Below are 144,179 nucleotides of genomic sequence, written 5' to 3'. Positions count from 1 at the left end.
AAGAATTGGGAACCTCCTAAGCTAGCTTTTTATTACTCTTCTTGTAAATCAACATAAGGCCTCCTTTTGGCAGTCTCTTTACTCTACAAGAATCTCACTATCACTCAGAATTCTCAAGGAGGGGGAAAGAATCAAGTGTGTGGAAGTACTAGGCCTTGGCACGCTTTTATGGGCATCTAGGGAAGGGGAACGACCATTCCCAACACTAGAACGATCATTCTGCGCCTCAATTTTACACATGATTAGGTCAATTGGAACGGCCGTGCAGAGCAATGTGTGTTACAAAGAGGGAATGGTTGTTCCACTTCTAGGAATGGCCATTCTAGACCTAGAATTAGCATTTTGCCCCTTGTTTTTTTTTGTAGAAATGCCTCTCAGACTTCTCGTACTCCGTCTTAGCCCTCTTTCGTACCCTCCTTGGATCTTAGGGGTTGCTTTTCTCATTTCAGAAGTCTCCCAATTCTTGCAGGAAAAAGGTCGGATAAAAGCCATTGTCTACACACACACATACACTTAAATTTTTGTGTAAAATTGTTTCGTGAGACAAGTATAAAGGGGTTTAGCTAGTAATTTTTACTTAAAAATGTTTGGTTATTAAGTGGCTCTTAGTAGCTCACCTCCCTTGATAGTTCACTTTGTATACATAGACCTCCAAGTACTAAGTCTAGCACCAAAAAGGAAAACTTTTTGTGAAAATATTTATCACTCTATTTTTGCCTTTTATTAGAAAAATTGTGAAAATATTTTTCTACAAAAATGAATTATCATTCGAGGAATAATAGTGTGCATGGTTATAATTCCCAAAGTCATAGGAGTAGTACTAGAGAAGAACTTAGAAAATTTAAAGAATATATTAGAAAAGGGAAGAGGAAAATATAAAAAAAAAAAGGAAAATAGAAAAAGAGAGGAAGAAAAAAAAAAAAAAAAAGATGAAGAACTTAGAAGGGGTAATGAGGAGTTGAAAGAGATGCTAGTTAAACTTATGGTTAACCACGGAAATGGTGAAACTAAAAAGCCTAAGGGCTTTAATGAAAGTAGGCCTTCCAAACTTAGACACCATGATGGTGAAAGACCTTCTAAGCCTTCTAAAGGAAAATGTATAGAAGGAACTTCTAGGCCTAAAAGCTAACACACACACACCTATATCACTTCCAATAAAGGGTTTTATGGTAGTCATCACTATGATGATTATCAAGGACCCCAAGGCAACAAAAGCCTAGGCATGAACATAGAGAATCTAAAGTTGACCTTCCCCACTTCTATGGTAGAGACAACGTAGAAGAATATCTAGATTGGGAGGATAAGGTGGAACAACTCTTCACTTGCCACAAAGTGAATGAAGAGAAAAAGGTTCACATAGCTACCTTGAGCTTTCAAGGGAAAGTCGTGTGTTAGTGGACCTCCTTAGAAAGAGAGAAAATATTTAGAGATGACCCTCCAATTCAATATTGGAATGAGATTAGGAGCACCTTAAGGAGAAGGCATATACCTTCATACTATGCTAAGGAGTTAATGAACAAGCTCCAAAGACTTCAACAAAGAAGCCTTAGTGTAGAAGAATATAGACAAACCATGAAGCTCTATATGATGAGGGTAGGTATTAGGGGGGATAAAAAAAACCACCATTGCTAGGTTCCAAAGTGGACTTAATCTTGAGATTAGAGATAGGGTTGAACTTTTACACTATAGAGATTTAAGTGAACTAGTCCAACTTTGCATTAGGGTAGAGCAACGAATCAAAAGGAAAACTTCTCATAAGAAGGAATCCTCTACCTTTTTACACCCTAATAACCTAAATGAAAAATTGTAATATTCCAAGAATTACACTAAAAGAGAACCATCCATAGAAAAAGAAAAGAAACAAAAGAGACACAATTTTTGGAGAAGAGTAAGGAAGAAAGTGTCTCTTCCAAAGGGTTTGTGAAGAAAGTGTCTCTTCCAAAGGGTTTGTGAAGAAAGATAATAAATTTACTAATTTTACCTTTTTAGGTTTTAGTTTCCACCATAAACTACACACTAGTGAGGATCCTATCCTTATTCTTAGAGAATCTATCCTTCCTAGTCTAGAGACATTTTTTAGGACTATACAAGGAATTCCTCATACAGTGCACTTTCCACACATATTATATGAATATGTCATCTTTAATGATTTGCCTCATGTTTTTCTTGTAGGTGATGTTGTTGATGTGGAACAACCACTTGATTTGAGGGAAAATTCTTTTGAAGAGGGAGGGGATGATGGAAACCTACTTCCTAATGACCCCTTTGGAAGGAAAAAAACCAAAAAGGATGAAGGATGATAAAGATGGTCTGAAGAATTGTAGGGCATTTACCCTTATTTTGTAGGGTTCCCTACATTTGGAAGTGTATCCTACCTTAAGGACTCCTATTGTTGTTTTACATTTTTAGTAGTGATTGTATAGGATATTTTTGTTCATGTATTTTGGGTCAAGTAGTATAGGAATGCTTGTCCTTTTATTCTTCTTTAAGGGTGTTATTAGTAGTTTAGGGGAGGTGTAATTAGCCTAGGCCATAGACTTATTTGGGCTTGGATGGCCCAAAAAATTTTCTACCCCATTAAGATTGGACTTCCACTTGCCTAAGCAAGTGGTTTGGATGCACATGATTAATGAACAATGTAACACCCCAGTTTTCATACATTTTATGATGGGTAATTTAGAAATTTTCATAAAATTTATTAAGGGTGATTTAGTAGCCCAGAACGGGTCGTTCCCAAACTGGAACGAGGCGTTCCAAATCACCAAAAATGCCTAAAACCCTAGTTGAGAACGGGACATTCCAAACATGGCCATTATGAGTTAAAACCGGCCAACTTCAGGACAGGTCGTTCTGATTTAAGAACGAGTCGTTTTAAACGCAAATTTAACACATGACGAATGAATCCAGAATGGGCCGTTCTAGATTCGAAATGGGTCATTTTGGCCACTCCTAATGTCTATAAATAGCACATTCTGGCACTCCCAAAAGGACATTTTTCACTTCTAACTTCTCTTCTTCTACACTCTCTAAAGACTAAGGGGAACCCAGAGGAGGAGACCAACCAGATCCTGCTTTAGTTTCAGCTACTACTTATCGAGGTACGGGAGAAAAGGGGATTATTTGTATGCAAAATTACATGAGGGAATTGGGTAGAGGAGGAATTCCATAGGATTATGGATAATTTTATAATTATTTATGTTTGAGAAATCGATGATTCCATTAGATTTTGCATGTATTGAGGATTAAGAATATGTAAATAATTTGTAAAAATGATTATCTGGGAGAGAGAACAAAATTGTAGAAAAGTGCCTTGAGTTAGGTTTTGGAAAAATTGGGGGTTTTACTATTTGAGTTAAGATCCTATTAAATTGGTGATTCAATCGAGTTTTATATTGACTTATAAATATTGTTGTTATATTATTTGGTAAAATTGATGATCTAGATGATAATTGGATTCCTTGGGATATGCTCATGTTATGGCTTAATTGTTCAATTAATTATGATGTGAGTATGTTGGCATGAAATGAGATGTGTTGAATGTGAATGAAATGTGATTGTGGTTCCTCATACTTATGTCGGCGTGGCACGACCTTGGGCAAAAGATGCTACAGGTATGGCGTGAACATGGCATAGTGTGGGATGTGAGGCAATTAACACTTATATCAAGGGTGGCACGACCTTGGGAAAGAGATGCTACAGGGGTGGCATGACCTTGGCATAGTGTTAATTACAAGATTTGTGATGATTATGAATGAAATGTGATTGTGGTTCCTCACACTTATGTTAGGGGTGACACGACCTTGGGCAAGAGATGCTACAAGGGTGGCGTCACCTTGGCATAGTGTTAATTGCAAGATTTATGTGTGGCAATTAGTATTTATGTTGGTGTGGCACGACCTTGGGCATGAGATGTTACAGGGGTGGCGTGAGCTTAACATAGTACATATTATATGATGTGATGGATTGGTGTGATTGTGAATTGTGATGTGAAGATGTTGCATGATTGATATAATTAGGACATATAGACGTGGTTGTGAATATTTCATTAAGTAATGAGTTATGATGAGATTATGTTGTGGATTTTCCTTGTGTGCTTTACATATAGATGTTTTCTTTTCTCACCGTACAATTTGTGGATATTTTAGGTGAGGAAGATTCGACTTTGAGTGGAATTTAGAATGCCAACAGTTGAATTGTGGGTGTGGTATGATATTGTGACATCGGGGCAGAGGATTTATAGGACATGGATTTTTATATGTAGTTGGAGTTGTACTTATTATTTTAAAAATAATTTGTAAACTCTTATGTTTTATTTTCCATTTTTTATTTTCAATTATTTTGGATATTGAAGAACATTTATGAAGGTTTTTATGTGAACCCTTTTACCAATATTGAAAATTTTATTTCCTTAGTTTATTTACATTATTACAATATATGTGTTGGGGTAGTAAGGGTGTCACAAACAAGCCATCCCAAGTTTGTTAAATAAGTCACATGACCTTGATAGTGACATCTCAATAAACTAGTCAAAGTGATCATTAGTCTTGTAGTTGTAATAATTAGGCTAGGTAGTTGGAGTTAACTTAAGCTAACCTATGTTATTCTTAAACTAGAATTAACTTAACTTGCTTCATACGCTTTTAGACAACTTACTAGACTTGTATAAAGTTAACTAGGATTGGTTAGCTAAACATGGTTACACTTGATATGGTAAGTCTAGCTTGCACCATAACCAACCAAATTCCTATATATAGGATTTATTTGTATTGGCTGAACTTTAACTTTGAGTATTAATGATTTAGATGCATTTTTCCTAATGAATTAGATGCACCATGGTTACACTTGTTTCTCTCCTTGAGACTTGTTTCATTTCTCTTATCCTCTCTTGAGTGTGGCAAGATTTGGAGGGACTTATGACTCCATGAGTGTGGCATCTCCAAGGGGGCTCTTTACCTTTCCATGTGTGTTTTGAAGATGGCTTCTAACACCTTTGAAGCCATTGTACAAAGCTAGCTAGGAGGAGACCAAGAAGGAAAAGATTTGTTCAAGGAACTTGGAGGGGGAACTACATCAATCTAGTCTCTCCAAAGGGTTTTCCATCAGTAGGACTACAACCTCACAATTCAAAATAATTATTGGATCCATTAGCCATTCATCAACAACATTCACCCCTACCAATTGACTTTTATTAAAATTAATCTTTAAACAAAAAATCAATTATGTATGTATCTTAAACATTTAAAAACTTATTTTACCCTAAAAATATTTATGTATGTATGAATTACATTGTTTTTATAGTCACGTATGAACTATATTTTTTTTATGCACAAAGTACGAATAACATTACATCTAAAAGCTAATGCAATGTATATGTTTATAATTGAATAATGACTTTGAAGCCTTTTTTCTGATCTTTTCTATTTGATATGTAGTCTTCATATTCTTCCTTGTAGTTTCATTCCTGATATTGAAAAAAAATTGAAAGGTAAACCAAATTTATCAAGTTAGTAAACCAATAATTTGCCTCATAATTTTACTTGCTGAATTGAGGTCCAATAGAGACCCACTAGAAGAATTTTACCTCTGCATTAAGAGGTCTCCTTGAGTAGGTATACTCATCAAAATAAGATTTTAATGGTCACGATGGGTGTTGAAATCGCATCTTGAGGAACATAAACTCAGACTGGATCCTAAACCATTTTTAACAAAATAATTGATAGCTTTAAAACAAGGTTTGAAAGGGCCTTACATTTTAAAAAAATACAAAATCCTAAAGACTTAGTAGTTTTTAAAAAAAATTGAAATAATTTAATATAATCATAAGATAATTGTTGTCATGTAACAATTTAAATTAAGAATAATATATATGTTGCATGGGAGATATCTTTTAGAAAACAAATGATATATATCATGTATATAAAAACAAGTTGTAAAAGTAACACTATTATGTTACAAGTTTTTAAATTTTGGCATATAATATTAAAATTTACACACCTGGATTATTGTACATAAATGATATGGTCTTGTTCAAACTTCCACGCCAAAGTTTCTTAGCAAATGTTATATACACTAATTTCAACAATGGTGTATTAACATTCACCCTTACCAATTGACTTTTATGATCATTCACTTTTAAACCAAAAATCAATTATGTATGTATCTAAACATGTAAAAGCTTATTTTATCCTAAAAATATTTATGTATTTATGAAATTACAATGTTTTTATAGACAAGTATGAATTATAATTTTTTATACACAAAGTACGAATAATATTACATCTAAAATCTAATGCAATGTATATATTTATACTTGATTAATATGACTTTGAAGCCTTTCCTCAAATCTCTTCTATTTAATATGTAATCTTCATATTCTTCCTTGCAATTTCATTCCTGATATTGAAAAAAATTAAAAGATAAACCAAATTTATCAAGTTAATAAACCAATAATTTAACTCATAATTTTACTAGCTGAACTGAATGCCAATAAAGACCCACTAGAAAAATTTTGTCTTTGATGTCAAGGGGTCTCCTTAAGTAGCAATACTCATCAAAATAAGATTTTAATGGACACATCATGAGGAACATAAACTCATATTGGATCTTGAACCATTTTTTTTATATCAAAATTAATAACTTTAAAACAAGGTTTGAAAGGACCTTGTAAAATAAAATAAAAAATACAAAATCCTAAAAAATTAGCAATTTTTTTAAAAAATTTGAAATATTTTAATATAATAAAAAGGTAATTGTTGTCATCTAACAATTTAAATTAAGAACATATATTGTACAAGAGATATCTTTTAGGAAAAAAATGATATGTATCATGTATATAAAACAAGTTGTAAAAGTAACAATATTATGTTACAAGTTTTTAATTTTTGGCATATAACAGTAAAATTTACACACCTGGATTGTTGTGCATATATGATATGGTCTTGTTCAAATTTCCAACCCAAAGTTTCTTAGCAAATGTTATATACACTGATTTCAACAATGGTGTATTAAGATCATCTCTCAAAAATGTTTTCATACTTGGAATATTGTTGACAAGTTTAGAAGATCCTTGAGCACAAGACATTTCATTTTAGGGAAAATGGTAGCCACCTTTTCACCTTTATCACTAGATATTACATCTTCTACTTTCTCACAATTACACAATCTGAGTATTTTGAGTTTCTTAAGATTTTGGGCCTGAGAATAAGCCTTTGAGGCAATGGCAATGAATAATGAAAAGTGAAACCAAATTAAGGAAAAATGGAACTTGAGGTTCCTTGTTCCAGAAACATGTCAAATTACTTAGTTTACTCATTGCTAACACTCTTAGCTGAGGAAGCATTTCTTGGTTATCATGATTTGGTTTGTCACCTTCAAGGATAAAAAAAACTATGTATACATACACCCTCCCGATAATGAATATTATTTCTAAAAGATTAAAGTGAAGAAACTTACTGAATTTGGAAAGAAATAGTTTGAATTATCTAATTCTGGATGATCTTTCTCCTCATTGGACTCTTCAACTAAAGTCTTCAGACTAGGACAATTTTCTATTTTCAGTGTTTCTAAGGATGCAAATTTAGCTGCAATAGGAAAAGCAATGGGGAGATTTAATAGATTTACAAGGGAAACATCCTTCAAATGAGAAAAAGTGGTTTTACCTCTCATTCCTTCTTCTTCATGGATGATCATAATTTTATGCAAGGCCATACAATTTGTAATTTTCACATTTTTTAGCACTTGAGATATAGGCAACCATTTAAGAGACTCACAACTCTTCACTTTTAGGATTTTCAAGTTTTGATAGAGCTCGACAATTTCTTTGTTGATGATTTGAGTTAAATTAGGTAGATCATTCAAGATCAATTCATCTAACTGTTGTAAGAGCTCAGTTGAATGAGATATTGTTCCATCAATGTTGAATAACATTTTCAATTCCATACAATCACTCACAATGAGTTTCTTCAATTTTCCTAACTCTTGTAAAGTCTTAGATGACACAATAACAACCAACTTGTCACAACTACGTAATGTGAGTTCATTTAGCTCAAAGAAAGACTTCCCATCAATAATCGTGGACGATGTCAATTGAGGACATTTTTTTATTGTCAAGGTTTTTAAACTTGGCAATTCTACTCCACAAATGAAGAACCATTTCAATCTTGAGAGAGACTTCAACTCTACCTTGGTTAGTGATGGGAACTTTGCTGCTGGTATCTCATTACTATAAGAATAAACTAAATCTGTTAACGACTCACATGCCTCTAAATTTAATTCAATTAGTTGGTGGAGCTTCTCTGTTGCATAATAATAGAATAGGCGTATTAGAGAGGGGAAACTTTTGATGTGTATCAATTGGAGATTTTCGAGGCCAAAAATTGTTTTTGGATTCATAAACCATATTTCTGTTAGCTCATATATTTCTATTAATTTTAATTCCTTCATCTGTGTGAAATATATAGCATGTCCATCTTCATCAAAGATAAGATTAAGAGGAATGTAAAACAAACATTGCATTTTGCATTGTTGAATGTTGATAACTTCAAGTTTATTTGACCTCTCCGTCAAAATAACAAGAAAATCAACATGTCATCGCAATTTTTTGCCCGAAATAGTAACAAGTTGGTGAAATGCGATGGTCAAAGATTATCTAATATCTTGCGTAATTCCTCATTGTCACCAATTTCATACTTAGTAATTGTTGATAATTCATCATCCTGTAAATTTTTCTACACTTGTTACCATTTTGTGCAATTGGAGTGGCAATTGTTCAAACAGAGTAAAAGACTCGTTAAATATATATCCAATACCTTGAAAGATGTAAGGTAATCTATTTTTTGTAATTAAGTCTCCCAAATTTTAAATTTAAATGCACATTTTTTTATCGAAAATTATTTATGTACATATTTGAAATTTATGTTTAATTTAAGATAAAAAAATTCAAGTGTTAAATTTAGGAAAATTTGAAGAATTTTTTGAAAGTTGTAAAATAGGATTTAATTTGACAAATAAAAATTTTGATATTTTTCAATTTTGGTTGAAATTTAATGTTTTGGTTAACGAGTTTTGAGCAGAGAAAGATTTAAAACAATTTATTAGTATTAAATTTTTTTAACGTATTTAAGTAGGAAATGAGAATTTAAAGACTCATAATAGAACAATATTTATAAAAGAATCAAAAGTCACTCAATCTAAAAAGTAGATGGACTTAATTAATTAAAAAATTTAGATTTGAGAATCGTAGTTAATAACAATTAAAGAAAGCAAAAGCATAACCATAAACAAGCTTAATGTTTTTAGTCTATTATGGCAAATAGTGTTTTGATAGAGAACTAACCCATGATTCAAAAAAATTGGTAACTTGTGTATAATATTATGTTGCACTTGATTTTCCATGATGAATGATTTTAATCGTGACTCTTTTGTCTTTCCGAATCCAAACTTCTTTAAGTTAGGGCAGTGGTTCAAAATAAGATTCTCCAAGTATGGCCATTCAACAATGTCTCCTGAGGAAAAACTCCTTAGATTGGGCAAGTCTTCACAATACACTGTATTTGTTTCCGGAAATTCCATTCTTATTGTGGCATCTTTGACATTTTTAAGATCATGAAATCTTTCCTATGTAATCCAAGGTAATTCTTCATGATAAGCCAATCTTTCTTAAGGTTGTTAGCATGTAAACAAATAATAAGAATTAATTGGGGACGTAAAGTTTATACTGTCATGTAAATTTAATGTCGTCAACTTACAATATAATAAATTAAAAGAATACTAACACCGATGAAAAACATAAAAATTGGTGGGTCTTTCATTCTATATAATGACCCTCTTTCTTAAAGTTTGTGGTTTTCAATAAAATATATTCAATGAGAAATGATATTAAGAAAAGTATGTTAAAGGATGTATTGTTAACGCTGTTCAGAAACTTAATATTCTCAAATAATTAATCTATTATTTATATTTATTTTAAAATTATTAAATTAATACTAAAATAAAAATCTCTCTCTCTCTAAAACATACTTTGAATTTACGCTAGATTTAACAATCATTAAGTTGGTCACTATAATAAAATATTGTCATTTGATTTGTTTACTAAACATGTAAAGTAAAATATGTTGTATTGCAATAGTAGGAAAAAGAAAATGAGTAGTGATAGTATGAAGAAAAAGTCATAAATATTTGTCCCAAACGCCTAAGAGTCCTAGTGAGCATATCGAAAATCTCCCAGCTCCAAATTCTTCCGAGTGGTATAGGCATAGCCGCAAATATATATGAATATACTTTCTCCTTGGTATGTGCTTTTATGGAAGAAACTCCTATTTATGTGCTTTTATCAAAGCTCAACTCAACTGTTTTTATTAGAAGGAGTCAAAAAGAATACATATAGTGCATCTAATATTAATTCTATGTTTTAATACTTTATGTACATATGTTACAACTATTATATATTTAATTTAATATTTTTTTAATACTACTATCTAATATAATTTATATCTACATTGTTATAAAAATATAATTGATATCTACACACACATAAATATATATATATATATATATATATATGAACTTGTAACACCCCATTTTAAAAAAAAAATGCTATTATTATTATATGGTTTTTTGTCATAATTATTTTTATTGTTATAGACGAATATATTGATACACACGCGCGCGCGCACACACACACACACACATATATATATATATATATATATATATATATGAACTTGTAACACCCCATTTTTCAAAAAAATGCTATTATTATTATACGATATTTGGTCATAATTATTTTTATTATTATAGACGAATATATTGTATATGTTTTAAATAATTATTTTTTATTTTGAATAATTATTTTGTACGTATTTAATAAGTATTTTTATTAATATTTTAAATTATTTTTTATATGTTTTAAGGGATAATTTAGGAGACAAGTGAGATACAACCTCCTATATTTTTACAATAAAATTAATATATTTTATTATAAAATCTAAAAGGTTGATTTATAGGATAATTTGATATTGAAATTATATTATTATATTCTGGGTTAGAAATATTTTATTATTATTATTAGGGAAAAAGTATTTTGTATCATATATCATTTATTTAATTAATTTATTTAATTATTTTAGGTACACAGAAGCGGGTCGGGAAGAGAAGCGGGTTGAGTTCAGTCGGCTTAGTGGATTATTCTAAGAAAAGGGGTTGGACAAAGTTAACCCTATCTGTGTCATTTTGTGTTTTGAAGGGTTATGAGAGATAGAAAGGAGAAACAAAGAGCTTTGAGGAGGAGGGTTTAGAAGTGTTCGAAAACAATTTCCAAATGGCATTAGAATATTTGGATTAACGCAATCAGGTATGGGGAAAATGGGATTTTTGTATGTGAAGTCACATGAGGGAATGGGTAAAAGGAAAGTTCCCTAGGATTTTGGTAATTTATATTTGTTTCTATTTGGATGCCTAATGATTCTGATAATTTCTTTGTGGACTTGTGAGTGTATTTTTTGATATTAGATATTAAAATAGATGTTATGAGAGAGAGATTGAGTTGTTTGCAATGTTCATGTGAGTTAGGGTTCAAGAGGGATTGAAGTTTTGTTAATTGGTATGTTGTTTTGTTAAATTGATGATTCAATCGAATTTTATATTTATTTATAAATATGGTTATTATATTTTTTGGTGAAATTGATAATCTAGATGATAATTGAATTCATTGGGATGTGCTCTTTAAGTTAGGATTCTTGTAGATTAATGAGTACCCTTAATTAAATAAATTAATGAGTAATTGAGAGATTTTATTTATGGATGTACCTTAATATTTTTGTATTATTTTTCTGTGTGATTAACCAAATCAATTTTCGTTTGTTAGGTTAGAAAGTAGGCACTTGGGGCTATAATTTAGATTCTAGCATCGTATAAAAATGTTAAGAATTGATTGATTTATGCAGTTATAAGTTCAATTTCCATTCGAGTTGGCGAAATATTAAGTTTTGTGTTGTCATCCATGCGAGGTGACCTTAACGGAATTTTTAGGCTTTGTGTTATTCATAAAAGTTGGAGCTTTGGTTGTTAGCTTTCTAATTACTTTGAAATCACTCAAAAAGTATGTGTATAACTCAAGTTATGGTCAAAATAGTCAGTAGAGATCAAGCTGTCAGGATTTACAATGCTTGACGCAGGTATTTTATTTTAGTTTGCATTTTTGACATTTTGGGACCCCCTTTTTGGCATGTTTGTGATACTTTATGATTTCTTAGTGATTCTTTATAATACTTATAATATGATTGAATGAGTTTGATGTGATATTGTGAAATATGGTATTATATTGATGGATTTTGATGATGGTTGTGAATTGTATGATATCCAATAATGACTATTGTATGAATAAATATAAATGATGTGTGGTAGATGGAATGTAAACTAGTTGTGAATTAAAAGATTTATGTGTATGAGGAGGTTGTGCAAGATATGTGTATGAACTATTATTTTATGTGAAAATGTTGGTTGTGTATGTGATGTGAAATTGAGTTGTGGACTGTGGTGTGATGTCTTGGCACAAATGTATGTGTTGCACGACATTGGGCATGTAATGCAACAACGGTTACATGAACATGACATAGTGCGGGATGTGTGGCAATTAGCATAGATTTATGCATGGCATGACACTGGGTGTGTGATGCGACAACGGTGGCGTGAGCATGACATGGTGCTAGTTGTGTGATATGGTAGATATGAATGATTTGTGTATCTGTGTGATTTGGGATGTGATGATAAAATATTGACTTAATATTGGTGGAATTTATGATTGGTTATTTTTAGGTGAGGAAGATCCAAACATGAGTGACATTCAAGATGTTAATAGTCGAGTCATGGGAGTGCTTTGATAATGTGACATCGGGGCAAGAGACTTTTAGATCATTAATTTTAATGTAATTGGAGTTTGTATTTATTTCTTTTGAAACAGTTTATGAACTTATCGATTTTCTAAACTTTGTTTTAATCTATTTGGATATTGGAAGTACATTTTTTTTTTGGATATGTGAACCACTTTACCCGATTTTGGTAATTCATTCTACTTATTATTTTATTATGTATGTTGGGGTAGAATGAGTGTCTCAAAACTATTTGATATTGTTGGATTTGTAGGTTTTGTTTTGATATACTCCTAAAATAGATCTATTATTTAAAAAATGTCATTTTTAAAACTAGTTGTTTCATAAATGATTTTAAAAGTCAAGACTTATAAAATCAGTTATCAAATAATCAATTTTAAAAATTTACTTTTAAAATTGATTATTTGATAATTGATTTTGAAAACCCTAAGCCTTAAACTTTTCCACTTTTAAAATCGATTGATGACCAATTTTAAAAGGCAAGACTTACCAAATTGGCTCTTTTAAAATCCTACAAAAAATTAATTTTACAAGTAAAAGATTATCAATTTTAAAAGTCTTTCTTCTCACTAGTGTTTGTATTTCCCCTCTTATTAGTCATAATTGTCTTATATGTCAATTTGACACAAAATTATCCCTATTTTTCATGTCTTCAAACCCAACAATCATCCTCACCCTCCTCACATTTCTCAACACCTATTCCAACTCTAACTAGGACTCCTTTGCCCATTCAAACAATGACCTCCTCTACTCCCAAGTATCCTCCCACCTCCCCTCAAACCACTTACATGCATCTCCCACCTTCATCCCCTTATCTCAAGCTACATTATATACTCTTTGAAAGCTATCTTTTAGAACTCCACCCTTCATCCATGGATCATGTTAAAACAAATTTTTATTACCCAAATCAACCCTCTTATACATCGACCTTGAAAATCACTTCTCTTAAAAATTTGAATTGTCTTTCATTGTATTGATATCGTTCCACCAATTTGAGCAACTCCTATTACTATTCACCCATCCTTTTGTTCCATTAGCATATTTTCCTCTAAGCACCCTATACCACAACTCTTTTCTCTCAATTTTCATCCTCCAATGCCATTTCCTAACAATGCCAAATTAAAAGCTTTAAGATTTATTATTCCCAAACCTTTTTCGTCATTCGCTATACACATGCACCTTTTCCCACGCCACCCAATGAACTTTATGTTTTTCTGCATTCCCACCCCACAAAAAAAAATTAAATAGGGATTCAAGTTTAGAAATAATATCTTTCGAAGCTTGGAAAAAAGAAAACAAGTAGATCAGGAGAGATGACAAGACTAATTTGATTAAAAACACCCTTCCACATGTTGAAATGTGTTTGCACGCCTTCCCAAAACATTAATCTATTTCCCACCAATTCCACTATTGATTTCCACTTCTTTCTTTCTTGGATTAGCCCCAATCGGTAACCCCAATTATTCGAAAGGTAGGAATCCAACCTTACAATTCAAAATAACCGTCGCATCCATTAACCATTCATTAACAACATTCACCCCTACTAATTGACTTTTATGATCGTTCACCTTTAAACCAAAAATAAATTATGTATGTATTTATACATATAAAAGCTTATTTTATCCTAAAAATATTTATGTATGTATGAATTACAATGTTTTTAAAGACAAGTATGAATTATAATTTTTTATACACAAAGTACGAATAATATTACATCTAAAAGGCTAATGCAATGTATATATTTATACTTGATTAATTTGACTTTGAAGCCTTTCCTCAGATCTCTTCTATTTAATATGTAATCTTCATATTCTTCCTTGTAATGTCATTCCTGATATTGAAAAAAATTAAAAGATAAACCAAATTTATCAAGTTAATAAACCAATAATTTAACTCATAATTTTACTTGCTGAACTGAATGCCACTAAAGACCCACTAGAAATTTTTTTTCTTTGATGTCAAGGGGTCTTCTTGAGTAGCAATACTCATCAAAATAAGATTTTAATGGTCACATCATGAGGAACATAAAATCATATTGGATCCTGAACCATTTTTATCAAAATTAATAGCTTTAAAACAAGGTTTGAAAAGACCTTGTAAAATAAAAAAGTACAAAATCCTAAAAAATTATTAGCATTTTTTTTTAATTTAACATATTTTAATATAATCAAAAGATAATTGTTGTCATCTAACAATTTAAATTAATAATATATCTTGTACAAGAGATATCTTTTAGGAAAAAAATGATATGTATCATGTATATAAAACAATTTGTAAAAGTAAAACTGTTATGTTACAAGTTTTTAATTTTTGGCATATAACATTAAAATTTACATACCTGGATTGTTGTGCATACACGATATGGTCTTGTTCAAATTTCCAACCCAAAGTTTCTTAGCAAATGTTATATACACTGATTTCAACAATGGTGTATTAAGATCATCTCTCAAAAATGTTTTCATACTTGGAATATTGTTAACCCTCACTGTTTGTAAGTTAGGCCAATTAGAACATCCTCCTTCCTGACAAAAGTTGACAAGCTTTGGAAGATCCTTGAGCACAAGACATTTCATTTTAGGGAAAATGGTAGCCACCATTTCACCTTTATCACTAGATATTACCTCTTCTACTTTCTCACAATTACACAATCTGAGTATTTTGAGTTTTTTAAGATTTTGGGCCTGAGAAAGTGAGAATAAGCTTTTGAGGCAATGGCAATGAATAATGAAAAGTGAAACCAAATTAAGGAAAAATGGAACTTGAGGTTCCTTGTTCCAGAAACATGTCAAATTACTTAGGTTACTCATTGCTAACACCCTTAGTTGAGGAAGCATTTCTTGGTTATCATGATTTGGTTTGTCACCTTCAAGGATAAATACCTCGGCCAATAATTCACATTTTTCCAAAGTCAATTTTTTTAGCTTGTTGAATCTTACTATCATGGCAGGGGAGAAGACACTCAATAACTTTTTGTTGTTTCTCAAAGTAAGATTTTCCAACTCACAAAATGATTCAGAAGGATAATTGTAGTGCCAAAGCTCCTCAACCGGTTGATTCATTACATAAAGTACCTTCAATTTGTCCAATGACAACTGCAAAGAACAAAAAATAATTTTCAATGATTTGGAACAAAGATGAATAAAAAAAAACTATGTATACATACACCCTCCCGATAATGAATATTATTTCTAAAATGTTAAAGTGAAGAAACTTACTGAATTTGGAAAGAAATAGTTTGAATTATCTAATTCTAGATGATCTTTCTCCTCGTTAGACTCTTCAACTAAAGTCTTTAGACTAGGACAATTTTCTATTTTCAGTTTTTCTAAGTTTGAAAATTTAGCTGCAATAGGAAAGGCAATGGAGAGATTTAATAGATTTACAAGGGAAACATCCTTCAATCGAGTAAAGGTGGTTTTACCTCTCTTTCCTTCTTCTTCTTGGATGATCATAATTTTATGCAAGGCTGTGCAATTGGTAATTTCCATATTTTTTAGCACTTGAGATATGGGCAACCATTCAAGAGACTCACAATTCTTCACTTGTAGGATTTTCAAGTTTTGATAGAACTTGACAATTTCTTTGTTGATGATTTGGGTTAAATTAGGTAGATCATTCAAGATCAATTCATCTAACTGTTGTAGGAGCTCAGTTGAATGAGATATTGTTCCATCAATGTTGAATAACATTTTCAATTCCATACAATCGCTCACAATGAGTTTCTTCAATTTTCTTAACTCTTGTAAAGTCTTAGATGACACAACAACAACCAACTTGTAACAACTACGTAATGTGAGTTCATTTAGCTCAAAGAAAGACTTCCCATCAGTAATTGTGGATGGTGCATTTGCGGTTGCAAACCCATTTGTGAATGATGTCAATTGAGGACATTTTTCTATTGTCAAGGTTTTTAGAATTGGAAATTCTACTCCATGAATGTAGAAACAATTCAGTCTTGAGAGAGACTTTAACTCTACCTTGGTTAGTGATGGGAACTTTGCTGCTGGTAACACTTTAAAATCAGAATAAACTAGATGTATTAACGACACACATGCCTCTAACTTTAATTCATTTAGTTGGTGGAGCTTCTCTGTTGCATAATAATAGAATATACGTATTAGAGAGGGGCAACTTTTGATGTGTATCAATTGGAGATTTTCAAGGCCAAAAATTCTTGTTGGATTCCAAGGCCATATTTCTATTAGCATATATATTTCTATTAATTTTAATTCCCTCATCTGTGTGAAATATATACCATGTCTGTCTTCATCAAGGATAAGATCATGACGATAGTAAAACAAATATGGTTCTATGTTGCATTGTTGAATGTTGATAACTTCAAGTTTATTTGACCTCTTCATCAAACTAACAAGAAAATCAACCAACATGTCATCGCAATTTTTTGCCTGGAATAGTAACAAGTTGGTGAAATGCGATGGTCGAAGATTATCTAATATCTTGCGTAATTCCTCATTGTCACCAATTTCATACTTAGTAATTGTTGATAATTCATCATCCTGTAAATTTTTCACTTGTTACCATTTTGCGCAACTGGAGTGGCAATTGTTCAAACAGAGTAAAAGACTCGTTAAATATATATCCAATACCTTGAAAGATGTAAGGTAATCTATTTTTTGTAATTAAGTTTCTCAAATTTTAAATTTAAATGCACATTTTTTTTATCGAAAATTCTTTATGTACATATTTGAAATTTATGTTTAATTTAAGATAAAAAATTCAAGTGTTAAATTTAGGAAAATTTGAAGAATTTTTTGAAAGTTGTAAAATAGGATTTAATTTGACAAATAAAAATTTTGATATTTTTCAATTTTGGTTGAAATTTAATGTTTTGGTTAACGAGTTTTGAGTAGAAAAAGATTTTAAAAAATTTAATAATATTAAATTTTCATAACGAATTTAAGTAGGAAATGAGAATTTAAAGACTTATAATAGAACAATATTTATAAAAGGATCAAAGGTCACTCAGTCTAAAAAATAAATGGACTTAATTAATTAAAAAAGTTTGGATTTGAAAATCGTAGTTAATAACAATTAAAGAAGGCAAAAGTATAACCATAAACAAGCTTAATATTTTTAGTCTATTATGGCAAATAGTGTTTTGATAGAGAACTAACCCATGATTCAAAAAAATTGGTAACTTGTGTGTCAATATTATGTTGCACTTGATTTTCCATGATGAATGATTTTAATCGTGACTCTTTTATCTTTCCGAATCCAAACTTCTTTAAGTTAGGGCAGTGGTTCAAAATAAGATTCTCCAAGTATGGCCATTCAACAATGTCTCCTGAGGAAAAACTCCTTAAATTGGGCAAGTCTTCACAATGCACTGTATTTGTTTCCGGAAATTCCATTCCTATTGTGGCATTTTTGACTTGTTCAAGATGATGGGATATTTTCTGTATAATCGAAGGCAATTCTTCATGATAAGCCAATTTTTCTTAAGGTTGTTAGGATGTAAACAAATAATACGAATTAATTGGGGACGTAATCTTTATACTGTCATATAAACTTAATGTTGTCAACTTACAATATAATAAATTAAAAGAATACTAACACCGATGAAAAATATAAAAATTGGTGGGTCTTTCATTCTATATAATAACCCTCTTTCCTAAGTTTTTGATTTTTAGTAAATTATATTCAATGAGAGATGGTATTAAGAAGAGTATGTTAGGGGTGTATTGTTAACACTGTTCATAAACTTAATATTCTCAAATAATTAATCTATTATTTATATTTTATTTTAAAATTATTAAATTAAAAATATTTACTAAAATAAAAATCTCTCTCTCTCTCAAACATACTCTGAATTTACGCTAGATTTAAGAATCATTAATTTGGTGACTATAATAAAACATTTTGATTTGATTTGTTTACTAAACACGTAAAGTAAAATATGTTGTATTGCAATAGTAGGAAAAAGAAAATGAGTAGTGATAGTATGAAGAAAAAGTCATAAATATTTGTCACCAATATGTCCTCCGCCTTGTCCCGGTGGAAGCCAATAGTCTTAGTGAGGAAAATTTGCCTCCTCCCTTTTCGCAAGTCATTATTAGTTATCCAGTCCAAAAGTATAGACATAGCTGCAAATATATATGAATGAATATAGTTTGTCCTTGGTATGTGCTTTTATGGAAGAAACTCCTCTTTATGTGCTTTTGTATATCAAAGCTCAACTCAACTGTTTTTATTACAAGGACTCAAAAACAATACATATAGTGCAAAAGCAAATTAGAGACAGAAAATGGTATGTTTAATAGAAACTAAATAACTAACTATATATATGCTTTTATGATGTGTATGGATTTGTATAATTCAAAAAGAATACATATAGTGCAAAAGCAAATTAGAGACAGAAAATGGTATGTTTAATTGAGTCTAAATAACTAACTATATATATGCTTTTATGATTCAAAATGAAATGGATTATGGTAGTGTACCTGCACGCCGCTCCTTCTAATTGTCCCTTTGATAGTCTTCAGCTAAATTTACCTGCTTCAGACTCTCCAATAAATATAATTTCATATCCGTGAAGTCGAAATATTTATAACTTAGAATGAATGCTTCAATGTTTTATTCTGTCAATGCACATCAACTTTAAGTAATTCTTTTCTTTCATTCTACCAATTTCAAAAACTAATTCCTTACTTAAATTTAAGTAATTCCTTTCTTTGATTCTTCCAATTTCCAAAAGTAATTCCTTACTTAAAACTAATGCCACGATCTAGAATAAGAATATCACAATTACTTTGTCACCACGAAATGCATGCTTTTATGAAAAATAATATAAACAGAACAACTTCTACAATACACTTTTTTCTCCAAAGCTTTTCTACATATAAATATTATTATATATAAAAACAAAAAGAATTAATTTCTTTAACAAGAAACAAATAAATTAATAAAATATATTAACGATACTTGATTTAAAATTCAAATAAAACTAAAAATAAAAAATAATATTTAATATTTTTCTAATGTCATTAATTACTAAGAATTGATACATTTATGTTTGATTAATTAGTAATCATGGATACTAATAATATTAACTTTAAAATTACAATATCTATATTATCAAATAAATATTATATAATCTATAATATATATATATATATATATATATATATATGAGATTATAATAATTCTCATTTGTGATTTTTTCTTCATTCTATATTTTAATACTTTATATATTTACAACTATTATATGTTTAGTTTAATGATTTTTCTTAATACCGCTACCTAATAATCTATGATAATTTCAGTTTCTTCCGGTCCTCTCTATTTGCTCAAGCTCAATTATAATATATACGTTTAAATATGTTTTTAGTCCTTTAAATTTAAGGTAAATTTATTTTTTATCTTTTAAATTTAAAATTATTTTCCTAATCATGAAATTTTTAAAAAACTTGTTTTAATATCTAAGAGACCCAAGCAAGTAGCACAAGGATTTTAGGCCTCCAATTTTTTTTTAACATTAATATACTACTATAAAATTAAAAATACTTAATTTTAAAATTACACCTAAAATAATTTTTAATTAAAATTTTAAAATATTCTTACTGACTATGAAGTTTATATTGGTACTATAAATACTATTTAATGAATAATAATTTTGAAATTTCTCCTAATCAATAATAATATTTTTTTAAAAAAAGATATTAAATAGTTATTTTAATAGGTAAAGAAACCCTAAAACTCTCTAATTTCCTATCTCTTTCTATTATCCAGGTCTATCTCCTTCCTTTCTCTTTCTATGAGTCTCTTTGACCACTGCTTGACTTCTTTTACATTATTGCTTCAATTTGAGTTTTTGACATTTGTTTTGAGTGCCATTAACCTATTATCCAATTGCTGCACTATTATTGTGTATTTTTGTGCATGTCTCTATTTGGAAGGCTTAGAGAGAAAGAGAATTGGAGTTTGTGTTGGCTTTTGTTCCTTTTGGGTGCGTCACTACGTCAATATCAAGTAAAAACTAAAAATTAGAACTTGATGTACTGTTATTCACTCGATTTTTCTTTTGTAAATGCTTGTTATATGTTCCTTTATCAAATTATCATGTTGTCTTTTCTATTAAAAAACGGTTAATTTAAAAGTTTGAAACCTAACAAATTTTTTTTTATATATATAATTCTACCCTAATCCTCAATTGCGAGATTGATGAATTCATCTAAAATAATTTTATTTTTTATTTTATAGTTTAATTAATCTCAATAATTTTAATTTGCAGATTCAAGAAAGTGCATTAGAAATTTAAAATTTTTAAATTAAATTTAAGCGAACAAAAGGAGACTTGAGACATCAAGACAAATATACTATGATCAAGTTTGGTAGTTGACAATCAAGTTTTATTGTTTTAACTTAGTCTTATATTATATACTTATATTTAGTGTTATATATTATAATTTTTAATTTTATATAAAAATATACAAATATGTCAACTAGAAAATATGAATCAGGCCATTCAAAACTTAAAAAAAAAAAAAAAAGAAGAAGAAGAAGAAGAGAAAAGTCAAGGCTTTAATTAATCACAAAAAGGAACTATGGATAAATTTATAAAAATAAGCAAGAAAAACGAATTAGAAAATACAAGTGGATGCTCTTTGAATGAACACGATAACAATATAGATATAGGTGAAAACAACAATAGAGAAGTAATTAATGAAGAGAGGATAATTCTGATTCTCAAACTCAAGATAATGAGGAGAGAATTACAAGACAAGATGATTCTAATCTTAGAAATATATATGATCCAAGTCAATGGGAGAATATTGATACAAAATTGAGAGACTTATTAGTAGAAAAAGGCTCTATTAAAGTAACTGATATAGATTTTCTAAAGGATAGTTATTCTAGGTACTTTTCTTCATCAAATTACACTAAAAAATTGCCTAATGGAGAGAAAAATGAAAGAAAATGACTAATTTATTTAAGAGATTTGGATAGAGTCTTTTTTTTTTGTTGCAAATTGCTTAATGTTGTTTCTTTTACAAGTAAACTAGCTAATGAAGGTAGTAGAGATTGGAGAAATCTTAGTGCTAAGTTGAAGAGCCATGAAATAACAGTTGAGTGTTAAAGAAAAAATAAATAGAGATAAAGAACATTGGAGAAAGGTGTTGTTAAGAATTATTGTTGTTATTAAAACCCTTAGTAAAAGTAACTTAGCCTTTTGTGGAAAAAATGAAAAGATTTATTAAGAAAGTAGTGAAAACTTTTTAAGTTTAACTGAAATGATTGTCGAATTTGATCCAATTATGAAAGAATATATTCTTTGAGTTAAAAATGATAAAAATCATAATCATTACCTCGGGCATAATATACAAAATGAGTTGATAAATTTGTTAGCAAGTAAAATCAAAACAAAAATTATGAAAAAAATTGTAGATGTGAAATATTATTCGATCATACTTGACTATACTCCAAATATAAGTCATCAAGAACAAATTAATTATGATAATTTAATAGATAATTTTGCATCACAAAAGGCTCGAAAAGGTCGATTTTATATTTGAGGTTCTAAAAATAAACTTACCTTAAATTTGAGGGACTAAAAATAAACTTAACTTAAATTTGAGAGACTAAAAACATATTTAAGTCATATATCTATTATGTTATTTAATACTATATATATATATATATATAAAATCTCAATTATGTTTTCTAATATTATATGTATATTCTCATTTGCGGTCTTTTTGTGACACCCTCTACCCCAACATAATTACAATAGATATAAACCATCTATATATAAATTCTTTCTTGGTCTAATATAAAATAATTATCTCAAGTATCATTGGGTAAAAGATGCACATTCATAATTTTCAACTGTAAGTATCAAATTGTCAAGAAATAATAAAATAAAGATTATAGATTAATCCCAGTAAAGGTGGCAGAGCCTCCTAGTTAGGAATTAACTTATAATCTTTTAGTAAAATTATAATATGACAAAAATACACACTTTCAACATAAATAACATAAAAATTACAAAAGAAAAAATAATAATAATTTAACAATAAGTCTAGCTAATCCCGATGTCACATCCTATCAGAGCGAAACCCAAACAGAAGCCTAAGCTTCACCACCAACATCCTCAGCCTCATGCTAATTATCTGCATCATAATTTAAATATACACAAAAATGACAAGGGAGTGAGAAACTTCTCACTCAGTTGCAGATATAGAAATAAAAGTTAAATAGCACACACACACACAATATAATTCACATATATAATCAATCTCACATATATGCTTATGTATAATGATTTTCTTGACTTGACTCACTAATGTATGCATGTGGCGCCATACGGAAGTTTCAGAATTTATCACTGGTGACCCAAAGGTACACCTATCACTGGTGTTCATACACCTCGTTAGCATGTTACATCACTGGTGTCCCGAAGGCACACCTATCACTGGTGTTCATACACCTCGTTAGCATATCGTGGGTGACTCAAAGGTACACCTTGTTAGTCGTGGGTATGCGGCCTCAGCGGCACACCTGGAGTAATATGTGCATATGATGCATGTCATACATTCACAGACTCAACCTTTAGCATGTTACACATATTATATTCATATTTCATAATTAAGAATTATTTCAATAATCCAATTTAATAGTCCAATAGTCCAACAGTCCAAACAGTCCAACAGTCCAAACAGTCCAACAGTCCAACAGTCCAACAATCCAACAGTCCAACAATCCAACAGTCCAGAGGTTGCTTAGGTATCATATTTTTCAATAATAATATATTAAGATCTTTTAAGTAAAGTAGGAAGCTTAAAAGGTAATATAAGATAATAAGGAGGCTCAGCCTTCCATTTAAATAATAGATGACAAATTTATAAATACTTAGGAGGCTTAGCCTTCCATTCAAATAACAGATTCTAATATGTAAATAAATAAGATATAAAACAAAACACATCAATAATACATATTCAAAGAAATAAACAACATGCAAGGGATCGGGAGCCAATCCAACAAACAAACTATTTAACAATTATTCCCACACCCCCCAAGCGAGGTTTCCCACTCCCCCCCTTACCTGGGTTTACAGAAATTTGGGCAGAATCTCCTCCTCTCTATCTTTCCTTAAAAGGAATCGGAATTAGGGCAGAATCTCTTCCTCTTTCTCCTTAAACAAGACACTAGAGCAGAACCTCCTTTTCTTTCTCCTTCTCTCTCTCTTACTTTCTCTCTCTATTTCTCCAGAATTTCCTTCTCTCTAGAATTCTAAATTTTCAAAACCTTAGGCCCCTATTTATAGAATTTTTGAAGTTACTATGCACTATGCACTATTCATTAAAATAATATTATAAATTACTATGCACTATGCACTATTCATTATTATATTCAAATTAATTAAAATTTTGAAACGTAAAGAATCCGCAGCCCACGTTTCAGCCGCCCCTTCACTGTGCAATTGCATAGTAAAATACTATTCATACATACGTATACGTAAATAGTAAAATACATATACATAAATAGTAAAATACGTATACATAAATAGTAAAAATACGTATACGTAAATAGTAAAATACATAAATAAAATACTTATTCACATAATAAATACATAAAAAAATATTTCTTTTCATTGAATAAAATTTGGGATGTTACAATTCTCCCCTCCTTTTAGAAATTTCGTCCCCGAAATTTTTGCAATGGTAAACTCTTCGCATTCTTACTTCTAATTCTTATGCAACATCACTACCTTGTTGATGTACAACTTTTATCAATTTCCTCAAAGGATTTGCTTAGGGAAAGATCTTGACGAATTTATCCACTTAAACACAAACAAAATCAATTTCTTAAGCGTCTTAGACAAATCTTCCACTAGGGTCTATCTATTCACCATCTTACTTCCAAAATGGAGCATCTAAGTGCTACAAGATTCTTAAAAACTTCTAGTATGCTAACCATAAATATACAATTGCTTTACTCCTCTCTTCATCTTAGGTCACAAAATATCTTCTTAATATTTTGGTACATCTTAGTAGGTTCTGAATGGATACTAAAGATACTCTTATGACCTTCTTCTAGGATTGCTTTATTAAATTCTAGCACACTAGGAATGCACAACTTATCCTTAAATCTCAAAACTCCATCCACTCCAAATTTAAACTCACTCTCCATATCTTGATTCAAGTTCTCTACTTCTCTTTCCATATTAGACCATCACGCTTCCCCTGCGCCACTCTGATACATTTTAGTAACTCCTAAATAAATGTTAAGAGTACTCTTATGTCCTTTCAAGTTTTATAACTAAACATCCAACTGTGTCCTTTCTAATCTCTTGCTTATTTGGGTCACTAATAAAGGATCTAACTCCTAGTTCCTCTAATCTCATCTATTAATCTGATAGTTACTTCCAACTTAAATAATTCAATGCTACTAGGGTAATCTTACACATCAAGCATAAGTTTCTAAATTCTGCAATCAAATTCAATCCTGAAATCATCAAAATAATAATTTGGTTATCATTGTAATCCAGATATTTGCCACAACATCAACACCTAAGCATTAGATACACATATCAGATCACTAATTTTACTACTCTATCTACAACCAATTCAAACTCTTCTATGATCAATTCTAAAGATCAGGTACCTAAGCATAATGTACACTCGGTATCCATATCAGTTCTCTAGTTTCACCATGTCATCTTCACCCAAGTCATAATCATATCCATCACCTTAACCTATAGCCTTATAACTTGTTACCAAAATAAATCAACTAATTATGCTCCTATAATTTTCTTCAACAATCCATTCGTTATTCATACTTAATCTCACAATACTAGAAGTAACCTTATAATCCAAACTTAAATTTCTAATTTGAGCCAAAAAGATTCATCTCTCTAATCATAATGAAAGATAAAGATTTTCTCAAAACATCAATCACCACAATGGCTTTAGCCAAATAATAAGATCAAAATTTTACTCCTTAAGAAATTTCAACTATTTCTTTTATCTCGTATTCAACCCCTTTGGTCAAAAGATATTTAAGGTTCTTATGATCACTAAATACCTCAACCATAGAATCATATAGTTAGTGTCTCCAAATCTTAGTATAAATGACAAAGTCGCTAACAAGGTTATGGGTAAGGTAATTTCTCTCATGAATTTTCAATTTCTTAGAAACATAAGCTACTATCTTTTCTTCTTGCCACAATATTCTTCCTAAACCTATTTTCAGAGACATATTTATATATCACAATAATCTTACTAAAATCTAGTAATATTAACACTAGTCAATCTTTCCTTAAGAGTTTGAAAACTACTTCCTCAATTGTTATCCCATACTAATGTAACTCCTTTCTAGTCAATTCAGTCAAAGGTAATAGTAAGTAATTCAAAGAAGTAAGCAACGAAATGATTTGGGTAGTTAAAAATATACATAGGTTCAAGAATTCCTGATATAGATTATCCTTACGGTTGATTCCAAGGGTAGGCAAGAAACAACCTAGTGAACTGAAACATCTTAATAACCAAAGAAACGAAGGCAAAAGCAATTTTTATAGTGAGAGCAGTTTAAACCATGAACAGCTGTTAAAAAAAAAATTACTCACTGAATTTTCATATAAACTATCAAACAAGACTCTTGATTTTACTAATTGACTCAAGTATCTCTCACTTAAGCACAACTTAGGTAAATCTTCCTCCGCAAGAAATTCATGGTCTAAAATACTCACCTCATACAATCCAAATTCATACTTAGACAATCTAGTTTAAATCTATACTCTAATATGATCATCTCACATCCTAAGGTCAAAAACATTTTATTATCGCAACCCTCCACTGATTGATCCATAAAGTCATCTATTCTTATTTCTACATACATGTATATCAAATCATATTAGAATACCTTTTTCATAAATATCATTCCTAAGCATGTATGAATTGATCATTGCTTACATCCTATAGCATGTACAAGAACCAACTTTTACTACTCTGCATTATATCATTTTAATAGACCTATCAAATACAAAACCTCAAAATATCATATTTAAATCTATTTTTATACCTAACAACTCAAAATATCATGATAGCATATATCTGCCTGACACACAGAGTTGTATTCATCCAAGTGATTTCAAACTTATCTCAAACGAAAGTTAAGTGAATAAGCTACAACTCTTTATGAAGACATAAGATTTCCAAGAGATCATCTCTTTAGCTAAAGATTCAAATATCACCACTAATAAATTCAGTGCTTACTAAATTTCTAATCACCAAGGCAGTCATAACTTGAAGTTCTAGATTTTTGTTTCATCTTATCCTAGTTCTATTGAAAAGATAATATCTAAAGCCATATTCTTCATAAAGACCTCAAAATATAAATTTGGTCGATATAATACTCATACTATCATAACAAACTATAATGAAAATATTTTCGACACCAAATAGCAATAATGTATCAATATATCTAATGCCACAAAATACCTCAACTTTTTCCAAATTCATTACTTAATTTCTCATTCAAGTCTCTCCTTACTTTTCTCAATCAAAACAACTCTCATGCTACCTAAACCATAAATAATTAACATACCAATAATAACACTTAAGGGAATTAACATCATTTCGATCTCTCACCAAAGAGACAACCACCTTTAGATTCAACCTGCTACAACTATAGATGTCAGAAACTTCACCAATCATAAACTCTTAGTACACTCAATATATCACGTCCCATCCAAGGTTCTAATAATTCGAGTTGGCTAACACTATCATGATTATCATTCCTCTGATTACAAACTAACTTAACAATCTCAAACTCAACAATATCAACACAAGACGAACATCATCATCATAGTACACAACAAACAAGACATAGTCAGAGTACACAACAGAGTCATGATAAGCACATAACACACACGGTTGATAAAATCGACTTGCTCTGATACCACTAAATGTGACACCCTCTACCCCAACATAATTACAATAGATATAAACCATCTATATATAAATTCTTTCTTGGTCTAATATAAAATAATTATCTCAAGTATCATTGGGTAAAAGATGCACATTCATAATTTTCAACTGTAAGTATCAAATTGTCAAGAAATAATAAAATAAAGATTATAGATTAATCCCAGTAAAGGTGGCAGAGCCTCCTAGTTAGGAATTAACTTATAATCTTTTAGTAAAATTATAATATGACAAAAATACACACTTTCAACATAAATAACATAAAAATTACAAAAGAAAAAAAATAATAATAATTTAACAATAAGTCTAGCTAATCCCGATGTCACATCCTATCAGAGCGAAACCCAAACAGAAGCCTAAGCTTCACCACCAACATCCTCAGCCTCATGCTAATTATCTGCATCATAATTTAAATATACACAAAAATGACAAGGGAGTGAGAAACTTCTCACTCAGTTGCAGATATAGAAATAAAAGTTAAATAGCACACACACACAATATAATTCACATATATAATCAATCTCACATATATGCTTATGTATAATGATTTTCTTGACTTGACTCACTAATGTATGCATGTGGCGCCATACGGAAGTTTCAGAATTTATCACTGGTGACCCAAAGGTACACCTATCACTGGTGTTCATACACCTCGTTAGCATGTTACATCACTGGTGTCCCGAAGGCACACCTATCACTGGTGTTCATACACCTCGTTAGCATATCGTGGGTGACTCAAAGGTACACCTTGTTAGTCGTGGGTATGCGGCCTCAGCGGCACACCTGGAGTAATATGTGCATATGATGCATGTCATACATTCACAGACTCAACCTTTAGCATGTTACACATATTATATTCATATTTCATAATTAAGAATTATTTCAATAATCCAATTTAATAGTCCAATAGTCCAACAGTCCAAACAGTCCAACAGTCCAAACAGTCCAACAGTCCAACAGTCCAACAATCCAACAGTCCAACAATCCAACAGTCCAGAGGTTGCTTAGGTATCATATTTTTCAATAATAATATATTAAGATCTTTTAAGTAAAGTAGGAAGCTTAAAAGGTAATATAAGATAATAAGGAGGCTCAGCCTTCCATTTAAATAATAGATGACAAATTTATAAATACTTAGGAGGCTTAGCCTTCCATTCAAATAACAGATTCTAATATGTAAATAAATAAGATATAAAACAAAACACATCAATAATACATATTCAAAGAAATAAACAACATGCAAGGGATCGGGAGCCAATCCAACAAACAAACTATTTAACAATTATTCCCACACCCCCCAAGCGAGGTTTCCCACTCCCCCCCTTACCTGGGTTTACAGAAATTTGGGCAGAATCTCCTCCTCTCTATCTTTCCTTAAAAGGAATCGGAATTAGGGCAGAATCTCTTCCTCTTTCTCCTTAAACAAGACACTAGAGCAGAACCTCCTTTTCTTTCTCCTTCTCTCTCTCTTACTTTCTCTCTCTATTTCTCCAGAATTTCCTTCTCTCTAGAATTCTAAATTTTCAAAACCTTAGGCCCCTATTTATAGAATTTTTGAAGTTACTATGCACTATGCACTATTCATTAAAATAATATTATAAATTACTATGCACTATGCACTATTCATTATTATATTCAAATTAATTAAAATTTTGAAACGTAAAGAATCCGCAGCCCACGTTTCAGCCGCCCCTTCACTGTGCAATTGCATAGTAAAATACTATTCATACATACGTATACGTAAATAGTAAAATACATATACATAAATAGTAAAATACGTATACATAAATAGTAAAAATACGTATACGTAAATAGTAAAATACATAAATAAAATACTTATTCACATAATAAATACATAAAAAAATATTTCTTTTCATTGAATAAAATTTGGGATGTTACACTTTTCATATTCCTTTATTTTTTACTTTAATTATGCAATATCGCTTGACTTTAATATTATGTTTTTGCTAACAAAGAGACTAATGAATATATTTTGTAAGACAATATTTGACACATTTTCTAAAGAAAATTGAGTATAAAAAGATCAATTAATATATATATAATTTTAAATATGTTTTCAGTATTTTAAATTTAGGATTTATATTTTGATCAAATTTAATATTTTTTTAGTCCTAAAATTTTAAAAAATATTGTTTTGATCTCTTAAGTCACCAATAACATATCTAAAAATAATAAATTGAGATAATTATGCAGTATCGGTTGGCTATAATATTATGTTTTCATCAACAGAGACACTATAGATTATAGATTTTGTAAAACAATATTTAACTATAACATAATTATGCTTTTGAATCATCTTTTGTTAAGGAATTCTATCTTAGACGAGCTATATGAATCTTTCTATTTATAATCTTCGATTTGTAGGTATCATCAATGATTATGGATGAGAATTGGTAAAGTTAATACAAACTTAAAATATACGGGTCAAACATATTTTATAAAATTTAAATTTAAGTCTAATATATTATTTATTACATTTTTTTATAGGTTTAACCTGATATTTTTAAAAGTTTAGTACAATTTATTGATTTATTTAAAATTATATTTTATATTAATAAGATTAAATAGACCAATAAACATAATTTTAAATAAGTCAAAAATCTATTTTTAAATGCACTTATGAGTTTATTTTTTAATTTGCATGATAAAAAATGTTTTAATCTATTATTATTGAATTTTAGATTTTAAAACGAAAATATAAAATTAATGTAAAAAATTTCGAAACCAACATAATTAAAAAAATATTGAATAATTTCATATTATAAGAATATAACAATGAACACCTATACAAGTAGAGCTGTCAAAACGGGCTACTTGGCCCGGTCCGGCCCGGCCTGTAACATCCGGGGTGTTACACGGCCTACTACGAGTTGGCCATTTGGTGGGCCAACCCAACCCGGCTCATTTATCAGTGAGCTCAAAAAAATCGAGCCCGACCTAGCCCACCACGGGTTGGTGGGTTAAACGGGTTGGCTCACATTTAAAAAAAAATAATTTTTTCCATTTTTTTTCTTAATATACAACTAAAACCCACAAATTTAAACTTATTTTAAAAATATGAGATTCTTAATTAAGACATCCATAAATGAATCATTCATCCCAAACATTAAATGATAATTTTAAATACAATCAAATCAAATCTAAATAATCTCAAATAGATAAATATAATCCAAAATCATCTTAAACTTCAAATATAATCCAAAATCATCTTAAACTTCCAATACAATCCCAAATCATAAAAATTACAAATCTCAATCCAACATTAAATTATTATTGTCTCATGTTGGACTGCACCATGATCTAATAATTATTGTATTTTTTCAAAAAAAAAAATTTAATCACGGGTTGGTGGGCCAGCCCGGCTCACCAAGAGTTCAACCCATGTGAGCCGGGTTGTTAGTGAGCCGGGTTGTTAGTGAGTCGGGTTCAAATTTGACCCGCATTGAAATTTTCAAAAAAATTTTAACCCAACCCGGCTTGAACCCGTGGTGAGCCGGGTTGGCTCACCGGGCCAAACCCATTTTGACAACTCTATATACAAGTGACAAATTCAATATTTTACTATTATTTTTATCTATATTATATTTGGCATATTTTAAATGGTGATACAAACTCAAGATTCATTGACCATCAAAATTCATTGGTTACTAGGACAACATAACGGTTGATGTATGCTGCCGAATCTCAATAGGTAAATATATCATCTAAAGCTCAAGATTCATTAGATATATCAATCCTATTGTTGTCTTAGTAACGAGATTCATTGACTATTTTGGTGTTGATGTATTTGATGAGGTGATGCTTCACTAGGCCTTTCCATGAGATAAGAGAGGCTAGTTTAAAGAAGTTGAAGATGGCGAAGACCCCTCAAGGCTGGGTCTTGAATGAAGAGGCTCAAGAAGAAAAAAATGTGGTAGAATAATATGAAGACTTTTTCTAAAAGAAAAAGATATGAGATGCATGTTTCTTACTGATTTTATTCTTTCATATTAGGTTTTTTCTCTCATGATAATGCATTTCTTTTCGGTATTTTGAGTGTTTTCTTTATTTTAGGGGAATTATTCAAAACAGCAAACAATGTACACAAACAAATGCACAAACATATGCTCAATCAACATACACCCATGAGTAGTCACGTTTATTTCCATGGGTTGAGGTCCCTACAGAGAAAGGTGCATATTCTTGGGTGGTTCTAACTGTTCTCACCGATTTCAAGGCCTCCAAGGTGCCCACATTATAGGGATCTAGTATCTCTATCGTCATCAACTGGCAAACGCCAATGGTCCGTCCAAGTATCTAGTTAGAGTAATTGGTTATCACCTTGAACGTGATTTTTGAAAACGACCTGTAGGTGGCTAAGACCCATTTTATGGTCGGTCGTATGTCAACCACTCCCTATGGTCTATTCAAACTCTTGCCCTTGAGTATAGAGGGAACTATTGTGTGCAATGGTTGTGTATAGTTATTTTCAATCAAGTGCAAAAATTAAAGTAATCATGCAGTTATTAAAGCCTTTTTAAACCATGTTGTAAACAAACAATGTAAAAGGGTAAAAATTTGATTATGCTTTATTTTACTAAATTTGTCATTGAATGGGTCTTACCCTCTTTTAGCTTCCCTAGCGGAGTCACCATATGTTGGAAATCGAAAAATCTTGACCTTGACAACAGATGGTTTGGACCTCCGATTTGAAAATCTCATCAGCTTTGGATTGCCTAAAGATCATACTAATCCTCCATCTGACGGTTTTGAAGAGAGTTTGAAGGAGTCGCCACTGATATTTTACACAAAACATGGGAAAAAGAAAATGTTTTCAAAAAAGTCAACTTTGACCTTCATAACTAGAGTTGGATTCAGGAGTTGGTTACGTGCAGGGAAGGTATTAGGCACCCTACAACGCCTAAATTTAGTATCCTATGAAAAATTTAGCGTAATAAAAGTGTAACTAAATTTCTACCCCTTTTATTTTATTAAACATACGATAATTTATCTCTACATTATCTTAATCTATAACATATGCATCAATTTCATTATCTAAATGGTGCCTATTCTATGCATACAAGAAAAAGCGATAAACAAAGCAATAAATAAATAAAATAGAAGAATTAGGAACCTCCAAAGCAATCTTTTTATAACTCTTCTTGTAAATCAACATAAGGGCGTTTTTTGGTAGCCCCTTCGCTCTACAAGAATCTCACTATCACTCAGAATTCTCAAGGAGCGGAAAGGAATTAAGTGTGTAGAAGTACTAGCCCATGGCATGCTTTTATAGGCATCTAGGGAAGGGGAACGATTATTCCCAACACTAGAACGATCATTCTGTGCCTCAATTTTACATATGATTAGGTCAATTGGAATGGTTGCGCAGAGCCATGTGTGTTACAAAGAGGGAATGGTCGTTCCACTTCTGGGAATGGCCATTATGGACCTAGAATTAGCGTTTTGCCCCCTTTTTTGTAGAAATGCCTCTTAGACTTCTCGTGCTCCATCTTGGCCCGCTTTCGTACCCTCCTTCGATCTCAGGGGTTGCTTTTCTCGTTTCAGAAGTCTCCCAATTCATGCAGGAAAAGGTCGGATAAAAAATAGTCACTACACACACACATACACTTAAATTTTTGTGCAAAATTGTTATGAGACAAGTATAATGGAGTTTAGTAATTTTTACTTGAAAATACTTGGTTATTAAGTGGCTCTTAGTAGCTCACTTCCCTTGATAGTTCACTTTGTATACATAGACTTCCAAGTACTAAGTCTAGCACCAAAAAGGAAAAAAAATTTTGAAAATCTTTATCACTCTATTTTTGCCTTTTATTAGAAAAATTATGAAAATCTTTTTTTGCAAAAATGAGTTATCATTCAAGGCATAATAGTGTGCATGGTTATAATTTCCAAAGTCATAGGAGTACTACTAGAGAAGAACTTAGGAAAAGAAAAGAATATATTAGAAAAGGGAAGAGGAAAATATATATTAAAAAAAAAGGAAAATAGAAAAAGAGAGGAAGAAAATAAAAAAAATTAATAAAAAAAAAAAAGATGAAAAACTTAGAAGGGGTAATGAGGAATTGAAAAAGATGTTGGCTAAACTTATGGTTAACCATGGAAATGGTTAAATTAAAAAGCCCAAGGGCTTTAATGAAAATAGGCCTTCCAAACTTAGACACTATGATGGTGAAAGACCTTATAAGCCTTCTAGAGGAAAACATGTAGAAGGAACTAGTAGGCCCAAAAGCCAACACACTCACACACCCACGTCACTTCTAATAAAGGGTTTTATGGTAGTCATCACTATGATGATTATCAAGGATGGTGGGATCCTTGCTAGCAATGATGGAGGAATTTTGATCAATGAGAAGGACTCCTTAACTCTTTGGATCAAAGTTCTTCAAGGTTGGGCGTGTTCTTAGAAGGGAGACCAAAAATGGACGATGAGGGAAAGGTGTTTGATGAAAGGTTTGAGAGGGTACTCTAGGGTTTGGCTCATTCCATGGGTGATGAAGGCCACTTCTAGGATTTTTCTCTCAAGGGTGGAGATCGGTAGGGTTTGGCCGAAATTAGCCAAGAGAGACTAAGAAAAAATATAAAGGCACAAAGGCTCTCTATATTCAATATCCAAAGTGATTACATGAAGCAATACCTAGCGTATATATAGGTTAGGGTGTGATGTAATGGGTACACATTTAGGGTGACAGCTAGGTCATAAAGTGTGTACATTTCCATGCTAAATGTGATGGAAATGCAACACAAATTCATGCCACATGCAACCTTAATTTGATGCCTACTTGGTGGCCAAGGATGGAATCTTTGGCTTGGTTAAGCTACAACTAGGTGCATGATAAGACCATGCTACCTAGGTACCCTCCTCTTGGGCCTAAGCCTTTCCAAGTCCAAAAATAAATTCAATACTCACCAAAAATATGTCTAGGCCTAGTTTCTCACCCTTATAAAATACCCTAGCTACAAAATAAAAATCCTATCATCTACGGCACCCCATAATACAAGGGTAAAATGGAAAATATAAATAAAAATAAATCCTATGACTAAGACATCCCAAAATACAAGGGTAAAATAAGAAATACAAGTAAAATAAATCCTATGTCTAAGATACCCAAAATATAAGGGTAAAAATGGGAAATTAAAGACAATGGCAAAATAGGAATAAAAAAATTCTATGCTAACAAGGATTAGGATAATGATCATAGTTTTTAGCCATAAGAAGCATGTCTCTAGGGGTGTTAGCTCCCCTATCCTCCTCCAATCTCCTAGTCATGGACTTAATGATGGGTCACACATAAAGCTCCAAGGATGGTCCTCCATCAAAGGGCCCCCAAGGCAACAAAAGCCTAGGCATGAACATAGAGAACCTAAAGCTGACTTTTCCCACTTCTATGGTAGAGACAACATAGAAGAATATCTAGATTGGGAGATAAAGGTGGAACAACTCTTCACTTGTCACAAAGTGAGTGAAGAGAAAAAGGTTCACATGGCTACCTTGAGCTTTCAAGGGAAATCCATGTATTAGTGGACCTCCTTAGAAAGAGAGAAAAGATTTAGAGATGACCCTCCAATTCAACATTGGAATGAGCTTAGCAACACTTTAAGGAGAAGGCATATACCTTTATACTATGCTAGGAAGTTAATGGACAAGCTCCAAAGACTCCAACAAAGAAACCTTAGTGTAGAAGAGTATAGACAAACCATGGAGCTCTATATGATAAGGGTAGGGATTAGGGAGGATAAAAAAAACCACCATTGCTAGGTTCCAAAGTGGACTTAATCTTGAGATTAGAGATAGGGTTGAAATTTTACCCTATAGAGATTTAAGTGAACTGGTCCAACTTTGCATTAGGGTAGAGCAACAAATCAAAAGGAAAACTTCTCATAAGAAGGAATCCTCTACCTTTTTACACCCTAAGAACATAAATGAAGAAGAGTACTCTTCCAAGAATTACATTAAAAGAGAACCATCCATAGAAAAAGAAAAGAAACAAAAAGAAACACAAATTTTGGAGAAGAGTAAGGAACAAAGTGTCTCTTCCGAAGGGTTTGTGAAGAAAGATAGTAGTTTTACTAGTTTTACCTTTTTAGGTTTTAGTTTCCACTACAAACTACACAATAGTAAGGATCCTATCCTTATTCTTAGAGAGTCTATCCTTCCTAGTCTAGAGACCTTTTTAACGACTATACAAGAAATTCCTCATACAGTGCACTTTGTACACATATTATATGAATATATAATCTTTAATGATTTGCCTCATGTTTTTCTTGTAGGTGATGTTGTTGATGTGGAACAACCACTTCATTTGAGGGAAAATCCTTTTGAAGAGGGAGGGGATGATGGAAACCTACTTCCTAATTATCCCTTTGGAAGGAAAAGAACCAAAAAGGATAAAGGATGATAAAGATGGTCTGAAAAATTATAGGGCATTTACCCTTATTTTGTAGGGTACCCTACATTTGGAAGTGTATCCTACCTTAAGGACTCCTATTGTTGTTTTACATTTTTAGTATTGATTGTATAGGATATTTTTCACCATGTATTTTGGGTCAAGTAGTATAAGAATTTTTGTCCTTCTATTCTTCTTTAAAGGTGTAATTAATAGTTTAGGGGAGGTGTAATTAGCTTAGGCCATAGACTTATTTGGGCTTCGATGGCCCAAACATTTTTCTAGCCCATTAAGATTGGATGTCCACTTGCCAAAGCAAGTGGTTTGGATGCCCATGCTTAATGAACAAGCCATCCAAGCATGTTAAATAAGTCGCATGGCCTTGATAGTGACATCTTAACAAACTAGTCAAAGTAATTATTAGTCTAGTAGTTGTAATAATTAAATTAGGTAGTTGGAGTCAACTTAAGCTAACCTAGGTTATTCTTAAACTAGGATTAACTTAACTTGTTCCATAAACTTCTAGACAACTAAATAGACTTGTAGAAAGATAACTAGGATTGGTTAGCTTAAGTACAAGATAGCAAACCATGGTTACACTTGACTATGGTAAGTTTAGCTTGCACCATAATATACCAAATTCCTATATATAGGATTTCTTTGATTTGGCTGAACTTTAACTTTGAGTATTAATGAATTAGATGCATTTTTCCTAATCCTCTCTCAAAGCTTGTTTCTCTCCTTAAAACTTGTTCCATTTCTCTTATCCTCTCTTGAATGCGGTGAGATTTGGAGGGACTTATGACTCCATGAGTGTGGCATCTCCAAGGGGGCTCTTTACCTTTCCATGTGTGTTTGAAGATGGCTTCTAACACCTTTGGAAGCCATTGTACAAAGCTAGGAGGAGACCAAGAAGGAAAAGATTCGTTCAAGGAACTTGGAGGAGGAACTACATCAATCTAGTCTCTCCAAACGGATTTCCATCAGTAGGACTCCAACCTTACAATTCAAAATAACTATTGGATCCATTACCCATTCATCAACAACATTCACCCCTACCAATTGACTATAATGAAAATTCACCTTTAAACCAAAAATCAGTTATGTATGTATCTTAAACATTTAAAAACTTATGTTATCCTAAAAATATTTATGTATGTATGAATTACATTGTTTTTATAGTGACGTATGAATTATATTTTTTTATACACAAAGTACGAATAATATTACATCTAAAAGCTAATGCAATGTATATGTTTATAATTGATTAATATAACTTTGAAGCCTTTTCTCTGATCTCTTCTATTTAATATGTAGTCTTCATATTCTTCCTTGAAGTTTCATTCCTGATATTGAAAAAATTTGAAAGGTAAACCAAATTTATCAAGTTAATAAACCAATAATTTGCCTCATAATTTTACTTGCTAAATTGAGGCCCAATAGAAACCCACTAGAATAATTTTACCTTTGGCATCAAGGGGTCTTCTTGAGTAGGTATACTCATCAAAATAAGATTTTAATGGTCACAATGGGTGTTGAAATCGCATCTTGAGGAAAATAAACTCAGACCGGATCCTAAACCATTTTTATCAAAATAATTAGTAGTTTTCTTTTTTGAAAAAACTTGAAATAATTTAATATAATCAAAAGGTAATTGTTGTCATCTAACAATTTAAATTAAGAACAATACATATGTTGCATGGGAGATATCTTTTATAAAACAAATGATATATATCGTGTATATAAAAACAAGTTGTAAAAGTAACACTATTATGTTACAAGTTTTTAAATTTTGGCATATAACATTAAAATTTACACACCTAGATTGTCGTAAATAAATGATATGGTCTTGTTCAAATTTCCAAGCCAAAGTTTCTTAGCAAATGTTATATGCACTGATCTCAACAATGGTGTATTAAGATGATATTCTCTCAAAAATGTTTTCATGCTTGGAATATTTTTCACCATTACTGTTTGTAAGTTAGGCCAATTAAAAAATCCTCCTTCTTGACAAAAGTTGACAAACTTTGGAAGATCCTTGAGCACAAGACATTTCATTTTAGGAAAAATGGTAGACACCTTTTCACCGTCATCACTAGATATTACCTCTTTTACTTTCTCACAATTACACAATCTGAGTATTTTGAGTTTTTCAAGATTTTGGGCTTGAGAAAGTGAGAATAAGCTTTTGAGGCAATGACAATGAACAATGAAAAGTGAAACCAAATTAGGGAAAAATGGAACTTGAGGGTCATTGCTGAGAATCATGTTGTTGATCACCTATCAAGGCTTATCAATGAACAAGTGACTAGTCAAGAAAATGAGATCTTAGAAGAATTTCTAGATGAAAAGTTGTTTGCAGTGAGTGAAAGGCCCTGGTTTGCTGATATGACAAATTACAAGGCAACAAGGGTTGTCTCGGAAGAGTACAATTGGCACCAAAGGAAGAAGTTCTTTAGGGACTCTAATTTCTATGTTTGGGATGATCCGTATCTGTTTAAGGTAGGTGCTAATGGCTTACTAAGGAGATGTGTCATTGGAGCTGAGATTAAAGATATTCTTTGGCATTGTCATAACTCACCATATGGAGCCCATTATAATGGAGAGAGAACAACAGCAAAGGTTATTCAATCTAGATTTTACTGGCCAACCTTGTTCAAAGATGCATATGAACATTGTCGCCACCGACCCGAAACGGGCTTTCGGCATTCGCGAAGGATGGTTGGACTCGTTTATTTTGTTTAAAAATAGTGGATTGCTAGAATGACTTATTCTCAAACTGAGACCTCGTCAAACGAGCAATTTTATTAAAAGGCTCACTAATCCATATTAATCCCAAGCGGGACCCTCCATGGATTAGTGGTTTTCATAAAAGGAGGGTTCGCGGAGTCGCCACCAATGTTTTACTCAAAACATTGGAAAAAGGGATAAGGCAATTGATTTAAAAATCAACTTTGGCCACTACAACCAGAGTTGGGTAAGGGAGTCGGTTACGCGTGGGGAAGGTGTTAGCACCCCACAGCGCCCCTTTCGGGTTCCCTATGACAGATTATTTTCTAAAATAACAGCGTAAAATTACTAAATTACCCCTATTTATTCTAAACAATTATGATTTGACTATCTACATGATGACAGTTTAAATATGCACACAGAAAGCAGTAAAAGGAAGGATTGAAGGGAAACCTCTTGAAGCGTGCTTTTTAAAAAATGAACTGGGAAGCGTTTTGGCGTTCCCTCGCTCTACAAGCCCGCTCCTCGCTTTCCTAGAACAAAATTTTAACTAAGGGAATCCAAAAGATTTCCCCTCGACTAGGTTCGATCCTCAAGCAAAATGGCTCGGGGCTCAAGAACTTCGTCGGATCAACTCTCCGAGTGATTTCTAGGGCAGAACACTGCTCAAAAACCCCAGAATACTCAAGGAGAGGGTTCAAACTATGTTGAAAAGTGTGGAATGACGTCCAATTGACGTCATATTTATAGGGAATAGGCGCAGTACGGCCTACAGGGCCAATACGGCCGTATTGAAATTTTTGAACTTCAATACGGTCGTATTGGGGTTCAATACGGTCGTATTGAAAGTCAGAAATTTCAATACGCCCGTATTGAGTTCGCAGCGGTCGTATTGAAGTGTCAATACGGTCGTACTGACTTCAGTATGGCCGTATTGAAGCTTCAATACGGCCGTATTGAGTTCAGTACGGCCGTATTGGGCTTTTTCCCTCCACTTCTTTATTTTGAGCTATTCTAAGACCTCTGGACCTACAGAGAACCCTCCTAGGGCCTTCGAGGAGTCCTTCTGGTTGATTATCCTTCAGTCTTCGAGAGTCTTCAAGCTTTTATTTCCGACCCGGACAATTTTAGGGGTCTACAGCTGCCCCCCCTTTACTTAGTCGGACGGCCTTTTGGTGTATCGGCTGACAAGTAAAGGAGTTGACCCAATTGTCCGGGTATTGTGCCGACCTTCTGACTTGTAGCGTCTTCCGGTGGAAAAATGTTGAGTAGCCTCTCCAGGTGGGTGCATACCTCGGCGCTTTTGACATCCTCGGTAGCTGAGTTTACCTTCTCCAAGGTCAACTTCACTCGACGCTCGAGCCGGAAGTTGGACATCAACGCACCTCTGATGACGCTGATGGTTGAGTACCGCCTCTCCAGGCTTAGCTTCACTCTTTGTTTGAGCCGGAAACCAAGCACCTTTGCGACGACGGTGAGCGGTGTGAGTTTTGCCTCTCCAGGCCTTGCTTTGCTTGTTGCCCAAGCTGGAAGCTGTGAGTACCGTCTCTCCAGGCTTAACTTCACTCTTTGTTCGAGCCGGAAGCTAAGCACCTTTGTGACGACGGTGAGCAGTATGAGTTTTGCCTCTCCAGGCCTTGCTTTGCTTGTTGTCCAAGCTGGAAGCTGTAAGTACCGTCTCTCCAGGCTTAGCTTCACTCTTTGTTTGAGCCGGAAGCTAAACACCCTTGTGACGACGGTGAGCAGTATGAGTTTTGCCTCTCCAGGCCTTGCTTTGCTTGTTGCCCAAGCTGGAAGCTGTAAGTACCGTCTCTCCAGGCTTAACTTCACTCTTTGTTCGAGCCGGAAGCTAAGTACCTTTATGACAACGGTAGGCGGTGAGTACCCTTTTTCAGAGATAGCTTCGCTCATTGTCCGAGCCGGAGGCTGCATACCTCCGTGTTTGTGACGACGGGGGTAGCGTGAATATCTCCTTTCCAGGGATTTGGTGATGATTTTGTCTCCACAGTCCACGATGCTGTTTCGACGGTTGTTTTTTGATTTTGTGCCACTAAGGGCTGGATAACGCAGGGATCCGTCTAGGGGATGTGCAGTTACTCATAGGTTCTTGTGTCCCAACTTTCCATTGCGTAGTTGGTGCCCTCTGGAGAATTTCTGATTCCTTTGGGGTATAGACACAAAGATGCTCTTTCTGATGTGAGCGGTGCCTTATGATTGGCTGACGTCCTTTCGACGTTGGTGGAGTATCCCGGTTATCCTTGTTCGGGTAACTCTTTTTGTTTTCTGATTTTGCTGCCTCTGTGTAGGCTGTTATCCACTGGGGGATTTTGTTGTTGATTTTGATTAGCCTCTTCTGTTAGGCATATCAGCTTGACGTTCAATGATTGGCTGAGAGCCAGATTCCACTTGGGGAATGATCATTGATTTTTATTTTCTTCTCCTTCTGCAGGGATGCCTCTTGAGTAGGCGACTGGGGATTTGGGGATCTTATGTATCCCAGAGTATTATTTAGGAAGCCTCTACAGGCTTAGCCTCACTCGACACTCGAGTTGGAGAGCTATCTTCACTGAGGAAGTTTAAGTCCTTTGACTTGGATATTCTGTTTGGGTGATCGTACTTCCATTGGGGTCTTTGACGATTTTGCTTTGATAGCTCTTGCTGGGGATTTTGAGTCCAAGAGCGTGAGTTGAGGTTTCTCTGGGGAGTATTATTTCTGCGAGCCTCTCCAGGCTCAATTATTTTGAGATGTGGGGGATGAGGAGTATTGTTTCGGCGAGCCTCTCCAGGCTCAGTTGTTCTGTGCGAACTGGTTGTTGGATTTTCTGTATTCTTGCCTTTTTATTTTTTGGCTTTTTCTGTATCTTGCCTTTTTTTTTATGTTTTTGGCTTTTGCTGTACAGAATTTAAATTAAATTCAGTTATTATGAGAGAGTATTATTTCGGCGAGCCTCTCCAGGCTCAATTATTCTGAGAGTATTCTTTCGGCAAGCCTCTCCAGGCTCAATTATTCTGAGAGATGCTGCCGATTTTCTGAATCTTTGTATTTTGCTTGCTGCTGTCATACACAAGCAATTTTCTATTTTTCTATTTTATGCAGTTGCCTCATGATAAGGTCTTTGAATGTGCAACTAATGTGTGTGTGATGCACAAATGCAATACAATTTTTTATTTTTGTTCATTTATTTAGAAAAGTGAGTGGCTCTCCCTATCCTCTTCTTCTTGGAGGACTTTCTGTCATTGACGCGAGGGAGTATTTTTGTGAGCCTTTATGCAGGAGATTATGGATTTTACAGGAACCCCTCCAATTTTCTTTTATTGACCGATTATTAAGAGTTTCGTACAATTTTTAAAAACATCAATTTAAAGGCATAATCACAAGGTCAAGAAAGAAAAGAAACAAATGGATATTTTATTGATATTCACAAATGTTTATACAGAAAGATTTACAAAGGGAATTTCTGAAGAATGGCTGGCCAAGGTTGGCTATACATTTTTGGCTTAAACAATTATATCTGTAATTGCTGCTCTTCCCGTTTCCCTAGTTGTTTCGGGTGAGATGCCTGAGCCAGGAGTGTAGATACTGCAAGACGCTTGCTTCTAGAAGATTATCACTTGAACCGCCTTTTGGTTTTCGGTTCAAGTGATCGTTGCTTGCTTTGTTTTTATATCTTATTCTTTTGCCCCTAATTTTTGCCTAGGACATGTCCTAGCGGGGATAATTTTGCCTTTGTTTTGCCTAGTACCCTTGTACTGGCGGGCTTTTTGTCTTGCCCTAACTTTTGCCTAGGATGCCCTTTTTGGGTTTTCATCCTAGCGGGCTGATGCAAGCAACGTCTTCAAGCATAATACTTCTTTACCACGTCAGCGTTGACTGGGTATCGAAGTTCTTCTCCGTCCATGTCTGTGAGAATCAATGCTCCTCCGGAGAAAGCTCGCTTCACCACATATGGTCCTTCGTAATTTGGGGCCCACTTTCCGATTTTGTCCTTTTGAGCTGGTAGTAATTTCTTCATCACCAGCTCTCCCTCATGGTAGATCCGAGGATGGACTTTTTTGTCGAAAGCCTTTTTGATCTTCCTTTGGTAGGCTTGACCATGGCATATGGCGTTCAGTCGTTTTTCTTCGATAAGGTTCAATTGGTTGTATCGACTTTGAACCCATTCTGCCTCGGAAAGTTTTGCTTCCATGATTACTCTCAGAGACGGTATCTCGACTTCAATCGGCAGAACTGCCTCCATTCCATAAACAAGGGAGAATGGAGTAGCTCCTGTGGATGTACGTACTGAAGTCCTATAACCGTGGAGAGCGAAGGGTAGCATCTCATGCCAGTCTCTGAATGAGACAACCATCTTTTGTACTATCTTCTTGATATTCTTATTGGCTGCCTCAACTGCCCCATTCATCTTTGGTCGATATGGGGAAGAGTTATGGTGCTGAATTTTGAACTCTTTGCACAGCTCTTCCACCATCTTATTGTTCAAATTGGATCCATTATCAGTGATGATTTTATCAGGAATACCGTATCTGCATATGATATTCTTTCTGATGAAGGATGTTACCACCTTTCGGGTCACGTGAGCATACGATGCCGCTTCTACCCATTTGGTGAAATAGTCAATGGCCACAAGGATGAACCTATGTCCATTGGATGCCTTTGGCTCGATGGGTCCAATAACATCCATGCCCCACATTGCAAATGGCCATGGTGAAGCCAGAACATTGAGTGGCGTTGGTGGGACATGAATGTTGTCGGCATATGCTTGACACTTATGGCATTTCCGGACGTATTGGTAACAATCCTTTTCAATGGTCGACCAATAATATCCTGCTCTGAGGATTTTCTTAGCCATTGCAGGCCCGGGAATATGGGTACCGAAAACCCCCTCATGTATTTCTTTGATTACATTTTGAGCTTCGACTTGGTCTATACATCTCAACAAGACCGAGTCATAATTCTTTTTGTAGAGGGTTTCTCCAATCAACAGAAATCCCATGGCCCTTCTTCGGATATGCTTTTTATCATTATCACTAGCCATATCAGGATATTCCCCTTTTGACAGATATTGTTTGATGTCATGGAACCATGGATGATCGTCAACAGCTTCATCTATCAGTAGGCAGAACGCTTGCTTATCGTGCCGCCGGATATTGATGATGGGCATTTCATGCTCCTTATCCAAGGCGAACATCGATGATAGTGTAGCAAGAGCGTCAGCAAACTGATTCTCCTCCCTTGGAATGTATTCAAAGATGACACTTTGGAAAAATTGTATCAAATCTTTGATATGCTCAACATATGGTATCAGTTTAGGATTTCGGACTTCCCAGTCACCTCGCAGTTGGTGAATGACTAAAGCCGAATCTCCAAATACTTTGAGCTTTAGGATACCATTGTTGATTGCTGCTTGGATTCCTAACGCGCAAGCCTCGTATTCGGCCATGTTATTTGTACAATCAAAGTTGAGTCTTGCCGTTAAGGGGATATGCTTTCCTTGCGGGGAAATTAATACTGTCCCAATCCCTTGTCCAAGCATGTTGGAGGCTCCATCAAAATACATGGTCCACGCATCGTCTTTTAGTTCTTCATGTTGTATACTCATTATGTGCTCGTCGGGGAAATCATCCTGAAGGGATTGGTAATCATTGGTCGGCCCATGTGCTAGGTAATCAGCTAGGGTACTGCCTTTGATGGCCTTTTGTGTGACATGTATGATGTCAAATTCTGATAATTGCACTTGCCATCGGGCAATCTTCCCAGTGATTATTGGTTTGTCGAACACGTACTTAATTGGGTCCATTTTGGAAACCAACCAAGTAGTATGCCTTATCATGTACTGCCTGAGCCTTTGTGTTGCCCACGCCAACGCACAGCAAGTCTTTTCTAACGGCGTGTAGCGGGTTTCATAATCAAGGAACTTTTTGCTCAGGTAGTAGATGGCTTGTTCTTTCTTTCCAGTTTCGTCCTGTTGCCCTAGCACGGCTCCCATGGACTCATCAAGCACTGTCAGATAGAGGATTAATGGCCTTCCCTCGACAGGTGGCACCAATATTGGTGGATTGGCCAAGCACTGTTTGACCTTGTCAAAAGCTCGTTGACAATTCTCATCCCAAGTTTCGGAATGATTCTTGCGCAACAGCTTGAATATTGGTTTGCACGTGTCAGTCAACTGTGCGATGAACCTTGCGACGTAGTTCACCCTGCCGAGGAATCCTCTAATTTCTTTCTCAGTTTTAGGAGGAGGCATTTCCATTATTGCCTTTACTTTATCGGGGTCAACCTCTATGCCTTTTTTACTGACGATGAACCCAAGAAGCTTACCCGACCGAACTCCGAAAGTACACTTAGCCGGGTTTAGCTTAAGCTGATACTTACGAAGCCGATTGAATAATTTTCTCAAATATTGGATGTGGTCCATTTCGTCTTTTGACTTTGCGATCATGTCATCCACGTATACTTCAATTTCTTTGTGGATCATATCGTGGAATAGAGTCACCATCGCTCGTTGGTAGGTGGCCCCCGCATTTTTAAGTCCAAAAGGCATCACCCTGTAGCAGAAAGTTCCCCAGGGTGTAATGAAAGAAGTTTTCTCGCGGTCTTCTATATTCATCTTGATTTGATTATACCCCGAGTATCCATCCATAAAGGAATAGAGTGTGTTTGTGGCGGTGTGATCCACGAGTGTATCAATATGTGGCAAGGGAAAATCGTCCTTTGGGCTGGCACGATTCAAATCCCTATAATCAACACACACTCTAACCTTCCCATTCTTTTTGACGACTGGCACAATGTTAGCCAGCCATTCGGGATACTGGGATACAACCAAGAATCCCGCGTCCAATTGTTTTTCTACCTCCTCCTTAATCTTTAACGACCATTCGGGCTTGATTCGTCGAAGCTTTTGCTTAATAGGTCGAAACCCCTCTTTTAAGGGCAACTTGTGTTCGACAATGTTGGAGTCCAACCCGGGCATATCATGGTACGACCATGCAAATACGTCCTTGTATTCCCTCAATAATTGAATTAATTGCGTTTTTATTCCATTACTGATACGGGTCCCAATATTGACCTCTTTCAATTCTTGACCCTGCCCCAAATTCACGGTCTCCAATTCTTCTTGATTCGGTTGGAGTAGACGAGCTTCTTGATCTAGCAGTCTTTGCAGATCCGGAGAGATGGTCTCCTCATCACTGTCCAACTCAACCCATTCACCCTCGGCTTTCAGATCCCGGTCAGAGCGAGCAATCACAGACATAATTATTTATTGGTTCTGTTTAGGTTTAGAGTTTATTAATGAGAGAGAGAGAATAGAACAAAATGAGAGAATAATGCGTGAAAAATGCCTTTTTATTGACATATGAGTGTAAAACTGTACAAAACCCTTTATTTACATGAAAAGGTCCTCATGATCTCGGGTACTGATCATGAGTCCCTAAAAGAAAAAATGTGGAGGGGCCCTATCATGGCTTGCCCTTCTCTCTACTCCTGCTGCGGTAGAGGATTCTTGCTCACATCGGGCGCCGTCGAATCGAAAGTGACCCACCCAGCGTCGATAAGGTCTTGGACCTTATACTTGAGAGCTCGGCAGTTCTCCGTTGAATGCCCCTGTGCCCCCGAGTGGTATAGACATTTGTCTTGTGGATTGTACCAATCGGGGTAGGGTGGATTCACCTTCTTTGGTGGAATGTAAGCTATAAGGCGCGCCTCCACTAGCTTCGGCAGGAGATCGCTGTAAGTGGTCGGAAGTCTATCAAACTTCTTCACAGAGTTGTTTTGCGATTTGCCTGACTTCGAAGCGGAAGAAGACGGAGCAATGGTTACAGTGTTGACTCCTCCTTCTTTCTTCTTCCCAAAGGCCTTCTTAGCTTCATATGATTGGGAAGGCTTAGCCAGCTTCCCACTTTTAAGTCCTTGTTCCACCCTTTCTCCTATGGTGATGATGTCCGAGAAGAGTGTCGTTGTGTTCCCTATCATTTTATCGTAATAGGGACCAGTCAACGAGTTGATGAATAAGGACACCGTCTCTTTATCCGACAGTGGGGGCTCTATCTGTGCCGCCAACTCCCTCCAACGTTGGGCGTACGCCTTGAAGGATTCATCGTTCTTTTTACTCAAGGCTTGAAGATCAGACCTATCGGGTGTTAGGTCGATGTTGTATTTGTAGCGCTTGAGGAAGGCGTCGGCCAACTGCCTCCATGTGTGTACTAGATTTCCATCTAGCTGCATATACCAGTTGAGTGCAGTTTCAGCTAAGCTCTCTTGAAAGCAGTGGATCAAGAGCTTTTCATTTGTGGCATATGCAGCCATCTTGCGACAGTACATGGTGAGATGACTTTTAGGGCAAGTCGATCCCACGTACTTTGGGAAATCTGGCACTTTAAATTTAGGAGGGAATTGAATGTCCCTCACTAAACACATGTCGGCGGCATCCTTAATGTCAAAGTCGTGCCCCTCCATAGCCCTTAGCCGATCCTCGAGGGCATGGAATTGTTCCTTTGATACCTCGGGCTCTTTTATTATAATTCCTGCCCCAAGGGGTACGGCGTTTGGAGGATCTTTTTCATGCTCTTCCTCCTCTTCCTCATGATGGGACCCATGCTCACTGTGATGAGATCCATGGACGTTGTGGTGACGCATGAGTTCCATCATTTGCGCCATTTGCTCTTTAAGTTGTGAAAGCTCGGTTGTGAGCTTTTTGTTTTGCTCTTCCAATGCTTCCATTTTCTTGATTTTCTGTGCGCGCGTAAGGACAGAGAGATGACCAGCCACTTTCTAAAATGAATGTTTAGTTAGTTTATTTTACGGAATGAATACACTCTTTAACATGAGCTTGATAAACCTCCATCTTTAAGGCGCTGCCTTTTTAAGACGGAAGTTTATCACCCTTCTTTGTCTATGATTTCTCCCCAACGGAGAATCTCTATAGTCATGGGTCTCTTTCACTCATGTCAAGAGGTATTGGTGATCCTAAAATGTATGTTTTTATGAGGATGCATGATGTCTTATTGGTAATGATGTACATGCTTCTCACTTTTATTATATTTTCACACATGGTCTTTCCTCTCATGTCATGGTTTTTTATGCATGGGGATTATTTTTAGACCTTATCACGAGGTTATTTATTAATGCACAAACAATTGCACGTAAACATTTACACAAACAATTCACTCATCCACGAACAGTCACGAGCGAATCACGAGGTAGGGGTCTCCTGCAGAAATGGTGCATATTCAAGGTAGGTTCTAACTGTTCTCACCAGTCCAAGGCCCCCAAGGTGCCCCCATTATAGGGACCCAATTCCTCTCGTCGTAGGTCGATGGAAAGTTCCAACGCACCGTCGGACTCAAGTTCATGGTTATCACCTTGAGTGATGTTTTCCGACAACGGTCTACGGGCACCTATAGACCCATTCGACAACCGGCCGTACTAACATCCACTCCCTATGGTTAATCACTCATGCCCCCGGGTATAGAGGGAACTGTTGTGTGCAAAGGTTTGTGTACAGTTTTTATTTCAAACAATTGCGTAAATTTAAAAATACAACAGTTATTAAAGCCAAATAGATAAACATGTTATCATACAAGTGAGGGGTAATAAAGTAATTTTAACTATTATTTGTTAAAAATAATCTGTCACTAAATGGGACTGACTCTCGAGGCTTCCCCAGCGGAGTCGCCATCTGTCGCCACCGACCCGAAACGGGCTTTCGGCATTCGCGAAGGATGGTTGGACTCGTTTATTTTGTTTAAAAATAGTGGATTGCTAGAATGACTTATTCTCAAACTGAGACCTCGTCAAACGAGCAATTTTATTAAAAGGCTCACTAATCCATATTAATCCCAAGCGGGACCCTCCATGGATTAGTGGTTTTCATAAAAGGAGGGTTCGCGGAGTCGCCACCAATGTTTTACTCAAAACATTGGAAAAAGGGATAAGGCAATTGATTTAAAAATCAACTTTGGCCACTACAACCAGAGTTGGGTAAGGGAGTCGGTTACGCGTGGGGAAGGTGTTAGCACCCCACAGCGCCCCTTTCGGGTTCCCTATGACAGATTATTTTCTAAAATAACAGCGTAAAATTACTAAATTACCCCTATTTATTCTAAACAATTATGATTTGACTATCTACATGATGACAGTTTAAATATGCACACAGAAAGCAGTAAAAGGAAGGATTGAAGGGAAACCTCTTGAAGCGTGCTTTTTAAAAAATGAACTGGGAAGCGTTTTGGCGTTCCCTCGCTCTACAAGCCCGCTCCTCGCTTTCCTAGAACAAAATTTTAACTAAGGGAATCCAAAAGATTTCCCCTCGACTAGGTTCGATCCTCAAGCAAAATGGCTCGGGGCTCAAGAACTTCGTCGGATCAACTCTCCGAGTGATTTCTAGGGCAGAACACTGCTCAAAAACCCCAGAATACTCAAGGAGAGGGTTCAAACTATGTTGAAAAGTGTGGAATGACGTCCAATTGACGTCATATTTATAGGGAATAGGCGCAGTACGGCCTACAGGGCCAATACGGCCGTATTGAAATTTTTGAACTTCAATACGGTCGTATTGGGGTTCAATACGGTCGTATTGAAAGTCAGAAATTTCAATACGCCCGTATTGAGTTCGCAGCGGTCGTATTGAAGTGTCAATACGGTCGTACTGACTTCAGTATGGCCGTATTGAAGCTTCAATACGGCCGTATTGAGTTCAGTACGGCCGTATTGGGCTTTTTCCCTCCACTTCTTTATTTTGAGCTATTCTAAGACCTCTGGACCTACAGAGAACCCTCCTAGGGCCTTCGAGGAGTCCTTCTGGTTGATTATCCTTCAGTCTTCGAGAGTCTTCAAGCTTTTATTTCCGACCCGGACAATTTTAGGGGTCTACAAACATTTCAAGAGTTGTGATAAGTGTCAGAGAACAGGAACAATTTCCAAGAGGCATGAGCTACCCCTACAAAACATCTTAGAAGTAGAAGTTTTTTATTGTTGGGGAATAGATTTCATTGGCCCTTTGCCATCATCTTTTGGAAATGAATATATTGGCATGGTAGTAGATTATGTTTCAAAGTGGGTGGAGGCTAGTGCAGTGCAAAAAGATGATGCCATAACTGTCATTAAATTTTTGAAGAAGATTATTTTTTGCAGGTTTGGATCACCAAGGGTACTGATTAGTGATGGTGGATCTCATTTTTGCAATGCTCAACTACAAAAAAGTTTTGGAGCACTATAATGTGAGGCACAAGGTGGCTACACCCTATTACCCTCAAACCAATGAGCAGGCTGAGGTATCCAATAAAGAGTTGAAGAAGATCCTAGAGAAGACAGTGGCTAGTTCTAGGAAGGATTGGGCTATGAAGCTAGATGACACATTATGAGCGTATAGGACTGCCTTTAAATCTCCAATTAGGTTCTCACCATTTCAGCTTGTCTATGGTAAGGTTTGTCATCTCCCAGTAGAATTGGAGCATAAAGCATATTGGGCTTTGAAAGCATTGAACTATGACTTGAAGGCTGCAAGGGAGAAAAGAAAGGTTCAACTGCATGAACTAGAGGAAATGAGATTGCAAGCTTATGAATCTTCTAAGTCATACAAGCACAAAGCTAAATTGTACCATGACAAGAAAATTCTGAACAGGAACTTTCAACTTGGGCAACAAGTCTTACAGTTTAACTTCCTTTTCCCTGGAAAGCTCAAATCTAAGTGGTCAGGCCCCTTCTCAATCAAGTCAGTTAAATCATATGGGACTATTGAGCTTGAAGATCCTGCCACTAGAAGTACATGGGTGGTGAGGTTGAAAGACTCACTTCCATCACTCATTTGAAGGAGCCATGATCATGCAGGGATTGTCAACCTAAAGACATTAAATTAGCATGTTCTTGCCTTAATTCCTGTTTTAAGTTCTGAATTTTGTGTTGTGTAGTGTATAGTTAAAAGATTTTGTTCATAAGTATGTTTGATTTCATAATGCATGTTGTGTTGTGTTGTGTAATATTAAAGGTTGTGGTTGTTTATTGTGCAGTATTTTGAGTTTTGTGTCTGTGATGTTTAGTGTGTAGTAGAATGTGTTTTGTGATGTGTAGTGTGTAGTATAGTATGTTTATTGAGTTTTCAGTTTTATGCTTGATTTCAAGATTTGTTGTTGTTCGGTGTTTATACTGCCTGATGATGCTTTAAATTTGATGATTATGTTGATTGCATTCTTTGGTGCCTATTGTCTTAGTGTGCAAGGTGTTATTTTGATCATGTTTTATAGTATATGTGAAGTTTAATAGTGGTGTTGAAATGGCAATGTTAAGAAGCTCAAGAAAAATTTGATTTAGTTTAGTTTCCAAGGGTGCTCTATGTTTTATGCCTTAGGAAGAAAATGTAGTGTGAATGTGATTTTGAATGGCAGACTCATGAAGTTTAAATTAAAGCATTCTGTTGTTCACTCATACTGGAATCAATTGCTTGGAATGTGATTTTGAATGTGAATTGGTTATTTACTTTGATTGGAAGCTTAGAATTTTAAGTTTCAGCGCTACAACATCAAATTCGACGCTATGGCTGTGACTCTCGGTCAAGATTTCTCATGTGCAAAATCTCAACCGCTGTAGCGCCAAAACCGTAGCCATGGCGATGACTTTCGGTCAAAGTTTTCCCAGAACATTAAATGGTCATCGCTGTGGCGCTTGCATATACAGCTATGGCACCAAGTCTCAGGATATGTAATTGTTTTCACCTTAATTCATCGATGTGGCGCCAGAGCCACAACTATAACTATAACTATAACTCTCTGTCTTTGTATAAATTTTCACAAATAATTCCACAGTTATAGTTGTGTGGCCCCAGCCATGGTGCCAACTCGCGGCCATGGTTTTCTCAAGAATAAAATTCCAGCGCTGAAGTGCCCACCGGGAAGCCATGGCGTCCACTCTCGAGAGCCAAATTTCAAGTTTAAATTTCACACTGCCGCAGCGGTGGCTTGTGGCTTGTGGCTTGTGGCCATGGCGCCCACTCACGAAGTCTTATAAATAGGGGTCATGGGAACAGTTTTAGTCAGTTTAAAAATTGACCACCACTCTTAAAACTTCGTGGCTCTTCTTCTCTCTTGCTTAGAAAACCTCTCATTTCTCAACTGGCTCTCCATTCTTATTTTTATAACTATACTTTTGCATCAGGTAGATATCAGTGGCAGCTTATACTTATGACCTACACCAGAGCAATTTAATGAAGTAGTTTTGTTGCTTGGGGACAGTCTTGTGTTTTCTAGAGGGGGTGGTGAGCAGACTCATAGAGGGGAGCAAGAGCATGCAATGGACTCTAAAGAAGAAGAATCTGATGAAGGGGAAGACAATCAAGATGGAGATGACGAAGGATCGCTGTCACCCACATTCTGATGACGAAGGGTTCCATTTTAATTTCATGCAACTTCTAAATTCTTGTCATTTTAAATTCTAGCCTTTTAATTTTCGTCAATTTAAATTCCAGTTTGTTTAAATTTCTGTCAATTAGACTACTTGGTTATTTACTTGTTTATGCTTGGATGGTTGAACTTTTGGGTGTTTATGTTTGCAGGTTATACTTTTTGGTGGTGCATTTATACTCGTGTTCTGTGGATATTTACTTCTTTTTGGATAATGCACTGTTGATTGTTTTTAGTAGCTTGGACAATATATTTTTTGCGAAACATGTGGTTTATTCAAAGCTAACAACAGAACAATTTTTGGGAAGAACTGACAATCTTTCTTGGTTTTAATTGAAGTGATTTAATATGGTTGCTTTCAAATCAATAAAATAAAAAACTTGAAAAAAAAATTCATCTCTTAATTCAACTAAAGAATGGTTTGTTATAAGGCTTATTTTGAGGTTGCACTCATTCAATTTTTGTTTGATCATGAAGTTGTGAGACATTTGATCAATATGGCAAGAAATATTAGTGATTGAATATTTAGTCAAGCTAGTGAGTGAGAGTGACTAAACAATGCATATAACATATACACTTCTAATTCTGAGAACCATCATCATAATATATGTGTTTGCATTGGTTAAGTCTTGAAATATTGCTCTTGTGAGAAGTTCTGGACAGGATCAAGGCATTTCATTGTTCATACTTGAATTCTTTTTAAGCCTAAAGCCAAACAGTTAGCCCATAGTTGAGAAAAATCCCTTCTTTGATTTGAGACTTAGCCTTCATTTAAACCTTTAGCCATGCCAAATACAAATTTTTCACCTTGACCAAACCCTTGAGAGCATGATGAAAATGAATTTGGGGTTAAGTTGGGGAGAGTAGAAAATTGCTAAGGTTGAGGGAAAAGATCAAAATCAGTTTATTGTAAAAGTGTGAAGGAAAGAATTACCCCTCTATTGTTATCATTGTTCAAATTCAATCCAAAAGCATTACTTGTGCTTGTTTTATTTTCATTAAAAAAATACAACAAAAACAAAAATAAAAACAAGATAGGCAAGCACTTGTATACAAAGTTCAAAAGAGAGCGGGTTCTTGAAATCTAGGCAGAAAGTCCTGAGGGAAAGGGTGTTCAATGGAAGGAAGAATTTGGGTTGAGAGATATGGTTGGAGTTGAATAGAAAGCGTGAACAAGGTAGAGTTATATGATTCACTTTCATTTTTCTCTCTTGAGTTTAAACCTTGTTGACCAGAACAACCATGTTTCCCTGTAGCCAAGCCCTAATATAACCCTCAAAAGTCCTTGTGATCCTAAATTTTCTCTCAAAGAGTAATGATGGAAAGATGATATCAATGCTTATGCTCATAGAAATGGTGAATAGAAATGAGAGAAGCACTTACCCTTGGAGAGTTATTTTTATGAGTGTATTGTTGAGTCACTAATTTGTAATTTTCATGTTGTGATATGTTTTACAATCTTTTTGATTATGCTTGATTGATATTGTGGGCACCTCAAGTGAGCAAAAAATAGTTTGTGTGGATGAATTAATGGATGATTTTTCCTTTTGTTGATTTAGAAGCAACCTATTGATTTAGAAGTGGTGTGTTAGTTAGTTTTGACTTGGTTGAACTTTTGTTTGAGGAAAAACAAAAGACTAAGTTTGGGGGAGTTGTTGAGTGCCTATTATTCATGTATTTGCTTGAGCATTTGGCACTCTTTTTGGATAAATTGTAAATATATTTATTATAATTGACCCCTATGTAGGAAAAACCAAGTTTATATTAGAAGATAGATGAGTAGTAGAAATTTAATGGTAATTTTCTCCCTTGTTTGCAAAAAACTTGTGGAAGACAAAATTCTGCAGCCATGGTTGTGGTTTTGCAGCCATGGTTGTGAGAATTTGGGGAGAAATCAGGAAGACAGAAAGTTGTAGCCATGGCTGTGGTTCTGCAGCCATGGCCGTGGAAATCTGGAGTTCAAAAATTAAGGTTCCAAAGACTTACAGCCATAGTTGTGGGCCCACAACTAGAGCCATGGAGCATTAAAGATCAAGAAAAGTTCCAAAGAGTCACAGCCATGGTTGTGGACTCTATAGCTACAACGCTTGGGTCTACAGTCTACTTAATCATGAAGGACTCTCAACAGCTATGTGGTTGTGGTTTCACAGTTGTAACCATGGAGCTTACTTAAACATGAAGGACTCTGCACAACCATGGTTGTGGTTTCACAATTGCAGCGGTGGGTTAAAGTTTGGATTTTTCTCTTGTTTTGAAGGCCAGTATAAAAGGGGGACTGAGGAGAGACAAAGAAAAGAACGAAAACAGGGCAGAAATAGAATTAGGAGCTTACAAAGAGGGAAAAACAGAGTTGGAAAGAATATTGGAAGTTGGATCACTTGGGAACAAGGATCAACCCCTTTTCTTCATCTTTATCTTTGTAATTTCTTCTTCTTTCCCTTTGATCTTGTAATAGCCATGAGTGGCTGAAACCTTTGAGGATTGGTCCTGGTGTAACTACTAACTCTTTTACTTCCTGATTATATATGCATTTCATTTTCATTACTTGTGTTTGATTCTTATCTTAATGCTTATTTCGGCTTGATCACCCATTGTATGAATTTTTGGTTTTTGAATATTGTTGGAAAACATTTTCGAGAAGCCAAACTGAATCTTGCACCTAGTCATCTCTTGATCTAAGAATAAACTGGATTTGATTAGCCACCTTTGTTCAAGTTATTGTAATTAATGCAAGGTGTTAATCTCAAATCATAGAGGAATCATGTTTTAGATTAATCACTTTAGGATTCAACTTTGAGGAATCTTGTTGAGTTACTAAATGAACGTGGAAGTAATGAATTGAAATCATATTTATTTTAAGAAGATTTAAGAGTTAGCAAGTGCTCCTGAGTCCAATCCTTGCTTTTTATAATTGTTATAAATTTTACATTATTGTTCTATTTTACTTCATATCAATTCACTTGCAATCATATCAATGTCTCTTTGTAAATCATTAGAGTAAGAATTACTAATTAAAATCTTAAATTTCCGAGGACGATACTTTAATATTACATCGAAGCTTGGTTCGTTTGCCAAGTAGAGTGATAAAAATCCTTCACCAATTTAAGTGAAATAAAAAATAAAATATGAAGAATTTCAAATTTGAATATTCAATAATAATAAAATTATTAATAAGTTTTATGTCGACTTTGAAAGAAATGGGAGAGAGGGAGGAGAAAAAAGAAAGAGGAGGAAGATAAAAAGAAATAGGAAGAAAAAAAACAAAGAAAATGGAAACATAGAGATATGGAAAAAGGGAGAAAGAAAATAGAATATGAGAAATGGAGGAGAGATATTGAAAGATAATAGATAAGTGAAAGAAAGAAATGATAGAGAGATAAAATATATTTAAGTGAAATAAAAAATAAAATATGAAGAATTTTAAAAAAAATTTGAAAAAACATCCTTTTGTATCATGTTAATATTTTAGTTCTTTTTTTAAAAAATATTGATGTATTATAAATTTAAAATATCAATAATTAATTGAATATAATGTTTTGTTCTAAGTTATGTTCACCTTGTACTTGGTTGAATTGCTTAATAAATTTTTTTGTTTATTAAAAATTCAATAATAACTTTTTATCCTATTTAAGGATTGTTAATTATAATAGTAATTTATCATAAGTAGTGAGATATTAAATGAGAGTATTTAATTTAAATATAACAATATTTTATATTTAGTAATTCTTCAAGTACGCATTAAAAAAAGGAATTGAATTGTAGGTAACTATGTTTATAAAACTTTTCGCAAATTAAGTGTTCAAGGAACACTAACAAATTTTCTTCAAGGAAAACATAAAAGAAATGTTAAAAAAATAAAATAAAATAAGATTTTATCTTTATATATACTTTAGAGTTGAATTCAAATTCTTCAATATGAAGGAACTCACTAACCACACAAAAATATAATAAAGTATTCTTCAAATCCCTTTAAGCCTTATATACCTTTACCCGAGGTTATAGAAACAACCAAGTTTTATTTAACATTGAGTCTCTTCATGTTCTTATTAAAACAAAAACACACAAAAAAAATTATGAGTATAACCTATAAAGTTAATTATACAATGAAACCTAAGTTAGACACTTTTTAAACAAAGTATTTAGTAAAATTGTGAGAGCTTAGGAAGCATTCTGCAAAGAGATTGTTTTATATTTTTCATGTTCTTTTCTCTTCATGCGTATGTATTTTTCATTTTATAGACTTTAGAAAAAGAAAGAATATTGGAGAATTTTTTCCATTTTGATTGGGCATTAAATTCATTGATAAAATCCTGCACGTATACAAACAAATTTTGCCTTCTTCTATTGTGATAGTGTTAAACGAATATTCCCAATGAGTTTATGTTTCTGGGGAAACCTATTGAAAATGTTTTTTTTTTCTCTATCCATTTTAGTGCTTTAGAGAAGATATATTGACATGTATAATTAACTATGTAACAATTTGTCAGGTCTTACACAATCTATAGCGTCAATAAATATGTATAAAATAAAATATCCCTAGTAAGTAGTTATATATATATATAGAGAGAGAGAATATATAACTAACAATCTCAAAAATATATACAACTAAAAGTATGATGATAGAATATCATATACAAAACCACTAAGTGGCCAACAACAAAAATCACCACTACAAAAGCATCAGCCCTCCTGCTGAGTCTCCACCAAAAGAACGTCACTCATCATAGCTCAACACCTACTCCTGATCTGCTTGCATACAAAGTTATGGTCACCGCAATCCCAACCACAAGGGAAACAACCAAGGTAAGTTCACAACAATAAACATCATAAAACAGCATCAACATACAATAAACAACAATAGAATTCAACTTTTCATCTTTCAAATAAGCTAAAAAGAACAACGTTTTCTATAAATTCAACATAATATACAACTTTAATGCAACCACATAGGCAACATCATAAGCAACATCTACTAATGTGTCATCACGCATATACAACTAGGAGATCTCCAATAACTGAGATTGAGCGGTCTAGGTGGCATAAACTGATGGACTCCTTCTCTTTATGGAGCATGAATGACGTCCAAGGAGAAGAGAAGTTCATTTTCCACAATCAAGTTGAAGATGAAGGTGTTGGACGTTTCTCCAAGGGTGAGGAAAAGAGAAAAAGGGCGTGAAGGATTGAAGGTAGGCGAATAGGGAAAAATGAGGGAGGGAGGTGTTTTGATGGCTCTAGGTTGGCTCACTTCACCAAGTGGAGATGAAGGCCACACAAATAAACCCTAAACTCACTCAAGGAGGAGAGGGGAGGTTTTGGCCATGTAGACCTAGGTGACTAAGGAGAGGGTTTGAGGCAAAAATATTCACTCAAATTCATATATTCCAAAGTGTGTACAAGGTGGTAGGCTAAGGGTATATATAGGAGTAGGAAAGCCTCTAGGGTTGCATTTAGGGTTGCATGGCCGTGTAATGCAAGCCCATATGCAAGCTAAATGCAACCTAAATGAACCCTAGATGATGTGTGGGTTCCCTTCCTCTTAAAAGACTAAAATATCCTTTGACCTAAAAATAGAAAATGGTGGACTTTGACCTCACAAGTCAAGATTTAAGTCCAAAAATAAATCCTAAACTAGTTTGCCCATAATACAAAGGCTAAATGAAAATACAAAATAAAATTCTATCCTCTAAAGTACCCCAAAATACAAGGGTAAAAAGGAAAATAAAACAATAAAATCCTATACTACTCAAAATAGGCCTAGGAGATGGATCAATACTCCACACTCATGATGAGAATATCTCTAGGTATAGTGTCTCCTTCATCTTCCTCCATTCTCCTAGCCATGGACCTAGTAATGGGTCCCACATGAAGCTCCAAGGGTGGTCCTCCATCATAAACCCTACCAAATTCAATGTTTGACCTATCTCAACCAGGTTAGGTATAGGGCATCGTTAGGAACTCTGAAAAGAACCAGGTATAGACAACAATAGGCAATTGCTCAAGTGTACCACTCAGACTCGGAGATCTAGTACTACTATCAGGGCAAAAGGGTTTGGGTGTGGGCCTACCACAACCTTAGCTTGCATCACCAATCCACATATGGAGTTAGCCCACCCATTGCCCTCCAAGTGCTACGCACCTTCTAGTATCTAGTCAAAGACTACATCTCTAACTAGATACCTTACTCAAATTGGTTATTCAACCATGACATAGATCGACTACTTCCACATGCCCACACAGTACTAAGGGATTCAAATTTAAAAACAACTTTCAACTTATCACCTTAGTACTATGTATCTCAACATAGGACATATATCTTAGCCATATGTCCCCAACTTTACAATAATAGTCATCTTGGTACAAATTTACAACAATAGGCATCTTTATACAACTTTACAACTATAGGCATCATTCATTCCACTTTTCAACAACAGTCGTCTAAACAACTTCAAAACAACTTAATGCAACTTAACTATTTTTAATCAGCTTTCATAAGCAATTCTAACAACTTTACAACATAAACACCTTATATATCAGAATATCATCATAACATTATCAACAACAAGCAACACACAACTTAGCAACTTCTATACAACTATACACACCTTTAATAACTTTAACAACATAACAACTTACAACTTTAAAACAACCTTTATATAGGTTTTTCAACTTCATCAACTTAACAACTAAAAATCAACTTACAACATATAATTAACTTGAATTTACAACTTGAACAACTTTAATATACATTTTATCCTTTGAAAATAAGGAATTCTTGAAGAAAATTATCAAACAGACTCACCGGTCACACCCATGACTCACTAGTCATGCCTGTGACTCACTAGTTAGGCTCGTGAGTCACTCTATCTTAGTAATATTATGAAACCTGAGGAGATCACAATTGTGACTCACCAGTCAAGCCTGTGACTCACCAGTCACACCCGTGACTTGCCAATCACACCTGTGACTAACTCGAAAAACATTAAACAGAAAACCTCACTTTGATTTTTTCTTAAAAATTTAAAACTCAAAAGAATCCTAGCATATAAAACCATTCTCAAGCATTCCCAAAAACATATAATCATCAAAACAACTGCAAATATCAACATGCAACCCTAAAAGCATCTCAAATCATCAGTTTTCTACATCTATTCAATACCCACTTCAACATTCAACTATTAGAACCCAAAGACAAATAATTTCAAGGGAAAACCAAGAAAGGAGCTTCCCTAACCTCGGATCTGTAAACTCTGGGGTTCCAAGCTAGGTGAAGAACTTTGAGCTACCACAGAATGAACGAGGAAGAAGGAGCTTCGACTCCGCAACCCTGGCTCCACCACGTCCAAAAGAAGAGAAAAGGAGAATGGAGAAGATGCTGAGCAACTATACTTCAACTTTAGCCTTTGAGAAAATGAAAAAAATGGTAGAATTGAGAATGAATGAGTAGAGTGAGTGGAAGAGAGGAAAAGATAAGAGAAGATAGGCTCGAGTCTTACAATCTCCCTAACAAAAAAATATTTCGTCCTTGAAAATTGACCTACTAGAGGAATAAAAATGGATAAACATCTCTCATTTTGTTCTCTAGCTCTCATGTGGCTTCACTGATAGCCACATCCCAAACAACCTTAACAAGATTGATGTTCTTGCCTCTCAACTACTTCTCTTTATGGTCAAACACTGAAGTAGGCAACTTCTCAAAGGTTAGATTCTCCTTCAACTGGACTGAATCCTACTCCACCACATGACTCGGGTCATGCACATACTTTTGTAGCTAAGATACATGAAACACGTCGTGTAGGATCGTCAAAGAAGGTGGTAAAGCCAACTAATAAGCCATAGGGCCTACACGCTGATGGATCTGATAAGGCCCAACAAACCTATGCGTCAGCTTCTTGGACCTCATCGCCTTTCCCACTCTGGTAGTGGGTGTCACCTTGAGGAATACATGCCCCCTCATCAAACTCTAGAGGCTTCCTCCTCTAGTCAGCATACGACTTTTGTCTACTTTGAGTAGTCTTCATTCTTTCTTGTACGTGAACTCAACCAATGGTAGTACATCTTCCCAACTCCTAAAATGATTTAGTACATAGGCCCTCAACAAATCCTCTATTGACTGGATCCTTCTCTCAAACTATCCATTAGTCTATAGGTGATAGGTAGAACTTAGCCTCAAACTTGTTCCCAGAGCCTGATGTAGACTCTAACAGAACCTAGAAGTGAACCTTAGATCCCTATTTGGGATAATGCTAGAAGGAACTCCATGTAGACACACTATCTCTCAAATGCACACCCGTGTCAACTTCTCCAAGGACCACTTCTTGTTGACAGGAAGAAAATAAGCACACTTAGTCATCCTATCAACAATCATCCAACCATAAAATCCATGGTAATGCTATCCCATTTCCATTTTGGAACCTCCATCAGTTGAACCAACCCTCCAGGTTTCTGATGCTCTACCTTTGCCTTCTAACAAGTCAGAAAAGCTGCCACATAGTTTTCCACATCTCTCTTCATACCAAACCACCAATAGTGTTGTTTGATGTCTTGGTACATCTTAGCCATACCAAGATGTATGTTAAGTCTGCTTTTGTGGCCCTTTTCTAATATTGCTCTCCTTAACTCTGAATCTTGAGGTAGGAAAATCATGTCCTTAAACATCAAAATCACATCCAACCCCAACTCAAAATTAACTACCTTCTTAGTCCCCAACAACCCCAAAGTCTTCATCAACTCTGGATCCTGCAACTGTCCTTGTCCAACTTGCCTTGAGAACTCATTAATTATGGAAATTACCCCCACAACTAATGTGATCTTAAGCTATCTCTACACTAATGCTCAAATCTCTAAACTGTTATAGAAGCTCCAACTCTTTCACCATCAAAATCAACTTACAACATATAATCAACTTGAACAACTTTAATATATATTTAGCCTTTGAAAATAAGGAATTCTAGAAGAAAATTCTCAAATAGAGTCAGTCACACCCGTGACTCACCAGTCACGCTCGTGACTCGTTCTGTCTTAACAATATTATGAAACCCGAGGAGATCACGGTCATAACTCACCAGTCACGCTTGTGACTCGTCAATCACACCTATGACTGACCTGGAAAGTTTCAAATAGAAAACTCCACTTTGATTTTTTCTTTAAAACTTAAAACTCAGAAGAATCCCAGCATATACAACCATTCTCAAACATTCCCAACAACATATAATCATCAAAACAACTACAAACATCAACATGCAACCCTAAAAGCATCTCAAATCATCATTGTTCTACATTTATTAAATACCCACTTCAACATTCAACTATTAGAACCAAAAGACTCAACCAATTTCATAGAAAAACCAAGAAAGGAGCTTCCCTAACCTCGAATTCGTAAACTCCGGGGTTTTGAGCTAGGTGAAAAACTTTGAGCTACCACGAAATGAACGAGGAAGAAGAAGCTTCGACTCCTGGCTCCACCACATTCGAAAGAAGAGAAGAGGAAAATGCAAAAGATGTTGAGCAACTCTACTTCAACTTCAGTCTTTGAGAAAATGATGAAAATGGGAGAATTAAGAATGAATTAGTAGAGTGAGTGGAAGAGAGAAAAAGATAAGAGAAGAGAGACTCGGGTCTTACAAACTATGTTTAGAAAATATAGAGAATACATGTGAGAACAACACAATGTACATCACTTTGTTCTTTTAATCAGATTTTAAAATTAAAACAGATTATAAAAGATTTTTCGATAAAATAATATTGTGCACGTGTTATGAGCAAATATACATATCGTCCTAGGAATGGGTATTTGGATGTCTAGTTGAAAAGAAAATAATATATATATATATATATATATATATATATATATATATATATATATATTGGACTCTTTGTTAAGAAAAACATATATTGGATAAGAAAGGAATAAGAAAGAACCAATTGAGGAAATAGAGTATGAAAGATGGACAAGGGAGAGAGGGAGCGAAAGGCAAATTGGAAGATAAGAGATATGAGAGAGATAATAGAGAGATACAAGATATATAGGTGGAATGAGAAAAAAAATTTAAGAATTTTATATTCTTATTTTTCAAAAAAATTTAAAATTTTACTATTTTAAAGAATTTTAGAAACGTTTAAATTTCACATTCTTTATAAATTAATTTCCTTCTAAATAAAGTATTTCACTCCTAAAACATTTGAAATTCTAAAAAAAAAAAATAATCATTTTATTAAAATTTATCATCCACACTCTTAGACTTTTAATTCTAGAAGTTCAACTTTTCTTTATTAGGATTTTAAAGACAATGTATTTCCATAATACTTTTTCTTTTGATTTTACCTCTTTGTAACCTTTGTATTATTAGAATCACAATTAGACAAACTTGAAGATTGAGCGATCAAATCAGAGAGTTTTGAAACCCTTGCCACTACAAGAACTATTTTAGGAAAAGGAGAATAAGTTATCTTGTTTATGGTTGTAAATCAAAATGTGGGTAGTGGAGATGACCCTCAATCCCATATATTTTCATTATTTTTGGTCCTGTTTGTTTACTTTTTTAGATGGATTGTGAGTATCATAAACCACTTATTTTTATAAATTTTGATTGACTAAGCTACTTGAGTAATTATTGGATTCATGATTCCTTACAACTTATATGATTAGCATACTTAATGAACAGAGTCGTGTAACATACAAGATGAGTAAGAAAAGTCCCTTAGGCCCCAAATTTCACAAATGTATATCGTATAATACCTTTTAGATTATTGGTTAATAATTGCTTGTCAATTTTCACTTTTATAATAATATATAAGAAGAAACCATCCATCAATTCATTTTTTTTTTGTGTATATGATCATTCAATTGGTTAATTTTTTTTAACATTTTTATTTGTCAATCTTTGCTTCTTCTTTTTTTTTTTTTTTGTTGAATTGTTACTATTTTTTAAGTGGTGGTATTTGGTATATGAATTGTGACATTAAATTTTAAAACATTGCACCACTTATTAAATATTGACAAAATAAAGTGTAATGAATATAAATTTATATTGACAAAATAAAGAATAACAAATATAAATTTATTCTACTTATTGATGATAATATTTTTGTAGATACCTGTAAAATATAAGTTGTTAGATTAAATGAGAGTCTTAAATCTCTTAGGAATATGAGTTTTAATATTAATAAGGTTAAATGTTTTTGATAAAGAAATATTTTTTGGATCATATAAGAAAGGCGATTGGGTATGATGATGTCTAAAATGAATGCTTTAAATATATCAGTATATTTGATAACCAAATCATCTATGTATAACTTATTCCTTAACAGATCAAAGGAATAAAAGTTTCTTCGATATTTGAATTTCAAAAAGGAACATAAATTTGTTTTTTGTCAAAAAAAGTACAAGCACACATATCGAAATGTGTAAAGTCTTAAATAAAGTCATTTTTGAGTGAGACACACTACTTCCTCCCCTTTGTAGCTATATATAAAAGGAAGGAAGATGAAAAAAGATGAAGGAAGGCTAATGGTGAGGTTCAAAGATTTGCAATAATTATCTTCATCAAACACCTATATAAAAAAAGCTTTACTCAGAATGATAGAGACACACATATATAGAAGAACACACTCTTTCTAAAAATTCATTATGTGTAAAAAGCCATGTACTTAATTGTTGTTTTGTATTATGAGTAAGATCAAATAACTGTTCTATCCAATTTTAACTTTGTGTTATAGCTTAAAATCCGAAGAGACATTGTAATAAAAAAAATATTCTTGGAGAGGTTTTGTTATTCAAAGAATACATATGTAGTTGTTTAAAAAGACAAGTCAAAAAATATTTAAATTAAACCAGAAATGACTGATGAAAGAATACTAGTATCTTTGCAAAGACAATGAAACTTGATCGAATTGATTAACATTTGAATATAATCTCAATGATTAAGATAAACTAATATTTATGTGTTCTTTATTTTTATCTCTTTATCTGCACTCTTATAATTTAAGATATTACTTCATTATTTTATGTTAAATTTTTTATTGACACTATTTAGCTTTCTCCTTTTCTAATATCGTTTTTTTTTTCTCTACATGAGTATATTTTGTCATCCTAAGTACGACCACAAATCTCAGGAGTTAAGTAATTTATCAAACTTAGATGTCAATTTTATTCTTTAGCAAGCCAACCCAATGGCTCTTTACATACTGCTGCTTCTGCGGTCTATGTTGACTTACACGATTTTTTATTACATCCTTTTTCTATCTTTTTCAATAATATTATCGTAACACAATTACACTGATCAAGCCTTCACCTCGAAAAACTTTTTCAAAATGGTCCAAGAGCTAATTTAAAGATAATCTTAGATTTTACAAGCTTCTAGAAAAAGGTGCAAAAGACAAACCATTGCACTCATTCAAACTAAGAGTGTTTTGTTAGACAAGTTTACACGATGTTTCTTTATTCGTAAGTAACATACGTGATAAGGGTTTGCTAATCATATGTTTTTATTCTTTTTTATTATTATTATTGTAGATTTTATGATCAAATGTATTTATGTCCGTCAAGATTAGTTGAAATTTAATTTTTTAGTTTCTACGATTTCAAAACAATAGTTTTATTCTTTGTAATTTTGAATCAAATCAAAATGAAATATAAGGATAGCAATGGAATGTATCACACTTAAATAAGAGAAGGTCAAAACTACTTTTTTAAAATATAGGGAGAAAACTTATTTTGACTAAATTATTTGGAATTTTAAACAGTTTTTCCCCTATATTTTATTTAGATTTTTGATTTCTTATAACTTATGTGAGTTTTTATTTTAATCCTTATCGATTGCACAACTTAACTATTTATAATATTTAAATACTTTAATAATAAGTTCTATATACAAATAAATTATATTTGAAATTTATATAAATAAGTATTTTAAACATAAATTATATTTTAGAAGAGTTTTTTATATTATAATTTTGAAAAATAATTTTAACATCAATTTAAAAAAAATAATTTTTTTAACTTGAACTTTAATCAAAATTTTGTAATTCATATTTTAAAGAATTTTGATGATCTGTATTATAAGATTTTAAAGAATTTTATGAATTTCAAGAAAATATAGATTTGTCTAAACTGATACTATCGTTAAGGGTTCATTTTTTTATGATATTTTTATCCCCACAACTAGTTTAAATTACTCACTTTCCTATTATAAACTATTCACTATTCACTATTTTGTAACTTTTTATTTTTATTTCTTATTATTTTTCTTTTAGAAAAAGTGGAGACAACCATGAGAAATTGCGAAAGAAAGTAATATTAGCTCAAGCAAGTTTTCTTTTTAAAAAAAACATGGGAATATTTTATAATAGTGATATAATATTATTTTTAATTATTGATAATTTATTTTAAAATATTAAAAATTAATTTAGAAATAAATATAATAAATAAAAATTAAAATAGATAAGTGGCTAAAACAATATCTAAAAACTCACTCAAAAGGAAAATAAAAATAAAAATACCACCTTTAAAAGAGACTTTTGCAAACAATCCCTAAAAATGTTATTGTCAAATAGAAACTTTTAAAATTACTCTTACAGAAAATAATCATTTATATTTAATATATAGAGATAAATAAAAGTTTTTAAAATTTTTATTTTAAAATAAATATAAAATTAGGATTAAATATGTTTTTAGTTCTCTAAAAATTACATTATTTTGTTTTAACCTCTAAAAAAATCTTGATTTTAGTTCTCCAAATTTATATAATAAATAAAAATTAAAATAGATAAGTGGCTAAAACAATATCTAAAAACTCACTCAGAAGGAAAAAAATAAAAATAAAAATACCACCTTTAAAAGAGACTTTTGCAAACACTCCCTAAAAATGTTATTGTCAAATAGAAACTTTTAAAATTAATCTTACAGAAGATAATCATGTATATTTAATATATAGAGATAAATAAAAGTTTTTAAAATTTTTATTTCAAAATAAATATAAAATTAGGATTAAATATGCTTTTAGTTCTCCAAAAATTGACATTATTTTTTTTGTCTCTAAAAAATATCTTAATTTTAGTCCTTCAAATTTATATAATACTTATTTTTAATCCTTTTTTAAATATTATTAACTTTTTTTGTTAAAATAGGTCACTGCGTACCATAAATTTTATTGACATGATTTTTTTTTTAATTTAAAATATGAATTATTTTAAGGTTAAGTTAAGTTTTAGGATAAAAATTAATTTTACATTTAAAATTTTTCACTATTTACTATTCACTCTCAAACATAGGTAAGTATGGAAGTTTGTGTAATTCATTTTTTTTTACTTGAACAAATACTCTCTGACCAAATTGTAATAAAATATTCTCACAAATTCAAAGCAATGTGTTTTTTTCTCTCCACTATCATCATCATGTTCATAAGCGTTACGTTTTATGATTTCATCGATCAACAACCCTCTAAACTTTAAATTTCTAATTTTCAATGACATTGTTAATTTAACCCTAAATCTCAACGTGCTAATTACTTTAAACAACACTTATTCTTCTCTTTCCCCAAGCTTCAAGGTGCTGTCTTTCATAAACAAGAGGCTTTGGACTTCCTTCTTTGAGGGTGAAAGCAAAATAGAGAAATAAAAAGTAAAATAGAGCACTTATAGTAACTTTCATGCCTGAGTTTAAGAATGAATAGTAAAAATTGTAAGTATAAAATTATTTTTTACCATAAATCTTAACTTTATCATAAAATAATTTATATTTTAAATTAAAAAAGTTTCATGTCAGTAAAACTAATGGTGATTTGAGTATTGAAGTAACTTATTTTAATAAAAAAACGTTAGCGATGTTTAAAAAAGGATTTAAAATGAGTATTATATAAACTTGAAAGACTAAATGAAGATATCTTTTTTGAGAGACTAAAACCAAATATAGTCAATTTTTAGAGGATCATAAACATATTTAATCCATAAAATTATTAGTTTTGTCCATGTTGTTAATATTTAAGTAAACATCTGAATTGGTCCTTGAACTTGAAAGACTAAAATGAAGATATCTTTTTTGAGAGACTAAAATCAAATTTAGTCAATTTTTAGAGGATAAAAACATATTTAATCCATAAAATTATTAGTTTTGTCCATGTTGTTAATATTTAAGTAAACATCTGAATTGGTCCTTGAATTTAAAAAACATTATCATATTAGTCTTACGAACTAAGAAATTTGTAAAGTAAATTTCTAAAAGTGCAAATTAACAATCATATTAATCCAAAAGTAAAAAAGTATTGTATGATTAATATCAAATTAACAATCATATTAATCCAAAAGTCAAAAAATATTGTATGATTAAGATCAAATTAACAATCTTATATAGATAAGATCAAAATGACACTAAGGATTTGTTTCAACAAACATCTTATTTAAAATTTTATATAATAAACTCTTATGTAATAAGAACTTATGTTATATATAAAATTCAGTAAGTTGTTGTATTTAGATATACATCTTAATAAATACTTATACAATTTTAAAATATTTGGATGTATTATTCTTTAAGTACTCATAGAAGTTATCTAATTTTAAAAGTGATAAAAGAGTATAAGTCACTATTCACCTAATTTTAGTTTATAAAAAATAAAATTAATAATAAAATATTAGAAATTAATTTTATCTATACCTATTATAAAGAAAATACACACTAAATAACTGCTTTTGGTCTCTAGTTGTAATATTTGTTAAGAAAAATGAATGAAATAATTGTTCATCTTTTTTAATCAACCACTCATTCAATTTATCTCTTTTTTATTTAAAATGATTAAAAAGTTATTGTATAAATATCAACAACAAAATTATTCTAAATATACTATTTTTTAGTGAAAGAATAAAAAAATAAAAATTATATAAGTCGATGACAAGATCTAAATCTAGGTATTTATCATTAAGTTTCTACATGAAGTTATAAAATTATATTAGATTATTTATTAAAATAAGTTCAAACCATCTAATGAGTAACTCATAAAATGTTTTATAAGTATATCTAAACACTCTTTTAAACATGTCTAGTGATTAGTGATTAAGAATCTCTATTTATTGAATAAAATTTTATTTTTATCAAAAAAAAATATCTAAACACTTTCTTAAATATTTATAAAATAAAATAAATACAAATAAGTTATTTATAATTTCTTTTAAACAAAACATAAATAGTTAAATTTAAAAACTTATCTATCATTTTACAAATTTATTCGAGTACTTTTTTAATTTCAAGAATCAATATAATAACGTGTTAAGGGAGTAAAATTAATATTTACTCTTAATATGTATATTTTTTTAATATAAAGTGAAAACTACTCCAAGTAACACCAATAAATATGTAATTAAAAACATTGATTTCAAATATGAATGAGATGAAAAATGAAAAATAAAAATAAATAATAAATAATAAATAAAAAAAAGTACAGGGACCACTGTCTAGAATCCAGAAAGACCAAAAATACATTCAAACACGTTATTTATTAAACACTTTCTCTTGAACAAAAGTCTCCAACGCTTTTAATTAATTACATAAGATGAGAGACAGATGATATGGTAGTTGCCTCATGGCTGGTTGGTAGTTGACTAGTTGATCAGTTAAGTTATTCAGCTTTTGCATGCTCCCTGTGTTGTACTTGGGATAAACTTTTCATGCCATAGCACCCCATCTCTCTATTTCCTTCTCTGCCTCTCTCTCTGGTAATTTGATGAATTTCATTTGCTTATGATACTGAATTTTGTTCTTTCTTTCATCAATTGTTACAGTTGTTGTGTATCTCTCTTAGGCTTGGTGGGTTAAATTTTGTGTGGTGGTTTTTGTTCCTCTAGGGAGGGAATCTTTTATTTGTTAGTGAATGATGGGGGCATAAAAGTTTATTTCCTTTTTACTTTTTTATCTATGTTATAATATATGTCATAAGCTCTTGAGATTTGTGAATTAAAAAAAAGAAAAGAAATCTATGGTTTCCCTTTTCCTTTTTGCCTCACCGATTATAATTCTTTGAGAATTTTCTTTCTTTTACTCGTGATACTTTTCTGGCCATATATGTATATATGGAAACGAGTTTATTTATTCTTTCAGTAGTTTGGTTATAATTTTTATTCCCTTTGGGTAATTGATTTTCCTTAATAGGTTTTGTAGTTTCAGAATCTTGCTGGCAAATAGTATATTGAGGCTATCAAGGTTTTACGGTTAACTGATTAGGTTGTTGCCTTTTTTTGTTCTTTGTAGTGCCCAAGTAATTTAAACTTGCTTTTTCTTTGCAATTACCTCTTATGCTTTTGACCATTTGGTCCATTCCCTGCCTCAATTGTGAAGTAGGGAGGGAAAGTGACAAGGAGATCAATGCATCAGGGAAAACCTGTTAAAAGTAGTCCTATTCATTTAGAACCAATTCTTATATGAAGACCTTCTACTGAATACTGGTACTTGGAAACTTCATTGTTTTTGCAACTTTGGGAGCCCCTTGGTTGTCTCTTCAAATGACACAGACAACTGTGTTTCTTCTAGTTGGCCAACTTTTAAGTTGAGAAACCTGGCTGAAGCTATAACCTTGCCATTTGCCTTCTTATTTCATCCATTTTATTTTCTTTCTATATGATTGTTAATACATTTTTTTGGGTAATGATTGTTGGTGCATTTTATTAATGATATTATCTGCCCCTTTTTATATGGTGGACAACTTGGAATAATGGTTATGCAACATTTATAAAGAGCATCTAAGGTCAGCTTGCTCTCCTTGGTAATGAATTAACCAGAGATTGAATCAGATTGGACCAAGAAACTGATTTATTAATTTTGATATTTTTCAACCCTTCTAACTTTTTCTATGTGGAAGGTTCAGTTGAAAATAAAAAATTAATCTTGAGGAATTGTTAAAGAAGTGTAGTGAAGACAAAAGGAGGTACAGGCTTTGAAGGGCTTCGAGGAATCTAAGCTTTGAATTGCAGAATGGAACTCAAGATTGAAATACTGACCAACTACTTAGTCAAATAGGATTTGATATCATGTGCAGAACCAAATCAATCCAAATAACTTCTATCTCTAACAAAAATGAAAAAGGAAAAGGTGAAGAAAAGGAATTACCTGAGAAATTCAATCATCTACTGGAGACAGTATAAAGTTAAGATCCATAATGATTACAAACTGAGCCTAACACTCACCAAATGACTTGATATGCCGTCAATGTGGCAAACTTGGTGATTTTAAATGCAGAGAGATTAAATTAATTATTTGTTAGATATGTTTCCTCTGTGACCTACAAGAATTCTGTGTTGGATGTTTGTAACAATAGCATTAATTTGTGAACTTTTAATTTGAAATTAACAATATGGTCACTTCTTATGTCAGAAAAGAATGAACCCTATACATTATTTGTTGGTTTTCTCCTATATATTAATAATGACAGACTTATACTTGGTATGAGAAGAGCTATCTTGTACAGTCTTTAATAATGTTCTTTTTGGTTCATTGTAGCACACTAGCACTGGAACAATGTCTGAGAAAATCACAGCTGAGAACCTTATTGAAAGCCTTGTGGACACATTCGTTGACAAGCAAAAATCTGTACCATTCTTTGGGGGTGAAAAGTCAGACTCAGTGAGTTCAGAGATCAATAGACTGTTTGGACGCCAGAAACCCGTGCACCATATTTTAGGGGGTGGAAAATGTATGGCGTTTATAGTCAATTTATTGTAAAATGTACAGTATTAGCATCAACTAAACCATTTAAATCATTTTTTTGTGCCCTTGAATGTTGTAGCTGCTGATGTCTTGTTATGGAGGAACAAGAAGATTTCTGCAAGTGTTTTAACTGGTGCAACAGTTGTATGGGTGCTCTTTGAATGGCTTAATTATAATTTCCTTACTATTTTAGGCTTTGTTTTGGTTCTTGTCATGCTTGCCCAGTTTCTATGGTCAAATGCTTCTGGCATGTTTAACAGGTTATTTAATGCATCTTTGCATCCTTTTCTCCTCTAATTTATGTGGATGTGTTACTCAACACTACAGCTTTAATTAAGTATGATTTGTTCTTTAAATTGACAGCACACCATCTAATGTACCCCGCCTTGTTCTCCCAGAAGAACTCTTTGTGAATATTGCAACTGTAGTTGGTGGTGAAGTTAACAAGGGCTTGAGGTTTCTTCAAGATGTTGCTTGTGGAGGAAACTTGAAGCAGTTTCTTATTGTATGTTTGTGTTTTTATTGATTTACCTTGATATTGTCATTTATCATTTAAAGTCAAGCCTAAAACATGTTTTTCAAGGTGAAACCATTCTTTAGTTTCTGACACCTGTGTTTGCCTCTGCTTATTTTTCAATTACTTCCTTTTATTTTTGAAGATTTCTTTATACTTTTTTTAATAGTTACTTCAATTATAGTTATCGTTGGAAAAAGTTAGTTTATTTATAGTTGTCGTGGCAAATACTAGTTTGATCTTTTCTTATTGGGTAGGCTATATTGACCCAATATTGACCCAATATTGACTACACTTGATGAAATGCTATGTGATTCCATTATAACATTATATTCCATAGTCTGTCACCAAATTTGTTTTTTTTAAATCAATGGTCCATCACATGCCACATCAGCAAAATAGAAGCCACTTTGGAGTCAAGTTAAGATTGTTTTAGTAAATCCTGGGAACTAAATTTTGTTAAGACTTTCCATTGTAGTTTCGCCCTATTTTAAGGCATGAAATTTCAAGGCAGGATATATGAAATTATTGCTATAGAAATACATTTAGAATTAACAAGAACTCTAATTAACAGACACCATTAAGAAAAAGTTGCTTGATGTTGTACGTACATTCAAGTAAACTAAACCTTGTGCAAAAGTAGTGTGTGAAAGTCATTTCTCTTAAGCTGTCTATAATTGTGTGTTCTGTGGTAATGCCTCATAATGTTACTTACATTGTTGCCACCAGAGATGTGAACATTATTTTGCTAGGAGAACGTAGAGTTGGAACCATGTAGGGAGTGTGGGAGGGGAATAAACTGAAAACAACAAGGATGGTAATACACTGAATTTGGGAAAAACAGATTGGAATTTTGACGAGTAAATAAATGGATTTGTTATTTTTCTTGTTTTGGTGTATCTTGTTTGGATCCAAATTTTCTGCAATCAATTTTTTTTCATGCATTTATGCAATCAGAAAATTAAACTGGAACCATTGAATGAAGATCAAATTGCTCATATTTTATTCCTGGCAAATTGGACTTGAAACATGCATTTGAGATTTGAGCTGTCCTATGTTTATCCAATAATTCTAATTTGCTGAATGCGTAACATGAAAAACTGACTACAAAAAATCCAAATTTCTCTGCTATACCATTTGAACTTGCTTTTAACAAATTTATGTACCTTATGAATTTACTTCAACATGTTGAAAAGAAAAGTTACATGAATTATTTACATGCAAATTGTGATCAATGGTCAAAACTTCTCCAGGTGGTAGGAAGTTTGTTTGCTGGTGCTGTGGTTGGAAGCTGGTGCAATTTTATAACTGTCATCTATATTGGTGAGAGACCTGCTTTCTTTTCATCTTTTAATAGATTTCCTATTCCTTTGATTCATACATTGACCTACATTTTTTTTTATATTATTAAGATTACTGCCAAGTAACTTAGCTGTTATAGGTTCTAGTTGTTGAAATGGCCTCACTACTCATAGGGGTAATGTTGTATACATTTAAGCTTCCCTAGACCCCATAGCAGTGACATGCAAGTTTGAAAATGTATACTTTATGTTTCAACTAACTCTATGAAATATTTTTTCCACAAAACTTAAGCAATTGAAGTTGTACAACACTAAAAACCAGCCTAATGAATGTGCACCACTACATGTAATGGAAAACACTGTTGCGGAGGCAGGATATCATTTTAAAAGGAATCAATACTAAAATTTCAATTTTTTTTTTCTTTTTCTTAGGGGATCATAAAATATTTTTATATAGAAGTTTCAAAGGGGGCTACAAATTTTGGGGGACAGCCCCAGTCCCCCCATAGCTCTGACCCTGGGAAAACAGGTTGAGATATATTTGAGATAAGATGCAGGGGTGAAGGAATTTTGATATTGTTAAGATAATTCTATAAGATATAGTTTAGATATACTGGTTTATCTTCTCCTAATTTCTAGTTTAGTTTCCTTAGTCAGTTTTATCTAAATCTCAAAACTTTAGGGATTGATTATGTTTTATGCCTATTTATTTTATTGTACCTATTCAGATTCAATAATAAGAAATTATTCAAGTTGGTACCAGAGCACTCTGGTCCAGGAACCCTAATCCAGCCGCCAACATCTAGGGTTTCTAGGGTTTTCGAGTTTTTTCCGCAGTTGTCGGAGTTGACACCGCCTGCACACTCAGAGGTTGCCGATCGGCCTCTCTGTCGCGAGCCACCGTCAGCCGCCGTCTCACGCGCTCTCACGCGCGGTTCTTGTTGAGGAAGCTCGCCGGCGCGTGGGCTTCACGCGCCGCCCTACCAGCCTCCGTTTGCGACGCGGTTCACTCCGTTGGACTCGTCGTCCCTCCCTCTTCTCGTTTTGACCCTTTTCAGGTTGTGGGTCACACTCTAGGTGGTATGTTGGTGGTCGTTTGGTTGCGGCCTCGGAGTTTCGTGGTCGTTTGGTGTTGTTTGGTTGTTGTCTCAGAGTTCCGTGGCTGTTTGGTTTCGTGGTTGGTTGTTTGCTGTTTTTCTTCTTTTTCTCTTCATGGCAGAGAACCCAAAAATTGAATCTTCCAAATGGGGGCTGGTCTCCTTTGCCTTTTCTGGATCACCTACTATTACATCCGAAAAGCTTAATGGTAAAAATTATTTGGATTGGTCCACTGCGGTTGAAATGTGGTTTTTAGGTTAGGGTCTCTATGATCATCTTACTAAAAGGGCGTCCGAAGTTGATAAAGAGGTGAGAGATGAATGGCAACGGACAGATTATCAACTTGTATCTCTATTGTGGCAGTCCATTGAGCCTAAATTAATGGTGCATTTTCGTCCGTACAAGACATGCTATGATATTTGGAAGAAGGCTCGAAATGTCTATGCCAATGATATCCAAAGAATATACGAGTCTGTTCATGGTCTGGCAACTCTTCGTATGGTTGATAATGATTTGCCGACGTATTTGAATCGTGCTCAATCCACTATTGATGAGCTCAAGCTAATCTTGGTTAGTGATGATCCTCAACAAATATTAAACAAACTTGATAATATGTTTATGGTGTTTATCCTTCAAGGACTTCACAAAGATTACGGATCTGTTCGAGATCAAATCTTGACAAATCCTGTCATTCCTACAGTAGAAGAACTCATAGATCGATTGATTCGGGTCCCTTCACCAGAGGCAGATCCTCACACAGAATCTGAGTCCTCTGCTTTTATCTCTAGTACAGCTGACCGTGGAAGTCGAGGGCGTGGTCGAGGTCGTGGTCGCGGTAAAGGGGGTAGAGGAAACCTCCATTGTACCTACTATCAGAGAGATTGACATACACGAGATAGGTGTTATTCCTTGCATGGCTTTCCGAGCAAGACAGCTAATGTGGCTCAATCTCCAACTTCAGCTCTAGAGCTCAAGATTGAACCGGAGGGCAATCATCCAATCACATTATCTACCGAGGATTACCAAGAATATCTTCAATTGAAGGCAACTAAACAAGCCTCTTCTTCCATAACTGTTGCTCATACTGGTAATTCTACAGCCTATCTCTCTCATTCTACGTCTATTGGACCTTGGGTTTTGGACTCCGGTGCTTCTGATCACCTAACTGGTAATGTCTCCCTTTTTCCTAACCTATCGTCACCTAAAACTCCACACCATATCACTCTTGCATATGGGTCAAAAGTCCAAGCCACTGGTATTGGTCAAATAACACCTCTCCCATCACTACCATTAAAATCTGTTTTACTAGTTCTTGGATGTCCCTTTAATTTGATTTCTATAAGTAAGTTGACTCGGTCACTAAATTGTGTTATAACCTTCACTTCTGATTCTTTCTTGATACAGGACCGGAGTACGGGACAGACGATTAGAGCCGGATCTGAATCACATGGTCTCTACTACCTTCAACCTTCTACCTCTACCATATGTGCATCTATTGAGTCTCCTGGTTTAATCCATCGTCGCCTGGGTCATCCAAGCTTGAATAAATTAAAGAAAATGGTACCTCATCTCTAACGGTTGGAGTCCTTAGAGTGTGAGTCGTGTCAATTAGGGAAGCATGTTAGAACTTCTTTTCCTAATAGTATTAGTAGTCGAGCTATGTCTTCTTTTGATGTTATTCATTCTGATGTTTGGGGTCCTAGTCGCGTTCCTTCTCTTTTAGGACATAGGTATTACGTCACCTTTATTGATGATTTTTCTGGATGTACTTGGATATTTTTAATGAAAAATCGTTCTGAGTTATTCAATATTTTCCTAAGTTTCTATTCGGAGATCAAAACTCAATTTGGCAAAGTAATTCGGATTTTACGAAGTGATAATGCTAAAGAATATTTTTCAGATTGCTTCAAATCATTTATGGCTTCCCATGACATTCTACATCAATCTAGCTGCCCTCATACACCTCAACAAAATGGTGTAGCTGAGCGAAAACATAGACATATTGTGGACACTGCTCGTACTCTTTTATTGAATGCCAATGCACCCCCAAAGTTGTGGGGCGATGTTGTCCTCACTGCAGGGTATTTAATAAATCGAATGTCATCGTCTGTCTTGAATGATCAAGTACCTCATTCCCTATTATACCCATTGGATCCTCTTTATTCTGTTCATCCTCGTGTCTTTGGCTGTACTTGTTTTGTCCATGATCTTTTCTCAGGATGTGCTAAGTTGTCTGCTCGGGCCATCAAATGTGTTTTTTTAGGATACTCTCGTGTCCAAAAGGGGTACCGTTGTTACTCTCCTGCTACGCATCGATTTTACACTAGTGCAGATGTCACTTTCTTTGAAGATACACCATATTTTATTGCCACAGATGTCTCTCCAGTTGACTCAGATCTCCTCTCTCAGGTATTGCCTATTCCTCATTTTGATCATAGTGTGCCTCCTACCACACCTGCTACTTTAGAGGCACCACATCCTCCCGCACTACCAGGGTCTGACCATCCTCTACACCGATTTGGGATAACCTATGAGCGTCGGTCACATACTGTTGTTCCTCCCAATGATTCTTCAATTGAGCCATGTGATTCTACTCCTGCTTTAGTCTCCTCACCTACTCCGGCCCCACTTACCTCAGTTGACTTGCCCATTGCTCTTCGTAAAGGTAGTCGTTCTACTTGTAATCCTCATCCTATTTATAACTTTATTTCATATCATCGTTTGTCTCCTACTTATTATGCTTTTGTCTCTGCTATTTCCTCTATTACCATTCCCAAGACAGTACAGGAGGCCTTAACCCATCCAGGATGGCGTCAAGCAATGATTGATGAGATGACAACTTTAGACTCCAACCACACTTGGATACTTGTCCCACCTCCGCCTGGAAAATCTGTTGTTGGTTGTCGGTGGGTATTTAATGTTAAAGTGGGCCCTGATGGACAGGTGGATAGATTGAAAGCTCGTCTTGTGGCTAAGGGATACATGCAAGTATATGGTTTGGATTACAGCGACACCTTCTCTCCAGTTGCGAAGATGGCCTCAGTTCGTCTCTTCTTAGCTATGGCTGCTATGAGGCATTGGCCTTTGTTTCAATTAGACATCAAAAATGCCTTCTTACATGGTGATTTGGAGGAGGAGATTTATATGGATCAACCTCCTGGGTTTGTTGCTCAAGGGGGGTCTGGTCTTGTATGTAAATTACAAAAGTCCTTGTATGGCCTCAAACAATCACCTCGTGCTTGGTTTGGTCGGTTTAGCAAAGTTATACAGGAATTTGGAATGATCCGCTGCGAGACAGACCACTCTGTCTTCTTTAGACGCTCATCGACACATAGATTTATCTATCTTTTTGTTTATGTAGATGACATTGTGATTACAGGTGATGATCAGGAGGGCATCAAGGCTCTGAAGCAACACTTATTTAAACACTTTCAAACTAAGGATTTAGGTCCCCTACGTTATTTCCTCGGGATTGAGGCCGCTCAGTCAAAGACCGGTATTGCTATTTCTCAGAGAAAATATGTCCTTGATATTCTAGAAGAGACCGGACTTACGGATTGTAAGCCAGTTGACACTCCCATGGATCCTAATGTGAAGCTTATGCCTAATTAGGGGGAGCCTTATCCTGACCCAGGGAGATATCGGAGATTAGTGGAAAAATTGAATTATTTCACCATGACTAGACCTGATATATCTTTTCCTGTCAGTGTTGTAAGTCAGTTTCTTAACTCTCCCTGTGAGAGTCATTGGCTTACAGTTGTTCGAATCCTTAGATACATCAAAAGATCACCAGGAAAAGGACTTGTTTACAATGATAGAGGACATACAAACATTGTTGGATATTCAGATGCAGATTGGGCAGGTGATGCAAGTGATAGGCGGTCAACATCAGGCTATTGTGTCTTCATGGGTGGTAATCTTATCTCATGGAAGAGTAAAAAGCAAAGTGTTGTTGCACGATCAAGTACAGAAGCAGAATATCGTGCTATGGCTCACACCACATGTGAGCTCTTGTGGCTAAAATTCTTAATTCAAGAGTTGCAGTTTTGCAAGGTTGGTCATATGGAACTAGTTTGTGATAACCAGTCAGCTTTATACCTCTCCTCTAATCCAGTTTTTCATGAGAGAACAAAGCATATAGAGGTTGATTGCCATTTCATCAGAGAAAAGATCCTCTCCGGTATCATCAAGACCTCCTCAGTTTGCTCCAAGGATCAACTTATAGATATCTTTACTAAATCTTTACGAGGTCCTAGGATAACATATATATGTAACAAGCTAGATGCATATGATATATATGCTCCAGCTTGAGGGGGAGTGTTAAGATAATTCTATAAGATATAGTTTAGATATACTGATTTATCTTCTCCTAATTTCTAGTTTAGTTTCCTTAGTCAGTTTTATCTAAATCCCTAAACTTTAGGGATTGATTATGTTTTATGCCTATTTATTTTATTGTACCTATTTAGATTCAATAATAAGAAATTATTCAAGTGATATTAACATTGTGAACTGATGACGGAAAGCACAACACAATAATAGTAACTCATTGATAGAGTAATAAGCAGTGGAAATAAAATATCTATACTTTAAGAATAGGCGAAGAGTACTAACAAAATAGAGCAAAAACATAAGTCACAAATGTACAAGAGGCATAGATTTTTAACGTGGGAAGTTTCTCAATGCAAAGGTAAAATCCACATATTGTTTAGATCACAGAAACAACTCTACTATGATCAATAAAGGATATGAAGAGTCTCCAACAAGTACACAAACAGTGCTTGCAATTAGTCAAAATAACCAAAGCACCAATACAAATGAGAAATAAGACGAAAACCCCAAAATAAAGTTGTTTATATGAGCATATTTTCTCCCGCTCTATACCATCAATCAATGATCTAACCGTTGAAACTTGCAAATGGAAAACCACTTTGACGAAACTGCTGTAAAAAAAGTCCGGTCCAACAGTGAAAGAATCGCTAGTTGCAATTCAAAAATGGATTTCTGGTGGATATGCCAACTGCACACTGTTTTTCTCTCTTCTCTTCTCTCTATTTGCTGTTGTGTAACCTGACTCCTTTCCTCTTAGTTAAGTGCTATAATATGCCATTTCAAGACAAGAACTGAATCTTATTTATATACAAATATAGGCGAAATTGAAACAGAAATTAAACTCTATTGTTTGAGAAAATAGTTATGTACTAATGGTGTATAGAACTTTTACACAGTCATCTAACCATAAATTGACAAATATGATAAATTTGTTTATTTTTACAAAAACTAGTCATACATACCATGATTTCTAATTTGTTGGTCGTGTAAATTTTTTATACTGATAGAGTATAAAAATTATATTCATATTGTTTTTTTGGATCTTGTTAACATTTCACATGACACCTCTTAGAAGTTCCAATGATGTTTCTCCACTTCCAGTTGATTGTTCATGTTGTACTTGATTGCCGAGACTAATTTCTTTTGCTTTTAAGGTTTTGTTGCTGCACATACACTTCCAGTTCTCTATGAAAAGTATGAGGATGAAGTTGACAACTTTGTCTACAAGGTCCTAGATCAGATGCAAAATCACTATAGAAATCTGGATGCTAGTGTGCTCAGCAAAATTTCCAAGGGAAAGCTCAAAGGAAAGAAACATGAATAGGTTTATCAATATGGCTTATGTTAATTAATTTGACATTAAATGGCCATCTGATCACATGATGGCATAAGGGGGGAACAACATATTTCTTCAATATGAATTATACAAATACTGAGTGGAATAAATAAAATTGCATTTATGTTTGTCGTTTCTAATGTTCTTTTACCCAAGTTGTGATCTTGAAATGTTATCTCTTCAATTGGCCAGAGACTACAATGGTGACTTGCAAATTTGTGATGGCACTTCAAAGGCAGAGTTGTTAAATATGTATTTGGACTATGCACATTGTTAATTTTGATAAGGTCAAATGAAATGACCGACATTGTTGGCTATATGGTTATCAAGCTAATAACTGGATATTGCATTGGGTCGTGATTATGGGCTCATTCCCGTAATGGGCTTAATCATAAAGACTATTAGGGATTTTCTTCCTGCACCCATCCTTTTAATATATACACCCCTTCATTTAGAAGAATTTCAAGAAATACCTTTACATCTATATACATCCAATTCCTCTATTTCCTCTTCATCTTTTTACCTTCGCAGCCCCTTTCTAGAAAGGTCACATCTTAATTTGAAATGCGTAGTACTATGCCCCCTTTGAATTTGGTAGGGTACTTTGATTTTGACTTTGTTAGATGTAAAATAGATAGAAAAAGTACAAGTAAGATTTGCTATATTTTTGGTAGCTCCTTAATTCTTAGAATGTGAATTTAGATATGACTCAACTATATAAAACCAGTTTATAAGATGAGAACTATCACTTGTCCTTAACTTATATACTTTTTGTTGGTTTTATTTTTAGTTGATGTAGGACTCGAGTTTTTTTTCTAATATATAAGTGAGACTTTAGATTTTCCAATATATCCCTCACTGCCTAAAACTATTTGGTGCATGTATAAATGGTGGATAGTTCTTTTCAATGAATCTAGTTTAACTTTGATATCATATTAGAATGTGAATTTGGGCTTAACTTATCCCTACAAAATTAACTTGTAAGGGGGAGATTACTTCCACCACTTCTATACTTTATTAATTATGGTCATCTCACAAATTGATGTGAGATCTCCAACATAATTCAACATGTCACTATCAATGTATGTAGTTGTTAGAGTGTGTGTAAAAATTATTATTAGTTACATGTTGAGTAGAGGAGCAAATGTGATGACATCATGCCTAGGGGGTCAATCCAAAAGGAATTAAGAAAAGTGAGTTAGGCTTGAAGAAAGAAGACTAAGCTCATGTTGAGCTTTTGGTCATTTTCAGTAATTTACTTTCTTTTCTTTGTATATATTTTTCGTGATAAATGTTTTCTTAATTTTAACCATGTGTTTTTGGTCAAAGTGTATGAACTTATTTTCATGTAATTTTCTTTTTAAGAGTGTATTTAGTATTTTAGAAGGAATGCAACTAATATTTGAGATATGTGTTTATTGAGCTTGTTTGGACCATAAGAGAGTAGAGATTAATCTCTAAGGAAGTGGACGTCCACTTCATACACACTATTCTCCTATTAGTTCAAACAAAACCCATCAATTCACATATTTCACATACTAGTCATACTTTTGGCATGCTTGCTTCTACATCCCTTTTTATACTAACTCACTCCCATCACACCTTTTGTACTTTGTCATATGACAAGCTCTCATTAGCTACTTCAGATCTAGACTTTGACATCCAAAAAGGGAGGGAAAGTTCAAATTTGAATTAGAGTTTGTTATCTTGAGTACAAGTTAATTTAATCTTAGTTACACTTAATCATGATTAGCTTACCACAAGTTACCAAAATCTATATATGCATGTAACCCCCATTTGGTTAAATCACTTTGAGCATTTATGAGAATTGAAATTTCTTATTTCTCTCTTCAAAGTCTCTAGTTCTCTCCTTGAAGAATTTATTATCTTAAGACTTTTTTATCAAGAAATTTCTTCTTGTGACAAGATTAATCTCTCTTGCTTAACTTTCATTTGGAAGTGACACATCATACATTCTCTTCTCTATCCATTTTTGTTGTGTTCTTTTCTATTTGGAGCCATGAATGAAGATTGTAGGAGCAATGAACTCGAGGAGGAAAAACATCAATCATCTTCTCAACTAGTTTCATAAAAACTGGCCAAGTTGAATTAGATTTATACTACTTTAGTACTCAACCCAATTAAACTTAGTCGAGTTGGTGTCATTTGGATTTGTGAACATTTTTTAAGCAATCCAACCTAAACCAACCCAACTACAATTAGATTGTTTCAAGTTGAGACATCGGCTTGAGCAATTAAAAAATAAATATTTAAACCAATGTAAAAAAAATCAATGTAAATTGTTCTTTTTTACATCACCTGTTATTTTAACAAATGTTTAATTTTCTATTTGGATATTACTCTCTTCCTTATCTCCAAATTTCTCACATGCTCCCACCTAGGCATGACATTCTAACTTGGTCCCGTGAGTATCTCCGAACCCGCCTTGATTTGGACAAGAAAAACTCATGTTGACCGGGTTCGAGTTTTCCTCAATTGGTAAAATCGGGGATGGGGGTGGGGACGGGGATGTTAATACCTGCCCCACCCCCGCCCTCGTACCCGCCCACGTCCCGCTTAATAATATAATTAAAAAACTATCCTTATATATATATATATATACGCACACACACACCAAAATTAGAAACCTTTATATGTAAAAATTTGTATTATCTTATTTTTCTTTTATTTTTAATTTTTTCATATTTATTAGAAACAAAAAAAAAGGTCTAGGAGCGGAAGTGGGGCGGGGAAACCCGCACCCCGTCGGGGGTAGGGATGGGTACCCAGATTTTATCCCCAACAGGTATCGAGGGTGGAGGATGGATACCCAAATTTTATCCCCAACAGGTATCAAGGGTGAGGGCAGTTTAAATTTGTGGGGGCGGGACCAGGGAACATAAAACCCGCCCCTGCCCCACCCCACCCCACCCTGTTGCCATGCCTACTCCCACCATATATAATTTTGGTTGCTTACTAGTTGTTGGACTCAAGTCTAGTTGGAGATGTTGTAGGTTTTTCAATTTTTTTTGGAAGGGGGGTAGGGAATCGGTAGCATAATGAGAAGGGGGAAACTTGGGTTGTTATTGAGGTGGGAGGTTACTTTAGGGGGGAGGGGGTGGTGGAAGGGAAAAACTTGGGTTGTATGTAGGTTATTATTTGTGTGCAAGTAGGGGAGGGAGGTGTTACGCATCAAGAGATTCAGATACACATACATGCATCAACATTAATTAATATGATATTGTCCATTTTGAACCCAAGTGCTAGCCTTCATAATTTTGTTTTTGGTCATCTCCCAAAAGGCTTCATACTAATGAAAACTCTATATGTATATAAACTCATTTTCATCCTATTGTTCTAACGATGTGGGACTTTGACTATAGTACCCCAATAATTGTCCTCTCAAACAAAGGACTATATAGTGTAACCTCCCCTTCATACCATGCTCTAGGGACTTGCACCGACAACTTCCTAATTCTCCATGTTGATGGTAGGAAGACTCTCCATACATGGATCTATCAACATTGATAGGAAGGATTACTTTTGACACAATGGATCTTATTCTAGACTCACTTGCCAATGTTGTCATACTCGTCTTCATCACTTGGTCAAAACCATTGGCTCTGATACTAGTTTGTTAGGCACTAAGGGATATAGACACACACATGCCTTCACATTGGTATGCTATTGTCCCTTATAATTTTTTTTGGTAATCTTCCAGAAAGCATCATTCTAATGGAGATTATATGTGTATATAAACTCATTTTCATCCTCTTTTTCTAACAATATGAAACTTTGATTGTATCTTAATAATTCTCCCTTCAAACAAAAAAATCGTGATTTAACCTCCCCTCTTACCATGCTCTAAGTACTTGCATCACTATACACTTCTTAATTCTTCATGTTAATGGTAAAAAAAATCTCCACACATGGATCCACCGACACTAACAAGAAGAATTACTTTCAATTCAAGGGAACTTATTTTGGATATACTTGTCAATTCAATCATACTCATCTTGTCATTAAAACCATCAGCTCTAATACCAATTTGTTGGACATCGGGAGATTCGGATACACAAATGTGCCTTTACATTAGTAAGATGTTTTTCACTTTGGACATAAATCCTCATGATTTTGCTTTTTGATTATCTCCCAAAAGGCTTTATATGAAAACTATGTGTCTATATAAACTCCTATTTATCCTTGTGCTTTAACAATATGGGACTTTGATTATATCACAACAAGAGAAATGTTAGTTTTTTGAGTTGGGGGTTGGAGACGTGCATGCACTATGGGTGGACACAAGTAGTAATGGTGGTGGTAGGGGATGGAAATAGAACTTGGATTATTGTTTTTGTGAGTTGGTCAAGTTGAGGATGTTGTTAGAGCTTCTTTGATTAGATTTTTACTCTTCTACATCAATTTAAAGCTATATGATGTAGAAGTTACTTCTATTTTACATCAGTAACATCTATATAGATTACAAAATCAATGTAAAATGTCTTTTTCTAAATTAATGTAAAAGATTTTATTGTACTAGTGATTTCGATGTTTGATTAATTAGAAAATGGAAATGATGCCTGAAAAACTATATAATTATCAAAATTTAAAAGAGTATACAAAATTATAAATTAGCTATTAAAAAGACAACTTTTATCTTGCATCATGATACAAGAATATTTAGTCAAATACAAGAATATTTAGTCAAATGTGGTTTTAATGACAACAAACATCATAATCAAAGTTAAGTGTTAAATATTCTAAACTTTACGGTTATATTGTTTTTGCTTGAGATTGCTTAGGAAAGAACAAGATTGAAGTATGAAAGAATTTAAATGAGGGAGTGTTAGAGAAACTTAGAGCAAAATAGAAAATCCTTTAGAAAGTTATTAATTATAAGTATAAAAGGAAGACTTCATTAAGTCACGATGAAGTGGTATGTTTAAATATCTTTGGATCTATGTACAAAAGTTTGTTATTAGACTTAGAAAATACTTGTGTTGCAGTGTTTTTAAATACTTTGTTTTCATAAATTTTGTATCTACATTTAAGTTTTATATTTTCACTTTGTGAGTTATTATTTTTATAATTAAGAATCTTTGTGAAAGTTTGGAAAAAAGGTTTAGTATTAAAGAATACTTTGATTTTGTAATCTCAGGTTGAGATTACATGATGTAAGATTTGAGGGGCATGGAAAACACTTTCCTTTAATTGTTGTGATTACTGACAATGTTTCTTGTTGAAGGGATTGATTGTAGTTCTAAGAATTTTTGTGTGTAATCTTTCTTCTCACCCTTGACGATTTCCATCTTAGACAATCATTTTGAACATAATTTATATCATATGTTATTGGTTTATGTTAAATGCAAAACATATGATATAAAAGGAGTATTGACAACACACTCATTTTCATTAGGTAAAATTTATTAAAAATTACAAAATTAAGAGAAAGAATAATCATTAAATAAAGCATTAGATCTACGAAATTTTGTATTTTTTAATAAATTTCAACTAATTAGAGGAAGTGTTTAAAAGAATATATTACTAATATTTTTCATAATATAATAATATTATTTGGTTTGTTATTATGATATGCATCAAACATTGGATAGAATTTAAGTTTATCTTTCTTTACTATGTCATACTCTTATTATATTTTATTCTTACATCTTATCGTGACCACCAAATGAGTTCTTTAAAACTTATTTGGGAAAATGTTTTTTTTTTAAGATTATCAACACACAATTCAAGCCCTCTTATTCCTTCTTGTGTGTTTTTGTTTGACTTTCATTCTTGTGTGTTTTTGTTTTAGTCGTGTTCTATATATTTTTCTCGCTTGGTTTGAGAATGTGAGCACTAATTCCTATAAATAGTTCATTATTTTTGTTTATATTTCGATACAATCATAGAAGCCTCACTCTTTTTCATGAAGTTTACTTTTCTTTTCGTGGTGAGCTGATTATAGCATGACGCCACCTCAACGCGCGAGGGCCTCTTCATATGCTATCACTAAGCAACTAAACTCTCACTAGAAAGGTACCAAATTTTCATCAACGTCATCACAATACAAATTTTTACTCGTACTCCAAATATTAATTTCATTCAAAATAAGATTTTCAATGATTTCCCGAATGAGCAAATCATTCGGGTCCACACAACCAAAGATGTGATAAAGTTTTAGGGTGAAACTTAAACTATACAAGAGAATATATGCACCTAAGTCTCGCTTTAGAAATTAGAGCCACATACCTCACTGAAAAGTCATGAGAGAAATGAACAAGCACATGCTTTAGCCTTTCTTTCTAGGCAAGGCCACATTTGACCAAGAACATGTCTCTAGAATTTTTCATTTGGGCCTCTACATTCACCTTTTTATGAAGAGATTTTTAGTATATCCTAGTCATCTATGTGCATGCGACGATAGCACTCGAGCGTGTGTGAGAATTCATAATTCCACACTTTGAATGCTCCATGCGACAAGAAGCCATGAGCCTTCCTCAATCTATACCTGGCCACTCACACTCCACTAGGTAAAATTGCATGGACCAGACTACCCTCTTTGCAAGCATAAAGGATTGCTAATCTAACAAGGAAACATAACAAAAGTTCCTAATGGAAGTAGAGAATCAAAGCTTATAATTGGAAATTAGTTACAAGTTAATAGTATGTAATATACCATGCATAAAGAAGAATATAAGAATCTCACACTCTTTTCAATACGTGCTGATCATACAAGACTCGCAAAATACTTCGAGTCTAACTCTGTAATAACATGAATTTTACTTAGTAATAAAAGAATGTATTAAAAGATATTACTAATATGATAAATTTTGTTATACTTGGTTTATCTGTTTTTCTTTTATACCGAATTCATATATATATAGCAAGAGAGAAAGAGCACAAATTTCTTAGATATTTAAGTCCTCTTGTGTAAAGGATATGGCCGTATGTAGAGAAAATAATGTTTATTATATTAATTAGGGCTCACTATATAAGTAGTTGAAAGATATATTAAAAAATTGTTTTTTCTTTCGTCTCCAATATATATATTGTTAGTCAAGAAACATGGATGACCAAAATCTATTTCCTATTCTCTCTCCCTTATTTTTCAAAATAAAAAAGTCAGTACAAGAAAAAGAATTAATTTCTAAACATACATAGTATAAATTATTTTACGTACAAATAAAAAAAATTATAATAAGCATGATTTTTAAAATATTTAGAATAACTAAATGTTGTTAGTTTGAATCTTGACTTAAATATTGAGTCGCAAATAAAAATATCACTTTATTTTTATAGATACTTAACAAACTTATGATACATGTAAATTTATGATTGAATCACAACATAAAAAATCTTTATTTTGTTTATTCATGACTAGTCTACTTTCTTTTAAAAAATAGTAAATTAACAGAATATATATTTTTTTATGAGTTAATCACCTATATACTGTTAGTGTAAATTTGTTTTTACACCGGCAATCAATTATATCTTTTAATTGTGTCATGTCATTATAAATACATTTATTTTTAACAATGACATGACACAATTAAAAAATATAATTAGTTGACAGTGTAAAAAAATTTTTACACTAGTAATGTATAGGTGATTAACTCTTTTTTTAATTATATACAAAAGTAGACTAACTTACGGGTATAAATAAGTGGGAGACCCATGACTTCATAGAGTCAACCAAAGCAGTTTACAACTAGTGTAGTTTGTGATAGTATAGTTGTCATCTGTGTCTTATAAACACTTCAATGGCGGTTTTTGTTTCTTGCATAAAAAAATCTGGTCTACCATTGTTTCTCAACGACAATGACTGGCCAGCAGCTAGATTTCCTATTCATCACGAAGGTGATGATGACGATGATGACGATGATGATGATAACGGCATCGATATAGCACCGGCAGCATGATGGATTAATTAGGATGAGGATGAAGAAACTTGAGCATGTGTTATTCATCAATCTCACGCGTGCAGCACTTATATGGCTTATATGACATGTGGTATTTATCTATATTGATGTAGTAATCTGTGTAAGCTTTTATAGGCTTGCTTACACTATATATAGTTACTGATATTTACATAAAACATAATATATTAGTACTGTCTAATGTTTTGCTTACGGAGTACCCCTCAGTTTGTAACTGATATATTTATATTAATTAGAATATAAATATTATATGTGAAGTTTCATTTGCAAGACTCTTAATCTCTCTCTTCTCATCAATTAATAATTTATTGGGTTGAAGTTATTAGACATTTGACTTCACCATACTTCATAAATGGTTTTCCTATAATCGTTTTTCATGTTTCTTTCATTGTTAACAAAACCAGATTCATTACACTTAGAGTTTGTTTAGATGTAACTTAGATGCATTTTTAAGATTTGGCTATTAAAAGTAAAAACTATTTTTTTGGTAGAAATTTTTTTTAAAAATGTTTATAAATTTGTATTTAAACATGCTCTTACTCGTGGTACAGACAATTTCCACATTTTTTCCATTTTTCTTCCATCACAGACAAAATTAAAACATGGGTTCACTTGCTTGGCCAATGGAAGAAGGGTTTGCTGCATGTAGAGAAGGAGTCCAAAGACACCGACAAATGAGACTAAAAAATTAGATAACCTAAGCAAAACTACAAGAAGACTTTTTTTTTTTTATTAGCCAACAAATATTTATATTATTATATATACCGGGTACAAGAGGTATCAAAACTCATATACATAAGATAGGTAGAAGATTATAGAAATTTGTCCACTCACATAAAATCAAATTAACTTTTTAATTGAACCATTTCCTTCTCTTCTTAGCACAATTCCCCTCCTTAGTCCACCTGCCAATTTTGATTATGACAGTTATAATATCTCTCAGCTCTTTCCATACCAAATCCTAAATTTAGGATATAATATTTTGTAGCCCCCTTTACCCTCTCACACATGATGATGATAGGCAAACTCCTGGATTAACCACCCATTGATTGAATGAGTAGTCTACCAAAGTTGGGAAGATATGAGCCAAGACCATGAAGTGAAAAATGTATCCTCCTTCAAAATAAAACCAACCCCTTTAAATGACGTAATATGGTCGTACTAGTCGAGACTTGAGACAACCTTAATTTGCTAACCTAACTTGAAGCTTTGATCAAAGTTACTGTACAAAGTACTAATCCATGTATTAGTTAATGATGTTCATATATGACGTTAGAATATACAGTGTTCTGCTTACTGATATTTACTTTAGCATGTAATATATGAATCTAATTCGTTAATTAATGTTTTCATCTGTCTCTATGAATCTCCATATATTTGTGGGTATGCATAAGTAAGGGTATTCATGTGTATATATGCACTCTAAGCTCAATGAGTTTACTACCTTCCAAGTAATGATTAACATCATATATATCCATGCTTTATATTTTTTCACATATTCCTAATAACTAATTTTATTATCTTCATTCCACTTCACAAAATTTTCTAATAAACTTCGTGTGTTTGCTATATGGTTTGTCACGTCACTTGCCTCAAACGTGAAGTAGAGAGTGAAGGTACGAGGAAGATCAATACATGGAAGCAAACCATGTAAGTACTAATTTCCACATTAATTAGTCCTAGAAAACTTGAAACTTTCGAGGTAGAATCATATGCCCTATTGAATTTGGGAAGAAAAGAAATCTTTATTTTATAGATGAAGATCACACATGATATAACCGTCTCGTTCATCTATTAGTTGTTAATAGTTTATAGGCTTAAATATGTTTCTAGTCCCTCAAATTTAGGATAAATTTGTTTTTGGTCCCTCAAATTTAAAATTGTTGTTTTTAGTCCCTGTAATTTCAAAAAATCTTATTTTAGTCTTTATATTCAAATTTTGTTAAGAAATTTATCAAATATTATTGCATAAAATCTACCTATTCGTGTCCTTATTAGTGAAAATATCACATTAAATCCGGTTGGTATTGCATAACTGTCTTAATTAGTCACTTTTAAATATGTTATTGGTGACCTAAGGGACTAAAACAAGATTTTTGAAAATTACAAGGACTAAAAATAACAGTTTTAAATTTGAGGGACCAAAAATAAATTTTTTTTTAAATTTGAGGGACTAAAAACATATTTAAGCCTAATTTATATTTTATCTCCTTCAGAAACAATAATTTCTTATATGACTACAATTTATGATTTTCATTTTTCGCATATTTGTTGATAGCATTTTTTTAACTTAGCAAGGGCACAACCTTCACCTTTCACGCAATATAGGGATTCAATGAAACTATATATCTTAAATAAGGATTAATCACCGGTTACTGTTTTGTGTTCAAATTATTTAATAATAAATTACATTCAGTTTTCTTTTTTTCTATCTTATTTCCATCTCATATTCTTCTTAATTATTTTCCTTTCTCATCATATCACCTATTGCATATATCACTTTCTTTTTCTATCTTTCTTTTTTTTCCTTTTCTTTTTCTCTCTCTTCCATCCTCCTTGATCCACGAGTAAATATGATGTACATTTAATATTTTCCATGTTGAACAGTACCAAGAGAGGTAGAATGAATATCATCTATGAATATAAATGAATCAAATACATCATTTATGCAATTGTTTATGATTAATGTGCTGGATTTTCCGTAAATTAACAGTATTTAATTATTAAATTAGTTCTAAATAACATTATACATGGACAATAATTAATATTATGCTATTTTAAATTATATTCATGAAAATTTGCAATTTAGGTTTTTGATGTGAATGAGTTAATGGTATAGGTTGGGTTCTTGTAACAGCCCAATTTTCAATGGGCCGTGGGCCCAATTTGTTGCACAGAACGGGCCGTTTCAAAAGTGAAACGGGCCGTTCTGGAATAAGTTAAAGGCCCAAAATTTGAGAAGCAAAACAGGCCGTTCTAGAGGGAGAACGGGCCGTTCCGGTTTGGAGAACGGGCCGTTCTGGTTTGGAGAATGGGTCGTTCCGGAAGGAGAACGGGCCGTTCTGCTGGGATTGGGAACGGGCCGTTCTGGTTTTGGAACGGGCCGTTCCAGTTCAAAAATTTGCGTAGATTTGAAGGGTTCAGAACGGGCGTTCCACTTTTGGAACAGGCCGTTCCGGTAGGTGAGCCTGAAATCCTATAAATAGCGCCCCTCACCTCTCATTTTCACACATCTCTCATTCTCTCTTCCTATTCTCTTCTGCTCTTTCTTCTTCCCCTCTTCTTCTCTGAAGACCATGGGGCACTTAGAGGAGGAGACCAAGAGATCCCTGTTGTAGTTTCAACTGCTGCTTATCCAGGTACGGGGGAAAAAGGGAATTATTTATATGTAGAATTACATGAGGGAATTGGGTAGAGGAAGAATCCTTTAGGATTATGAGAAATTTTATAATTATTTCTGTTTGGAGAATTATTGGTCTTATTTGATTCTGTATGAATTTAGGATTATGAATATATGATTTATTTGTAAAAATGATGCTCTGGGAGAGAGATCGAAATTATAGAAAAGTGCCTGTGAGTTAGGTTTTGAAAGAATTGGGGGTTTTATTGTTTATGTTAAAGTTATAATAAATTGATAATTCCATTGTTTATAATATTAATTTATGAATGTTATTGGTATATTATTTGATAAGAATAGATGATCTAGATGTGAATTGCTCGAAAGGTGTGTAAACCCTTATTTTGTTGGACTTGCCTGTTGTGTATGTGGTATGGAATTGAACTATGAGATGTTGTGTGGAATGTGAATGAAATGTGATTGTGGTTCTTCACACCTATGACCAGGGGGGAGCACAGCCCGGGATTGTTACATGGGTATCGTGACCTTGGTTAACATGTCAGGGGTGAGCACGACCCTGAGTTAGGGGTAACGTGACCTTGGCACAGTGTTATATCAGGGGTGAGCACGGCCCGAGATTGTTACATGAGTATCGTGACCTTGGTTAACATGTCAGGGGTGAGCACGGCCCTAGGTTAGGGGTAAAGTGACCTTGGCACAGTGTTATATCAGGGGTGAGCACTGCTCTGGATTGTTACGTAGGTATCATGACCTTGGTTAACATGTTAGGGGTGAGCACGACCCTGAGATAGGGATAACGTGACCTTGGCACAGTGTTATATCAGGGGTGAGCACGACCTGAGATTGTTAAATGGGTAGCGTGACCTTGGCATAGTGTGAAGTGTAAGATTGTGTGGATTGTGATGGATTGATGAAATTGTGGACTGAGATGTGAAGATGATAAAGGATTGTTAATTATGATATATATATATATATAAATGCTTGTGAATATTTCATTAAGTAATGAATAATGATGAGATTATGTTATGTTTTCCTTATGTGTTTTACATATAGATATTTTATTTTCTCATCGTACAATTTGTGGATATTTTAGGTGAGGAAGATCTGGCTATGAGTGGCATCTAGAATGTCAACAGTTGATTTATGGGTATGCTCTGATATTGTGACATCGGGGCAGAGAATTTCTAGGACATGAATTGTATTTGTATACGGAGTTGAACCTATTATTTTGAAAATATTTTGTAACATCTTATGTTTTATTTTCCAAGTTTCACTTTCAGAATGTTTTGGATATTGAAGAATGTTTCTAAAGGTTTCATGTGAACCCTTTTACCTATTTTGAAAATTTTATTTTCTTAGTTTTTTATATTACTACAATATATGTGTTGGGGTAGTAAGGGTGTGACATTTAGTGGTATCAGAGCAGGTCGATACAATCGGCCGTGAGTTGTGAGTCTACTATGCTTGTTCGATAGATGAATGATGGAATGCATTGAGTGTGAAGATTATTGATGTGCTAATGTGATGATTGATTATGTTGTTGTTATTTATTTGTGTGCATTGTGTTCTTAGGATTTGTCTGATAGACATGATATAACTTGATGATGCTATTTTTGATTGCTCTTTCTTAATCTCATGATTGCTTAATTATTTTGATACTTCTTGCTTATGTAAGAAGTAGTGGTTGGGTGGCATCGCTCGTGTTGCGAGCATAGGTGCAAGTAGTGGTAGTAGACGAAGTATCTTGCTAACCAACTAGAACTAGTGGAAGCTTGGATGTGGGTAAGAAATTGACTTATCGAATGTATTAAGAGTTTATGATTGGTAGCGTTTCTGAAAGTTATAGTGGTAATGATTGAATCCAAGAGGTTATGTGTCGAGCATTAGAACTTTGAGTGTTCTTGATGAAAGGTCAAAGTGTTGGTGATTTCCTTAAGTTTTGATGCTTGCATATTAATCTTGTTAGGGGTTAGGTTGCATGAGGATTTGATTTCAGCTCTAAGTCTTTTGTGGAATAGGTGAATTATTTTCGTTTAGGGATTGTAGTTGGAAGCTTGGATATGAGTTTAAGGTAGAAAGAAGTAAGTTTGGAAGGGTTGAGGTATTCTGTGGGATGTTAGTGCACTATTGTTGTCTAGTGTAGGAGATGTTTTCACTGTAGTTTTGTTATGCTAGTAGAAGTACCGTATTGATAGGTTTGGATTTTGTGGTCTTCATGGAAGTTGTAGTCTTGGATGTGATCTTTTCAATGGCACTGGAATCAGGTAAAATGAAGGTTTAGAACTCCAGTTATAGTTGTTTTGGTAATTAGAGGCTAGTTATAAGCGTTAAATATATCTGTTGTGATTTTTGAATTGTTAGCTGAGAAGAGGATCTATTCAGAATCTCATGTCTTCATAAGAGTTATAGCTTATTCTTTTATCTTTCTTTTGAGATAGGATTGAGATCATTGGACAAGTGTAACTCTCTAGGTATCATTTTCCTTGACAGTTATTGATGGGATATGTATGCTATCATGATGTTTTTGAGTTACTAGGCAATGCAAGGATAAAAATGATTTTGTTATGATGTTCTGAGGTGTTGTCATGTGGATTGTAAGGTTATTCAAGGTTTTATGATGCTATGTGGTAAAGTTAAGTTCATGCACATGTTATATGGTGTAAAATAGTGATAGATTTATATATATGATTGGGAAGGATGTATATATGAAGGTTTAAATAGGTATTCTAATATGATATGCATGTATGTGGATATGAGGATAGATGACCTTATGGATTAATTAGTGAATGGTTGTGTGTTTAGTGAGATTGACCTTAAGATGTGATATCATCATATTAGAGTTAATTTTGAAGATATATCCAAGATAAATTTAGGCCTTGTAATTTCTTGCGCGGATATAACATAGATCTACCTATGGTAGAAGTTGTGCTTAAGTGGGAGATATCAAAAGTCAATTTGTGAGGTTAGAAGTTTTATTGAGATAGTTTATAGGAAATTTATTGAGTAAATTTTTAAGATAGCCGTTCACGGTTTAGGCTGCTCTCGTTTCTCTCGTCGCTACTATAGGAATTGCTTTTGCTTTCTTTTCTTCTAGCTACTAAGATGTTTCAGTTCACTAAGTTGTCTTTTGCCTACCCATGAATTCAACAGTAGTTCAAAAGGTTAACCTATATCGAGGATCCCCGGACCTATGCTTATTTTCAACTCCCCAAAGCATTTCGTCGCTTACTTCTCTAGGTTGCTTACTATTTGACTAGATTGACTAGGAAAGACTTGCCTTTGTATGGGATAATAAATGTGAGAGTATGTTTCAAACTCTTAAGGAAAGATTGGATAATGTTACCGGATTTTAGTAAGTCTTATGTGGTATACAGTGATGCTTCTAAGATGAATTTGGAGGTAGTGTAGATGCAAGGAGGAAGGGTAATAACTTATGTTTCTAAGCAATTGAAAATTTATGAGAGGAATTACCTTACCCATGACATTGAGTGAGCAATCGTGATATTTACACTAAGATTTGGAGACACTACTTATATGATTCTAAGTTGGAGGTATTTAGTGATCATTAGAGCCTCAAATTTTGTTTGACTCGAAGGACTTGAATATGGGACAAAAGAGATAGTTGGAATTTTTGTGGACTAGGATTTCAATCTTAGTTGTTATTTGCATAAAGTCAATGTGATGGTTGATGCTTTGAGTAGGAACCCTCTACATTATTTTTTCTTATGATTAGAGAGATGGATCTTTTTGGCTGAAATTAAAGATTTAAGTTTGACTTATGAGATTACTCCGAGTAGTATGAAACTAGGTATAACTTGAGTAACGAGTGAATTGTTGAAGGAAATTGGAGACGTATAATTAATTGATTAATTTTGGTGACAAGATATGAGGCTATAGGATAAGGTGATGAATAAGAGTTTGACTTGGGTGTAGATGGACTGGTGAAATTAGAGATCTAATATGTATACCTAGTGAACTTACGCTTAGGTGCTTAATCTTTAAAGATGATCACAGAAGTAAAACCAATATTGTGGCAGATGCCTTGATTATGATGACCTCTAGTATATCATTTATGATGATTTAAGGGTTGGATTTGATTGAAGAATTTAAAGACTTATGCTTGGTGTATGAGATTATCCTTAGAAGCATTGAATTGATTGTGTTAAAAGTGACTAGTGAATTAATGGATGAGATTAGAGAAGCCTAGGAGTCAGATCCTTTCTTAGAGAACCAAGTGGAGAAGATTGGTAGAAGTATAGATAACCATTTATGAGTAGAAATCGACATTGTTTTGAGGTGCAAGAACAAACTTGGGTGCATAGTAACCTTGAATTAAGGAAGATGATTTTAGAGGAAGAACATAACAGTACTCTTAATATATATATTTAGGAGCTAATGAGATGTATCGGGACCTTAGGAGGATGTATCTGAATAGCGCAGCGGAAGTGAAGTGACCTAAGGTGAAGAAAGGAGTAGAGAAATTGTATACTTGTGTTTAGTATGCTAGAAGTCTTTAGGAATTTTGTAGCACTCAAACGTCCCAATGTGGAAGTGAGATGATGGGTGGATAGGCCTTAATTGTAGGTTTGTCTGAGATGCTTAAGAGGTTGATTCTATTTGTGTTTTAGTGGATAGGCTTGCCAAGTTTACTTGTTTTGCCCTTAGATATCTTTTGATAGAGTTGTATATCAATAAGGTAGTGAGGTCGCATAATAATTAGAAAGTAAGAAGCGAGGAGTCTACCATTGCAAAAATTTCGAGGACGAAATTTCATAAAGGAGAGAAGTATTGTAACAACCCAATTTTCAATGGGCCGTAAGCCCAATTTGTTGCCCAGAACGGGCCGTTTCAAAAGTGAAACGGGCCGTTCTGGAATAAGTTAAAGGCCCAAAATTTGAGAAGCAGAACGGGCCGTTCTAGAGGGAGAACGGGTCGTTCCGGTTTGGAGAACGGGTCGTTCCAGAGGGAGAACGGGCCGTTCTGGTTTGGAGAATGGGTCGTTCCGGAGGGAGAACGGGCCGTTCTGCTGGGATTGGGAACGAGCCGTTCTGGTTTTGGAACGGGCCGTTCCAGTTCAAAAATTTGCGTAGATTTGAAGGGTCCAGAACGGGCGTTCCACTTTTGGAACAGGCCGTTCCGGTAGGTGAGCCTGAAATCCTATAAATAGCGCCCCTCACCTCTCATTTTCACACATCTCTCATTCTCTCTTCCGATTCTCTTCTGCTCTTTCTTCTTCCCCTCTTCTTCTCTGAAGACCATGGGGCACTTAGAGGAGGAGACCAAGAGATCCCTGTTGTAGTTTCAACTGCTGCTTATCCAGGTACGGGGGAAAAAAGGAATTATTTATATGTAGAATTACATGAGGGAATTGGGTAGAGGAAGAATCCTTTAGGATTATGAGAAATTTTATAATTATTTCTGTTTGGAGAATTATTGGTCTTATTTGATTCTATATGAATTTAGGATTATGAATATATGATTTATTTGTAAAAATGATGCTCTGGGAGAGAGAACGAAATTATAGAAAAGTGCTTGTGAGTTAGGTTTTGAAAGAATTGGGGGTTTTATTGTTTATGTTAAAGTTATATTAAATTGATAATTCCATTGTTTATAATATTAATTTATGAATGTTATTGGTATATTATTTGATAAGAATAGATGATCTAGATGTGAATTGCTCGAAAGGTGTGTAAACCCTTATTTTGTTGGACTTGCCTGTTGTGTATGTGGTATGGAATTGAACTAAGAGATGTTGTGTGGAATGTGAATGAAATGTGATTGTGGTTCTTCACACCTATGACCAGGGGGGAGCACGGCTCGGGATTGTTACATGGGTATCGTGACCTTGGTTAACATGTCAGGGGTGAGCACGACCCTGAGTTAGGGGTAACGTGACCTTGGCACAGTGTTATATCAGGGGTGAGCACGGCCCGAGATTGTTACATGAGTATCGTGACCTTGGTTAACATGTCAGGGGTGAGCACGACCCTAGGTTAGGGGTAACGTGACCTTGGCACAGTGTTATATCTGGGGTGAGCACGGCTCTGGATTGTTACGTAGGTATCGTGACCTTGGTTAACATGTCAGGGGTGAGCACGACCCTGAGATAGGGATAACGTGACCTTGGCACAGTGTTATATCAGGGGTGAGCACGGCCTGAGATTGTTAAATGGGTAGCGTGACCTTGGCATAGTGTGAAGTGTAAGATTGTGTGGATTGTGATGAATTGATGAAATTGTGGACTGAGATGTGAAGATGATAAAGGATTGTTAATTATGATATATATATATATATAAATGCTTGTGAATATTTCTTTAAGTAATGAATAATGATGAGATTATGTTATGTTTTCCTTATGTGTTTTACATATAGATATTTTCTTTTCTCATCGTACAATTTGTGAATATTTTAGGTGAGGAAGATCTGGCTATGAGTGGCATCTAGAATGTCAACAGTTGATTTATGGGTATGCTCTGATATTGTGACATCGGGGCAGAGAATTTCTAGGACATGAATTGTATTTGTATACGGAGTTGAACCTATTATTTTGAAAATATTTTGTAACATCTTATGTTTTATTTTCCAAGTTTCACTTTCAGAATATTTTGGATATTGAAGAATGTTTCTAAAGGTTTCATGTGAACCTTTTTACCTATTTTGAAAATTTGATTTTCTTAATTTATTTATATATTACAATATATGTGTTGGGGTAGTAAGGGTGTCATAGTTCTCACTCAATATATCTAAATAAAATTAGTCTGATTAGATAGTTTTTGACACACAGTTTTGTATGAAGCCCTAGTTGTCGGTCAAATATTTTGTTGTTTTGTGATTCAAATCAAGGTAGAAGATATTTGGGCTCCCCTCAGGTACATACTCTTTAAACTCTAATTAAGTAGGTAATTGCTTTGTATAGTATAAACATGTCATAATTGAGAATATATAATTGTGTTCTGAAAAATACGTCAATTGGTATCCCAGTCTAGGATATATATTGATGCATGTCGTGGCTGTTTTTGTGTTAAAATAAAGATGGTTTTTTTAAAAGAAAAATATTAGAACTATCATTTTACTTAATTTATCTTTTTTGATGAATAAAATAATTTGGGTTTTATCATATGATGTTTGTTATATATCTGTGTGCGTTATATGTCAATAAGTACCAAGAAAAATTCAAAATAGGGTCAAGAAAATTATTTTGTGTGTGTCCAATTTTCACTTGAAAATTATTATTGTTGAAAAAATTTAAAAATTTTGTTTTTGCTATCAGTTTAAAAATTGTTTTGGGGGATTTTATTCTTCGTTAAATCTTTAATTAATAATATACCCCAAAGGCATAGCAAAGTTATTTGGATTTTTTGAATCAAATTATATTGTTGCTATTAAAAACCTTAAGAAAGCATATATTTTCGTTGAATAAATCACATTTGACACATGAGGGTATTGTGATTTAATCTATATTATTAATAAGGACCATAAGTCTTTTTGATGTAACCAATTCAGTTAGATTATTTTGCTCTTTAACTTCCAAAATATTTTTTCTCTCCCATACTCTTCATTTAGTTCTTTTTCTACTTTTTTGTAAGTTTATTTTTCAAACTTCTCATATCTTTTAATAATTACTCAAAATAGCTTACACTCTTTTAAATAATTTCAACTATTTTTATCATTTATTTTATTTTTATTTTCTAAAAATATATACGGAGACACAAGATACTTTATTTTACGATAGTACCTCATAAAAGGAGTATTTCAATATATGTATAGTTAATATTTTGTAACTTTTGTATAATTTAGATTTTTTTAGATCCGGAAATATTTATATCAATTGATTATTAAGTCAATATTTTATTAATTTTGGATTTTTTTTTGGTATTTTACAAAATCCTTTTGTCTCTTGAAACTGATTAGCTTCATTGCAATTTGTAAGTTTATTTAAATAATTAAATTACTCATATATCTTTTCTATAATCTTGAATGCTCTGGATATATTATATATTAAACCATTTGCAAAGAAAAAATTGTGATTTTGAATTATATATTCTCGAAATTTGAACTTGAAAATTTTCATGAGTATTCTTCATTCTTTGGGTACGAAAACCTAGGGTTTGGTTCAAAGATCATTCAAAACATAATTTTCTAACAAAATATATGATTAAAACAAGTTTTGAACACTTTTGTAAAATCTTCTTCCTTTAGCACAAAAATGTTATGATTTTTGGGGATGATAACCCTGTCTTAACACAATTTCTAGTGCTTAAAATGTTCTTACCAAGTGTGAAAATGTATGTTTACTCATTTATTTTGTGAAAAATTGATTTATGAGCAATTTAACACTTATAATCAAGTTTAATTTTGACACTTTTGATGCACTTGTTTTGTTTTCTGCAGTTAGTTTCTAAGATGATTTAATTTCTCTATTTTGACTTCAAAAAATGAATTTAGAACATGGATAACCTTTGGTAAAATATTAAGGTCTTTTTAATTGTTTCATATAAAAGAATTGAAATAATATGTACCAATCGATAAACACTACAAGAAAAATGCAAATTTCCGACAGAAATAGGTAAAATTTCGACGGATTTTTCTTTTTCCGACGGATTTCAATCCGTCGAAAAAAGTGGCATCGGAAAAAAAATTCGTCGAAAATAATTTTTTCGACGAAAAATTCCGTCAGAAAATATCCGTCAGAAATATCTGTCGAAAATTTCTGACGGAAAAATCTGTCGGAAATTATATTTTTTTAATTTTAATAAATTTATTAATGTAACAACTCTCATATTTGGCCTCTCAAGGGTTCTATTTCACAATATTTCACTGTTTAAGCGTCAAGCACGCTTAACTGTGAAGTTCTGATGAGTAAGCTACCGAAATGTCTATGTATGTTGTCAGTATAACTTGTACAAATTAATTCATTTAAGTCATCCTCAAATATACAATCTCATATTTGTACTATAATAATAATATATAATAATTTTATATTACGAATAATAATAATAATAATAATAATAATAATAATAATAATAATAATATATTTAATTATTCTTTATTTATATGTACTTACTTTTATAATTAACATCTACTTATTTTTATTTAAAATTATAATTTAAATTATTTAATTTTATAATTTAAAATGATAATATAATTTATAAAATTATAAATATTTATTTATAACATACTTATAAATTAAATTTTAATATTTTAAATAAATTATTAATTAATTTAATATATTTATTTACCTTAAATCAAACATATAAAATTCAAAAAATATATTTATCCTTATTTTTTTCTAATTATCAACTGTTAATAAAATACTAACTTAAAATCTTATCTAATTATATATAATATTTTCATATCAAATTTAAAACCAGATATTAGTTATACAAAAATATTAAGATCATATAGTAAATTGTCAATAAGATTTTAGTTAAATAATTTAAAATAATTAATGTTTCAATTATATTATTAATTAGCAAATAATTTATTCCAAAACTAATTAATTTTTTTATATTAATTATTAGTAAAATTTAATAACTTTTAATTTAACAATTAATTGGATCGATGAAATTCAACACACACCATGAGTTATTGAGCGAAATAACTTTACCAAGAGTTATTTTGTAAGTTATCTTAAATCAAACATATAAAATTCAAAAAATGTATTTATCCATGTTTTATTTTTTAATTATCAACCATTAATAAAATACTAACTTAAAATCTTATCTAATTATATCATAATATTTTCATATCAAATTTAAAACCAGTTCTTACATTTTCGACAAATATAAATTTGTCTTAAATATTCTATCAATAATATAGCTTTTCCTACAAAAATTTTCTCATCGAAAATATAAATTTTTCGACAGATTTAATTTTGTTTTATAAGAAATCATCTTCGATTAATATAATATTTTTGTATATATGATTTAAGAGTAAAAGATTTTCAATTTAACGGTTGAATTTACAAAATTCACATTTAATATAAAGTTATTGAGCGGTGTAACACTTAGTAAAATTTATACCATTGTAATTATAACCCCCCTCATATATATATATATATATATATGTGTGTGTGTGTGTGTGTGTGTGTGTGTGTGTGTGTGTGTGTATATATGTGTGTGTGTGTGTGTATATATATATATATATATATATATATATATATATATATATAGGGAGCATATCAAGTGAGAGAGAATTTATTATGAGAGATGAGAGGGTTAAAATATAACCCTTAGATTAATCAAGTGAGAGAAAATTTGGGGTTTAATCAAGTGACAGGAAATTAATCTAAGGGTTATATCTTAACCCTCTCATCTCTCATAATAAATTCCCTCTCACTTGATATGTTCCCTATATATATATATATATATATATATATATATATTAAATGTGACTTTTACAAAGTATTACACCGCTCAATAACTTTATATTAAATGTGAATTTGGTAAATCGAACTGTTAGATTGAAAGTTCATATCTCTTATAGATTATATATACAAAACTTTATATTAATCCAAGATGATTTGATACTTCATTTTTATAAAACAAAATTAATGTAATATATTCATTTCAAAATACACTAAAATATGAACACTTGGATTATCTTCCAGTCGTTGTTCAATTTTAACAAAATTTGATATACACGTATAAAGTGATATGAATTTTTAATTTAACGGTTGGATTTACAAAATTCACATTTAATATAAAGTTATAGAGCGGCATAATACTTAGTAAAAGTTACACCGGTATAATTATAACCCCCTATATTTTATATATATATATATATATATATATATATATATATATATACGTACATATATACACAGGGACTGATGCACGTTTGGAATAGTGGGGCACTTGCCCTCACTACTATTTGACATATACATAATTTTTTATCTAAAAAAATAATATATTTTAAAAATTAAAAATTATATTCTAATAAACTAAATATACAGATTCAGAAAAATGTTTATTTATTTGATATCTGTCAAATTTTTGAAAGAAATTAATTCTCATGTGATAAAAAACATTTCTTAATAATGAATTAATTTTTTAAAAAAGTTTAATTATAATATATATATGTATATATATATATATATGTCTTAATATTCACATATATAATGTAATATATTAAAACAAATAATTTTTTGATAAAATAAAATTTGTAGCATGCATGTTTATCTTTTGTGTTTTTTATTTATTGTATACGTTGATTGAAAAAATCAAAATAGTAAAATTGTATACATTGATTAAAAAAATCAAAATAAGAAAAATCAGAAGATTTATATTCCATTTAGAATTGTTATTATAAGATATATTTTAAAATAAATTATCATCTAAAAATATATATTAGATATTAAAAACTTATTTATATCATAAATAAATTAAACTTTATTTTTATAAAATTTAACATTTTTAATTTGATATTTTTAATAGTGTTAAATTATTATAAAATAAGTCTTTATGATTGTAGTTCTACGCAAATATTTAAAAATTGTCTATGATAGATAAATAAGTCATACTTAAAATATATATTTTTAAAGAAAGTTAGGTTCAAACCAAGTAAATTATAATAAAATATAGTATGACCTAATTTATTTTTATCTTTAATACTAATCGTAGATATAAAAAACTTGTAACAAATAATTATAATATATATTTATACCTTTAAAAGATATATAAAATTTTTAATACTACAAATATATATAAGAAATTAAAAATAATAAATTAAAAATAAGAAATTAAAAATAAGAAATTAAAAATAAGAAATTAAAAAAAGAAATTAAAAATAAGAATTAAAAATAATAATTAAAAATAAGATTTTCGACGGGTTTATAATTCTGTTGGAAATTTCCGACGGAAAAATAAATCTGTCGGAAATTTCTAACAGAATATTCTGTCGAAGATTTTCCGTCAGAAATTTTTGACGGATTTATTTTTCCGTCAAAAATTTTTGACAGAATTTTCCATCAGAAAGTTTTCGTCAGAAATTTTTGACAGATTTATATTTCCGTCGGAAATTTTTGACAGAAAATTCCGTCAGAAATTTTTGACAGAAATATAAATCCGTCGTAAATTGCTGACGGATCCATATCCGTCTTTTCCGTCGAAAATTTACATTTTTCTTGTAGTAAAAATGGTTAATTTATGAATTTTCTATGCTTTGTATAGTTTGAAGAACCAAGATGTATATTGTTTTATAATCTAAAATTTTTTATTTTGATATAAAGTATTTACTTTAGAAACTATGATAGTTTTCAAATTGATAAGACTGTGAGAGTGTACACTTTGACAATTTAACTACGATGTGCAAATTTATTTCTTGAATATGTTGGATTGTGCAGTTTAATTGAGTCTGAGGGTGTTTGACCTTCAACATTAGTTAGGATGATTTTGTAATGCAAGGACATTGCTTGGTTGATCTGAATTGTTTGAAATATATGAATTGGTTGCTTAGTTAGCTTCTTTTGAGTGCTAGTATACTAGAAATGTTTTGTATTATTTTCTTTCAATTGGTTTAATGATTATTATGACATGGGAAATTATGTATTAAATAATAAAGTTTGGGTTATGGTATAAGGAAATATTAGGTGAATGTGTGGATAATTACAGAGATACATTGGGGTACAGGAAAAGAGGTCTTTCGACTTTGGAAAGTTGAAAAGTGGTGAATTTGACTAACATTTGGTATATATACACATTTGATGTGTTAGAAATCATAGGTCTCATGTTTCACTTCTAATGCTAATGTGAACTATACTTTTAGCCAAAGGGTCGTATGCATTGACATTGTATCCATTTGGAGCGTTGACCAATCAACGATTATCCATATATGGCATAAGACCATCATGACCAAAGGGGTTTTGATGGCAGTGCTCGGACCCAAGTTAATAAATTAATGTGTTAATGATCCTTTTACGATACTTGAAAGTGAATTGTTGATAAAATCATTAGAGATTGTTGAGTGCTAGTGTATTTTCTTATTTTAAGATGTATTACTGTATGTTTGTTATTATGTTTGTGGAGTTTGAAGAGTGGAGGAAAGTCACCCTTACAACCCATATTTTAGGAGATGACGACACCCTAAAGGACCTTTCATCTCGTTGAGTTTCATTACAACTATGTGAAAGCTCGAGAAGCTAAAATTCATGTACATTTTAGTTATTATAAGTTCTTAGTAAATACCTTAGGAGAGCAACCCCAACCTCAAATCATTATAGAGGTGAATGTGACTTTTATGATGCCTTTTTGGTTAGATTGCTCTAAATATAGGTTATTTCCTTTTTGGATGTATATTTGAGGTGAGAAATTTTATATACTCTGTTTGCTAATACTAGTGATGTAATTAGTGTCTATAACTTATATTTTGTAGGTGTTGCACCTTTTACTTCTTTTTGAAAAACAGTTATGAATGTATGTAACATACTTTATATGTATAAAGATATGACTCACCTTAGGTTCTTACATATAAAGTTATATATCTTTTAAATTATCATACTCCTATAATTATGCTTTTTTTTAAAATAAAGATTCAATCTATCACGACCTTTTGGAAAGTGTAATTGAAATAATTATAGTTACATGTTTTAATATGCATTGATTTAAATACCATTGTGTTTATACATGTTTTTCATAAATTTTAATATTAACTATATTTTGACAAATTTATTATATTTAAATAAATTAAATGTTAAAAATCTAAAGATATTAGTAACGGTTTTGGATGTCACACATACAGATGGAACTCTTATTATGAAGGAAAGACAAATCTCATCTAGATCACTTACATTCCTCTTCATGATTCATTCTATGTCCAACAACCAAATTTATAATTACATTATTATTGGTGAAGATTATCAATATTAAAACATAAAACTTCCCATGTAGGTGTAAGATATAACTTAGAAGGGAGAGAACCTAAGAACTTCTTCTTCTTCTCATATTCTTAAGGGAATATTCATGCCTGGAGACCCTATATTCTTCTTCCTTGAGACTTTGTAGCTGGTGGTGATTCAAAGTAATTGGAAGCTGAGAATACCGTGGAGTAGGTGTAGAGCTCGGATTGTTGGAGCTCGGAGCCCATTTCCTTCTCCTTTTCTACCTCGGAGTAGCTTAGAGTTCTTCCCCGATTTCACTCCGTTTTGAGGTAAAGGAAGTTGGAATCTTGGGTTTTGGTTGAAACATTGGGTTGTTGAATGAATTAAAAGTTTAATGTTGATAAATTTTTGAAATTTGTGGTTGTGGGGATGGATTCAAAGGGGTTGCATGTTGAAAATTAAGGTTTGATGTTCTTGATGAGAGTTTAAAGTGTTGATGATTTCTTTGAGTTGTGGTTGATGCATGTTGCTTTTCTTGTGATTTTTGAGTTTTATGTTGTTAAAGTTGGAAGATTTTGGGGTTGCATGCTTTGATTATTGCATAGGTTGAAAGGATTTGAAGATTTGATTGTTCATCTACAGGTATGAGTTTCTAGGTTTAGGAAGTTGAGCGTGAGTTTTCACACTTAACGTGAGAGTTTGGAAGTGTTGTTGGGAAGCTCAAGTTAAGCTTGAGTTTCACGTTGAGCCTGAGAGTTGAGATATGTATTTTTGGAAGGCTGAGGTTAAGCGTGAGATTTGAGATGTGCCTTTGGAAGGTTAAGGCTAGGTGTGAATTTTTACGCTGAACGTGGAGGCTTAGTCAAATAAATTTCTTTTCTAATTGAGTTGGTTGTTTGCTTAATGAATGGGTTGTATGTTGAAAGCTTTTTCTTTGAGTTGTATTATGGTTAAATGATAATGGATAAGTTGTAGAGATGTTATTGTATGATAAGGAACTTTATATGTTGAATGTTGATAAGTTATATTTTGGTGATTATGTTGTGAATTGCTGGTCAAAGTTGAGTCGAACCGTATGTTGTGAAGTTGTGTAGCTGTGTTGGGATTCTATATGAATAACGTTAATATGCTATTGAGATGTATGATGCGTATGAAGTTAAATATGAGTAGTGATGATTGAGTTGTAAGATGTGGAGTTGTATGTTGATTCTGTTTTTGTGTTGAATAAGTAAAAAGTTGTTGTTTTGTTAAGCTGTGATGACCACTTAGGACTAGAGGAGATATTTTTGAAAGTTGCATATCTCATTGTGTGGATATTGTGTTGTGGTGCTCCAAGAGCCTGATTTGTTGAAAATCCTTCTTGGGAAATTAACCCTTGAAATGGATGTTGTGTTGTTTCTTCTCTAGGACTTTGTTGGTACTGTGTATCGACAAGATCGAGGTACACGTGTATCAAGCAACCACATTATAGGGGCCAGGTCAAGCTATATTAATTACAAGTGATCAACTGAGTAAAGTACGAAATCAGGAACTTAGTTCCTAATCGAGTATTGGAAGGATGTAATATTTGGAGGATAGTCGGTGGGCTAATCCCATAGGAGGCTTGGTTAAGCTAGCTAATGTCGTGGTAAGCTCGTACCTAGCTATTTTATCCTGACATTAGTACTATACTTCCTTGTTTAAGTGACAACATCCAAGAAACTGAGTTGTTGTGTTATGGATTTATATCTAAATTGTTGTTAATCTAGTAAGGCCAAAAAAATCACCTTGTGTTGTCGATTCGGTAAGATCAAACCACTTAAACTGCTCGCCCTGTGTTCTACGATATCTCTTAGTTGAAATGCATGACAATGCATATAGTTGTTGTGTTGAGAATATGATGTATTGAGCATATGATGTGTTGAGTTGATTACATTATTCATATGTTGTGTTGAACTATGATAAAATATGTTGTTGCATTGAATAAGAGTTAGATTATGTTGATTTGTGTAGTATATTATGATGCTTCGTTCCTATGTTGTCAAAGATGAGATGATGATGTAATGTTCCTATATATTGTGTGTGTGTGTGTGTGTTGTTTCTTTTTTCTAGCTTACCTTTGTATGCTTTCATGTGGTTTGGACTGTGATAATCATACGTGGTATGAGAGCAAGACAATGATAGAGCTGAAGTCTTGTAGTAGAGGTCATACAGTAGCGTTAGAGCTGGATGTTTTGATGACTACCTATTGGTGATAGATTTGTATAAATAGTTGTAGTTGCTTGACTAACAACTCAATTGTATATTTACATTTATAAGATTACTAAATGTATATTGCACATATTGGAGTAGTCGTTTCATCCTTATATGCATGCAATATAGTACATATTTTAGTATTTTTAAGTATATAATCTTAAGTTAATTGTTTTTCACTACTAGTAGTTGTGTCATTTAATGTAGGGACCATGATAGGTTGTTATAGTCGGAATCATAGTGACTTCAAGTCCAAGGAATTTATACAATATTATTGATAGGCTGAGAATGGTTTATGACACCTACATAACTTTCTATGTAGTGTTCTCATAGTGGGTCACTTCAGCACATTAATACATCATTAACTGAGTACCCATGTAAAAACTGGATATCCTATATTAATGATAATCATCCTTCTACATACTAGTCTTAATGTATTATTGTTACCCGTATTTACAATAATACTTAGTTAGGAATATTTAAGAATAGTATAAATTATTCTATAGAGTTAATCATGCTCTAATACACACATAATAACTTAATTAATTACATTGTTTTATTAATAAGACTAAGAAAATACAAAACGTAAACCACATAGAAAAGTATGGGCATCTAGGGCCTACACCAACACATTAACAAAAATCATCACATTTTTCATACATTGCTATAAAATATGAATACAAGTAGTTATCACTCAACTACTAATATGTTGGGTGTAAAGCATGTGATCTTTGGACTTCTTGTGTCTATACTGAACATAATTTCTAGTGATTTACTTTGTAATGTTTTTGAATGGTATGACATGCATGTGAGATAAATGACAAGTGAACACTGCATTGATCATGTGTGATTGCTTAAAAATGCTTGAAGGTTGTTAAAAATTTTGTGTGTGTACGTGTTCTACTTTAGAATGCTTAATTGTTATATCTCGAGTATAATGTTAGATGTATCTCCTTCCCTTATTTTTTATGATTTGTGTTTGGGCTAATCATTGTTTTGCAAGTTTAATATGGATGCTAAGGATGTTGACATAGAGGATACTTATCCTTTTAGTTCAATTTTATGTTTTGGGACATGCTTTGATAGGTTGTAACATTGGAAAGGTTGTTTTGGGATTTTTATAAGTCCCATTTTTTGTTTAATTATAATTGGTTTAACTTTGTATTGATCTTTGAAGTTTCAAGATTTACTTTAATTTAATTGAGACATTTTCTTTTTAGTTTATGAAATTGTTTGGAATGTGTGATAAACCAAAGACGTATGAAACATCCAACTCCAAAAATTATTCTCTACATCCAATAAGGAATGAAGGGTACAAGAGTTCGCAAATTTCAAGTGTAAATGAAAATTGGGCTTAATAATAATGAGCTTTATAGAATTCATAAAATGATTTTTTTAATGCAACTCTATAAATATTTTATTAATAATGTCCAATATGTTCATAAAAAGATTACAAAAAAAGTTACATACTTAAGTAGAAAATCATGTTTAACAAATGTCCACTAGTTTTGAAATATCAAGACTAAAACTTACTCAAATAAGTTTGCAATTTGTGCCTTATCAAATTATATTTGAACTTAAAATATTTTCTTTGATTCTCCACAACAAATGAATACTTTCATAATTAATGAAAAGAAGGTTTTTTAGTGTATAAGTATAACCTTTGATCAAAAGCAACACATCCCATAAGGTAAGTATAAAGAGAAAAGAATATTTAGAAATAATAGAGTCAACACTAGAAGTTGGTAACACCTTTTCAATAAATGAAAAATAATTACCTAAAGTTGTTACCCTATGCTCAAAAACAAGTCACCATTGTTATTACGAGAAAATCCTCCCAACCCTTTAATATATGTCAAATCAGAGCTAGAAGAAACTTTATCAAACCATCCTCAATAAATACCTACAAGGACTCAATTTTTTTATCCATATCAAAATTACAATGTTGACACCAAAGTTCAAACCTATAATCCTATGCATATTATCTCAACTCCTCACCATTGGACCGACCTTAGTGGTTTTGAGGACTCTACAAAATACTACAATCTTGAAGACCTTTGGAAGTAGAAATGAATGAATCATAAAGTGAAAATTATATCAAAATGTTATCTGTCGCTCTTAACTTATTATTATTCATATCCACTAGACCATAGTGCATAAAATCTTAACAATTTTACCTTTTACTTTGCAAAGTTATTATTGTACTGTGCTTAAACTTCTATATTCTCACTCTAAGATTTGATTATTTATAACAAACATTGTGATACCCTTTACTCCAAAACGATATTTATCTCATATTACAAATAAATAACAAAAGATTGAATAAATTTAAATTTAAGTCCAGTGGATAAAAAATTCACATAAATTAACTTTCATCAATAGATCTTTGAATAAAATTTCAAAGCATAAGACAAGAAAATAAAGATAATATAGGCACTTCAAATGACCTTACAAAAGTTTTGCAAATTAGATAAATATAATAATAAAACTGAATTAAAATAAATTTCATACAAAGTAAAATTAAATATTTAGCCCCGATGTCACATAATCATATCATAACCCAGTAGTGTAAATTGGAATTTTAAAATTCATCTCCCATATGGTCACCATTTCTTGCCTAACCCTCACATGTGGTTGGTATTCGGTTCAACACACACAAACAAGCAAAAAGTGAGAATATATCTCAAAATCAACCTTAGTATGTATTGAAAAGGTCGGACAATGCTAACACATATCAATAAAATCCATACACATATATAAAACAAATTCCTAAACATAGTCTTATCAAATGGCCAAGACTCAAACCTAGTCCTTGAGGTAGTCTAGGAGTACACGGTAATCAATGAACCATCACACTATAGGTTTTTATTATTCCCACTCTAACTAGTTGAATGTTCAACCAAATCCAATTACGGTCTCATAGTTGCACACTGGTACTCCATTCTCAACATGTTGATCATGAGGAGATTCCAACCATTAAAACTATTAAGGTCATAATAGATGATTATATGGACCTCCTTAATTGAACTCCATCATAAAACTCCTAACAAAATATGCATGATTCACACATATTCAAATATCACATCATTATTCATATTTAGTTACACAAATATGCTTGCCAAGTCCCAAACTTGGTCTTAAAACACATGTGCTATGTAATATTATGAACTTTTGGTACAATATTATAGTTTTATTACCTTAATCTTAAAATAAGAGTTTAAATTTTTAGTTATCATATTTAAAATAAATAAATATAGATTTAGTATAATGTTTTATATTTTAAGATTTTTATATTTCTAGTAGATTAAAATAGAAATATTTAATATTCAATTTTTTAGAATAATATTTTAATATAAATATTTAAATTATTAAATGTTTATATATTTTTTTCAAATTTCAAAAAAAAAAAAACAAGCATTCAATGCACAGATAAGATCCATGGAAAAATCAAGAAAGGATCTACATAATTGTTATCCATAAGTAATTGAAATATTAAGATCAAATGGAAAGAGAAAAAAATTCATGAAATGCTAACTAGAGTAATTATTACCAATTTTGCTATAAATAGGCCATGGGGTAGGGGGAGCATTCAACTGAAAAATTTGAAAAGAGAAAAAGAGATAACTTAGGAAGAGAAAGAATATTAAGAAGGAAGAGAGAGAAAGAAAATAGAGAAAAAGAGATAACTTAGGAAGAGAAAGAATATTAAGAAGGAAGAGAGAGAAAGAAAATAGAGAAAGGGGAAAGAAATATGCAATCTTAGAGTACCTCCAAGTCATTTCATTTTTCTACTAAGGTAAGGGGAAGGAAACTTTTATCCTTTTAAATTTTCTATACTATTATATTGGTTTCTTTTATGTTATATTTATGTTTATTTGCTTAGTGAGGTGTCCCTAACTTCATTTACTTGTTTTATCTAAGATACTTTTTACTCTTAATAGTTAATGAGGTGTTACTAGTTTATGTTGTTTAATTATTTTATGATGTTTATCATTGTCATTCACTAGATTAATATTCTTTAATACATTCTATTTTTTTAAACTATATTATATTAAATTTTAAATAATTAAAAAATTCAAACTTATTTAGCTTAATTATTTTTATATTAATACTAACTATAATATAGTTTTGTTAAAATATCCTAAGCTCTTCTTTTTATTATTTCTTCATATATTATAAAGATAAATGTTATTCTATGACTATAAGAATGAAAGTTTGAATTAATTTGTAGTTAGAGGTTTGACCTTGAGAATTTAAATGAGTAAAGAAATTAAGGTGAAATATCCTTTTGTTATTTGATATTATGATAATGCTCATTTATCCTAACTAGTCACTACAAGCATAATTCAAATTTTTATTATAAAAAGAAGGACTAATATATTCAGTTAATATTGGTTAAAAATATTTCTCTGTGTTTTATTTAATTATTGTTATTTATTGGATAATTGTTCTCACTCCTTATTTTTTTGTTTAAAAAATTGAATTAATTATAACATAAAATAGATGGATCTGCCAGTAATGCTGAACCCTTTTCCTTCAATTTTATCAATAGTATTTTTTGGAACGAGTTGGAGTGTTGATGTGGTTGCTAATTCTATTACCTTTCACAATGTAGCATTATCAACTTTTACATTTTCTCTGACCCAAGAAATTCCTACTATTATTGATGGCCCTATAATGGTTACCGTTTATCTACCCCTAGCTAACCATGTTAACCCAATAGTAAACCTAATATGTAAATATTGTAATAGAAGTGTGAGAAGTGAATAGTAATAGTATGTTGTTGTAAATATTTTATAATGATATGTAATGTGATTATAAGCCAACTATGTGTGCATAAGTTTACAAAATCTACCTTATCTTTATGTAAAATATTATTAATGTTATAGTTGCGTTAATAATTTATAAGAAATATATATTCAATATTAAATTTAAGAACTATAAGAATATGCATCACATACTAAGTCTCAAACTTAGTCTTATCGAACGACTAAGCCTTAGGCTTAGTCTTTACCATTCATAACACAAACACACATGATTCTCAAATATCCAAAGTTTTCATTCATCTTACTTCATCTCACCTTATATCATCGTATCTCATCTAATCTTATATAATGCCTTTATGACCTCAAAGTTTTCATTCATCTTACTTCATCTCACCTTATATCATCGTATCTCATCTAATCTTATATAATGCCTTTATGACCTCAATGTGGTTTAAACATAATATCTAACGTTGTACCTATGTTATCAAATTGATTTTAATTTTATTAAAAAATTAAGACAATTATCTACAACTTCTATGTTAACCTTAAGTGTTGTGTTGTTTTACCATCTACATTTAAATATTACAAAACTGTAACATTTTTATCAAAATCTAATAGCTTGAGTTTTACTCACTAATTTGATTATATCTTGAATTTTAGGCCTCCTTTTTAGTGATTCCAAAGTCATTGGAAAGATAACATCCATGACTATAATTCTTATGAAGACAATTAAGACTAATTCGACCATTAAAACTGAGCACAATTGTGCATAAAAAGTTTTGAAATTGCATGGCTTACTTTTATTGATGTAAAGAAAAAGATAGATATTAGAAGGGAGGTTGAATGTCATTTATAAAAAAAAAATTCTGAGGTGGTGAATTAAATACTTAAGACGAAAGAAGTGTATATGAAGTAAAGCAAAAAATGCAAAGTAATTTTGTATTGGTTCATCTCAACCACTAAGATTATATATAGTTATTGATCAAGTTTCCTTACCTTTCACAAATATATAAATATTATTTCACAAGTCATTTCTGTATCAACCTAAGTGTTACTTGATTTGTCTCTTCAAGCAAACAACTTAAGTATTCATTGAACAACAAAACCCCTCCAGATTTCAACATCAAGTATTTTTTAAAAAATAAAGTCTTTCCAGACTTCAAGCTAAAACACACAATTTAAGTTGGCTAAACTAACAAGATATTTTTCTTATAGGCGAGATGTGATAAAACCTTTAAGTACAAAGGATGATTTACCGAGAAAGAATAAAGAATGGAATCTTTCATTGGTTCACTTCACTTCTACTTCTTTAAGTTGTTCAAACTTCTTTATATAGGCAACTTCTAGAGAAAGACTGTTGTGAATCTTTGAGTTGTACTCATTGACTTATTTCATCTTACTTTGACTTGCTACCTTGTAAAGAAATGTGTTTGTTGTTGTAATGAATGCTTGCATTTAATGCATTTCATCAAATGATCACTTCTTATCTGATAAGAATGCTACTTATCACCTTTAAGGTGCAAAATGAAAGGAATTGTATAATATTCTAGTTGAAAACAACTTTTGGTTGACTTTACGTAATTCAAGATATTTGTTTGTCCTTTTCCTAACGAAAAACAAAACCTTATTCCCTTATCTACTATGGTACCAAAAAAAATTCTTGTTCTTTTGATCTGTTAAGTAATATAATGAAAGTAGATGATACAAATATTAGATATATTAAATGTGATATTTAAAGCATTCATCTAAGGTAGATGATATGTTTATTCTAATAAGCTATATATGATGCATACAAATTACGTTATATCGTCATATAATGTGATTTTAGCTATTGTCTTTAGCGATTGATATTTTTATGCTTTTGCAAAATTGTTTATGTTTGTTAACATTAAAACATAACTTTTGAGGAGTTTTATAGTTTGTCCCTTGATCTAACAATTGAACATGGACTTGCTTCTTCAACACAACCATGCTTAAATTAAGCATGCCCATGTTGACCTACTATGACAATTATAACAATTGTTCTCGCCTTTAGCGCTAGAAGATAAAGAACCTACAGTACCTTTGTGCAAGATATGCATGAATATGTTTGCTAATAAAATGGTTTTGAACTTTTAAACATCTTTCTCTATATGATTATAAATAGAAGACCTCTAAAGACATAGAGATGAAGATTGTCTACCCTTTGTGAAAAGGTTTCATACAAGTCCCAAATAAAGAAAAGTTATTTGTGAAAAAAACTTAATTTATTGAGTGGACAATCATTGTAATGAAACAATATGTTGTATATTAGTAGAGTGTTAGGTGATACACTTATTTGTAACCTCTATATTCTCACTCTTATGTGTTAAACACTTTAGTCTTTTTGCATTTTGTTGTAAAGTCTAAAAAGGCTTGGAAAGAAATAATACTTTGTTGTATTCAATTTGATCAGTAGTAAAAATCCCTTAGTGAGGAAAAGACTAGGCATAGATTTAAGTTAGAGTGAACCAATAAAAAAACTTTGTGTGTTTTTCTCTTCCTTACTCTATGTTTTATGTACATTGGACGATTTGTTCCAATTTGTGTTTGAGAAAATCTAACTATTTTTAAAGGGTTTTTAAAAAAATTTAAATGCATAATTCAACCATCCTTCTTATGTAATAGCCTGTTTGTTTTTTCAAAATTTGTTTCACCTTATATAGTAATCCTTCATAATTAGTCCCAAACAAAATATCATCCACATATAACACAAGAAAATGAATCTCACTCCCACCAACCTTTGAGTATATATAATTATCTCTCTTCAAAACTAAATGATGTTATGACCTTAGGAAATTTTAAATACCACTAATGGGAAGTTTGTTTTAATGGATAGATGGCCTTATTTGCAAACTAAGTGTTTAACATTACTAAAGAAGAATCTTTTAGGTTGTTTAATGTAAATCTTTTCCTTAAGATCACCATTGAGGAACATCATTTTCACAACCATTTAATGTAAATCAAATTCGAAATGAGTTGTTAATGTTATAATTACTTGAAGATAATATTTCTTAGATACAAGAGAAGTTATCTCTATGCATATAAATCTTTATCTTTGGGTGAATCCTTTAGAAACAAGTCTTGTCTTATGTCTCTCAAATGTTATCTTGTAAGTATTTTTTTTGTATTAAAGACTTATTTAATCCTAATAGATTTTACACCATTAGAAAACTCAACGAGATCTCATACTTGAATAAATGTCATAGAGTCCATCACATTTTCATGCAATTATACCACAAGTTTAATTCTTTAGAACTAATGACCTATGAAAATGATTTAGCATCATTTTCAACTACAATGTTATAGTTTGATTATTGTAGGTACACAACATAATCACTAGGAATTATTAACCTTTTGACTTTAGTAGATTTTCTTAATGTTGTCTCATTATCAATCTAGTTGAGGAACTTGTTGTTTGATGTGTTTAAAATATGGTTAAGAGCAAGTGTAACCTATTGCATTAATAACATGGACGTGAATCCATATATAGTACTTAGGGGACTAATTATTAATTATCAAAATCAAGAGCCCTTGTGGAGTTTAGGCAAAGAATTTAAGAGGACAAAACTAGTCACAAGTAAAGAAAAACACAATTGAAAGTTCAATAACAAAGAAGCATAAGGTTATGGTTTTACAAATATTTTCAATTTTCTGATTCAAAAGCTATTCGGACCTCTATTTAATTTCTTATTCCTTTTTTTACTCTTAAAGTTCAATTTACAATTATTGATGATGAATTGAAATAATATTTTTTCCATATTAACCCTCAATTGGTCATGTAAGAAGCTAACTTAGAACAAGCATGTAGAGAGGATGGTAAAATTTGATTAACCTAATTGTGAGTTTGGATTAAAGTTTGCTCAAGCATTAATCTTAACAAAATTTCCCTAAAATTCTACCAATTAACTATGGTATGGTTGTCACACAATTTATTAAGAACATGCCAAAAGATGATTATTTCTTAACAAAAATAAAAGGGATATGGCAATTCAATTCAGAAACATAAATAAAGAATTCACATAAAATTATAAATTGGGGTTCTCAAATAAATGTAAAGTCATAACCCTAGCCAAAAAATTTAAAATGAAGACAACCTAATGCAAATAGAAATACACAACAAAAAAAAAACAGAGGGAGGGGGGGGGGGGGAGTTCCTTTATAGGTGATGGTCCTCGTTCTTCATTCTCACCATTGTTATTTGTTCTTAAGGTCTTTTACAGGTACTTCATGCTTTTCCTTGTCTTTGTGTGGATAGAGGTCAAAATTGATCTAATGATAATGTTTATTCTTTTTGTCTCCTATTTTTTAAATGCACAATTTGTTTTAATGAGTAGAAGGGAAAGCAAAGTCCTGTTAATCAAGGCACAACTATGCATCAATACTCAATTATGGAAATGCTTTTAGTTAGCATGAGTGTGCTTCCTCAAGTGAAAGCATGTTAAGGTGGTGTTTCCTATTCGAAGTAGAATGTTCACTTTTAAGCACAACTGTTCTTAATGTAGCATTGTCTCCATGTCTAAAAGAAATACATTCTTTCTGAGCATAACCTTATTTGATGTCAACATGGCCATGCTTCCATATGAAGAAGAGTCTTCCAACCAAGATCATGTATAATGTTAGCATAAGCGTCTTGGGCATTATGTTCAACTATGAGCCTTTGGTGGGTATGCATGATCGTGCTTCAAGTGTGATGCTCTGTTATATTGTACATAATTATACTAAGGTTTTGGATGAAGAATTTTTAAATTTCAAATAATTTAAAATGCTTGAAATAAACATTAGTTATTTTTAAATATTTTATAATTTAAAAGTGATTTAAATCATAAATAATATTTAATAATTCAAAATAATTTTAAGTACTTAATATTTAGAAATAAAAATGCTAATAACTTATTCATCGATTCTAGTAGATACAAAAATGGACAAAAGAAAAGAGAAAGAATAGAAACAGGAACAGGAATGTTTTTTGTCATGCTACAAATATCTTTGGCCCATTCACTATAATATATAAAAAAAAAAAGTATTAACAATTAGGGTGTTCAAAACTGAACCAACCCAAACGAAAAATTGCAAACTAGATTAAAAAATTGAAAATCGGTAAAAAATCGTAAATTAGTGATTTGATTTGATTTTTAAATTTTTAAAATTGCACAGGTTGGTTTGATTTTCGAATTTAAATTTGAAACTACTATAAACCAAATTAAACTCTTTTTTAGATGCATAGTACATGTATACAAAATTGACTCATAACATAAAAGGTGTTTTATAAAATTGTAAAGGCACTAAAAAGTCTTTTTCTCTCCAAATATATGTTATAATATTTAAAAGGTATTTTATAAAATTATAAGCTACTAAACTAAATGTTATATTGAAAAACTGAATTTTATAATTGTTCTATCTTTTATTTTTTAAAAACTGAATTTTATAATGAAAAATTATGATTTATTTAATATTCAAAAATATTTTTTAAGTGACAAACTGAAAAAAATATTTAATATGATAATTAAAATCATATTAAATAAATCTTTTTATTAAAATAATAAGATAAGAATTGGTATTAAATGCATTAGGTAACTGAAATATTTTAGTATTTGTATACTTTTAGTTTTTTTTCATATGATCTTAAACAAATAATATTATATATTTTTAGTTGATTTTTATATAAGATTTTTAAAACTCAAAAATTAAATCAAATCAAATTAAAAAAAAATTGATTTGATTTGATTTGAATTTTATAATTCATTTGAACCAAACCACACTTGATTTTTTTTTGTTTTAGTTCATATGACTTTTAAGACAAAAATCGAATCAAATTGTACCTCGAACTCTCCCATGCACTTTTTTTTAACACATTAAGTATTACTAGTCATAATTTTTAAAAAATTATAAAATCGAGAAAGAGGAAAAGAGAATCATTTTAAAGAGATCCATCAAATTTTATATTTTCTAATAAATTTCAACGAATAAAAAACTCTAATAAAATATGTATTATTAACATTTTTCAAATATAATTATTGTTTGTGAGTTCAAAAAAAAAAAGAGAAAAGAAAAAAAATAGTCATACAAAATTTCAAAAATCCAAATAAAAGTATTAGCCAAATATTGTATTTAAATATTTTACTTAAAGAAGTCTCAAAATCATCTTACAAAATAACTCATCAATAATTATATATTTTTAAATATAATTTTTAATTAAATATTATTAGATTTTCAAACTCTATTAACAAAATTGTAATATTCATAATTAAACATCACATACTTATTTATATTATTTATTAGTCTTAATTATTACCACCAAGCATTTCTAATAAAAAAATTCCTTAATATCCTAATCTCCTAAATGATAAAATTACACGATGAAGAATCCTGAGAATTGAAATATGAAAATATAACTGGTCCACATTCCACATGTAATCGCTTCAACGGTTCAGTGTCCACTAGATTGCAACTACGTGTACCCTTTCATCCCCATCATTATACAAACCACAATTCTCTTATTTTCAGCTCATAATTTCCCCCCTCAATTTCCAAGGAACATTTGGGTTCCTAGTTGTCACCCTCATATCATAAATTCTTGAAACCTTGGTTTAAAATTGTGTCCTTTTGAACTCCCACAAAATTTGGAGTTTGTCTTGCCCCATGGCCCTTTATGTAAGTAGTGGTTGTTTCACTGTGATGTGTCACTCAAGAGTTCACAGAATAAGAGCTCTTGCCTCAGAGGGTTCTGCTACTCTCAATACAGTGGTGGAGGAGAAGGTGAAGTTGGGTGGCTCTGATTTGAAGGTGACAAGGGTTGGAATTGGAGCTTGGTCATGGGGTGATACCACTTATTGGAACAATTTTGAATGGAATGGTAATTTTCCTTTTCTTTTTGTTTTGGGGGTGGGTTAAATTGGTTTTGTCCTTGAAAATATCATGATTTTTAGTTTCATTCTCTATAATTTTTTTTTTTTTATCTCTAATATTAATATCTAACAAAACCAAGTGGTTTTACCAAGGCATAGATCATTTGACATGGGGTTGTTTTATTTTACCTTAGTTTATAGTATTTTTAGATGCATTAAATACTCGAAAGAAAAAAAATTTCAGATGTTCCTACTTGACTAAAGCAAAATTGTATGTTGTGTAGAGGATATTTGTTATCGTACCAAAAAATAATTGATATGATTTTAGTCTTCTATGACTAAAAACATGTGTAAGTGTAATGAATGATTAAAAGTACTTCAATTTTGTTAAAGATACTCCCTAATAATGAATATAATGTTTATAGATATTAAAACAAAAATTGTGATATTTTTCAGAAACAAAAAACATTTAAACTTTTTTTTTTGTATCACTGTATCAATGTTCAATAATGGAGGCAGTGAGTTCAACATATCAAGAAAATAGCTTTTAAGTGTTGGTGTTAAATAGTCAACTTATTTTTAGGCAATCAGTATGTGACTTTTGGATTGTGCAATAATTCCCATTCATTTGGTGCGGTGGGGAAGTTGACAGCAATGTGAGGATTGTTGCTTTCTTTGTTGGTCGTCACCTGAGGGTGTCACATTATTTGCTGTCTAATACCAATTTTAGGTATATAGCTTCTGTACCATAAGTTTCGGAAGTTGTCTAATAGAAGGTGTGATGGGAAAGAATTGAAATCCCTGTTAATGATGTTATTGTAATATTTTTCATGTTTATCTAGATTAATATATGGGCTATTATAGCACAGTTGGCTTGTAAGTTGTAAGAGTGATGTGGATTGTGAAAAGTTTCTTACTTGAAAACATAATAGTGATCATGACGTGTTTGTGGTATTAAGGTCTAGTGACCCACGATGATGGGTCCCAATAAAAAATGTTGGAGAGAAGTACATGTGAAAATAAGAATTGATCTTAAAAGAACACAAATACCTGATTTCATAGTTCAATCAAATCATATCCAATATAAATAATGTTTTCGGTCTATCCTAAAACAAGTGGGAACTGGAACAAGTGCATTTCAGTTCAGAGAATACATTTGTCACAGTTCTTTGATTTTTAATACCAAATCGATTACTTGTAATCAGTCTCTCTTTTAAGTGACCAACAAGTTAGTTGGTCCGAGTGGAATTGGACTTGGTCCTCTTAATCTTAAGAAAAATCTTGAGTTCAAGTATTGTAGATGAATATAATGTGGTCGGAAGGGAAAACTCTAGTAAAGGTGGCTAACAAGATTTTACAATGAAGATTAGTTATTGGAAAAGTCAGTGGATACTTCAGATTCATAATATGATTATCCAAAAGTTTATTTGTTGGTAAACTGAAATTGAAAAGAATAAGTGAAAAAGGATGAAGAGGGGGCAAAATTAGGCAAGACTTGGTGCAGATAGCAAGCTGCTATTCAGCCACTGTCACAGGCTTACTATGCCTGATTTCTGAACTTCCTGTATAACTAGATATGCATAAACAATTTTCTTTCTTCATCAGTATTATTTATTAGTTGTAAATGTGGATATTCCAATTTAATTTCTATATTCTTTGTAGTTATGGTAGCCAATGTTTCCATGAACCTTGGAAAGTTATTTTATTACAAATCGTCTATTGTTTGTGTTTCTGTTGGAATTTTCTTTTTATGTATCTTGTTTTAAAAGTTGTCTTTTTAATTTCTACTCAAGGTTTCATCAGATGCTATAATATATAAAAATTGCAGATTTGAGACTCCAGGAATTGGCATTTCCTTCTCAGATTATATATGTGGTGTTTAGAGTTGAATGTGTTATAATAGTTTCTAAATGGGCAATATGAGATTATGAATGTTTTCATTTTGGCTCTGGTAATTGTAGATAGGAGTGAGAAGGCTGCAAAAAATGCTTTCAATGTCAGTATTGATGGAGGTCTAACCTTTTTTGACACTGCTGAAGTCTACGGCTCTGGGGTGAGTGTATATTTGTTTTAGAATTCTATGATGAGTGTAAATTCATAGAAGATGTTCCTCTTTTCAGCTTGCTTTAGGAGCCATAAATTCTGAGACTCTTCTTGGAAGGTACATGCTTATGTCATTGCGTGATTTCCACATGCAGTTTGTGATTAAGAAAGGTTCACATTGGCGCTTCCATGTTTGTTATCTGAAGATTTATTAAGGAAAGAAAAGAAACGGATCCAGACACTGAGATTGCTGTTGCAACCAAGTTTGCTGCACTGCCGTGGAGATTCGGCCGTCAAAGTGTTCTCACAGCCCTTAAAGATTCCCTTTGTCGACTAGGACTGACTTCAGTGGATCTTTATCAGCTTCATTGGTCAGTATTTTATGATCCATCCCATTGAATGATATTATTTGTATCCAAGAATACTTCATTGATAAAGTAATTTTCTGCTTTTCAGGCCTGGAGTTTGGGGAAATGAAGGTTGCTCCGCGTAGCAAAATTATTTCATTGAACCATTCATTTAATAAGGCTTATGGAATCAGATGTCTATTTGCTTATCCATTATCAGATTGAACAAATGCTTAGTTCCTCAACTATTTTTCAGGATATATTGATGGTCTGGGTGATGCTGTTGAAAAGGGACTTGTAAAGGCTGTTGGTGTTTCAAACTATAGTGGTAATTCTTTGACTATTATCTGTCTTGAAGTCTTCAATATTCTGCAAAACTGCGAACCTCTTCTACCATTAAAAAAAGGCGATTCCCTTGATGTATAACATCTTAATGTGCCAAGATGAATGATTGGTATAAAAGTCTGAGCATATATGTTAGTAAGCACATAGTTAGATTGATGATTATTAAGGTGTATCAAAAGGAGGAATATAGAGAATCAGATAGCTGGTTGGGAGAGATCCTGGCCTCTCAAATTGCCTGAGATACTCTATATTTCCTCTTTTTATGTTGTTTCTATAGAGAGAGTGAGGAAGAGTTCCACTATTTCTGTTCAAACCTGTCACTGTTACTGGTATGCACTATATCTGTAACAGAATTTTAGTAATACAATATTAAAATGGTATTAAGCTAGTTCTCTTCCAGTTCTATAAGCATAATATTTAACATCTATTTTTCTATATAATTAGAGAAGCGACTGCGTGAAGCTTATGAGAAGCTCAAGAAGAGAGGTATTCCATTAGCTTCAAACCAAGTAAACTACAGCCTCATCTATCGAGCCCCTGAAGAAAAAGGTGTAAAGGCTGCCTGTGATGAACTTGGGATTACAATAATTGCCTATTCACCAATTGCTCAAGGTGAACTCCTTTTCTTTGTGACATTTTTGTATGTCTATTCTATAATTTTTTTATTTTTATTTTTTTGCATTAAACTTATCTACCAAAACCACAGATGCATAGCAAAATAATATTTATAATCCAGCACACAAGTTTAGTTACTTAAACATAGCATAAGAGTTGGTTTGCCGAAACTCGACACAAGGAAACCTCTGTCAGAAGCATAGGCACTTGATCTTTAATGCTTGAAATAATGCTGCACCCCTCTTCTGGGTTTTTTTCTTTTTTGGCCTATCTTAACTTTCGCATGAATGATTATTATTATAATTATTATTAGAGTAAATTACATAGACACCTCTTGAAGTTTTGTGAAATTTTGCACACAGACTTCTTATTTTTTCTATCTATACACTAATCTCCTTTTATTGTTTGAAAAACTTTACACTGACACTCCTTAAAAATTACATTAACTCTCCTTAATTATTTGAAAAAAATTACACTATGACATCTGTAAAGGATGTTATTGTAAACATTAAAAAAGGAGTTTGTGTGCAATTTCATGAAATCTCATAGAGTATCAATGTAATTTACTCTTATAATTATTATTCTGAGAATTAGTGGATTTTCAAACTCCAGTCTTAATCTTGTGTAGAGAGAGTAAACATGACTTACTCATAAGCTTAACCTACTTCCAAAACAATATTTGGAAAAAATAATACTAATCAAAGCATATCTATAATAATATTCCAACTCTATACAGCAAAATGTTTTATTCTTTATATCATATATCCTTATCTTAAACAGGTGTTCTGATACTTGGATAATATATTACAACTCAATCCAATGAAACTTGCTATAAATACTTATACAATAACCCTTATCTTAAACAGGTGTTCTCACTGGAAAGTACACTCCTGATAAACCACCAAGTGGGCCCCGAGGCAGAATTTATACTCCAGAATTCCTAACAAGAGTACTGCTCTTCTGATATATTCAGATCTAATAATTTACAGGCGCATTAGTTAATTCCTCATGTGTGTATTTATTTTGCAGCTCCAACCTTTGCTTAACAAGATCGGTGAAATTGGAGAGAAATATGATAAAACTCCTACACAGGTTATTGCTGCTCTTTAATTTCATTACATACGTGTTTCTTTTGTTTATTATCAAGGATTTTTCCCATTGAACACGGGGAGAATCTCCTTTAGAAGTTTGATAGACACTAAATAAGTAAGCATCTCCTCTCAATTTGAGTTTTCTGTATTCTCAAGAGTTAGAATTCGACTACCACCATAGCCAAGTACTAGTATAATATATGTGACTTTGTCTTCTCAATTCAACCAAGCCTCATGCATGTAACATTAGAATATATCTGATAAAAACCACATGATATCTTTTGGAACATTTCCTAGGCCTCAATTTTGATAATAATATACCAAATTATTCTTGTCAGGTGTCCCTGAACTGGCTGGTGGCACAAGGCAATGTTGTGCCAATTCCTGGAGCCAAGACAGCAGAACAAGCTGAGGAGTTCAGAGGTTCACTTGGTTGGAGACTAACTGATGAGGAGGTAGCTGAGTTGCGTAGTTTGGCTTCAGAAATTAGGCCTGTTACTGGTTTTCCAGTTGAAAACCTCTAGAATATAGATAAGCACTATACAGTTGCAGCATGCTCCTGCTAAATCAAATGTAAAGTTGTATTTGTTTACAATTATTGCTCTTATTATTAATTATTTATTTGACCACATAAATATTATGGTTTTTATATTAATTTATAGGTTTACTTGAATGTCCAAATTAAATGATTGGCCAATTTAATTTTGGAAACATTGGGTCAAAGTATTTATTACAAAACCAACAATTTGTTCTATTTTCTGTTTTTTAGAAGAAAAAAAAAATAAAGGAAATAGCCTTAGAATGTCCTTTACTTTTATACCTTTTATTTTAACTCATTTTATAAATGTTTTTTAAGTCCCCTTGTATACGGCAGCCACATGAACATAATAATTTCCAGTCAGCATATATTATAGATATTTCATGTACTAATGTGAAAAGAAAAATATGTTGGATAAAGAGATACTAAAAGTGATCGACCAGATTATTTTTTTTACAAAAACTAGTCGATCATTTGATGGATATGTTGCATCAATTACATAATTATCTATCAAGAAAATACTCTTTGAATACTAAAGCCAATCACAAGGTTAATACAGACAGCAGAGACAGCATGTCTTTTAAAATAACTAAAGGATTTATTGTTGGTTAATGTAAAATTCAAACTAAAAAAATATATTTTATTAAATAAATATTTAATTTGATATTTGAAAGGTGTTTTTTATTGCATCTCTTTTTCAAAATATTTTATTTAAATTTAATTGTACTTTTAGTCTCTTGAGTATGAAAATTTTGCAATTTTGGCCTCTCAAGAATTGAGTAAATGAGATTCATCATGTATGCAATTGTACAATTTTGATATGTCATATAAAAGTAAGATTAAAAATTTGTCAAAAATAAAAGATGGGTTGAGAATTAAGCCATGCATCCTTACTTACAACAATAACAATTAACAAGTAAAGTAATGAATTTTTTATTATATAAATAAAAGTTATCATATATATATATATATATATATATATATATATATACCTTCAATGAAAACAAAAATTGCATATATTTATGATTATTAAATAAAAATAATATATTATAGCATTAAAAATATTATTAAATATTAATTATAAGTAAAATAATATTTTAATAAATATAAATTAATATATATATATATATATATATATATATATTGATATACTTTTGAAGACATATAAATATATTATATATTATATAAATATATTAAAAGAAAGTTAATTATAAACATATGATATTTTTTTCAAAGAAATTTGATAAAATTATAAATATAAATGAATATATATTAATATACTTTTAAATCAATATAAATATATTATATATGTTATAAATATATTAGATGAAATTTAATTATAAACATATGATATATTCTTTTAAAAGACATTCATAAATTATAAATATAAGATGCAAATATAATTTTTCGTAACTAAAATATAAAAAATAGATATTCAATAGTTATATTATGTATTTATATTTTGTTAATATATTCAAATTTTATTTTATTTAAAATATATTTTTAGAATTATGCAGACAAAAGATAAAAAGTAAATAAATAAAAAAAGCGATAATTACATTTGATATTTAGTATGATGTCAAATTTCATAAAAAGAAAAATAATGATATCAATTACTTAATGTTTAAAATAATAAAACAAAATATTATTTGGCTGTTTTTTTTTTTTTTTGAGGTGATATTATTTGGCTGTTAAAAAGTAAAAAAGAGATAGTTTGAATGTTAATGTGTAACTCGCCGGTCCCGCAAATCAAGCCATGATTTAGTTCGGGTAAATGCATTGTACTGTTTTCTGACCAAATAGGTCAAACATATTTTTGTTTTTTTCTTATCAAAATTAATCATAGTATTTATTTATATGTCTGTTACAAATCCCTTTGTTAGTACATGTATATTTTTCTTCATGAAGAGGAAAAATTAATTTGGTGTGTACTACAATTTTATAAGCTTGTGTTGTGCGGAGAAAAGAGAAATTGAAAGTTGGAAATTAAATTATGAGAATTAAAAAATGTTTTTTTTTATAAATTTTATTACTTACAATTTATATAAACATGGGATAGGAGAGAATCATCTTTTTTTTTTTTTTAAATCAAAATCAAGAAAGTTACACAATAAATTTTAAGCAACCAATTTACTCCCTCTTAGTTAGACCATCTTTTCTAACAAATTACATTACTATTAGCTCATATTAAATGGACATGTTGCTTGACCTTTTCAATGTTAGAAAAACTTTCGACATAAGGAATCATACACTTAGATGCATTACCTCTCATTGTCAAATACTTATCCGAGACTTTGAGTTGGTCAACTAGTCAAAACCATTGATACTATTATTAGGAACAAAAATACTTCTTTTTTTATGCATAAAGATGATAGAACACAAACAAGTTAATGTCATAAAGAAATATAAAAAGATTACATAAAAGTTTAGTTAATGTGGTTCGACCTTTCATACCTACATATTGGATATTGTAGTTTATTTTCCATTTTAGCTTATTTAATTAGTTGTTAAGTTAGTTTTATTGGTTCTCTCTTTGTATAAATGAACCTCTTGCATCATTCTAACGATTCAATAATAATAGATAAATTTTAGTTGTTCTTTGTCTTCGCTTCCTTTCTCTCTTTTCCTTCATCTTTTTCTTTGGTTATTTGCTTTACAATTTTTTTTCTTCTGTATATTTGTGCATATATGTTCAACATGGTATTAGTAGATATTCAACTCCTAAAATTCTTGAGTTTTTCGTTCTTTTTTTTTTTTTTTGTTCTTTATGGCTACTCCCGAAAATCCAAAAAACCCTTCCTAAGATCCAACCAGCCTTTTGTTCCTTCATCACTCCAATGGGCCTGGATTGGTTCTTACTTCATAACCTCTTCTTGGAAGCAACAATTACACTACTTGGAGTTGTGTTATGATCGTGGCTCTATCCAAGAAGAACAAACTTGGATTTATCAATGGATTTCTTCCACAACCTGCTACAAATTCTGTAATGTCTTATTTTAGATACAATATTCTCAATTTTATTATTATACTCTTCTTAAAATAGTACTCTAAATTTTTAATTATTAAATATATATATATATATATATATATATATATAATAGAGAATAAGTACAATATTTTATATAATTACAATATATCAAATTTTTATTACAACATATTCAATAAAATAAAATAGAATTATATAATTCCTAATTTTATAATTATTATGATCTGATTAATAAAATAGAATCATATAATATTTATTCATAATTTTATTATTATTATCATTATTATTATTTTAATCAGACTCTTAAATTTTAGTTAATATATTTAAAATAAATAGATAAATACTAGTGTTTTATTATTATAAAATTTTATATTTAGTAAACTAAATATATATATATATATATATATGATATCCAATTATATTATAAATATTTATAATATTTTATTATTACATACAAACAACTTATTATAATGGAATGGTTTAGTGGTTTGAGTATATATATATATATATATATATATATATATATATATATATATATATATATATATATAATAAATTTATAAAAAAAACCTGCATAATTAAATGTAATAATATGTAATAGCAATTGATTATGTAATAAAAAGATAATGCGAAATGTAAAAGATAATACTCACATAATAATGTTGCAAGAGCAGTATATAGTGATTACGTGTATGGTAGGAATAACATAATTTGAAATGTAGATAATTACTTATAGTAATAATTAATGGCAGTAGAAATCTACGTGTAATATAAATTACCCTTATTTTAAGGTAAGGGAGAGGAGAACTTTATCTCTTTAAAATTTTATATGTTATTATGTTTATTTATCTATGCTATATTTTATGTATATTTATTTAGTGAGGTGTCCCTAACGTCATTTATTTACTTAAACTATGATTAATTTTTACCTATAATAATTAATAAGGTGTTCATATTTTATGTTATTTAATTACTTTATAATGATTATTATTGTCATTTACTTGATGGATACTCTTAATATATTCCATTTACGTAAATATTATTTTAATGATAAATACTCAAATTGATTTAGCATAATTATTTTTACGATTAACTCTAATATAGTTTTATTAAAATTATCTTATGCCCATAAAAATGAAAGTTTGAATTAATTTGTAATTAGAGGTTTGACCTTGGGGATTTAAATGAGTAAGAATTTAAGGTGAAATATCCTTTTATGGTTGACATTATGATAATGCTCATTTATCCTGACTAGTCAGTACAAGTATAACTCAAATTTTTATATCAAGAAGAATTAATATATATATATATTAGTATTAAATATTCCTATGCTTATTATGTAATTATTGATATTTATTGGATAATTTTTCTCACTCCTTATATTTCTCGTGTAATATAATTATAAAAATAAATAAATAAAAATAGATGGACCTACCAACACTTCCCGGACCTTTCACTTTCATCATTTCCGCAGTATTTCCAGGAACCACTTGGTCTGTAGATGCCGTTGCCAACTCGGTCACTTTTCAAGGATTAGCACTATCAACTTTTATGTTTTCTCCTACTCAAGAAATTGCTACTATTATTGATGGACCAATAGTGATCACCTTTTTCCTACCTCCAACAAACCATGCCAATCCTATTGTGAACTTGTATCAACCAGATATGTAAACATTATAAAAGTAGTGTAAGAAATAAGTAGTTTATAAGTATGTACATTATTGTAAATATTTTTGTTTAATACGTGATGCAAATATAAAGCGCTATATGTAAGCATGTTTATAAAATTTTCTTTTATTTTATGTATAATAATATTAATGATATAATATACATAATTATTATATAAGTATAATATTAGAATTAATATTCACACGACTAGGCGTTACAATCCTACACATGCGGCTTGGATGCGTGGTAATAATGTTGTTATTTCCTGAATTTTTAATGTTGTTTTGAAAGACATTATTGCTAGTATCATATTTTCCACCACTACAAAAGACATATGGACGATTTAAAAGGCAGATTCTCCCAAAAAAAAAATAGTCCAAGAATATATTAATTGAGAAAAAACTTCTTTCCCTCACTTAAGGGTCCGATTATGTGGACATTTATTACACTAAACATGATTGGGTTTTCAGAAGTAGATATCTACTGATACCATTCTGAGAAGAAGAATTTTGAGTATTCTTTATAGCAAAAACCAAATTTTTAGAAGTCAATATATTGCCTATTTCTCTTTGAGATTCCTCTTGAGAGACTAAAGAGAAAACATGGCTTATAGGTGGTAAAGTATCAAATAAAAGAATTTGACTACGAATATGAGCATAAAACTCATTCAATCCCATGAGAAAGGTCATAACATACTCACTTTGAAGATATTTTTGATAATTGGGTAAACGTGGACAAGTACATCCAAAATCTGGTCTGTAAGCAGATAATTCTAACTAGATTTCTTTTTGTTTATTGTAATAAATGTCCACAAAATCAGACCCTTGAGTGAGGGAAAAAAGCTATTTTCTCAATTGATATATTCTTGGACCATTTTTCTAGGAGAATCTGCCTTTTAAATCCTCCCATATGTCTTTTTGCAGTGGTGAAAAATATGATACTAGCAATAATGTTTTTCAAAACAACATTAAAATCTAAGAAATAACAACATTATTACTATGCATCCAAGCCGCATGTGTAGGAGAATTTGTAGCAAGTTGTGGAAGTAAGAACCAATCCAGGCCCATTGGAGTGATGAAGGAACAAATGGCTGGTTGGATCTTGGGAAGGGTCTTTTGGATTTTCGAGAGTAGCCATGAAAAAAAAAAAAAAAAAAAAACGAAAAACTCAGAGTTTTAGGTGTTGAATATCTACTGATACCATATTGAACATATATGCACAAATAATGCTAAAGAATTAGCTATGAAAGATTTTTTCAAAAAAAAGGTGTTATTCACCAATATAGCTATGTTGAAAGGCCATAACAAAACTCTGTAGTAGAAAGAAAGCACTGATATCTTTTAAATGTTGGTAGATCTTTATTGTTTCAATCTGGTGTTCCTACAAGTTGTTGGGGAGACTGTACCATAATAGTAGTTTTTTTTAATAAATAGAATTTCAAGTCCTATTTTAAATAACAAATCCCCTTTTGAGCTTTTGTTTAATAAAGTACCTAACTATTCTAATTTTAGGGTCTTTAGTTGTCTCTCCTATGCTTCTACCCTTCATTCAACTATACACAAATTCTCACCAAGAGCCATTGCCATAGTCTTTCTAGGATACCCTACAGGATATAAAGGTTATAAAGTGATGGATATTGCTATTAAGAAAGTGTTTGTGTCCAGGGATGAAAAATTTTATGAACAAATATTCCCTTTCAAACAAAATACTATCTATGATTTACATGAAGATTTTTTTTCAAAAATAATTCATCTTATTGTCACCACCACTAATGACATAACTCCTATTGAATCAAACTATAATACACAACATAATATACCTATTGTGGAACTTTCTCCTGATCATCCACCAAATAATTATTAACATCCTACTATTATGTCTCAATAGATTGAAACACAAACCATTCACCCATCCAATTCTGATTTTATATTGTAAAATACCAATCCTAGAAGAACTTCTAGAATTTCTCAACCTCTATCATACTTACAGGACTACCATCATTATTAACTTCCTCCTGCTAATTATTGTTTCTATCCAATTCAAAATTACTTATCTTACTACAAGTTTTCTTCAGCATACGTAAATTTCATATGCCAAGTAACTTCTAAGATTGAACCAAAAAATTATGATTAGGCTGTTGGAATCAAACATAGGCAAGAAGCTATGAATGACGAGCTTCAAGCTATGGATCAAAATCAAACTTGGTCCATAGTTCCTCTGCCTACAGGGAAGAAACTTATCAACTGTAGGTGGATATGCAAGATTAAACATAAACCTGATGCACTGTTGAGAAGTCCAAAGCTAGACTGGTTGTTAGAAGGTTCTCACAGCAACTAGGTCTTGATTTTATAGAGACTTTTTCCCTTGTGATGAAAATCACAACTGCTCAGATTCTTCTTTCATTATCTACTATTAATAATTGGCACCTTGCACAATTAGACATAAATAATGCATTTTTGAATGCACAACTTACAGAAGACATCTACATGAAGACCCCTCAAGGATATTCCATTTTAGAAGCTAACTCATCCAAGAAACCTATTGTGTGCAAGCTTCACAAGTCCATTTATGGACTAAGACAAGCATCAAGACAATAGCATGACACTTTGAAGAAAGCATTAACATTACATGGTTTTGTCCAATCAAAACATGATTACTCCTTGTTCACCAAAGGTTAGCATGGATCTTTCATTGATTTATTGGTTTATGTTGATGATATAATCATTGCTAGTCCAACTTTGCAGTTGATTGCCAAAACAAAGCAAATATTACAAAGTCACTTCAGGTTGAAAGATATTGGCAATCTTAAGTTCTTCTTAAGCTTAGAGATTGCTAGATCCAAAACTGGAATCTATCTTTCACAGAGAGGCTATGCTCTTTCATTTTTGGAAGAAACATGTTTCAAAGGCTATAAACCCTCTTTAATTCCCATGAAAAATTCATCAAGTCTTACTGTCATATCTGGTACTAAATTATTTTATCCATGTCAATATAGAAGGCTTATTGCAATACACAAATTGAGTCAATTTGTGTCAAATCCTCATACAACACATCTCACTGTTGCTCATCAACTTTTGAGATACATCAAACATACAATAGGTCAAGGAGTGCTTTTTAAGTTAAATTCAAAATTGAGATTGCATGCTTTTGTGGACTAGGATTGGGCTTCTTGCTCAAACACTCGAAAATCTACAATAGGTTTTTACATATTCATGGGAAGCAACTTAATTTCATGTCAGTAGAAGCTAAATACAGATCATTAGCCTCTGTCACTAGTGAGTTCACTTGAATTTCCAATTTACTTATAGACTCCCATGTTCCTAGATCTCCAAGCATGGTATATTGTGATAACCAAGCTGCTATATACATTGCAACTAATCCAAACTTCCATGAAAGGGACAAGCATATCAAGATTGATCTACAATTTGTTCGAGAGAAGGTGACTTTAGGTACTATTAGACTAATCCATGTAAGAAAACATTTTTAGTTAGTTGACATTCAAACCAAGGCTCTTCCGAAGGCTCCTTTCCTAAACTTTTTATCCAAGATGGGCATCCTTAACATATTCCTACTATCTTGAGGGGGGATATTGGATATTGGATATTGGATATTGTAGTTTATTTTCCATTTTAGCTTATTTAATTAGTTATTAAGTTAGTTTTGATATTTTTATAAGTTTCTTATTTTTTTAGTTTTTTCTGTTATTTTTAGTTTTATTGGTTCTCTCTTTGTATAAAGGAAACTCTTGTATCATTCTAACAATTCAATAATAATAGAGAAATTTCAGTTGTTCTATGTCTTCTATTCCTTTCTCTCTTTTCCTTTATCTTCTTCTTTGGTTCTTTGCTTTACAATTTTTTTTCTTCTGCATATTTGTGCATATATGTTCAATACTACATCCATAAAGATGTTCATTATCTCAAAATGTATTATGTGTATGTTCCTAAAAATTCTCCCTTCAAGTTTTGTGGGTGTTGGAAACAAAAATCTCCTTTTTTTTTACGCATAATAATGATGAGAAATACATTAAAAAAACACCATAAAAAATAAAAAAGAAAAATACATTTATTTAACGTGGTTTAACCCCTTATGCCTATATCCATAATGATGTTCATTATTTATCATAATATGTTACAAATATATTTGAAAATCCCCCTTTAAGTTTTGTGGATGAAACTTAGAAACCCTTTTCTCACAAGTTTTCTATCAAAACTTGGAAACCCTTCCTCACAAGTTTGCTAGCAAAACTTGAAAACTCTCAATCACAAGTTTTTTGGTGAAACTTGAAAATCCTCATTTACAAGTATTTTTTGCGAAACTTGGAAACCCTTATTGATATGACCTCCTCTCTTATTTAAGGGAATGACCCATTCTATAAGTCAATCTCAAGAGTCTATATTTATCGACCTTAATCATAATCTTAAAAGAGGAAATAAATCTCTAAAATAAATACAATATATTTCAATTCTAAACAATATCCTAAAAGAATCAATATCTTTTAAAATCTAAATAATATATTAGAGATTTAAATTTGAAAATTTGAATTATTTTTCCAATATTGAGTTAAACTTGAAAATCTATTTCTCACAAGTTTTATGGGTGAAACTTTGAAACTCCCTCATAAGTTTTATAACGAAACTTGGTAAACCCTCTTCCATATGACCTTTTCTTTCATTTAAGGAAATGATGGTCGAGTAGTTCTTCTCATATCAAGAGTTCCTATTTTTGCTCTATAGTATTTCTTGTCTCCATTCTATGAGTATTGGAATCGCCTCATATCAATCTTCAATACTTAAGTGACAGGTTGAATAAAGCATGAGCTTTGATTGGACACTCAAGGTTTACATATAGATATCTTCACATTGATATGATGTTGTCTACTTTAGCTCTAAACCGCTGTGATCTTACTTTAATTATCTTCTAAAAAGTCTCATATTAATGAAAATTATGTTTATTTTATAAACCTTTATATATTTCTCATCATAGTTCAATGATGTGACTTTATTTGTACTCTAATAATTCCAATATTCACCTCAAAATATTACTAACTTATGTCTTATTAAATTTATATTTTATATACTCTATTTTTTTCATAAATAAACTTATTTACTTTTAATTAATTTATCCGTAACTATAATATTCAAGTTTCGAATTTATTTCTTAAAAACCAGATAAAACTGCATTCTTTCAGTATTATTAAAATAAATAGGCGTAAGACTCGGTCAACTCTTGCAAGCAATAATGAGAAAATCTTATGTTGTATCCCTTCATGTGTTGCACACCAACACTATTTATTATTTGAATATGATAGATAGATATATAAATTCCTTTCTATATGTCCTTATATATATATTTCTATCATATCAGTCACAGATAAAATAGAAGATAAAACCTACAACTAATCAATAAGAAAATCCGCCAACAATTGATAAAAAATGTTAAAATTAGATAAAACTGAATTTAAGCCATTAATTTTTTTTTTTTTAACTTTTCATTCGAAAACATTTTCTTAAATAAATAAAGGTTCATATGAGGATTACATATAACTTGCAATTTTTACTAGTATTTTTTAATCAGTGTATGCCCAGATTAAATATTTATTGTATATAACTAAAATTTATAATAAATTATATATAAATAAATATTATATTGAGATATATAAATTATAAATTTTGTATAAATAGATATTTTTAAATATATAATTTTTTTTTTTGATTTATGATAAATAACTTCTATTATAACACAATATTATTTTTATTTATTGATAATTTAATTAAAATATTAAAATTTAATTCATAAATAATTATGATAAATAAAAAATTAATTAGATAAAAAGTTAAAAAATCTAAAAACTCTCTTATTAAATAAAAATTTCTAAAAATAAAAATATTTTTACATAATTATAGAAATTCATGTTTAATATATATAAATTAATTATAATTTTTAATATTATTGTATGTAATATAATCCTTTATACCAACTTAATATTTTATTTAGTTAAGTTTGTTTTTATAAATTTACATGAATTTATTATTCAATACTATATTATATAATATACTCAATTATTGCTCATTTAATCAGTTTATAATTGTAGTCAAAATAATTCCCTGAATTAATATTTTTACTATTTAACTTGACTATTGATTAATTTACACCAATTACAAGGGGGTAAATTAAAAATATTAAAATATTTTTTTTTTCCAGTCTTATCCGATCATAAATTGTAACAATAATTTGTTGTATGCCCTTAAGGGGTACATGCCAGGAAGGGTAGTGCAACCATGCCCATGAAAAATGGAAACCTAAGTCAGGTCCACATTCGTTTGCAACACTACAATTTCTCACAAGTAGAACATTTGCTTTGGCAAAAAAAAAAAAAGAAAAAAGAATTAAGTAGCCACAAATTGATAATAATCTAATTACAACAATACACACGTGGATTAAATAAAATATGACAAGAAGAGTATTAAAACAAAACAAATCAGAACCAATAATATTATGAGATAGGTTCTTGGTGTTTGATAATTTGAAGGTGCATGAGAGCCACATCTTTTTCTGACAGCGTTGTCCCTTATCATTTCCCCAATGGAAACACAGCTTGTCACTGCCAAGTGGCACCATCCTCCACGAAACTTGAGATAGCACCCACCATGTGCTTGGAGCTTTAGATTTCCTTTCATTTTAAATATAACAACCAAACCCCAAATAAGCAAATTTGGAATTTTCATATCTTCATTAGATTAAATTAAACTCTTTTTTTTTTTTTTTAAAAAAAATTTCCGATTTTGAGCTTTATAAGTGAAAAAAAAAAAAGCCAATATGATGGTGAGAATAATCCTTATAAACTAAATCAAATTTCTTATTTCAATAGTTCTAAGACATGTTCCGAGATGCTAAGAATTTGATGTTCTCAAGTTTAATTTTTGTGTATTAAAATAATGTTTAATTAAAAGAAATTATACTTTATAAATATAGATTAATCATTAATTGTTAGCTATATAATAATACTCGGATCATGTACATAAAAAAATATTCTTCTAAAGATAAGGTAGCAATTAGGGATATAAAAAAAATTGTACTTGTTGTGGATATTTGCATATAAAATATGTTATAAGTAGAAAATAAATATTATAAATAAATACCTGAAAATAACAAGTAGAAGTATTTTCTATATTTATATGTTAGCTAAATAAGTATCATAATATGTGTATACTGCTAAATTTGTTTAAATTTATGTTGAAGTAATTTAACAATTAAATTTAATTTTTAAATTAAAAAATTTTGATTAATAAAATTGTGTATAATATTTAAATAATTTAAGTTTTGATTTTTAAACTATTATTTTTAAAAAGGTTATTAGAATAAGTAGAAATTATTATTAAAATATTCTTTAAAAAATATTTTTTAAAAATAAATATCCAAGATATTCGCAAATATTGATAAAATATATAGAAATCCACTTAATGAATATTTACACAAATATAAAAATAAGTAAAAAATAAATATTTATTTTAGAGAAAGGATACATGTATTCATATCATCCCATTAACATCCCAACTAACAATCTAGTTAACAACTTTTGATAAAATTATTTAATTCAGTAATTTATTTTATATATTTAATTATAATAATTCAATCATGAAATTAAAAATACTTATTAAGAACATCACGTTTATAACTTTTTATAAAATTTTAAAATTACTTAATATTTTATTACATAAATTTGAATTAAGATATAAGTGAAGTTGATAAAATATTTAGCTTTAATAATGTGATTAAAAACAGTTATGTTCCAATTCAAATTATCGTTTATATTCTTAAAAGTTAACGTATTTATTTGTGATTAAATCTCTTGAATTGTGTTTTCTTTTTAATTTTTATCGTCAATAGCCGTCAACTGGTCCCATGTTCATTTATTCCCATGTAGCCATGTTTTTCTCGCTGTTGAGAAGCACAAGCACCATTTTACCTTAGGAATTTTGCTCTCTCTCTCTCTCTCTCAATCTGCTGATGTCACTTTCTTTATTGCTGTTAAAAACTCTCCTATATACTTTGTTCTCACACTTGTAGAGATGAAGAGACAGAGAGAAAGAGGGAACAAACAAGGAGCTTCTGTTTCTAGTTTCTAGCTTCTAGCCTCCTTCTAAGCTCAACAAGTCAGAAAAAGAAAAAGAAAAAAAAAAAAAAACTGCCTTTGCCTTATCCCAGGTGGGGTTCTTTCTTCTTTTATGCTCCTTGTCCTAATGTGATTGCTGAAAATAATGGTAATAACTAAAATGAATCATGGGGTTCTCTTTTTTGCATGAAAGTGAAAAAAAGTTTCATCATTTTCTGTGTCTTTCATTTTAAGTGTTTTTCTTTGACTTAGTGTTTGCCTATGTATGAGACTTGTGGAGTTAGTACATCTTTCTGCAAGCTAGCTGCCTCAAATTTTGCCCAATTTGTTGGGTTTAATGTTTTGTTTGGATTCTTTTATTTCGTTGTTTTTGTTTCTCTGGGCTTGAAAATGTGCATGTACCTTCCAACTGTTAGTGAGAGTTGAATTTCCCTTTTGGGGACCTTGGAATTTGAATTTTTGGGTGCTTTATTTATTCATACTTCAGAATGGGAAAAACTAAAACCAACTTATGTTTCCATTTTATTGGTTTGCTTGCTCTCTCTTCTTCTAGTAAAGTTCCACACATGACCCACTCAAAGTCTTTCTCTTTTTATTTCTTTTTTCAATTTAAATATTTGTTTCTGCTTGTTTGATTATTCACTTTGCTGGTGTACATATTATTTTATTATGCTTTTGAAGGGTGTGCACAAGGAGTCAAAATCTGGCACTCAAAAGGGTCTTTGGTTTTGATTTTTCTATTCTATACAAAATTTAAAATTCTTTTGTTTTTGTGCCAACAGATAACTGATTTGGTTAGCCATGAACAACAGTGTTCCTGATTGGAATTTTGGGAGTGATTCCTGTGTCACCACCACCAATCAAAAGAAGGCCATGGGGTGTGTGCAATTTTTTTATGTCAAAGCAGAAAATACTGTTCTTGTCCAAAATTAACTCTGCTTAAATTGTAACAATCCATGTGGTCAATTCTACAGGGTGGACCAAGAACTTGTAGAGCTCCTATGGCAAAATGGCCAGGTTGTGTTGCACAGCCAAACACATAGAAAACCGGTTGTGAATTCGTTCGCACCGAGGCCAGTTCTGAAAAACTTTCAATCAAGGACTAGTGAGCCGTTTGGGAACTCAAGTAACTTGATTCAAGATGATGAGACGGTCTCATGGATCCAATACCCTCTCGAGGATACATTGGAACAAGAATTCTGTTCAAACCTTTTATCTGAACTGCCACACTGTGAAGTTGAGTCCTATAAGCAAATCAAGCCATTTGAAGAGGGAAAGTTTACCAAATTGGATGCCTCTAGTGCCCCCCATGTGACTGTAAGTTCACAATCACCTACTATGAAATCTTCCCCTTTTCAGGAATTCTCAGGAATTCCTATACCTGCTCCAAGATTCCATGTTTCTGATTCACCTCAGAAAAACAATAATGACTTGGGTGGATCATGTAAGGTCCAAAACTTCTCTCACTTTTCAGCACCCCTTAATGTTTCTTCAGCGTCGCCTAATGCACATTTTAGAGACAAAATTACTGGTAGCATGTCAAAAAATGAGATCAGAGAGGGCTCATTGATGACAATTGGTTCAAGTTACTGTGGTAGCAATCACATCCCCCAAGATCCAGATGCAAGCAGGGCATCAAGCAACGGTATTTGGACTGCTACTTTATCGGTTGAGCCTGAAGCTGATAGAGATGATGTGCCGAGAACAATTCCTCAGAGTGAGAAAGGGAAATCAGAGATGCTTGAACCAACTACGACGTCTTCTTCTGGTGGATCAGGTAGTAGTCTTGGAAAAACTTGTTCCTTATCCACCAGAAACCAGGGCCAAAAGAGAAAAGGAGTGGATGTGGAAGAATCTGAGGATCAAAGTGAGGTGAAGCCTCACTCTCTTTAGCTACCTTCGTGATTAGATGCTTTTATTCTTTGGTGCACTGAGCTATCACTTTATGTGTAATAGGAAACTGAACTTAAATCAGCAACTGGAAACAAGGCATCTCAACGGGCAGGTTCGGCTAGAAGGAACCGTGCTGCTGAAGTGCACAATCTGTCAGAAAGGGTAGGGGTTTTGGCACATTTCTAGTGACCTTAATTCTTGTAAACTTTATTCTTACAAGTGGCAGTATTTTTTATTAATGCAGAGAAGGAGAGATAGGATCAATGAGAAGATGAAGGCATTGCAACAACTCATACCTCACAGTAGCAAGGTTAGTGATCATAAATGAATGTGGACTGTACTGTCATAATATGTTCTTTGTAGACGCATTCAGAGTCAGATAAAGCTGCAATTGTGATTCTCTGACTGCTAGGCTTTAAAAAAGAAGAAGAAAGATAATAGTTGATTTTTAAAGGAAAATGAAAATCACTACTGCTAGGAGCTATACTTAGCACAAAACAAATGGACCTGATTTGCACATAAAATAATGTGTGAAGTAGTCAAGTGTAGAAGACAAAATGCAAGTACTTAAAGATTGATTCTTCATTTATGAGATTTAATCATAGTGGCTTAAAAACTTAGTAAGGGATGTGTGTGCAGACAGACAAAGCATCAATGCTGGAAGAGGCAATTGAATACTTGAAATCACTTCAGTTACAACTTCAGGTATATTTGAGTATTTGACACATAATATCTTGCATATAACAATTGTCTCACATTACTAACAATCAAATTAAACAATTCTGTTCTTGCTGCTAGCTAATGTGGATGGGATCTGGCATGGCACCAATGATGTTTCCAGGAATTCAGCACTATATGTCACAAATGGGTATGGGAATGGCTACACCTCCTTTCCCTCCAGCTATTCACAATTCAATGCAATTACCGCGAGTGCCGCTTGATCAGTCTGTGTCTGCATCTCAGACACCAAACCAGACATTAATGTGCCAAAATCCTATTCTAGGAGCCTTCAATTACCAAAATCAGATGCAAAATCCAGCTCTATCAGAGCAATATGCGCGTTTCATGAGCTATCACCTTATGCAAAATGCCTCTCAGGTAATTGGAAGTTTGGAACCCCTTATGCCTTCTTGAGAAGTTTCCCATAGTTTACCTATTGAAATTAATTTGCTTTGTATCTTGCTTTTGTCTTGAAGCCAATGAATGTATTCAGATATGGTCCCCAGGCAGTACAACATAGTCAAACAATGATTACACCCGGCAATAGCAGTGGAAACATGAGTGGAGCAGCTAATATTGATGAGGCTGTGAGTGGCAAAATGGGTAAGCCACTTACATTCTTCTCCTTGCTTTGGCTAACAACAAAATCAGGATACCACATCAATTATATGAAGTTGCACCTTTTGCCTGTTCCCGTTGGTAAACAGGTGGTGACAAACAGATGCTAACTTGTCACCATGTAGACAGCCAATAACTTTTTTTCTAAACAAACAATGGTGCTTTGACTACGTTGGAGACCCCGCATGACTAGTGATAAGCCAAAATATTGTGTACAAATAAGTGGGGAGAAATTCTCACTTTACAAGTCGTTTTTGTAAGATTGAGTTAAGCTTAATTTTACTTTCTTAAGATAGTATCATGTCCTATTGTAGCAATTATTGATTGTTTTTAGGTTTATCAGACCACCCACTACTGGGCCATTATCCAACCACCCCCAAATGTCCAGTCTTTGACATGAGATGTAGTAAAGAACTTACATTTACTAGTGATAAGATAAAAATAGTATATAAGTCGAGAATAATATTTACCTTAGAAGTTAATTTTATAAGATTGAATTAGGTTTAAACTCGTCTTCGTAAGAGACTAGAATAAAAAATAACTTATTTGAATAATTAATACTTGCTCTATAATTTATTCAAAATCGTTGTGGTTGATAACATTCTACATTGGTATATTACGTTGAATTTCGAAGTTGCATAGCTTTCTATGGATGGCTGAAAAAATTGTTCTCCTTTTTCTCTTATTAGTCAGACTTAGATCATCATTATAAGTTTCACATTGAATAGAACTTTTGAGTGTATAATTTGAGTACTACATCAACAAAAATTGGTCAACAACATTTCATGACATTATACAGTTTTATATTATATTATTCCTACCCTTTTATAGAAAAATGATTTTGCAGTTAAAATCCATTGTATCTTGAGGTTCTGATACTATAATTTTCATTAACAGTTCTTGTCATTGTTCACAGGTTAGTTAATTTAGAAGCGCCCTTACAAGATCCTACGGCATAACTAACAAGATAATTGCAAGATGATAGAAGCCCGTGTATGCTTTCACAGTATGTGTCTGCCTGCTCATTTATATATATATACATATATGTATGAATTTACCAGTGACTGTACAATATTGTTCAATTCATAACAAAAGCAACAAGAAGAATGGAGGAAAATTAAAATAAAATAAGAGTTATGAGATCTAGAGGTGAATACCTCCACAAAAATTGGTTTCTGCCGTGCAATGCTACAATAAATTTATTGTACAGAAATTAGTTTCAGTAAAAGTGGCTGGCTACCTTAAAACTAAAAGTAATACAGTTGTTCTTTTCTTATCATGCATAACCACTATAACAATTGCTTGGACACTGATATATGAAGGGTCCTCCTTATTTGATGTTAAATGGAACATAATATATTTGTGTGGATTTTCTTGTGCTGATGTGCATAAGCACAGTAAAGGCAGGGCAATAATTAGTAGTATGTCATCCACTTTGTTTAAAGATGTAATATTTAGTTAATGTGAAAGGACTTAAATTAAGATGCATCCCTAGCCTTAACATGCTAGCTTTAGATGGAGATGATTTATTCAACTAGATTAGGTCATCCTTTTATCCTTGGCTTACATGATGTCCTAGCCTCCTAGGGTGATTGCATGACCAAAGCACAATATTTTGCCAAAAGCAACATGTTGGGTGAGCATGCATAAGCTTGAAAAGGTTAGATGATGCATGATTAATTGCTCCTTTCTCTCTCTCAACTAGAACTAACTTAACATTTTTTCTGATGTCGTCAGATAGTAATTATTCACAGGTTGAATGCTGAACATTACAATTTTTACCTTATCCTGAAAAAATGTCATGAAAATTGAATATGTACCCTCCACTTTGTGTGTGATGCTTTTATCTTTAGTCAAGCTAAAATAAATATTGTTGGGGTGGTCCATGCATAAAAATTAAAGCTAGTCAACTAACTGCTAAAATTTGTATACCACTAAGTATTTGTACCAAGTTGTGTATCTTGTCATGGGGCCTCAAAAATAGACACTTGCTCAATCCATGACTTATTGCGGTCCCCTAGGAATAGCCATGATTGAAACAAACAATAATACCTAAGCAACTAACTCACACTTTAAAACCTTTGGTCATGGTTTTGTTACATATCATAATCCATACTTTATGACTCCATTTGCACAAGTCACCTCCAATTTGCTATGTTCCTTCTTCATTAGCTTCCTTTTTTTTTTCCCCTACTTTCCAGGTTCTTCCACCTTTAACTAATAGCAGTCCCTGAAACATCCTTAATTGGAGGGTTTGGATGGTGGAATCAACCATGAAAGCGCCAAGATATGCACCAAATTTGTGTAGTGTGGTGGCCATGCAATTTGTGTCTAATGGAGAGTTTTTGTTGTCTAACTTCGAGAAATTGTAGTAGACAGGTCCTTCATTATGGGCCAGTTTTGTTCTCAGCTCCTATGTCCCATCAGGTAGAGCATTTTCCACTGTTTGTAGATCTGGCAAGTAACATGATGACATAATTTTTTTTGGCAGAAATAGGCAATCATTGTGTCTCAATATCTCACAAGAACAATTATCTATCTTGCTTAATGGCATAAATTACTCCCTAATATAAGAAAAAAAAAATCCAAAATTCACGCTAACTAAGAGAATTACTTCATCGAGTAATTTCACTAATTCCATTTAAAAGATAACCTTTATTCTTACCCATCATTAAAACTACGATCAGCTTAATGGTAAAAGTTTAAGTAGTATTTACAAGATTTTTAAGTTTAAATTTTATAATTGTCATTGTAATCCATGTTAAATAAAAAAAATGAAAGTTTGATATATAAATAAGGATTAAATATGTTTTTCACCCCATAACATTCATCAATTTTTGCATCATAGTTCAATGAATTTTTGCATCATAGTAATTGGACAAATTTTATTTAGATTTTGTCTCTGAAACTTTTTATTAATAAAATTTTTTATGTTAAAAACCAAAATGTTAATGAAAAAAAAGGTTCAAAGACTAAATAAAAATCAAAGACTTAAATTAGCAATAAAAAAAAAATTTGTCCAGGAACTAAACAAAAAATATCAAAAATTCAGAAACTAAAAACATATTTAATTTTAAAAATAAAAATTATCATTAAAAATATAATTTCAATTAAATGAAAGGATATTTTAGAAATGATAACGTTAAATAATGTGAAGTTAGTTAACATTTATTTATACCCTGAACAATATATATATATATATATATATATATATATATATATATATATATATATATATTTAAAATTGGTGGGAGAATTAAGTATGAGATTGATATTTATATTTTTTTTCTCCTTTTTTTCACTAGAAACAATTAATGTCGATATGAGTTAATTTTCCTCACTAACAAACAACTAACATCGACATAAACAAACCAATAAACGTGTCTCTGTTAAGAGTCAAGACTCAAATGACCCGACATAATTTGGTTTTTTTGTTCCTCTTAAAAATGTTACTTGTGCAGTTGTCTACAATTAAGGCAATATATTATTAAAGTATTCTAATAGCATCCATATTCACAATGATTAACGAGATCAGAAATTGTCAGCATCACAATATATAACCCAGTTTTTTTTTTTTTGTTTTTATTTATTTTTTATTAAAAAGTATAATTTCTTTCTACTAAATCGGCCTCTAAAAAAGTGTGATAATTCCAACTGTAATTTTATATAAAAAATAGAAATTAAATTAAATTTTAATTAAAAACATAAATATCAAACTATGAGCATTTGATTGTTTAGTGAAATTATGTACGAAGTCCACTAAACAACGTAGGACTCACATGTCACGATGAATCTCAACTTATTGTTGGGTGAATATTTATATAAAGTATATTAAATAACATGGATCTTTAACTTATATTTAATGAATTTAATTTATTAATTTAGTTATTCCTTTGGTTTAAAACAAGTCAAGTTTAAGGGTATTTAAATGTTACTATTTTGAAATGGAAAGAGCAAGTTTTATATGAATTTCACAGTAAAATACTGTTGAAAAAGGTGTATCAGAATGTGTGTAATATTCCTGTTATTATTAACAATTACTATTCAGGCTTGCTCTAAGCATAAAATCTGCTCAGTTATAAAAGTAAGATAAAAGAAAAAAAGCAATGAAGATAAGGGCATCAAAGAGTAACTTTTGGTGAAGGAAAAAAAAACAAAGAAATCAAGGTGGAGAAATCTAACATATCTTGAAATAGTGTTAACTCTCATTCTTATCCTACACTTTGGATCACATGTGCCTTCTTACATAGGTTGAGTTAGTGATATGACATTCTTATCTTGAGTTCTTGAAACAACCATTGGTTTAAGTTGCTTTTAAAACGAAAATTCCACATTTTTTTTTCTCTTTTCCTTTGTAATAGGGGTGTGGTGTGGGGACTTTCCATGCTTGTACTTGAACTGCAAAATGCTATCAAATCCCACCACCATCGTGTTTCATTCCATATTCTCCCCATCAATTATCACAAATTTGATTCCTTATTCACGAGTCTTGATCATTTTTCCCACGAAAAAAAAGAAGAAGAAAAGAACCTGAATTATTATTTTTCTTTTCTCAAACATTGTCAACTTCCGAATGAGATTATGGTATATTTTTTC

The 144,179-nt window shown here is 31.9% G+C and overlaps 5 protein-coding genes and 2 long non-coding RNA genes across 12 annotated transcripts; 5 read left to right on the top strand and 2 right to left on the bottom strand.

Moving 5' to 3' along the window:
• Positions 1 to 14,501: 14,501 nt before the first annotated feature.
• Positions 14,502 to 19,961, bottom strand: LOC109817990 (uncharacterized). 3 transcript variants are annotated; one of them, XM_029268749.2, is made up of 7 exons: positions 19,349 to 19,961; positions 18,879 to 19,089; positions 18,023 to 18,304; positions 16,309 to 17,404; positions 16,103 to 16,230; positions 15,226 to 15,979; positions 14,502 to 14,718 (listed from the first exon to the last, which is right to left on the bottom strand). In XM_029268749.2, exons 2-7 carry the CDS (start codon positions 18,987 to 18,989, stop codon positions 14,693 to 14,695), a joined length of 2,397 nt encoding a protein of 798 aa, XP_029124582.2. In that variant the 5' UTR covers positions 18,990 to 19,089; positions 19,349 to 19,961; the 3' UTR covers positions 14,502 to 14,692. The 3 variants fall into 3 exon arrangements, with proteins under 3 accessions (XP_029124582.2, XP_020238950.2, XP_082924466.1); XM_020383361.3 differs by having other exon boundaries at positions 18,879 to 18,991; XM_083068340.1 differs by having other exon boundaries at positions 18,879 to 19,961.
• Positions 19,962 to 50,127: 30,166 nt separating this feature from the next.
• LOC109817988 (uncharacterized) lies at positions 50,128 to 50,775 on the top strand. Its single transcript, XM_020383359.1, has 2 exons — positions 50,128 to 50,238; positions 50,377 to 50,775. Exons 1-2 carry the CDS (start codon positions 50,128 to 50,130, stop codon positions 50,773 to 50,775), a joined length of 510 nt encoding a protein of 169 aa, XP_020238948.1.
• An 18,049-nt stretch (positions 50,776 to 68,824) lies between these two features.
• On the top strand, positions 68,825 to 79,768 carry LOC109817986 (reticulon-like protein B8). Of its 3 annotated transcripts, none has more exons than XM_020383356.3 (6): positions 68,825 to 68,960; positions 70,841 to 71,033; positions 71,127 to 71,307; positions 71,411 to 71,552; positions 72,815 to 72,884; positions 79,447 to 79,768. In XM_020383356.3, the coding sequence occupies exons 2-6, from the start codon at positions 70,859 to 70,861 to the stop codon at positions 79,614 to 79,616; spliced, it is 738 nt and encodes a 245-aa protein (XP_020238945.1). In that variant the 5' UTR covers positions 68,825 to 68,960; positions 70,841 to 70,858; the 3' UTR covers positions 79,617 to 79,768. The 3 variants fall into 3 exon arrangements, with proteins under 3 accessions (XP_020238945.1, XP_082924465.1, XP_020238944.1); XM_083068339.1 differs by lacking the exon at positions 79,447 to 79,768 and adding an exon at positions 75,365 to 75,502 and having other exon boundaries at positions 68,866 to 69,063; XM_020383355.2 differs by having other exon boundaries at positions 68,867 to 69,063.
• On the bottom strand, positions 78,620 to 86,125 carry LOC145954320 (uncharacterized). The gene is made up of 2 exons (XR_014431524.1): positions 85,878 to 86,125; positions 78,620 to 79,056 (listed from the first exon to the last, which is right to left on the bottom strand). It is a non-coding gene; the product is annotated as an uncharacterized LOC145954320 (long non-coding RNA).
• A 917-nt stretch (positions 86,126 to 87,042) lies between these two features.
• LOC145954319 (uncharacterized) lies at positions 87,043 to 97,609 on the top strand. The gene is made up of 2 exons (XR_014431523.1): positions 87,043 to 89,215; positions 92,017 to 97,609. It is a non-coding gene; the product is annotated as an uncharacterized LOC145954319 (long non-coding RNA).
• Positions 97,610 to 118,243: 20,634 nt separating this feature from the next.
• On the top strand, positions 118,244 to 123,679 carry LOC109817985 (NAD(P)-linked oxidoreductase superfamily protein). The gene is made up of 10 exons (XM_020383354.3): positions 118,244 to 118,611; positions 120,565 to 120,656; positions 120,724 to 120,764; positions 120,853 to 121,017; positions 121,103 to 121,125; positions 121,250 to 121,321; positions 121,783 to 121,950; positions 122,820 to 122,902; positions 122,983 to 123,045; positions 123,383 to 123,679. Exons 1-10 carry the CDS (start codon positions 118,398 to 118,400, stop codon positions 123,566 to 123,568), a joined length of 1,107 nt encoding a protein of 368 aa, XP_020238943.1. The 5' UTR covers positions 118,244 to 118,397; the 3' UTR covers positions 123,569 to 123,679.
• A 12,507-nt stretch (positions 123,680 to 136,186) lies between these two features.
• LOC109817991 (transcription factor PIF4) lies at positions 136,187 to 142,098 on the top strand. 2 transcript variants are annotated; one of them, XR_002241400.3, is made up of 10 exons: positions 136,187 to 136,444; positions 137,135 to 137,230; positions 137,327 to 138,224; positions 138,309 to 138,407; positions 138,490 to 138,555; positions 138,885 to 138,950; positions 139,044 to 139,343; positions 139,442 to 139,568; positions 140,500 to 140,589; positions 141,785 to 142,098. XR_002241400.3 is itself a non-coding variant. In XM_020383362.3 (9 exons), exons 2-9 carry the CDS (start codon positions 137,154 to 137,156, stop codon positions 140,502 to 140,504), a joined length of 1,638 nt encoding a protein of 545 aa, XP_020238951.1. In that variant the 5' UTR covers positions 136,187 to 136,444; positions 137,135 to 137,153; the 3' UTR covers positions 140,505 to 140,811. The 2 variants fall into 2 exon arrangements, 1 of the variants encoding a protein (XP_020238951.1); XM_020383362.3 differs by lacking the exon at positions 141,785 to 142,098 and having other exon boundaries at positions 140,500 to 140,811.
• The last annotated feature ends 2,081 nt before the right edge of the window (positions 142,099 to 144,179 follow it).

This window comes from Cajanus cajan, chromosome 2 (assembly GCF_000230855.2).
Source record: "Cajanus cajan strain Asha chromosome 2, NIPB_CcT2T_4, whole genome shotgun sequence".
Taxonomy (NCBI): Eukaryota; Viridiplantae; Streptophyta; class Magnoliopsida; order Fabales; family Fabaceae; genus Cajanus; species Cajanus cajan.
The sequence above is the reverse complement of the archived record's forward strand: the minus strand, read 5'-3'. Positions and strand labels throughout refer to the sequence as shown.

What these genes read in the sequence shown, in the direction of transcription:
- LOC109817988 (XM_020383359.1), top strand. Translation starts at nt 50,128, where the DNA reads ATGGTGGATCTCATTTTTGCAATGCTCAACTACAAAAAAGTTTTGGAG. An exon ending in AAACCAATGAGCAGGCTGAG is followed by an intron (nt 50,239 to 50,376) that starts GTATCCAATAAA and finishes TCACCATTTCAG; the next exon opens with CTTGTCTATGGTAAGGTTTG.
- LOC109817985 (XM_020383354.3), top strand. Translation starts at nt 118,398, where the DNA reads ATGGCCCTTTATGTAAGTAGTGGTTGTTTCACTGTGATGTGTCACTCA. An exon ending in TGGAGTTTGGGGAAATGAAG is followed by an intron (nt 121,126 to 121,249) that starts GTTGCTCCGCGT and finishes ACTATTTTTCAG; the next exon opens with GATATATTGATGGTCTGGGT. An exon ending in CTATTCACCAATTGCTCAAG is followed by an intron (nt 121,951 to 122,819) that starts GTGAACTCCTTT and finishes TATCTTAAACAG; the next exon opens with GTGTTCTCACTGGAAAGTAC.
- LOC109817991 (XM_020383362.3), top strand. Translation starts at nt 137,154, where the DNA reads ATGAACAACAGTGTTCCTGATTGGAATTTTGGGAGTGATTCCTGTGTC. An exon ending in AATCAAAAGAAGGCCATGGG is followed by an intron (nt 137,231 to 137,326) that starts GTGTGTGCAATT and finishes TCAATTCTACAG; the next exon opens with GGTGGACCAAGAACTTGTAG. An exon ending in TTATGCAAAATGCCTCTCAG is followed by an intron (nt 139,344 to 139,441) that starts GTAATTGGAAGT and finishes TTTGTCTTGAAG; the next exon opens with CCAATGAATGTATTCAGATA.
- LOC109817986 (XM_020383356.3), top strand. Translation starts at nt 70,859, where the DNA reads ATGTCTGAGAAAATCACAGCTGAGAACCTTATTGAAAGCCTTGTGGAC. An exon ending in TATTTTAGGGGGTGGAAAAT is followed by an intron (nt 71,034 to 71,126) that starts GTATGGCGTTTA and finishes TGAATGTTGTAG; the next exon opens with CTGCTGATGTCTTGTTATGG. An exon ending in ACTTGAAGCAGTTTCTTATT is followed by an intron (nt 71,553 to 72,814) that starts GTATGTTTGTGT and finishes AAACTTCTCCAG; the next exon opens with GTGGTAGGAAGTTTGTTTGC.
- LOC109817990 (XM_083068340.1), bottom strand. Translation starts at nt 18,989, where the DNA reads ATGTCTATACTTTTGGACTGGATAACTAATAATGACTTGCGAAAAGGG. An exon ending in CCAATTTTTTTGAATCATGG is followed by an intron (nt 17,405 to 18,022) that starts GTTAGTTCTCTA and finishes AAAAATTTACAG; the next exon opens with GATGATGAATTATCAACAAT. An exon ending in ACTATTTCTTTCCAAATTCA is followed by an intron (nt 15,980 to 16,102) that starts GTAAGTTTCTTC and finishes TGTTCTTTGCAG; the next exon opens with TTGTCATTGGACAAATTGAA.